Source organism: Chelonoidis abingdonii, chromosome 10 (genome assembly GCF_003597395.2).
Source record: "Chelonoidis abingdonii isolate Lonesome George chromosome 10, CheloAbing_2.0, whole genome shotgun sequence".
Taxonomy (NCBI): Eukaryota; Metazoa; Chordata; order Testudines; family Testudinidae; genus Chelonoidis; species Chelonoidis abingdonii.
In genome coordinates, this window is record NC_133778.1 from 27484614 (window position 1) to 27628792 (window position 144179).

A 144179-nucleotide genomic window follows, 5' to 3' on the forward strand; every position below is an offset into this window, starting at 1 on the left:
GGGCAGTGCTGAATGTCTGAGGTCAGACTTTAGGAAAGTGTAGCGTCTTGCCCTGGGACGAGTATGCTCAAGAGAGGAGGCTCCCCCAGAGTTCCTGGACTGGCTTTGGAAGGAATGGTTCCAGGGATCCAGCATCCCTTTGTCATAAATAAGCATAGCTAAGGGTTATGTTCTTTTACCTGTAAAGGGTTAACAAGACAAAACCTTACCGAGGACCAATCAGGAAACCGGAATTTTTTTTCCAGGTCTCGCCTGTGATCGGATGTCTTTCATTTGTTCCTCTGCTCTAGTCTCGGGTTCCTGCTTTAGGGCATTTTGGCAGTCAGGCTTTCCTGTTTGTCTTGGTTGGGGTGCCTCTGGTAGGGTTATGTCTGAAACGCTGGCTCTCCGTTGTCTCCTGGTTCTGCCTAGCAACTCGTTTTTTTCTTCGTGCTACTCTTTCGATATGGTAACTTAACCAAAACAAACAGCCACTTTATTTACTGTGTGTAGGTTTGCTGGATATTTAGACTCACCAATGGAGTCTATTGTTTAACAAAGACCCTAATGTCTCCTTGCTAAAATGCAAAAGCCAAGTGAGCAGAGAGAAACAGAAAAAAAAAATTTCTCTCTGGCTCTGTTAAAACCACGCCCTTTCTCTCTTCTAAAAACCCTTAGCAGAGAAAGAAAATAACTTCTACTGGCTCTGGATTCTTAGTCCACCACTAGCCCACTTAATAAGCCCTCTGTCCCCAAATCTGGACCTTAACCGCTCGAAAATCTGGCGTGTTAATAGCATGAACCTCCAAGCTTAATTACCAGCTTGGATCTTATCTCGCTGCCACCAATCAGGATTCTGAGTACCTGATAAACTCTCCTGGGTCTCCCCCAAACCTTTCCCTAGGGGGACCCCCAAGACCCAGAAGCTCTGAGTCTTACCGGTAAGGGAAATACTCCACTTCCCTTCCCCCTCCCTCTCCCACCCAGATGTTCCTCTCTGGGCTAACTTGGGAGAGCTGATGCAATCTCTTTACATCATAATACCAAGAAGCCTGTCCCCTTTCTTCCCCAAAGAGACAAACCTCAAGCACAAGGAAACAGAGATGATCCTATCTCTCTTTCCCCCTCCCACCAACTCCCTGGTGCTGTCGAGCTTCCCTCCGTAGCTCTAACACAAAGAGAATCCCCTCCCCAGGGAGAAAACTCAAACAAGTCTTAAAAGAAAACTTTATATAAAAAAAGAAAGAAAATACATAAGAATATAAACTCTGCATTCAAGAGATCATACAGGGCTATTGCTTATAAGAAAATAGGAATAACCAGTCTGATTCAAAAGATATCCAATTTAAACATTCCAGCAAGATACACACATGTAAATACAAAATACAATATAACTCTATTGCTTTTCCTTTTGTACTTACACCTTGGTAACAGAAGGGTAGAAAGAAGCTTGGAGATAGAAAGAAAACCTCTTCTCTCATAGCCGAGAGAAAACAGACAGACAGAACAAAAACAAACACCCCAGAAGTTCCCTCCCTCACTTTGAAAAATCCGGTTTCCTGATTGATCCTCTGGTCAGGTGTTTGGTTCCCTTTGTTAACCCTTTACAGGTAAAAGAAACATTAACCCGTAGCTATCTATTTATGACAATGGAGCTTCCAATACTTCCCTTGGTAGATTATTCCCTAGACTAATAGATTTCTTCCATGACCTGAATATATCTACCTTGTCTTCCTACATCCTGAATTTTGAATATTCCCACAATTTTTTTTATTGTAATGATTTATTTCTTATAATTGCATGTATTTGCAAATATTCCTTAATTTCTTTTTATGTTAAATAATGATGAAAAATGAATCTGAAGAGGATTTGTATGACTGCTATATCTGATGTAAAATGAATCTCTCCAATGAAAGCCAATTTTTCAGAGACATAAGGAATATTTGGTCTTTCGACCCAAATTAAAGCTTTGGCCTAGGAGGGATTCTGTATGTGTCAGATGGATTCTGAAAGGCTGTAATCGGGTATTTTCTGTGATATAAAAACATGGCGGTGAAAGAGACTAACCCTTTATTTTAAATTATTATTGTTTCATTTTCTTTTTCACTGACCATTGATCAAATGTAATTTTTCCATATGTAAAAAAGGAGCAGTAGGTAGCATACACTCCCACTAGTGACAGTTAATGAGGATCTCTAGTGATTCATGATTCAGCTATGATTCATGAATACAGAAATCAATCAAAACGCTTTCATTAATCCTTGTTGCTTTTATTGGATACAAAATGCATGCAGCTTAATGCTGAATTACATGATAAGCCTTCCAGCTTCTGCCAGGACTCCCTCTTGAGTCTCATTGGCTCAAGGAAGAAAGCAGAGGATATGGTTGAACTATGACAATAGAAGATTGAGAAACTAGTTTGGGCAAGATGTTTGTAAGACATTACCCCTGAGTCTGAATCAACAAAAAGTACATTGAAGAGCTCAGGTAACCGCCTCTTTCTGTGGGTGATGAACCATGTATCTTTACCTTATAAAAAAAATTGTTGTGCAACTTGTCTATGGACCAGCCTTCCCACTGGTTAGCAGGCAATTCTAAGAAACAGTAAAATAATAAGAGAAAATAGGGAATTCACACAATTTCATGTGCTAAAAACCAATTATCCGTTCATGACGAGAATGTTTTCTTGTCATTCACAGATATTCAGCCATAATTTATATAAGTAAGTATGATCTTTAGTGCATTATTGAAAGCACAATGTTTTTTAGTTTAAAACCAATTTTTTGAGAAAACAAGAGCTGGTTGGATAGTAAAAATCAAAACAAAAAAAGGCGCTAAGATAGTTACTTATGATACACAGAGGTCAATGTTAGTCACAAATATTTGGACGACATGTTTGTGAATTCCAAAACCATGAATTACTATTGGTAAAGAAAAATTCATTAGAAAGTTGTATTATACATAATTCATTGTTCTTTTTTAAAAAAATCATGTACTTGATTCAGTAGTAAGTGTTCGAATGCAAGGGCAGGCAAACCATTGCCAGCAGGAGCTATCCCCACCCACTGGGCCTGTGTTTGCCTTTGTCACTAGTATTATGGTAAATATAGTTAAGGGACAGATTCTACTCTTTATATTTGCACCTAGCTCCCACCAATGTTAACGAGTTGCATCTGCAGACCAGAGTACGAGCTAAGGGACCTGCACTCCCCACCTCACTGAAAAGCAGCCAGTTCCAACATGCCCCCAGCTGCCCCATGGGTGCTTCTATAACACGAGTAAGTAGAACTGGATTTGGCCATAAACATAATAGAAAAAAGAGAGAACATTGGATTTTTATAGAGTTTGTTTGTTTGTTTGTTTTTTTAGGGCAAGGTGCACATAATCCTTGCGCCTTCAAAACTCCATTTGCATCACTTGCCTTTGTGGTACACAATGAAATTCAGTCGAATTAATTAGAAAACTGCAAATAGATATATTTCGCAGAGTTGGCTTTAGGTACTGCAGACAGGAGCCATTCCCAGACTGGATTGGGTGTGCTCTTGAAATGCTTGTGGCTCTCCCTAATTAATGATGATCATTTCAACAGTATTTGTACCTATTCAAGGCAGGGACCATGTCTTTGCATGCATTTGTACAGGGGCTCTAGCTGCTACAGCAATGTAACTATTATATAGTGATAATTATCAGTGCTTTCTGTGACCATCTGTGCAGAGCTGGAAAGAGCTGAAAAGAAACGAATTACAAGATACAAGGAAGGGCCAGATCAAGAAGTGGGAGAGTTTGGCACTTGGAGCAGGTTGGTCAATTACAGATTGGGAGGATGCAGAGAGCTTGTAGCAGTGAGAGGGGAGTCAGAGCTGCTTTCCAGCAGGGTGGAGAGCAGGGCCGGCTTTAGTGAAAATGGTGCCCTGGGAGAACTTGTATTTTGGCACCCTTTGAGTCTGGTTACATGGAGGTTGGGGCAGTTAACCATACAGTGACTCCTTCTCCCCCCCCACTCCCCATGGCTGAGGAGCAGTGGGGGCAGAAAGTGGAGTAGGCAGCTTCCTGCCACCAGGGGAGGTTCGTCTGACCCAGCCCCAAGAATGGCCCATGCAGGGGAAGAGGAAGTCCCATTCCTTCCCAGTCCAGTCGGGACCAGCAGCTAGAGCCCCTAGCCATGCCCCTCCCTGGCTCTGTGCCCAGGGTGTTCAAGGGCCCTTGAGCTGGCTGTGGGGGGTTGACAACAGTGCACCCCTCCACATCACCCATCCATAAGGCCAGACCTGGGTAGAAGGACTCAGGAGTGTTTAGTAGCTGGGAGTGTGCTGAAGTAGGGTGCTTGTCACTGTAGTGGGAAGTGCTGGCAGGTTTGGAAAAGGGTCGCACAAACCTTAAGACCATCTCTTGTTAATGGAATTTGCCACATACTTTTCCCACTTTGAGAATTATTTAAGAAATGTTAACATGTATAAATTGGCAACTTGAGGAATAGAGAGAAGGAGGGGGAGAGAGAGAGAGAGATTCTCTCTACAAAGGAAGTTGAGAGCTGTACATTAAAGCAAACAGATGAGAAATCACCCTCTGGAATAAATCTAATTAGGTGAATAAATAACCCTAAAACAATGGCCTGGCTTTATCCGTAAACAGCTACAGTACATTCTCACACTACGGCAGAGTGAAGTCTCCCCATCCCTCCACCCCACAGCACTGTCAGTGATGGGTTGGCTAGGAACCAGGAACATTGTTATGTTGAACTAATACAGGTTATAGCAAAGGCGCAATGTTTCTTGACAAGTCAAACCCTTTCTATAGTAGGCGTATTTTCTAAGAAAGTTTACCACTACCACTAACACTAGTTAAGGACCATTGACACAAGCCATGTTGCCAGTCAGTGTAGGTGGTCTGCCAACTCTGGCACTTTAGCACCTTATTGAGTAGACCTATTCTGAGCAATTACATGGGAGTTTAACATACTGGATGTTGAAACTTTAACACAGAAATGGTTTCTCTGAAATGTCATTAGTCATTAGAGTCATGCAACTGTTAACAAAGACAAAATGTTAATCTGCCCTGTTGAAGTCAATGGGAATTTTGACATTGACTTCAACAGGGCCAGGATTTCATCCAAAGAATTTTAAAACACTCTGACTGAAAATCTCTCCCCATCTCAGGCTCTCTCTTAACTGCCAAAAAAATGGGTTTCCACAGCAAACTATAACTCCAGTTAGCTATCCTGCTGTAAAAATCCTAATGGACTGGAGACAAGGCATAGGTAGTTTTTACCTGAATGTAGCTAGTTGAGATCAAAGACTATATCCCCTCACTGGAGGTTACTGCCACTAGCAACACTACCTGGGCCTTGTCTCCACTAGGATTTTACAATAAGCCATGGCTACACTGGCGCTTTACAGCACTGCAAGTTTCGCGCTCAGGGGTGTGAAAAAAACACCCCCGAGCGCTGCAAGATACAGTGCTGTAAAGCCCCAGTGTAAACAGTGCCACAGCGCTGGGAGTGCGGCTCCCAGCGCTGCAAGCTACACCTGTAGAGGATGTGGAGTATGTGCAGCGCTGGGAGCGCTAGTGCTGCAACCACACTCGCACTTCAAAGCGCTGCCGTGGCAGCACTTTGAAATTTCAAGTGTAGCCATACACTAAGATAGCTAACTCAAGTTATGTCTTGCTGCAAAAATATCCCTTTTTTGGAGCAAAAACATTCAGCTGCTTACCCTTCACTCCTGACTCTTGTTATGACATTGTTGTTACCAGTATCCAAAATCTGGTCACCTTGTTAAACTTTTAAAAATTAACTACGACAACTTTAAATGGATTGGACCATCAAAGACAACAACAACAAAGTAACAGAACAATCAAGTTTGTAAGCTACCTTGAGCCTCATTTCAATCGCCAACCAACTTTAGCTCTTCCAACAGACAAAGCACTTTTCAAATCTGTCAGCCACACAAAATATTCCAGACTTTAAAGGTGCAATAAACACACACAATCACAACAGTTTTTGCAGCTCTATATACCACAGTAATCTTAGTAGTGTCCAGTGACTTTTAGGTAGATAAGACATTAATTTATCATTTAAAAAAATGAAGCACGCAAAGTAACTTCAGGTCCACTTTATGCAGTAAAAGAAAAAGAAATACCATCACAAACCCTATTTTTTCCCTTTGCAGGTCAACTTCAAATTAACCAGTATGCTGTAGAAAAGAAATTGAAATATCCTTCTTCTCAAAGCTCTTCTACTATTAAAACAATGATATTCTCAGACTTTGGTTGTCCGTTAAGCACTACTGTTGATTTTTAAAGCACACCATTTTCTGCTGTCTGACTGTCTATAGATTTGCATTCTGGATCAAAAGTGCTGATATTTGCAGGCTGAATTTACAATTTATCCCAGTCCTCTAGCTCACTGGCTGGAGGTGCAGCGTAGGCAGGGACATGTTAAAGAGTGCATCTTTTAAATGCTAGTGATGATATCAATTCCAACTAGAAGGTGACACTGAATTCTACATTCTTATGACTGTGACCCCTGCAACACATCCAAAATAATATTATTAGTAACAAATAAAAGGAGTTTATAGGACTGATGTTTAATGACAGAGATGAACAGGACCTTACATACTGAAGCAATCTCAAAAGACACGAGAAGCAAAGGTTATGGCTATCAATTCAAAGATGTGAAGAGTTGGTATGATACTTTAAAGGTAAACACTCAGACCTTTTCGTGTTTAAAACACTTTTTAAATTAAGTTCAAAAAGTAACCTATTAGTCAGTGATATGAAATGACTTAACTGTGCCTGTTTTTAAGGGATACAGGCATAGGAGGTGCTAAGAATTTATTTTTGACAGGCCAAATTATTTTCTTATCCTGACGGTACATTTTGCATGGTATAACAGAGCGCAGAATGTGGCCCAGAGAGTTCAGCATGGCCACTCATATCCAACTAATTGAAATGATCTGAAGATTTAGCAATGTTGAGAGACATGGTACAAAATTACCAGTTAAGCCTATGAAGTCAGCAGAGTCAGAGTTGTATCTGGGGAAGTATCTAATGTACTTAATGGGGGGGGGGGTAGTTTAGGGGTTGACACACAAATAGTAGGCACACTATTCTTCACAATGATGCCAGCTTCTACTTTTATTAAAATACTTTTACAGGATATCCCCGGAAAGCTAGTCAGCTTGTTTACTATGGGGCCTTGTCTAAGAGCAGCTCAAAGTTATTATACAGTATGTAGAGCAGGACAATACGATTATAGTATAAGCTACCAGCATGCAGTAAATCATGTCAAAGCTTCATGTTACACCTGATTAATCAGCTGGTTCCAATACTACAAAATGATCCAAGAGCATTTGCTTTAAAATACTGTAGGTGAGAGTGGTTGGACAATTAATGTCACCTGAAAGTGTTATATAAGATAGTGTGTTTGTGTATCATTAGAGGAGTATTACTGGGGCTGTGTTTTAAGATGATGTGGATCATACTCCCAGTATTCTCTGGTGTCGTGTTCCTCTAAAGTGGATTCCATTTAAGTGCTTCATTTACTGGAGCAAATTCACATAATCTTCACATCCCTGGTGCATCACTTAAACTTTTATTACAACTACTGCTGAGTTCTGCTTCACCAAACACTTGCAAAATGTTATCAGAGTCAAATCAGACCTGAAAATGGCTTGTGCCAGTTGAACTCAATTTGCTTAGCAAGTTTTTGTGTTTCTACTTAATGCCTTAAACAAACATATCCTCTTAAAATCAAAATAGAGCATACACCTCCTGCAAAACGTAAGGCCCTATGGGTGGGCCAAATACCAAAATTTGTACATGGACAAATTGCAGACAATGGGAGCCTTGTCTGTGTGAGAACATCAAGCTGTGCTCATTAGCAATATATATACTGTATTATTATAAATCCATCTATAAAACGGGCAAATCCCCAAAACATCCTAGGCTTTCATACAATGCAGCAAAGAAAATTTGTGTATTTGATATACAATGTAATAGACCAGCCAAACTGGAGACTCAGTTACGTTACAGCCTAGGCAAATAATGTGACAGCAGAAGGGCTAGTCACATTAGCAATAATTTAATATAGGAATGCTTATACGATTTTTATTCGAGTTGTCAGTTCAAAAGCCTCATGCCTACTGAACTGATTGGTACATGTCTTTTAGTGGAGCAGACAAGGAAAGGCTCGGTTTTATGGATACTACTGGTTTTATGCTAATAAAGTTCCTTTTGTAAAATCCCAACTGCTAGACAGACAATCTCATATGTATTCTTCCTTACGGATAGTGAAGTCACGTACATTCCTCCACACCCTCTATGGGCTTCTGCATCCTTTGCAAACAGCACACCTGTTTACGTATTACATTCTGATTTGACATGAAATGCTCACCACATTTTTTAAGCGCAATGTCTCACAATTATTAAGCTCCATACTCAGTAAAGGCAAGTAATTTATAAATATTTCAGCTTTACTCCTTGTTGCATACATTAAAGTCGATTTGCACTTCACCACTCTGTACTAATTGTAGCTTGATTTGGTGAAGTGCTCCTTCCACTCAGCCCATTCGTTGGCTTTATCAAATTCAGAGCCTTACAGAGAACTGAACATTAGCCTGTTTTCTCTTGTTTATTCAGAATGAGTCAACTTCTGATGTGTCATGTACAGTAGCTATGGTGAAGAAACACAGAGTCCCTTTAGTCTAACACCAAAGAAGGAATTTTATTAGAATAAGGAGAACAGGATTATTGCTAAAGCTATTGGCAGAATGTCCAGGCCACATGGATTTTCTTACCTGGAAAGCCATTTGTTTAATTCTTCACTTTCCCGCATGTGCGTTTCCACGGCAAAACTACAAATGGCATAGCAACTGTTATTAGCAACCGGAGTTCCCTTTATTCCATCTCCTTGTTTTGGTAGAAATATGTGGAATGTGATTATCTTTCCATTACAATGGAAGAAGAATGGCAACTGTAAAAAATAAGTGCTGAGGAAATGGGATGATACAACAAGAACATGCAAACTCTGTAACAGTCTGGACATGTTGGTCACCTGTAAGCCAGTGACCTGCAAAGATGAGGCGGGGTAGGGGATGTGGAAGACAGTACATTGATGATCATGGACAAGAGATCGTTATAAACAGATCATCAATGAATGCAAAGTCCTGTGGCTAGACAGTTCAATAGTGTTCACAGGTAAACCATCAAAACGAGTCCAGAACCCTCATGGGATAAAGAATAGACTGAGCTCAGCCTGAAAGCTCTCATGATTTGACCATGATAATGATGTCCTCACCATACCACCAATCCTGCATGGCTGCAAAGAATTGTGAGGTGGGTGTCATGATAAGAAACCAGTGTTTTCTTGAGTAGAGGGAGACTAGTGGGCTCATTGCTGGGAGAGAAACTCACAGTAGGGATAGGTGGGATCCTGGCTGCTAGGTGAGGGGTTGGTACTGGGGTGAGGACTGGAGGTACTGGAAAGGCTGTTTTTGGATAGAATGGCTGATGCTTGCTGAAGAAGATGCTTCTCTTCTTGGTCTCCAAACTGCATAGTGCTCAGCTCTGGAGACTGCACTGCTTTGCTTCAAGAGGTGGTGAATCCGTTTCCCCAGCCTCTAATAGTGCCAACTTTCCTACCCCAGAGCAAAACACTGAACATGTGAGGGGGAAGAGGGAGAGGTCCACCCTAATGGCATTTGGCAGTAGGAGCCATCAGATTTTTCTCTGAGGTTATATTCCAACCACTAGCTATCAGCTGTGCCCTCATAACATGCTCAAGGATAGAACCTACCAGTTAAGAAACACTACACAGAAGTTGCTATTGAGCCAATCCTTGTGGCTAGAGGTTATACTGGCAGCTCAAAAAAGGAGCTGTCTCAGCTACTCATACACAACTAGACCTGACTGGGAGACTGTCGGTTGTCACAGCCCTAGTGCCATTAGTAGCAGCTTGAGCAGCATTAACTCCTACAGATGTGATCTGGTGTCTTCTAAAAGTAAAGGGACCTACAGCCATGCATGGCTCTGAGCAAACTGTGAATGAATGCCTCCTAGTCTTTTGGGGGCAGGGGTGGGGAGGGGGGGAAAAAAAAAAATCACTGACAAGTTTTCAATCACATTTTCAAGACCATCTTCGAAAGGAAAAGGACTAGGAATGTGGGAGGCCTTGTTTTTAAAATAGATTCTCCTTTAGATTTCCTTATCCTCCTATGCGATGCGTTGGTGCCGTAATCATGAGCTTTGCAGGATCTCACAGACTGGCTTTTAACTGTACTATTCAAATCCAGCCAGGGCTGGGTTGGAACAGAGCAGGTGCTTAACAGTACACAAAAGAATCACAGGGGTTTGGCACAGTGAAGAAGCATGTCACATCAAACTAATGCTGCAGACAGAATTTACACAGGAACAAGAACTGTTCAAGTAAATCTGAGTATCCCTGTTAAGCCATTTGACTGGGGGCCCAGCTACAAGGCCCAGGCATGTGACATACCTTTTCCTTTCAACTAGCGCTAAAATGCCCTATTCTGCTAACTGAGGTGTTTAGTCCTGCTGAGCAAGGTGAAAAAAAAAAAATGGACCCAAGAGTGGTGTCTGCAGGAGTTCATTACAGGGTTTTTTACTCACCACTGGTGCACCTCCTTGTGGCTACAGCTAAGGATTAGCTTCACCCAGTCTAATATACCCGCTTTCTGTCTCTTGTTCACACTGAGACTCTCTTGTGCTCCAGGAATTACAGTGCTCCCTCTTCATGGTGTGAGTCTCTCAGCAGTACATTACAGTTCCCCCCCTTCCAGGGTATCAAAGTCTCACTGGACTGGTTGACCCAATATTGTTCTTAGAAGCCCTTCAATCCAAGGCTATGTCACTTCCCAGCTAGCTGATAGGGGAATCTGGGCCCTCCCACCACTCTGAGTTCCACCTCAGGTACCCCTGAATCAGCAACTAAGCGCTGCAATATCCCAAACCTTCTTGCCATTTCCCTGAGACTTTTCCTATTCCACCCCTATTGGGCTTCTGGTCCAGCACCCTTCTTGGTAAACCCTTCCTCCAGGGCCAGGATCCCAGGACTTTTACTCTCCTCCTGGCTCTCCTCATTCCCCCACCTAGAGAACAGCTGTAAGTTTCCACACTACAGACCCTTCTGTCCTTGCTTGGCATTATACCAGCCTCATCTGCTCAGCTGGGCTCCATCCTCCATTAGGGATTGTCTATCAAGCCTAGCTCTCCCTCAGGTGTGGCCTATCAGGTTACTTAGCACCTTCTGAGCCAAATTAACCCTTTTGGGGATAGAGTGGGGTGAACACCCCACCATAGGGATTTAGGGTGAAAGCTTCCTGTCAAAGAGGAAGAAGAGGGAACACTGTGATCTACTCCAGACAGGGGAGACATTCTGATTCTTCAGTGTGTTTAAGTGTGTTCAGCAGAGCTCTCATTTAGCGTGCAACACCTTTTGTTGCACACTACCTGGCCCTAGAGAATGTACTATAAAGATCTTGCTGCTGCTGGTGGGTGGGCCCCCTTGACCTGGGGCTGCCTACAGCTGGAGGTTTGGCAGCCTGCCTGAACTAACATGGGGTAGGAAGAATGTAATCACCTGTTTTGAAATCTTACCAGGCTGTTAGGACTAACACAAAGTACCATGTACTTATCACTACAAGTAGTCACAACTTTAGATACCAAGTATCAGTGGCTTAGGAACAAGGCGATAGTCACATTATAAATGTCATAGATGAGGTTAGAGCTCTCTAGATTAAGTAGAACCTCAGTTTTAAATCATAGCCAAAAAAAAATTAAATAAAATAAAGCCTCAAGCATCTTAGTCCACCTCAGCAGCATGCTGGAGATTGGTTTAGTATGGATTCATGAAGGATACTCACTAATGGAAGCACTAGTCTTCAGGATTTGTCAGCATCCTTCAATAGGGTGAGATATATTAATCATTTTTAGGAATTCACAATTTTTTAATTTAAATTGCTATAGAACCTTCCAGCCCAATCACACTATTATTTCTCAGCCTGGATGGAACATATTAACTTGCATATAGAAAAAAAAATAAGGGCAAAACAGGAGAAGAGTGGGGGCAGGAAAGACATTGCAGAATTAATGAATATCAGATTCAGCAAAGATATTTCAGTCTGCTCAGCTCTGAAAAAATCTGTAAAACTCCTCAACAATACAGCATCATGCTTCAGCAGCCAGCCTTGATGAGCCTCTGACTTTCATTATCTTTCAACATCAACTTTAAGGTGTTTGGGTCTTTGAAATTTCAGCTCTCTCTCAAATATTTTTTGACTCAAACAGGCTCTACTCTTTGCCTTGACCAGGCATTTGTGAAAATCCATAAATGGAAGCAGAGGTATGTGCCTATCCTGATGTTGTCAAACTCAGCAACTAAGCAGAAATATTACTTACAGGTGATTTTTTCCAGTCTCTGTGGCCTTTGCCCACAGCATAAAATACCAAGCTGGTGATGCACTAACACCACCTTTTCCTGTTGAGATGTGCTGTACCATTCCACAGCATGTTTCCAAGAATTTCACAAAGTACTTGTTTGTAATGATTCACTCTGCATAGGAATTCTTAAGATAAAATTGGACAGAAACTGCTGTAGTTCTTTCAAATGTATCTCTACGCTTTATAAATTGCCTTTCAATATTATTAGCATAGACAAAACTAAAAGTGACAAGGATTTTTGCCCGAAGCAGTTGTATACATAGTATAGTATATTACAACTATAGCATTCGTTGATTTTTTTAGAGCCATTTCAAAAAGCAGCAGCAGATTTTCCCTAAATAATAAAACCCAGGGGTTTAGCAGGTTCACTACTCTCCTTTAGCCATATATATTTCTGGATCAAAAATTTTTGAATGTAAAAGTGATCCTCATGCTTGAGCTTCCCTGCTTTTAAACAGTCTCCATTTATACTCTCAATAGTGCATATGAGACATGCCTGTTTTACAGTAATAAAGAGGTAAATGCTCTCTCCTTCAGAGTCCATTCCTATTGTTAGACCGCAGTCTGTATCCATTGCTGTTCAAAGCCATGGTCCTAATTTTCAAAGCCCTAGCTACATCAGCAGCCACATCTCAATCTACAACTCAACAAGTCAGCTGCACTCCTCTCGGAAAAGATAATGTAAAGATCCCAGGACAAAGCATAAAAAGAAATTATCCCTGGGCCTTCTCTCCTTAACCCTCAGCCATGGCCCCTAAATCGGCAGCAGAGATACGAAGTGGGTTAGAAGGAGTTGTGTTGGCTCTGCACTACCGGATTATCATCCCTGGCTCAGGGCCACTTCAGACAGGAAATGCAGCAAAAAGCAGCCACAGCATAGGGCCTAAATGTATAATTTTAAAATGTCAGGTGAGGAGTACAACTTTAAGACCTCTGCTGACAATGTGGGGTTACTATGCCTTTGGTCTGTTAAAGTTCAAATGGCAGAGTTCCTAAGAGCCTCCAGCTGGAATTGGCTGTAGAACTAACAGGATCTGTGGGTTATATACTTATTTCCCTTGTAAACAAGGAGAGTCCTCACTATGCAAACTTAACTGTTTTGTTGTTGTTTCTTGTTGCTGTTATTCTGATCCCATTAGAGCCACCACAGTAAAATTAACACCCTTAATTGGATTTTGAGAAATAGAAGTAATCTCCTTTTTCAAAACTATATAGCTGATGAGGGTCGGTTTGTTTTTTTTGCAAAAATACCTTCCTGAAAGAAGACCCGTGCCCATTCCTGTACAGTACAGCAAGATAACAAGAGTACAGGGATTGTGCTTTCCTTTTTTAAAATCATCATATTGGGCAGGAGCAATTTGTGCTGACAAAGAAGATAAAATGGGGTGACAGAATTCAACATGTCTTGAAGAAACAAGGTTAAACATTTGGGCTTAACCCTGACTGACTATTCAGCTCCCTGTCAAAAAAGCCCATTAGAGGAACACTCACAAGAAAGTTTGGTACCAATTGTGGGAGCTTAGGGACTTCTTATGATGAAGGAGAGGAAGTCTAGCCTTCTCCAGTCCTCCTAAAAATCAGCACTGAGCTCTTTCAACTTATCTTTTAATTGAACATAAATTTGGCAGCAATTATAATCAAGCGATACTATGGCAAGTTTAAGCATGTGTTTGTGAGTGGAATGTTACTACTTCTGTATAATCAACATGATGTTGCCATCATTATTTCTGACTACATTACCCTGCCACTAATGCCACACCTACTATATTTTCAGCATTATGATTTTTTTTTTTTAAAGAAAAGGGTGATGCAATTGCAAAAACCCTACATCACACCCAATCAAATAAAGCAAAGGACTCTTCTAGAAGTGACTCTTGTTCAATGCAAACTAATAGATTTACACCACACCCTTTTTGTCATAAAAGTGTTTGATGCCAAATCATACACCGATCTGGCATCTATGTTTAACACTACGAATTACTAAACTGAAAGCAAATATGTTTCAACATTATTGTTACAGGTCATGGAGGTTGGCTGACAAAGTGAAAGAATTTAATTATACAATTCTACATCATGTGTCATCACTACCTGAATATGTGAAATGCATCTAATTAAGCAATAAGAGCCAGTGATTCCTACTTATTAGAGCACCTAGGGTGTGTTGAGAACAAGTGAAGACTAAATTCTTCCAGAGCACCCAGTACATATGCAAATTAGTATTGTAAAATGTTGTGAAGTATCCTCTTGCTATTATGATGGCCCCAATTCAGCAACGTGTATAAACCTGTGCCTCACTTGAAGCACACTAGTCATCCCACTATCTTTAACTGGACTACTCACATCCTTAAAACTAAGCATGTCCTTAGAAACCCAGATGAACTGTGGGCAGTATGGCATTCGGAAAACAGATGTGTCCTAAAATTATAGAGATTATTGTAATCTCATAAACTAGATATGGGAAAGGTCATTACCTCATCTTCTCCATATCCATGCTAGGGCAGTCTTGTTCCCTACAGAGCACTACTTCACAATGATAAATTATTATTTTCATACTCTGTGTGCAGGTTAGAAGGAAGAGGATGAAGTAGGAGAAAAAGAAAAATTAGGAACAGCAGATGAAGCAAATTATGGAGAACAGAAGAATCTATTTTGATGCAACTCAGTTTTGCCTCTGGTGCTTAGAAAATGAAAGGCACATCAGAAATACTTCTGGGAGATATAATCAATCTGAGTGGTTTGTAATACATAAAGATGGGCTCAAGCTATTAAACTGAGATTTGGATTTTGAGGGTGCTTGGATTTTAAGGTTTGATGTCCTGGAAGCCACCAAAGGTGGCTACATACATAAACTTAGGAAACTCTCCTTTCCAATGGTAAAGTAGAGCTACCTGAACAATTAATAGTATTTATGGTGTTAAGGTGCCCAGAACTGTACATACTATTCAACTGTTGTAGGTGTGGTCTGACCTGGTTCTCTATTCTGTTATATGATGCCTCTTCACACGAACTCCAAAAGAAACATAGGCTGGTTTTTGGTGCAATGTAGCACTGGAAACTTGTGTTAATTCGCTCCCCACTGTTACCACTAGGGAGATGTCGTCCTAAACAGAGACTAACTAACCCCTCATGTGTTCTTTTACTAAAGTTCCTTAGCTGTTATTTGGTACGTATTTTGTTATGGTTGTGATCAGATCTTTTACTTGGAAAAAATAGAGTGGACAGTGGTATAGCGCTAATTACATGGCTGGATTAGCAATAATAAATACTTATTGGATAAAAGACACTAGGTAAGGGCATAACTGCAAGACCTTTACAAGCAGTAATAAAGCAGCACAACAACTTCACAAGGTAAGTATGAATAGTCTCATTTTACAGATGGAAAACTGAGGCACAGAGATGCTAAAAGAGTTGCCCAAAGTTGTAATTAGACAGTGTCAGGGCCCTGAAGAAAATCCAAAAAACCTAAATGGGCAGGTAGCTTGTGTGCTATGATCGTTGCTTATCATCTCATTGCTACATTTTGTTTCCCTCCTCCGTTTGTCGTATCCATCTCATACTTAGATTATAAGCAATTTGAGGAAGGGACTCTCTCTTTATGTTTGTGCAGTGCCTAGCACAGCGGGCCTGGGGCATGTAGGCACTACCACAACACAAATAATAAATGGTAATAATGATCCTGACTTCAAGTCATGTGCTGTAAGCACTGGTTGTATGGGAGGGAATAATTGCAATATAGAACTCATTGTCCATTATGCATTAATTAGGCAGAAGATTTGCTTATATAATAGACCTGAATCCCACTTACTATAAATAATCTCTGTGGTAGAACCTCTTGTCCAGGACAAACAAGTATTCCCATCTGTGATTAAAATGGACAAGATTTAATAAACAAACCAACAAACTGTGTGTGTGTGTCTGGTTGGTATCTACATAGTGTCCTCAAGCAAACAGCATGACAAATGAAACTTCTCTCCCTTTAGCCTTTATTACAAGGAAGAAACACTGCTTATTACTATTATCAGTCAGACATAATGTCATATACAAGTCTGAACCCTGATGCAAGAGCCAATAATCCAGCACATTTAGAAACTGAACTTTGCTCCTGCAGTCCTTAGGGTCGTTATTGAGAATTTGATGAATAACAGGAGAATTATTCTTCCTTGCCTGATATTTATAGGCTAAGGGAATTATGTGCAATGCTTCTTGCTGGATCTCCCAGGGTAAAATCCTGCTCTCATATCTTCGTGGTAGACCACCTTGGATATTCTTTTTTGTGTGTTTGGGTAGAAGTCCTATTGATGCCAATGGGTGTCACGCGCATCTGAGACTAAAAATTTTTGCCAGCAGTTTGTAAATACTTACATAGATAGCAGATCTAATAAAAGGTGTGCATTTTCAGACTGGAATAAACTGGATTTGTATTTGGTTACCAGATTATTTGTTCAGACTTCTTTTAAAAGGTACTTAACATGTTTTCCACTGGAATATCGTTTACATAACCTAAGTGATGGGTCCAAACCAGAAACTTCAGATCTAGCTTCAAATTTCCCCAATATTTCCAAATCTGGAATTTTGGCTTGAACTTGTCTCTATAGAATTCATTTAAGAAAAACTGTATATGGGCATATATGGCTAATACTTATTGATAGATCTCACTAAATGTTATGCATTGATGTAATAGCAAGAAATCTGATGGCCGTAACATTTTTTAATCTCATGCATGTTGTCAGAAGCATGGTATTAAGTGTCCTCTGCTGGCAGCTTTTCTCATAACAACCTGAAGCTGGGAGTGTTTTCAAAAAGAGAACACGACACACAATCTCTGTGGACCCAATTCTCCACTGCTTTGCACCTTGTGTAGTCACTAACACCTATTCAAAATGGCTGTAAAAATATCACCAGATCAGAATTTACCACTTAGACATACCAATTTATATTCACTTTGCACAGACGAAAAGGCTTGATCCTGTGCCTATTGAAGTCAGTGGGGCAGATTCTCCATTGTATTATGGCTATAATGCTCTGGCACTGCCAAGGGACTTTAAAGTCTCCAGATACAGTCCCCAGGGAATTCCCCCAGCCCAAGCACAAAGGGGTGCAGGTATGTAGGAGTCTGGCTGGAGAGCTGCACCACTCTGGCTGGCTATTCCCAACTGCTGAAAGCCCTCTTGGGAATGGGTAGGGTGACCATATTTCCCTATGTTGAATATGGAACACCTTGTAAAACTGCTCATATTCAACAGCAATCAATCAGAACTATGCAGTAGTCACCACAGCATGCTATAAAAACTCCAGAGCCCAGCAGGGAAAGGGGGGCTTGGGCATAGACATAGTATGACTTCTATTTTGGTGGGCAGGGACAGGCAGGGCTCAAGCCAGCTCCACATGGCGAGTCCAGGGAGGGAGTGCCACTTTCACCCCGACTCACCTCAGTGTTTTGCCTGTCTTGGTTGTGACGGGAGGGAGGCACAACCAAAACTTATAACTCAAAAGGTGTGCGGCAGGGGTTCAGTCCAAAAAGTTTGAAAACAGCTCAGGGTGCAGGGAAGGGGATAGCTGGGGGCTGTGTCGGGGGAGGAGGTAGTTCAGGATGCAGGGAGGGGGGTAGCTAGGGGCTGTGTGCACGGAAGAGGGTAGGGGTGCAGGAAGCAGTCCCTGTTCCCTGAGGGCTCTGCCAGCCCCACCCCTATTGCTCTCACCGGCTGTGTGAGAAAAGGTAGCTGGGAGCTGAGCAGCAGCCAGCAGGAGAGGCGGGAACACCATGGCTGCCTGCTCCATGGCACCAGCCAAAGGAACAGCTGCCCTGCACTGCCTGGCTCCAGCTTCCCACCTACAAACTGCCCCGAGGGCAGAGAGAGAAGGAGGTGTGGGGGGGTGTCTGGAGCTGCCCCCGGGACACTCCTTCACATTCACTGCAGTTTGGGGTGGCAACATTCCCAGTGCCCCCCAACTCTGCCCATGGGCTATGGGGGCTTCTGCCCCATGGAGAGCATAGGGAATCCAAGATTCAGCCCCATGGCTCCTGCCTTCAGCCTTACAGAGATCGTCAGGGCTCAGGCATTCAGCCCCGCAGCGGGCAAAAGGAATCAGGGCTTCAGCCCCCCCACCCCACAATTCTGGCTTGAGCCCTGTGGCAGGCACTCGGAATTGGGGCTTCAGGCCCCCTGTGGCTCCAGCTTCAGCTCTGGAGTGGGTGTCAAGAATCAGGGCTCCACTCCCCCACCCCCACCCCCGCTCTGGCTTCAGCCCCATGGCAGGACCTGGGAATCGGGGCTTCAGTCCCTCCAAGGCTCTTGCTTCAGCCCCACGGAGGGTGCCATGGATCGGGGTTGCAGCCCCACAGAGGGCACTGGGGCACAGGCTCTGGGTTTCAGCATCAGCTCTCAGTGATCCCCCCATCCCGAAAGCACTTGCAGACCCCGAGAACCCCTGCTTAAGATTTCACATGGCGAGGGGTGACACACACCCCTAGCCCCTCACACACAAGGCTGCCTCTTGTCCTACCTGATGTGTCATCTTCCTGCCCCTCCACCCAACCTGAGGCCACCATGTGCTCTCACTGCTGAGCCACAAACAAGACGCGGCTGGGGCTGCACTGACCGACCACTGACTGACCAGCAGGGGGAGCAGAAAATACAGGACAACCTGACCCTTTAAAAAAAAAAAAAAAAGAGGCAGGACACCTGCAATAGGGCTTAAATACAGTAACTCCTCACTTAACGTTGTTGGGGAGGAAGGGGGAGCCAGTGCACCGAGTCCTCGCTTCTTCCCCCTCCCTCCTTCCAAAATGCTGCAAGCCAGCTGATTGCCCTGGGCAGGAAGGAGGTGGGAGGACTGAGGATTCAGTGCACCTCCACTCCCTCTCCTGCCAGCGGCAATCAGCTGGCTTGCGGTGTTTTGGGGGTGGGGAGGAGGGAGGACTCAGTGCACAGGCTCCCCCCTCTCTCCCCTACTCAGCAATCAGCTGCCTTGGAATTTGGAAGGAGGGGAGGGAGAGGGGAGGAGCCAGGATGCAGTAAGCAAAGTAAAGAGGGAGGAGGTGAGAGGGAGAAGAGGTGGATTAAGGGTGGAGGCTTATGAGAAGGAGTGGAGTGGGCAGGCTGAAGGTTGTAGTCCCCCGCCTCTGGTGCTTGCAGAGTAGGGGGAAGCTGCCCTGGAACCTAACCCCCCTATTTACATTAATTCTTATGGGAAAATTGGAATTGCTTAACATCGTTTCACTTAAAGTCACACTTTTCAGGAACACAACCACAGCACAGTTTGAGTCGGGAAAGTAGCAGTGAACTGAGGTCTTGGTGTATCAGCAGGTTTGATGCAGCCAAGATCTTGTATTCCTGAACCACAGCAGCATCTCACCTCATGTTGGCTAGCGCAACACCTGCCAAAACCGAAAGCCACGGTATTGCTATTGCTTTGAGAGAGCTGCTTAAAATTAATGCTGCACTCAGAAATTGTGTGTCAATGAGACTGGTGTGGGAAGGAGTTGTTGCACCAAACTGGGGCATGATACTCAGTCACTGGCAAAACCAAGGCTTGTTCAAAGCATGCGTGCATCATATCCCTAGGACATACCAGGGAGCTTCTGGATGATGTTAACCCTTGTCTTTATCTTTTTTGGTGGTGTTAAGGTGTTGGAGATGGCATTAGCTGAATGTCTGGTTGAGGCCATAACAAACACCAAAAGATGATAAAGACTATTTGCATGAATAAGTCAAGCGGGATTTGTGACCAGACATTATGCTGGATTTCAGTAAACAGATGTAGGCTCTTGTCCCTTTTTATGCATAACATTTGTTTGTGGCATGCTAAGTAAATGTGAATTTGCAGTGGACTGTACCCAGGCTTCAGAATATGGAGAAAATCTTGAGGTACACAAGTTTGACAGCACTTGAAAAAAAATATTGCCTAGTCATTACAAAAATCCACACTGGAGTGCACAATTCTATACACTGGAATTTTGCAGCATTTGTGTTAATGATCTGGGCTCACAAACCTGTTTAAGAGAAAATTAAACCTTTTCCCACAATAGTAAACATCTGCAGTGCTGACATCGAACAGATTTAACCATGGTTACCAAAATGGTGCTGACCATAGTTTGTCCTAGTTAACACCTGATATTCAGCACTGGTTCAGCTGCACCCACACTTGACACCTGCTGTCGTATTACAGCTTCCTAAATGTTATCGTATGCAGTCCTCATGCTTCAGAGTTTCTCAGCTCTCCTTGCTCCTCTCCTAACAATGACATTCTCCATCCACTCTCTGAAAAATATCATTGCATTTCAGCAGCCATACCCACCTTTTCTATGATTACAGCTCCAATGTGTGGCTGCTTTCATTTGTGCATGGATTGCCACCAGTATGTCCCTTCATGGGAAGAATGGAACACACTAAGCCAGTTACAGTAGGTTTGTGAAGCCCAAGGATACCTCTTTGTCAGTTTCAGTGCAAAAATTGCTATTCAGTGCAATTGTAAGCCACGGGTGAGTGAGTGTTATAAATGTTTCCCAGTGCTGATCCAGAGGACATGAATTGTTATAGCCTCTAGCTGCAGAGTCCTTAGCTCTGTAGCAGCTCAGGTTTTTAGCTCTGGATGGTCCCACTTCAAATCTCTGGTGTGTCAGTCCTATCTCATACTCCATCCTTGGAGTAAGTGCCTAGGACAATGGAGTCCCCATCCTGGTTGCTGCCTTCAGGGGTATGTATATGCTGCAGCTGGGAGTGCAGGTAGACAGACAATAGCATGAGCAGAGCTAGCACACTAAAAAAAGTGTTGACTTCCTATGGCATGGATGGCAGCATGGGCTAGCCACCTGCTTACAAGCCTGCCTGACCCTCTGGGGCTGTACTCAGGTGGTTAGCCTGAGCTGCTGCCTGTGACACAAGTCCATCACACTGCTCTTTTTAGCCTACTAGATTGAATGGAGCTATCACGTATTTGTCCACTCGGTCTGAGAGGCACACTTCTAGCTGCAGTATAGGGATGTCCTAAGTATTACTATAATACAGAGAATAATAAAACAAAGGAATAAATAATAAGTCACAAGAGTCCTTGGAATCCACATTAGGGCAGCATTCCAGCTGCTTTGCACTGCCTCAGACCTAGGATCCTGATTCCTCACTGCCTTGATCTTTGTCTAACTCTAGTCATTTACAAAATGGATGTAAAATGTTCTGATTTGGTATCATTTTATATCCATGTCGACAGGCGTAAACAAACCTTGCCACACATGATGATGGAGAATCAGATCAAAATTCTTCTCAATACACAGCTTTTAGATATCAGAGAACTGTGCTAGCAGAACGACAGCTATGATTGAAGAGCCACTCTTTTCCATCCAGAGCTTATCCAGAAAAAAAAATTCTTTGAGATATTTTTGTGTTGTACCCACCCCCCCAAGGTCTGCCTGTTCATATGTCTGACCTTAAAAATTGTCCTCTCCTTAAATTGTGCCTTATTTTTGTTTAGAAAGATGTTTGCAGCACATCCTGGGCACTATCAGAAACATAAGGACAATTACTACCTCTAAAAGTTCCACACATCAAAAAAACAGACATTTTCACAGCTCTAGCACGATCTGCTGCACAAATTCTTCACAAGGAAGTGCCCCTGGCCTTTTAAACTCCTATTAACCATGTATTTAGTTTAAGAAAGTTGGAAGACATTTTTGCCAGCCCAGAGATTGAGCAGCCAACTATACTGACTCACTGAAAAGCAAGAGAATCTTAGTAGGACATATGGTCACTCTATACACTAGTGAGGAGATAAGCATATGACAGGTGTCAGAGGGCTCTACTTAGCAGTAACAGGGCTATAGGAAAGTCAGTCAACATTTTTTGTTTCTCTGATGAAAACTGTCCCACTCGCTCCAAACCAAACTTGTCACAAATAATTGTCAACAACTTAATTTTCCATTTTTGGAAAAGGTATTGACTTTAAAAAAAATATTGAAATTGGATTCAGAATTGTTAGCAAACATTTCTGGCAAACAAAGTTGTTAATCACAATCTAACATGATTTTGTTAAAAGGTATTTTGAAATGTCACTTGAGACTGGCAAAAAAAGGGAAAACCAGTCCATTTTGAACTGTGCAAAACATAAGGCTGAAATAAAAATGGAAAGAGAAAATAATCCTGTATTAAAAAAATTATAGCTCTGCTAATGTTCCATTGACATTGATCATGCTCAAAGCCTAAGCAATGGGAACACTGGGGACAGGGAGATGCGTGGCCAAGTCACCCCTGCTGGGCCAACAACCTGCAGCAGGTTGCTGGGTAGGAAAGCGGGACCCCAAAATCCATCTCGTGGGGTGCAATGGGAACAGCAGTACTGAAAAGCTCGGATCAGGCACTGGCCAGGAGCCAGGCCAGCCCCCCACCTGTCCCTTGGGGCTGGTTCGCCCAGTGCAATTCAAGCCCCTAGCGGCCAATGCTCAGCTCACCACGGCGCCGGGTTTCTTCTCCGCGGGGGACACGCCGGGGGAGCGCTGAGGCCCTAGGGGCAGGGTGAGGCGTCCCGGGCCCCGGCCTGAGCGGCGGTCTCCGGGGCAGGCCAGGGCCGGGGACTCCCCCCTGACGCACAGGAAAGCCGGGAGGCAGCGTGCAGAATAAAGCGCGCGGCGGGCGGGGGCAGGCAGCCAGCCGCCCGGCGGAGCTCAGCCTGCGCGCCTCGCCACCCGCGGAGCGGAGCCTGCCTGGGGGCGCCCCTCGGACAGGCAAGTCGGAGCAGCGGGCTGCAGCCCGCGGGCGGGAGGAGGGGGCTGCCGCTTGCTCGCGGGCACCGGGTGAGGGGGCGAGCTCCGCTCCGCACCGCGGGCTTCAGGCTCTGCTGGGGCTCCGCTTGGCTCCCCTCGCCTCGCTGCGGAGCCGAGCCGAGCCGGCCCGGGGGGCAGAGCGAGGCGGCCGCCGAAGCAGCGGCGCTTCGCACCCGTCGAGCTGCCGCCCGCTGCATGCGGTCGCCTAGAAGAAGTCGGGGAAGCCGGGTCCCAGGGGGAGCGTGGCCCTCAGGGAACCAGGGGGCTCCCAGGCACGGCCCGCTCGCAGCGCTCTCTGGAGCGGGGGTGAGGGAGGCCACCCAGCGTGGGCACGGCTTGAACCACGTGCCCCTCGGGCCGCTGCACAGCCCCGGCAGCTCCAAGGCTGAAGAGGCGCGGGAGGGGGCAGTGAGCGCCGGACTCGCGGGAGGGGAAGGGCAAGTTTCTTACGTGGGCACCGGCAGAGACGAGCGGATGGACCAGAGGAGCGAGGCCAGACAGGAAATGGGGGACAGAGACTAGCTCAATGCGGGGGTTAACGTTTGCCCTCTTTGCCTTTGTTCCACCTGTACGGAGAACCCTGATTCCTCGGGGCTCTGCAGAGCAGCTTCTTTGCTCATGTCCCCCCCCCCAATATGAGTCCTGGCCCCCTCTTGTGGGGAGTGGGGTAGCCTTCCCTGGGTGAGCTCTGTGGTTGGAAGTTCAGAAGTAACTCATTTTCGGGAAGCCTATGCAGAAACCCAAAATTTGCACGGAAACTGCCTAGAGCAGAGTGCCAAGATAGCCTTAAGAGATCATCTTGTTCTACAGAACGGTAGGGGCCATTTGTGTTTTGAAAACACTAATCTAACTCCTGAAAGAAACTGAACAGAAGTAGATGCTATGGTACTGTTTTAGAAGATTCCCACTTGTGCACAATGTCCCTCTTAACAGCATAGAGCTTTGAGAATTAAACAGATACAATTAGACATAGGTCCCAAAACTAGGGCTGCTTCAGCACACCCCCACTTGAAGTCATTTCCATCATTATATATATAAATAAAGTGTGTTCACAATTTGGTTCAATGGCTCTGGCACCTCCCCTATACAAATTGTTCCAGCACCTCTGCATTTACCATGTATGTGAATTTGATAATTTCAGAAGATCCACATTTTGAAGCTCTCATGCTTTCCTAAAGTACAATTTAATTTAACTGTTCTAGAATGTATTTATACATGGTTACAGAAACAGATCCAAACTGTATAGCACATACTGTTTTGATTCCATAACTGTAATATGAAAGTTACATTGCAACATTAAGAAATAGTTTTACATTGCAATATCAACTATTTATACTATACTAGATGCTTTGGAGTAAGAATCTAAATTAACTATATATTTTCAGTTTAACTTTCCTTTTTTCCAGGAAAAATTAAAGTACTTTTTGGTATGAATTTGAATACAAGTCTGTGCTTCCAGTTGTCTTACCGTTTGTTTCACCACAAGAGAAAAATGAACATGGCAAATCTATTTATGCCTTATGACTAAAAGTGAAATGGAAAGCATGCCACAATGTGTATGTTTTTGTTTGATCTGGATATGCTAAAAAATTCTCACATTTACAAAACAGGCTCCAGTTGTACAAAGGGTCATGCAGGCAAGTAATGGTGAACGTAAAAGAAATTTAAAGCTTACACTGCAGACAAAATCTTGTAGTCCTTACTTAAGGCCTTATTAGCTGTTCTTTGCCCATCTAGAACTGTGGGATTCCCAAAAGCATTTAATTCTATTAAAGTTTTGCACTCAAAACTCCTACTGAAAATAGATTCAGAGTGTCTAAGGCCAGAAGGGACCATTGTGATAATCTAGTCTGCTGTCCTCTAAAGCTTAGCCACAGAAGTTCCCCAAGATGGATGGATGGAGTGTGTGAGTGTGAGAGAGAGAGAGGAAAAAACCCACAAGTCTTTACATATGCGAAAAACATCATCAGTATGGAAGGAACACATGGATTTGGCTCTTTGTATGCATCATTAATCACACTTATGCAAACTGTGTAAAGTTATCAATACAACTGCAGAAAGGGAATGAAATGCTTTCATACCCAATTTCCAGAAAACAAAAAGTAAATAGTTGGCAACATTTCTTCTATTTAGTGGAAAAGAAAATGTAAAAAGGAGGCAGATTGAAAGATGTTTTTTACAAGTGATGTTGCAGAGAGTTTTTATATATTGTGATAATGTAATACTGAAGAAATGAATGCTGCGTAAGATCTGCATATAATTATAATGCATAAATATTCACAAGCTTCTTTTTGGAGAGAATTGCCGTATTCATAACTATATCTGGAGGAGGATAAATCAGTAATTATATAGAGACCTCAGGATTTGGCTGTTAATCGATTTTTAAACTTAGGCACTCTCATTGACTTAACAACACATCACAAGGCCAAATTATGTAGTACTTACTAAGGAAACAGGTTTCAGAGTGGTAGCCTTGTTAGTCTGTATCAGCAAAAAGAATGAGGAGTACTTGTGGCACCTTAGAGACTAACAAATTTATTTGAGCATAAGCTTTCGTGGGTTAAAATCCACTTCATCCTACTGTATTTTCCACTGCATGCGTCCGATGAAGTGGGTTTTAGCCCACGAAAGCTTATGCTCAAATAAATTTGTTAGTCTCTAAGGTGCCACAAGTACTCCTGATTCTTTTTACTAAGGAAAGACTCCCATTGGCCTCCCTTAATTTTGCCCGATTAAGGCCACAGGACTCAATTATGCCCATAAAGTACTTCAGTGTTTTTCTTTGGTTCAGTGAAAACTAAATATGGAAGTTCAAACACTAGAACATTTTTGAATAAGAATCTCAAACCATAATCAAACCATAAAGGTATTTTTTATTTTCCCTTTTAAATTTTGAAGCATCTAAAGAGCTATTTTTAATTTGCTTGGATGGCATGGAACTGTTTCATTTCAATTAGACAAGAACACAACTTTGTAGTTGTGATTCATTTAGACAATATTTTAGTATCACAATTATATTAAATATCCTATGTTTGTCCTCATCTAAAAAAATTATCTGATATCAAAACAAGTTGTTCAGTCTTGAGAATTAACTTTTTGGAATTTGGAGTCTATGGAAAATTGATTTGTTCAGATTCAGAACTAGAGTTTTAAATATATATCAGGATTTTCCACAGAATGGAAGTTCTGTTTTGTGACTAGCTTTATCTATAACTCAACAAAACAGTGGGACAAAAAAAATTGAAATATCAACAAGTCACCCAAAAATAAAGTTCTACAAAATTGTTACATTTTCAATTAAAACAAAATGCTTTTTTTTTTAAAGTTAAAGACAAGTTGAGTGAGGTGATAGCTTTTATTGGGCTAACTTCTGTTGGTGAGAGAGAAAAGCTTTTGAGCTACACAGAGCTCTTCCTCAGGTCTGGGAAAGATACTCAGGGTATGTCTACGCTGCAGTTTAGACACCCATGGCTGGGCCATGCCAGTAGACTTGGGCTCACAGTGCTTGAGCTAAGGGTCTGTTTAGTTTTAATGTCTGGGCTCAGGCTGAAGTCTAGGCTCTGGGACCCTCTAGCTCAAGCCAAGATTTCTAAACTGCAATTAAACAGCCCCTTAATCAAAGCCTGTGAGCCCAAATCACCTGGCATGGGTGCACCACAGGTGTTTAATGGCAGTGTAGACATATCTTGTAACAGCTAAATACAAGGTCAAAGAGATGTAGTTTAGCATAAAGTTTTAGCATAAGATCTAAGGGGCCATTGTAGGTGAAATGGCCCATTAACACCCTGTAGTCATAGGATAAAGAAGGGGGTTAGAGGATTACGGATTATCGTAATAAGCCATATATTCAGTGTTTATTAAGACCATGTCTGATATTATGAAAATTCAAAATAAAATGCTTCATTTTTGAATTTTCACGTTGAAAAAAACATTAAATCTACATTTCTCAAAAGACTGACAGTTCCATAGCCCTTTTTCCATCAACACTTCAACAAGCTGTAATTTTTGTGCAGCAGCTAGCACAATGGGGCCCTATAAGCAGTTCTACTCACCACAGTACCTTCCCCCGCATCCCAAATGGGGCAGTGGAGGAATTTTCACCTCTTTGGCCCTCTGTCTGTCCACAGCATATCCTTCCAAGGATACAGAAAGCCCAAAATAGCAACTCTCACAAACAAAAGGGTCTTTCATATTGCTTGGACTCATCTTCAGCCCACCCTCCAAACTCAGCTTGTGGGTTACCTTTAAGTCTCTCTAGGTCCTTTCCCAGAATCCCTTCTCAATCTCATTCCCTCTTCCACCCCCTATTTAAAAACCTTCTACAGAAACCCTACTAGCTCCCTGTGATTCATCTTCCAAACTGAGTTTTCTCAGCCCTTTTGTGAGACCCAGGTGTCTCATACTGTCACCTGACCTCAATTAGCCCTATCCCCTCTAGCTAAGATGGGGCTAATTACAGCACAAGAGGGCTGACTGAACAGGGTTGGCTGCCTAAAAAGGGCAATCCACCCTGTCAGAGGTCCCAGGCAGAGATGGGGGCTTTTAGGTAATATCATCATCAATAATAGATAGTAATAATATAAAGGCACTAAAGATCATTGCAACATTTTTTTTGTTTGGGTGTTTTCCCCTTCTCTGTTTTACTCTGAAATATGCAAAATATCTGCAGCGTTAATTAGTAATGACATTTTACAACATAAACATGTAAATTAAAAAAATAAATATAAAGGTCTAAATTCTCGGGCTCATTCTCTCTCTTTTGTACCACTGAGACCATGCTAGGGATACTGAGCTGATACAGCTGGTTCCTTTGTCACTCCATCTTTGCAGACCCCAGCGTAGGAAGTATGTTGGGGGTGGGGAGGAATGGAGAGAAGCAGGCAGGAGCATTGGCTGGAACATGATTCCAACTGGTGCACTTTAGAGCAGCCTCTAAGCTACTGTAATGTGTGCTCAGGATTAAGGCAGAGAATCAGAGAGGTATAACCAGCTTCCTGATGGCCACTCCTTCCACACTAGTCTGCCCACACTCAAGTACTGAAGTTAATGTCAGTTTTGCCTGAGTATGGAATGATGATGCAGGTCTAATGGCCTGTCCCTCACCCCCATGCAAGCTCATCAGATGGTGGCCTGTTCTTTGTATTTGGCTTTCTTTCCAGTACTAAGTTTACCAAAAACATACAACTACAATCTGAAGCAACCCCAAGGTACAATCCTTTTAGGTGAGACAGATATAGAGATGCTTAGTCTAGGTATGAATTTCAGAGTAGGGCAGTAGATGACCTGGTCATGCCTACGATTTCTTTTCTTTTGTAGCCTTCCCATTCTTGGGTTTGGACCCAGCGTGCACACAGGTTTATAGCCGTTTAAGATGTACTAGAGCAGTGTTTCCCAAACTTGGGATGCCACTTGTGAAGGGAAAGCCCCTGCAGGCTGGGCCGGTTTGTTTACCTGGCCCGTCTGCAGGTCCGGCCGATGGCAGCTCCCACTGGCCATGGTTCGCTGCTCCAGGCCAATGGGAGCTGCAGGAAGCGGCGGCCAGTATGTCCCTCGGCTCGCACCATTTCCAGCAGCTCCCATTGGCCTGGAGCAGTGGACCGCGGCCAGTGGGAGCCGCGATCGGCCAAACCTGCGGATGCAGCAGGTAGACAAACCGGCCCGGCCCGCCAGGGGCTTTCCCTAAACAAGCAGTGTCCCAAGTTTGGGAAACACTGTACTAGAGCAATAAATCAACATACTAGGGCGGGATATAGCACCCTCAATAGAGAAGAGGATGGAGTTCTAGAACCAGATGAAGTAGATGAAATACAATGATAAGTGTAATACAAAATCAGACTGGTGTGAGTCAAACCAACGAGGGCACCTTCCTGCCAGCTTACTGGTCGTTTCGTAAGTGATGATATCTGGCTTTATAAACTACTTTCCTGAAAAGGGAAATACTGTTAAAAGAAAAATCACCATTCTGACTGATATTTTTATGATCTGGTTTTATGAGTCTTTCATACAGCAACCAGGGAGAGAAAATCATTTACAATAAAAAAGGAAAAGGTGGTGTGAAACCACAGAAATCTGCTGGGTGCCCAGATCGGTATAACACCTGAGACTACTGTTTACTCTTTTTTGTTTTTTAAACTGAATAATTCACTGTTTCAGGTGGATACTGTCCCTTTGAAAGTGGAAAAAATGAGGGGGGAACTATGAAATTATGTGACAAAGGAAGAACATATGCTGAAAACAAATGATACACCTGCTGTGGAGTGCTTGTGTAGTATCAAATATTATATATTAAACCAATTTCACCATTTCTTTTGTAGTATGTCTCAGTGGAGTCAAGTCCAGCAGTTGGAAATAAAGTTTTTGGAGCAGGTAGACCAGTTCTATGACGATAACTTTCCCATGGAAGTCCGACATCTACTAGCACAGTGGATAGAAAGCCAAGATTGGTAGGATTAAATGTTCTTCTATATACTAAGGTTTGATTTGTGGAAACTTTATGGTTTATTCAGGCAGATTTCTAGTATGTTTGCTTGTGAACTGTGCAGGAATATGCTTTGCAAGAAAAGTGTGCCTTTAGTTACATATTAAAGGCCATCTTATTCACGTAGCATGTTGCCCTTTATTTATCTGAGAGATTCAGAATGAGTGAAACAGTGGCACTTCCAATGTTTTCACTACATTAATTTACTAATTACAGATTTCTATGGCATATTTGATTTGTCAGGGGCAGATTTATAATAAAAAAACTAATTAGTGTTTAGGGATCTCTTTCTTGCTTTGATTTTTAATAAATCAAATACTGCATACTTCTTTAAAAATATTCTTTAAATAAAAAAGCTGAATTAATTTTCTTTATCACACGTTTATTGAAATATGGCTTCATCTAGCTTTAATGAAGAGAAACAAAATTAAAGCTTAATATAATCAGATAATACATAGTCATTCGAGCTATCCTATATCTTTTAGAGCTCCATTTTCTCTCTTTCAGCCTCAAATTTTAGGTGTGTTTGAATAGATTTTTGTTTGGACTTATCTCTGTACAAAATATCTGTTTTTTGAATATTAACATAATGACAGTTTTTTGCATGAAAAAATGTCAGTTAGTTAGTTAGTTTTAGGTTGGTTTTTTGTTTGTTTGTATTTTGTAGTGTGAAACGGATTCACGTACTCTTTGCTCCAAACTGCAAGAAGCAAACTACCTTTTAAAGAAGTCTTTACTTGTTTCCTTTATTTCTGAATTTTTCACCAAGATGCAGATTATAACTTACTTAGCAAATAACTTGACATATATATCATGACATTTTTGTTCATTCACATGCTTGTTTCATGTTAATAATTTTTGTGTTGCATAGGGAGGCCGCTTCCAATAATGAACCAATGGCAACAATCCTCTTACAGAATTTGTTAATTCAGTTGGATGAACAGTTAGATCGGGTTTCTCAAGAAAAGAACCTCCTATTGATACACAACCTGAAAAGAATCAGGAAACTTCTTCAGGTAAGATTTTTACTGCAGATTGCCTTTAGATAAATGTGTACCGTCTTACTGATTGCTAAGGCAAAATCCAACTAACTTTGAATTCAGTTCAGTTCTGTTTATGTTCTTAAACTGTGCTCACCACTGTAGTAAGCCACTATGGGAAGATCAGATCCTACTATCTCCAGGCAAAATGAAGTTGACACTTCTAGTTAAATTCTGTTCTTAGTTACACTTATGGAGTAACACGTATGATTTCGGTGGAGATTGCGCAAGTGTAACAGCAGAAACTGGGACCCAAGGTCTTGATATGCAGATAAATCTCAGTTTTTGCAAGTGACATTTTGCAACCTTGGCTAATTATAGGTGCAATATTAGTAAATGGCTAATTACCTGAGTTGTGGGCACAAAAGTAGATATTTAACTATGAATAGTTGTGTATACATATTCCTGGGGGAATTCTGCGCCAAAAAAAAATTGAAAATTATGCACACAATATTTTAAAATTTTGCAAATTTTATTTGTCTAAATAACACTACATAATCATGCCAGTTACAATTATTTTGGTAATTTATTTCAAAATATCCAATAGCAAGTATGTCTATAGCAATAGAGACACACAAAAATCCCATAAGAGTAGAAAATTAAAAGAAACCTCTGACAACCCAGTTTTTTCTCTTAATTAATTAACCTCTTAGAGTTGGTAGGACAACTCCCACATTTTCATGTTCTCTGTATGTGTATATATATCTCCTCACTATATGTTCCATTCTATGAATCCGATGAAGTGGGCTGTAGCGCTCAAAAGCTTATGCTCAAATAAATTTGTTAGTCTCTAAGGTGCCACAAGTACTCCTGTTCTTTTTGTGGATACAGATTAACACGGCTGCTACTCTGAAACCCAGTTCCTGTTTCTCTTCCTCCTCTCCCCCATCCCAGATAACCTCCCCCACCCTCTCAGAACCCAACCATTGCTCCCCCAGCCCAGACACCCACCCAGTCCCTTCCAGAGCCCAGTCATGGCCTCCCCAGCCCAGACCCCCATCCCTTTACTGTCCAGGGTTCCAGAAGGAGAAACATCCTGTTGCTGGGTCCCAGCCTGGCTTGTGTGGAGTTACCTGCACGCCACCATCTCCGTCCCTCAGGGCGTGCAGGGTAGGGTGACCAGATAGCAAATAATCGGGACGGGGGTGGGGAGTGATAGGGGTCTATATAAGAAAAAGTCCCAAATATCAGGACTGTCCCTATAAAATTGGGACATCTGGTCACCCTACTGCAGCTGCTGGGAACCTTGTAGTGTGCTCTCCTCTCCCCACACAGTGTCTTCTATTTGCGAGCTGGGCTCTGATGGGTCCAGCGGCCCTTAGTGGTGGCCAACAGCACTGCAGCTCATTTCTGTGGGGGAAAGGAAATTAGGTACAAAACCCATTAATTTCTACAAAATTCTGAATTGCGCAGTGGCACAGAATTCCCCCAGGAGTAATATACAATTCATTATAAACACAAAAATTCAGGCACAGTTATTTACAGGTAAAAAACTTCAGCCAGCACTGGATATGAGCTCTAGAGCAGTGGTTTTAAACCCTTTTTCATTTGCAGACTCCTAAAAAATTTCAAAGGGAGATGAAGACCCCTTTGGTTATCTTAGACATAATCTGCAGACCCCCAGTGGTCTGCATACCACAGGTTAAAAGCTACAGTTCTATAGCATATAGACCTTCAGTTTGATATGTATCTAAGATTCTTTTTATAAGCTTACATGTTTTTCCATCAAACTTTTGTTCAGTGACATTTTCTTTTATTGTTTGGGGTTTGTAAAACATAATCTAATAAATGTTTGTTTATGGTAAGAATTCTGGGAAAATGATAGCATTTAGTTAATGATTACTTCCTGTTACAGTTGTGCCTTCTGCACAAAGCAGATACATATCTCCGTTTTATGAAAGGTTTCTTTCCCTTCTTTGATGGTGGCATGTTTCCTACTGGGACTGCAATGACTGTTATAGTTCTTGCAAAGGGTTATCTTTATTATATGTACTACAATGGAAAATCTTAACATGACACTGCCAATTACTTTGTTCCCTTTATTCATTATTGGTGATGGCCTCTTAGAAACTTGACAATATTTCCATTCCTACCAATGTTTCCTCTTGCATTATTCAAACACTATTTTTCACAGGTGATTTTCATGCAACTTGAACTAAAGGTCACTTTTTTTGTTTCCATCCTTGTTTGTATATCAACATTATCCATAATTTCAAAACAGTTAAAACAAATTTATTAACTGCTGCTTCTTCTGTAGAGATGCCCAGCATATTGTTATTGTCTTGGTCCTAGGACACCCAGCCATAGCGTGGTGGAAGTATTGCTACATCACTCTACCAGAGGCATTCTCTCTGCAGGATTGTACATACAGGAAGAATGCCTTCAATGGCGTTGAGATGAACAGTCCTGACAATATTTTGCAGGCTGAACAGATACGCATTTTATACAGTCACCCGCACCAGATGCTTGATTATAGAGATTTGTCTGTATTTTTATTCAGACTTTGTTTTGGTATTTAGTTTAGCTCTTTAAATGCTCCCCTCTTCCCTGTGCTATGTATTTGATAAAAAAAAGACTAGAATGCTAGAAACGTCACCAGCTCTAAACAAATGTGCACTCTAAATAACCTGTAGAATATAGGACAGATTGGGATGAGCACTCAGGTCTTCGGTGTACTTTTGTATACATGTATGTGTGTGTAGAAGGAAGAACAAATGTCCTTAGGTCCTGTCACCCCTGCTGGGACAGATACTGTGCTGTGCCTCATGGGAGCTGCAATGCCATAGATGCATACTAGTAGGGGGAGGCAAAGGTGGCTCTGAGCTGTCTTTTCTGGCACCTGGATTCTGATCTGGCCAGGATCTGAAGTGGTAACCAGAATATATTAGAACAACTGTAGGAGCCTTATGTTCCTCTTCTGGGTTGTATTCTCCCCGAGCCTCTGGTGGCTTCACTGCAGCCTCTGTATGCTAGTGGAACAGCATATATTTGCCAGAGCAGGAGGCATAATGGACCCAGAGTCTGCCTCTTCCTGCCCCACAGCCATGAGCAGATAGAGACTGCATAGAGGCTTGGCAACCACTGCTCAGCCCACTCAATGACTGGCTTTTTCAAAAGAAATGCAGCACAAGTGGGAGTGTACACTGAATAATTCTCTGTATCCCTATGCAGGATTGGGTATTAAGATCCCAGTCCTGCAATCTGCTCCAAGCAGAAAGGTCCTTGCATGGAGTTCCATTGACTTCAGGAGCTTGGGATCTAAGGGTTTACAGATTTTCTTGACAAGACACTGTTCTGCCTGTTAAAAAAAAAAAATGATCTCAGTCCTGACCTTTGTGGTAAAATATTTCCATCTGAGAAAAAGAGCAGTAGTTCTCTCTATTAGTAACAATGCTGGCCTCTCAGTTTTATCACGACAGCAAAGAACTGATTTTTTTAGATAACAAGCTACTGCTATGGTTTCAGAATAGACATGTCAACCACCAGACATCTAATAGCACTTTCACTATTAGATCGTTTTCCTGATTTTTCTTTTATGACCTTTAATAGTAAAACCCGCAGTCTAGCCTGATTTCCACAATAACTGCTACTGGCAGGGGCAGAGCCGATTTCGTGAAATGTTCCGTACTATAGATAAAGCAAATAGCTTGTGGCGCTCTTTAAAAAATAAACCAACTGTAACAAGCACACATTTCATTTAAAGTATTACCTGTCTGGCCTTGAAATTTGTATAATCTAATTTCTGCTTACATCTTTAACCTAAATATGTGCTACAGGGCAGAATTCCAAAGGTCCAGAGTTATTGATACAGACCCTGGATCTTCAGTTATCAAAACTAATTCCACTCAGTTTAGTTCTGTTGGGCAGGTAGAAAAACCACTACCACAGCTGTCACCAGCCAGCACCCTTGTTGTTCTCATTTATTATTTGTCAAGCATTGAAAACATACTGAAAGCTGTACAGGACACACAATATGAGATAATCCCTATCCCAAAGATACTAAAGTATACAAATCGCATGTGGGAGAGCAAACTTGGCATCTTTTCTCATACCTATTTGTGCTCTAGGCCGGGCCTAAATCCTTGGATGCGCCAGAGTTCTGCTTAGCACACCTGAAGAAGGGTGGCAGGGGCACTTCCCTGATCCCTGGCACAAGTAAGAACAGACACAGAACCCCTCTGACTTGTACCAACTTGCAAAAGCTACGGCTGTTATTCCAGCAATCCCTTCTGGTGTTGCAGCACACGCTGGCTCTGTCACCTCCTGTCCCAACACATCACCAGTGCCAGGGGAAAACAGGCAACTGGAAGGATGGGTTATAGAAGTAGGGAGACTTTCTATTGACTTAAATCGGAGAGGGGTTAGACTCTTAATGAGAGAGGAAAAATATATTTGTAATTCATGATCTTCTACTTTTTGGTGACTGTGTGAACAGTGTTGGTTTATTTATCTCTGAAGGTTATAGCCCACCTGACTTACTCTTAGCTCTCTCTAGTGCAACATTTCTTTGAAATTTCTCAGTTCACTCCTCTTCCTTCCCCTCTACACCACACACACACACACACACAAGAAGCTACCCAACCTCAACACATGATCTGAAAGTGGAGCCTATTTATTATTTTAAGCACAGTTCTGTTATAACTTTAAAGAACACTTTGTCAAGCTTTGTCAAGATCTGGAAGCTATAATTTGTCTTCAAGTACAAAGGCTGAAGCAGTCTGTCCATAGCAGTCACCACTATGTTCCTGAGTAGAATTAGTTGCAAAAAGAACTAGTGGCACTGAAGTTGCAATGAAAAAAAAAAAATGATGTGGATGTTTTTTCCTCTCTATTCTCCTGCTAGATCTACTCCTGAGTGACCTCTACAGCAGACTTTGCTCACTGGTTAATGTAGTGAGTGTCCAGCATGCATCTCACTTACATACTTAGCTGTTCCGTTTTTTGCAGTGGGCAATAGGATATTGACATTTACAAAGCTCCTGCTCTGATCATTCAGCAAGTAGAAGTCTTACACACACATTCCAATGTGCACTAGTTCCTTTTATCAGTAAATGAAACGTACATACTCATGAGCCAAGACACAGCTGTGAAAGACATCGCCAGCTCCCAGGACCACACAGGAGAACCTGTTCACAGACTCAGAGGGAAGAAAGCAGAGCAAACCATTGAATTTACCCATCTGGTATTGAAGAGCCCTATTTACTGGAGATGCTATTTTCCAATGGACACTTAAAACTACATCTTGATATCTTTATCACACGACATTATAACTTATGATTAAACAAACTCAGGACAGATAGCTGCAGCGGGGAGGGCAGGAGAGGGGCAGGGAAGGGAGAAAACAGTCCCAGAAGGGTAAAAGGCCCTTTTCCCTATCAGGGCTGACTCTAGGTTTTTTGCTGCCCCAAGCACGCAAAAACAAAAAACCTCCAAGAGCGCAACTGCTGAAGGAAAAAACAAAACAAAAAACACCCAGAATGCTGCCCTGAAATTGTGCCACCCCAAGCACGTGCTTGGTTTACTGGTGCCTAGAGCCAGTCCTGCTCCCTATCAGCTGAGGAGGGGTAACTACAGGACAGTCAGGTTCAGCTGAGAAGGGGTTACCAGCGACTCAGTCAGGATCAGCTGAGAGGGAGTTACTGGAGATCAATTAGGATCAGCTGATTCCAACTAAGGGCTGCCTGAGACCTTTTTAAACCCTCCCCTGTTGGGAAAAGGGGGAAAAGGAGGGAGAGAAGGGGGCACGGAGTCCTACTGCTAGTAGGTTAGGAGCAGCGAGCCTCTCCGGGAGGGGAGGCTGCATTCCCTCCCATAAGGGAGAAAAACAAGCTAAAAAGACTGGTGGAGAGAAAGAACGGCCTTCCCCTGTGCCACCAAGAGGGACTATTTTACCCAAGCCTGTCTCCCCAAGGCTAAAAGCAGCTGAGGCTGTTGAGACCAAGAAGGTGCCTTGCCACAGTCGTTAAGGTGGACCAGCCTTTACAAAGGGACACAACACACATGTTACCAGTGCCTTGCACAACTATTTTCTAGATGACAATAATATTGGGCATTGGAGTTGTTTGGTGGTTGTAATGATCTTGGGATTCATTAAATAATAAACCAGTGAATGAGACAAGAATAAATCTTTCATGAAACAAACTGGAGAGCGTCTCTGGTGAATGGCTGCACACAGCCATAGGGAGTTCCCAGGGCCCACTGTCAGGGCACATCTCTAAATTCCTATGACATACTGTCCCTAATGAAGAAGCATCTCTAAAATACTGTAACTCCTCGTTTAACATTGTCCCACTTAATGTTGTTTCAATGTTACGTCCCTGCTCAATTAGGGAACATGCTCATTTAAAGTTGTGCAATAACGTTGTTTGGCTGCCTGCTTGTAAGATTCTGTGGAAGAGCAGCAACTTTACAAGGGAGCATTGCACAAGTTCCGCTTCTCCACCTCCTTGCCCTCCCTCCCAGCGCTTCCCCCACTGCCAAACAGCTGTTTGGCGGGGCTTAGGACTTTCTGGGAGGCAGGGAGAGTAGTGGAGATGCAGCGCTTCCCCGCTCCTCCCTCCCCCTCCCAGAAAGTCCTAAGCGCTGCCTAGGACTTGGGGGGAGGGATGTGGCATGCTCCGGAGAGGAGGTGGAGTGGGGGTGGGAAGAGGTGGGCCTGGAGTGGAGCGGGGATGGGAAGAGGCAGGCCTTGAGCATTCCCAGCAAAATCTGAGCCCATTCTCTGGGGAAGCTGCTGCTGCTGCTGCAAAGGTGCTTCCTAGTGTCCTTGCCTGCAGCAGGCTGTGCCTGTGTGGGGTAAGCCAGGGAAATTCCCAACCACAGTACAGTACTGTACAGTATACAGTATAATGCCTTTTGTCTGCCCCCCAAAAACTTCCTTGGAACCTAACCCCCGCATTTACATTAAATCTTATGGGACAGTTGGAGTCGTTTAACATTCTTTCACTTAAAGTTGCATTTTTCAGGAACATAACTGCAACGTTAAATGAGGAGTTACTGTATCATCTTTTACAAACATATCTCTGCAGATACGTTTGTTCCTGGCTGTGGGGGGAAGTTGGGTCTAATGGTTACAGATATCTCAGCCAAACATATAGATTTGGCACATTCAGTCTGAAAGACAATGTGGCTATCAATGAGTATGCGTCTCCCATACTCAAAACAGATTTCTATTCACAGCTCTTCCTGAACTGTCTTTGTGCAGCCTCTCATTTGTCCAATCAGTAATATGTGGGAGGTGCCTGCCTCCTAAGCTAGAGGTATGAGACCTTGCTCAGTAATAAACGTTGTGAAGTGCACTGAATTATTAAAACTAGTTAGTAGAAGAGCTGACACTATAACTCATGGTCTCCTTCCAGTCAGGGGCGGCTCCAGGCCCCAGCACGCCAAGCGCGTGCTTGGGGCAGCATGCCGTGGGGGGTGCTCTGCTGGTCGCTGGGAGGGCAACAGGTGACTCTGGTGGACCTTCCGCAGGTGTGCCTGTGGAGGGTCCGCTGGTCCCACAGCTCCAGTGGTCCACCAAAGCCGCGGGACCAGCAGACCCTCCGCAGGCACGCCTGCGGGAGGTTCACCAGAGCCGCCTGCCGCCCTCCCGGCAACCGGCAGAGCACCCCCCGTGGCATGCCGCCCTGCTTGGGGCGGCGAAATGTCTAGAGCCGCCCCTGCTTCCAGTCCAGCACTCCTTCCCTGGTCAGAGCAGTGCTGCTTCTACATCCCATCTGGGCCTCAGGTTTTGAGTATGCTCGGTGCAGATGGCAGGAAAGTAGAGTAGCGAAACATGCTCAGTTTAGTTGGATGGCCAGTGGGCTTGAGCAGGTGCAGTGCAGATGGAACATTCAGAGATTTTAGCAACAAACCTTTAACAGGCTCTGCGAAGAAAGTCTAAATGATTATTTTCAGATCTGATGGATTTTCATGGAAATAGCAAAAGACATCTGTATACTTTTAGAACAGTTCGTCCCTCCCCCACACCCACACCCCTTCAATCAAATTTCAAGTTCCTGCTCTAAACCATGAAGATATTAGACATCAATGAAACAGCTGAAAAAGCATTTCATTTATTATTTATTTCAAGTTAGATAATACTAAAAACAATTCCTGTACAAGGCTCTAGACACCCTAGTCTTGTAACATCAGGAAAAAACTACCAATTTTTATTAACTTAATTCTCAGAAATAGTCAACATAGCAGAAGATATTTAAAAAAAATTAAAAAAGCAGCTTGAAGCAGAGAGCAAGCATGGAAAACTTATGTCAGAACTGTTAAAATCTGGCTGAATTATAAACCACTGAAAATAGGGTGTGATAACTGGTCAACTTTAAAGTTGCTACCAGCTCCTTCTTTAATACATGTGTCTATCATTTACTCCTCTATCCACTGCTTAGCTGAAATACCATTTCTAGGTATTAATCTGATATAAATTAGTCTATAAATTGCGTGAGGATTTCTCTGCACGATTGGCACTATGTACGTCAAAGTTTTAGGCTAAAACATTGGACATAGTTATTTATTTTGTTTTTTATTTCTGTATTCAGTAAATTAGATTCAAGAAAGTGAAAGCTATAGAAATGAGGTTGGCCTGTCATTGCTATGATCTTGGGTGGACGCTATTACAGCAGGTTTACTTATGAAAGGTCTTATTTTCCGTACATCCATCCGTAGAACTCCTATTCACATGAATAGGAGTTCTGTGAACAGATGAAGGGAAGAAAGGGAAAAAAATAAAACTATGCAGCTACAGTAGTTGTTCATGCATAAAGAAATCAGTTGGAGGGAAGAAAACCAGATTAGTCACGAATACAGTTTTTGTTGTTGCTATGACAACAGTGTGATAGTGAGGTGTTGAGCCTAGAAGTAACCAACCAGAGAAAATGAGAAGGCTGCAGGTAGGAGAAGAGTCTGCTATCATTTCTAAGAATTAGTTCCAAAATGAAACACAGCAGACGTAACCTTAGACCGTGACCAATTATATTTTGTTTTTAAAGATATTTGGAACTGGCTTAGCTAGGATTTTTATCAATGAGAATCAAAGGCAAAATGAGTCACATTCCTTTTATCCTTTAACTTTAAACTGGCAGCATATTTTCAAATATATTATTTCCCTTCCCCCTAATGTGTGGGTGAATTTGGTACACAAGAGAATGAACAGTGACTGACATTATATGGTGGGTTTATGACATAAAATGAAGAATAGGCAGAAAGACCCAGAATCATTCCTACTTGTAACCTAAGCCAAACTTTACCCTCTGATATCGAGATACCTGATCCTTAGTTAGAACAGTTTGCTTTTCGTATTTAAAAACACGGGGTCATATTATGTCATTGATTTTTAAGCAGATCTTACCATTGAAATCACTGGAGGAACTCCGCTTAATTCCGCTGCACGGTGTAACCCACAAGAAGGAGATATTTAGTGGGGAAATGAAGGACATGAAGTTATAACATTACATCTCAAGAAGTTGAAGACAAATGGGAAAGGGAAGTCCTCCACCTATTTAGCATTCAAGCTTTGGGTTATTGTGTAGCAGTTCATACCACTGGACAAAATCTGGATTTCCCTCTTAGTGCAAAACTCTGATTGAATTTAGAGGAAATATATGCACCAACCAGCTGGGGCAGGGTGAGGGGGGACAGACAATGGGAGTTTTTCCTGAATAAGGATCTAAGCATGCAGGGTTGGACCAGTATTAAATAGTGTTACAGTAGGTGATAGCCTTAGAATGTTAATCCTAGTCCTTTAGTTCAACAAGTCGTTTTTCTCGCCTTTGCCCTTGTGAACTGAAGCACAGCATCAGAGAGAGATCAAACGACTGGTCAATGGCATTTTCAGGTGCCATCATTGATCAAAGATATCTTTTTAATGATCCTGAGCTTTGAAAAACTGCGCTCACCACTCATGACTGTGACTAGCAGCATGAGCAGAATCCTCAAAGCTATCCACACATTAAGAAAAATGTCCATCTGCTTGTATCATGAATGAATTGGAAAATTTGAAGCGGAAAATGTGCTCCCCATCTTGCAAAATGTGATAGATGTTGTCCAATTCAACATAGAGGTCTTTATCATCGATGTCCAAACATTCTCCAGGTGTCAGCATCCGGTGAAGGTCCGTACAATTATTCAAGAGTGTTTTCCTGTTCACTGGCAGCTTATTTAGGTCATGCAGAAAACCCCAGGTCTTTTTGTGGTGCTTCATTTGTCCAAACCTTTTTTTGATGGACATTCAAGCAGTGTCAACAAATGAGCAAAAAACCCACCTCCCTCTTGAATTTTTCTCCCGAGCTTCCCATCACCTCATCTCTGCCCTCGTAACCAAACTGTCTCTTCTTCCAATGAATATGAGTTTCCTTGAAGACAGGCTCAACTCCTGAGCTTTTTACTGTTTCTTTGGCAGCAGTGAGGCTTATTCAAATCCATTGCCTCTGTAGGCCACAACGAAATCAAGGCAGCTTTTCGTCAAAGTAGTAGCCGTCGCGATGTCCATTGACTGAGTTTGTTGTAATGCCTTGCTTACAACGTTTACTTGGAACAGGATATCGTGCCAAACCACAATTGAGACCAGAAATTTGAAGTCAGTGATCTGACTTTGTCAGGCTTTCTCCTCGTATCAGATTCCAGCCTCAGCTTTATTCAGCTGTACCAGTTCCATCGGGGCATAATAAACTTCAGTCACTTGGTACCTCACTAGCCTTATGCTGTCAATGTGGCTCTCCCAATGAGTGTCACTTAGAGGCTTCATGGTCAGATTTGTAACATTGTCCAAGAGGATCTTACACCTGATAGTTGATGCTGAGAACACGGAGTATATCCTTTGTAGTACTCCGAAGACAGATATCGAATCTAAAGAAGATGCTGCTGCATCTGACACAACCAGTCTGAGGGAATGGCAGCCAGAAGGCACGAAGAAAGCTCTTGGATTCAGCACAAGGATCCTTGCCTGGATGCCACTGTTTCTTCCCTTCATATTCACACCATTATTGTAGCCTTGGCCACGGTAGTCCTGAAGCTTTATTTTATTCTCACTCAAAACATTCATAAGCAGTTCTGTTAGGCCTTTTCCGGTAGAGTCATCCACAGACCGGAAACAGATAAAGTGTTCCATTACTTGGATACAGCCATCTTTGTCTTCAACGTATCTTACTGTAAATGACAACTTTTCACTGTGACTAATATTAGGACTGCAGTCCATTATTATGGTGTAGTAATCAATAAAATCAATTTGTTTTTAACTGTTTTGCCGTAGTAATGATCCAGCTTCTTTATGAACTACTTGACTCATGCATAACATGGTCGTATTTCTCAAGAAGCTCTACCAAATTGAGGAAATTACCATTATGTTAAATGAACAACTTCTTTGACAGTCCCTGGAAAGCTAAATTATTCTTTGCAAGGAAGAAGATAATTGAGGTATCAGATGCTCCAGCACTTTCCTCCAATGCTGGGCTTCTTCACTAATAATGGTTTTCTGCGTCTGTGCATTTATTCATCTTGAGTTGGCACTCGACCTCCATCCATTTGGAGTAGTCCATAAAATGGCTGTGTGACTTTTCATGTTACTTTAGAGCATCAGCTAAGTTATGCCAATAATTGTACCCAGAAAGCACAAGCAAGGATTTGGCATTCTTGTCAGATATTTTGCAACAAAACTGGGGCATTTTGTCAGTTGGATTTTGAGAAAACTAGCCAATGCCGATTCAGTTTCTCACCATTCTCAAGCCGTTTTTCACAGTGTGACTTTGCGAAGTGTTGCTTCTGCTCACTTACTGGAAACGTCACATCCTTGATTTTGCTCAGCCCATTCAAAATAGTACAATCAATATCAGCAGAGTTTAGGATCACCAGCCATAAAGCAGAATCTGATGTATCGATTTGTGGTGTCAATTTTTCTCTCTGCTGTTTCTGCCATCATGCAAGACTGATTCTTCATTATCATTTCTCTCCATTTCATGTAAACCAGACTTTTCTTTGTCATTACTCTCCTTTTCATGTGAGCCACATTCTTTTTTATCACCCCTCTCCTTTACGCTGCCAGGAAAACTGGACAATTCTCCACCTTCCTCACATTTCCATTCCTTATCATCAGGTAAAGCTGCTAATTCCTTAGTAATAGGACTTCTATCATTTACGCTTCGCTCCTCAATTTCTTCTGCGCTAGGACAATTGTTACTGCCTAAAGCCCAGTCTATGTTGTTCTGATTCTGATATTTTCCCATCAGATTTGCCCCTTGCTGCAAACTAGATTGCAGTTGAGCTTTCCGCTTCCTATACTGAGCTCTTGAAGGCTTTTGGGGGGGTATCTTTTATTTTCTATGGGGGAAAACGGATAGTATTAGGGAGAGCAAAAGTCTGTTCCACAGTCCTAGAAATTCATCAAACATTACATGTGAAGCATGGCAAAAGTAGTAACAGTATTTCTTTTATATTGTTGTGTAGAGAGGGGTTTGATAGATATCTTTGGCGTCTCATTAAATATGTCCTTTATTAGTCACTACTTACACTCTTCAAGTCTTAAAACACAAGTACACTTATTATTACATAATAAAACAAGATTCCCAATATCACAACTGTGCTTTCACTTTGTTCTTATATCTGACTGGTGACCTCCCACCCCTTATATACCTGTGAAGGCATGGCTGATCACATTCTAGGAGTTTCAAGGAAAATTTAGTTCTCAGAAAGTCTGGAAGGTTCCACGAGATTCTACAAAGGTTCAGAATGTTCTAGGAGGTTAGTGAAAAATGAATTCACATATGGAATACCTGAAACATTTTACTTCAAACATTTTATTTTCCCTTTTGTTGCTAGCAACAAAAACAGCACCCTGAGCTTCGCATGCACCCGCCACACACACACCCAACAAGGCACCCCAGGTGATTGCCTAAATCTGTCCTTGTTAATATTTGGCCCATTTACCTCACTGGAAGCTCTGCCTGAGTAAAATTGAGTAATTTCACGATTTATCCTATTATTAGACAGCAATCACATATATCAAAATGGACTTTCGGAGGCACTACTTGTCATGTTGTAGATTGAGAGTTAGAAGACTGACTTAAGCAAAGTCAGGGAAGTGTTCTTCTCTTACCATCCATTCAGGACCAAACACTGGATATGGCATCAAGGGACTATCCTGAGAACACTTGACAAGTGTGGGAATTTTTATTCTTTTGGGACCAAACTCCTCCTTGTTTTTCTGATCTTGCAAAGATATGCACTATATAGAAGGAACCCTTGCACGCAGCTGGAACCCTGCTGAAGTCAGTGGGATTCCATATAGGTTTTGATAAAATTGTAGGGTGCAGGAGTCCATGCTAGCAGATCTCAGTGCAGGATTGGATCTCAGTCTTTATACAGTGTTTGCTAGGAGTTTGTCCTGAAAAGGACTGAATAAAACTGAATGAGGAGAACAGGATGCATCCATTGTCTTCTAGCACAGACCTAGTTCTCACCATCACATTCAAAATCATGTTAATGGGTACTCTACTTATAGAGACTTACCCAGTACAGCTAAACTACACGGAAATGTCTGTTGTTCTTTAGAACTGGTTGGAAAGCATCTTATACCCTATAAAAATTTTTTGACAAAAACATAATTTTTTTTGTTGTCATCTGAACTTTTTGTGACATTTTTTCAGTTTTTCACCTCAACTGAAAAATGCAGGCAGTCAGATAAAAAATGTTCAGTAAATTTTGAAAATTTTGCCTGCCAGTCTTACTTAACTTACTTTTCAGTAGCAAAAAATAAATAAATCAAAGTATTTGCTGCTGAAACTGAAAAAAAAATTGGTGTCCAGGAAAATTCTATCAAAAACAGACATTTTTTGTGGAAAATTTTCCATTGAAAAAAGTTTTGACAGAAAATTTTCCACAAAAAAATGGAAACTATTTAATTAAAACAGAATTTTCCAACCAACTCTGTTTTCTTTCCTTTTGTTGTTGTGGATGAAGCACACAATGAACTGAGTTTTATTTATATGCATCTCTCTATCTTAAGGTTTCATTTTGCTACCCATCACTGTAGTATTTGATTGCCTCCCATGCAAAATCAAGAATAGAGAAGACACTAGTGGACTTCATAAAGTCTCTAGCACTTTTCTCTTTTGGAGGGCTCAGATCTCTCCTAGGGTAGGCTTGTGTGTGTGTTGGTCAAGATTTTTTTAATTTTGTTGTATATATTTATTTTTGGTTGGTAAGGGTTAGGGAAAGAAACAGGTGTTAGTGTTGCAAGTACACCTCTACCCCGATAGAACACGACCCGATATAACAAAATTCGGATATAACGTGGTAAAGCAGTGGGGAGCACCGGGCCCTTTAAAGCACCACCCGAGCCCTGCTGCTTTACCACATTATATCTGAATTCGTGTGGTGCCCTGGGCCCTTTAAATCAGCGCCTGAGCCCCACTGCCAGAGCGCCGGTGGTGATTTTAAGGGCTCAGGGCTCTGGCGGCTGCAGGGAGCCCCAGGCCCTTTAAATCCCCACCCAAGCACCGCTGCCAAAGCTCCGGCAGTGATTTCAAGGGAACAAGGCTTCCCACAGCGGCTGGAGCACCGGGCCCTTTAAACCCCTGCTGGGGCTTTGGTAGCCAGGCTCAGGCGGTGATTTAAAGGCCAGAGGCTCCAGCTGCTGCGGGGAGCCCCGGGCCCTTTAAATCACTGCCAGGGAAGCTGGTCCAGTCTGGCACGCTGTACCAGACCAAATCCGATATAACATGGTCTAACCTATAAGGCAGTGAGATTTTTTGGCTCCTGAGGACCGTGTTATATCGGGGTAGAGGTGTATCATTCTTATGGTGGAAAGACTTGATATAGAGTTGCTGCACTGTAACTTTTCTCCTGAACCACAATGCTGCGCTCTCATGGGTTTATGATGTGAGCTAAATTAAACCTAAGTTTGGGCCAAATCCTGCCTTTCATTGCACAGTTGCACTAGAAGGAGAAAAAGGCTTAGGAAGCCTCTTCATCCTCCAGTCCCCTTCAGCAGCGGGAAGGAATCTAACTCGATGCTCTAGGGAAGGAGAATGGCTAATGCACCAGCTGTGTAATCTTAGTCCCAAGGGAGCATGGTCTCTCAAGGGAACATGGTCAAAGCCTTTCTTCCCTGCCAAACTGGTTAGTGCAGATTGTTCATCTGCAGTATGTGCTAGGTCTCACATTTTTCCTTTGCAGCTGCCCATCTTAGGCCCTATCCTAGCAGGATGACTCTGGTAATGAGCAGCCAACATCCCACCTTTCGCCTCAAGCATGACTCCTATGAGTGGGGCAAGAGTACTGGTTAAATATCTAGCCCAGGGATAGGCAACCTATGGCACGCGTGCCAAAGGCGGCACGCTAGCTGATTTTCAGTGGCACTTACATTGCCCGGGTCCTGGCCACCGGTCTGGGGGGCTCTGCATTTTAATTGAATTTTAAATGAAGCTTCTTAAAAAACCTTATTTACTTTACATACAACAATAGTTTAGTTATATATTATAGACTTATAGAAAGAGACCTTCTAAAAACGTTAATATGTATTACTGGCACGCGAAACCTTAAATTAGAGTGAATAAATTAAGACTTGGCACAGCACTTCTGAAAGGTTGCCGACCCCTGGTCTAGCCATTTGCTAATATGTTTGTTTTTAAGGATGTCCCATCTTTGTATGCCTAACTATTTCATTTTAGACTTTGCTTTTTTGCATGTGAATGGTTTTTGATCAGATAGTATCTGTGATTGTGATGAATCCAATAATACTAGTGATCAGATTGAACCTTCTAGGTGCTGCTGTACTACAAATGATAAATAATAATAACTTTGCTTTACATGCACAGCAACAGTCATTTGACAGTTTGTCACTGATATGTGACAATACCAGTCCCTCCCACCAACAATTACAGAGTGAGTGAGTGTGAGAGAGACTACATTTCTTATTTCAACGTGGTTACACAAGTCACTTCCCCAGTAAGAAAAAATATGTGACAGATATTTCCTAAAATTGTTTTGTTTCACTGCAACAAAGGAAAGTGACAAAAACACCATATGCTGTGAAATAGGAGATTCCAATTGGCATTTAACAATATTTCTAACAAACACCGTACTGAGAAGCAGCTGCAGAGGATGGAAACAATAGCCATTGAAGTGTGAGCTGCAGTTTCCTGTTAAAGATTATAACAGGATGAGAATGGAACATATAGAGAAACACTCAGAACATGATAGAGTGTTGTCTTTTAATGCCTGCTTCATTGCCACATTGCCTCCCTTGAAATATCACTCCTTTATACCATATATTTATTTTAATGCTCAGTGTTAAAATGTTACCTTTGATGCACAAGAGCAGAATTGTTTTTTTAAAATCTGTTCATGTACATTTAGTGCTCATGAACAATACCAGATTAACAACCCAGCAGTCTGAATTCCCCTATTTATCCACAAGCCAGATGCTGGTCAAGATGCAGGTGAAAACTTCCCCTTACTGCCCCACCAATGTAACTCAATCCGACACTGACATCAGCGGTGTGAATTAATACCAAGGGGGGTTCTTATCTCTGTAAAGTGAATGGAGGCCAAATAAGCCATTAGCTGCTAACAGCTTTTGGTTGCTAGTGACCTAGGCTAGATTTCAACCTGTGACCTAGGAAGGACAAGCTCTAGATCTCATTACCTAGTCCCCCTTGGGCCTACCATCATCCTTTCTCTGTCTCCTTCAGTCCTCTGTCAGGACTTGGCCTACAATGATGCATTAAATCAGTGTGGGTAAACAACAAATAATAGGAAAGATATATTTAATGTGTTCTGCTGTATAAGGCTGATTGACTATTGGTTTTTATTACTAACATCCTGTTCCAATAGGTAACCTACTTTAACCACCAGCATGCCCCACTAAAAATCTTGGCCTGGAGAAGGCATAATCCCATGATATTTGCATTATATACCATTCTAGCCAACTAAGCTAGCCAGCCTGCCACCAGTACATTAGCTATGGTGGGGGATTTTATTCATTTATTTAATTGATTCCCCCTACCCACCCCCCCAAAATAAGGAACAATAGAAAAAAAAAAGGCAGAAGAACAAAAAGGTAATAAATTGGAAAAGGGAGGGGAAGAAAAGAAGGGAGTCAGAGGGGAAAAGGAGATAGACATTTGTTTCTGTTCCCTAAGAATTAATCAAAGGTTTCTTAAAAGTCACACAAAAGCTTTTCAAGTTTATGTTTTCTGAAATGTTACCTGCTCGTTAGCTGCCAGGTCAGCCCAGTTGCTGTGCTAAACTTCTGTCCTTCCAGGCAGTCTGCTTTTCCATCTAAGCAATATGAGTCATTTAGCTAGAAGCACTGCTCTAGACAACCAAGCTTTTCATGAGAGTTTCCAAGATGATGGGATATATCTCAAAACACACGTCTGAGAATTAATTTTAAAGAAGGTAACCATCATCATATTAATCCTCCTGCATGCTTCTAGCCAAAAGGCTTGTATCCTGGGACAATCCCAACCTACGTGAGCCAGTGAGGCTCTGGGACACCCACATCGCCAAAAGCAATCTGTTTTGGCAAGGCCCATGCACTGTAACCTATGCAGGGACCAGTGTGAATGAAACCATTTTCTGTTGGGTCAGCCTTAATCGTAGATCAATAGCAGAGTTTTTAATGTTTTGAAAGGTGCTTTCCCCTTAGCTAGGGTTCAAGGATACACACAAATCTTTGTTCCACCAGGAGGAGGAAGCCGGACAGGGCAGGTGCTCTGTGACTGGGAGGCCTATTTCTAGTCCATTATCCAAACACACCTCCAGGCAGAGTTCATCTGGGCAATATCCGCTGACTCCCTAGATACCTTTGAGGAACAGTGGGCGCTGTCAGGGGATCTCTGCTCAGTGCCCCCCTCTGGATCCCTGATTTTCCAACCTGACCTCATTTCCCATCCTGTTTCTTTTATTTGTTATCACCAGTAATCAGCTGTAGCCTGGGCTTTGACGTTCTTCCCCCTTAATTAAGGGGGCAGATCTTCAGTTATGGGCAGGGCGAGGCCGGCTTGTCCCAGTGCTTCAGACAGTACAAATCCTTGTTCTAGTCCCAGTGCAGGCAGTCTATTAGGGAGGGTCTTTGGGGCCAGGAAATACTAACAGGCTACAGCTGATTGGGTGAAACTGTGAAGCTTTCTGGTGGTGGGGAATTAAAAGATAATTGTTCTAATTCAGACAAGATGTAAGAGTGGAAATTGTGTTACTAGAGTGGAAATGCATATTCTTTTGGCAGGCTAATTCCCAATTATTGCTTGTTTAACTCAACGCTAACAGTTTGTGTACATTTTCACTGGTGTTTGTAGGACTTACAAATGTAAATTGGCTCATAAATGGGAGAGAGAAACTCTTATAGTCTGTGCTCAGTTCTGATCTACTGGGGCCTGACCGTGAAGTTCTGAAGCAAGTATTTTCTTGGGAGGGTGTTACTGATGCTCTAGTATAGAGTGGCTGTAGGAGAAAAATAAATCAGTCAATCCTCTTCCTTTGCTACCATCTCACCCCCATCACAAGGAGACTACAGGTTTTACTAACCTTTGCTGTATAATACATTGTGAAAGTCTAGGTGTGTGCTTCATTTTATACCTTATATAGGCTTGCTCTTCAGCATCCTCGCATTGACTGACCCATAATAACCAAAGACTCCAGTTGGGATACGAGGCAGAAATTGCTCACACTCTCTCCCACAGATTTTAAATAATCACAGAAGATTTTTTCGAAGTTAAATTGTTTGTATAATCAGAATAGAATACACATCCTGGTTAACTTCAATAACTGTGTGAAATTACAAAATGACTTGAAGTCAGTCTGACATGCAATTTACCAGAATGTGTTCTCTCTCACCAAATAGCACTGATCAACAAATATTACTGGTAAATTAGGGAAAACACTTTGGTATCACAAATGAAGTGGAAAGGAAAGTTCATCTGCTGCAAACTCCAGTGGGCCCCATATCTCTTCCCCTGTGTGGAGATGCTTAGTAGCAAATTCTGTACATTTCATAGCATTACATTTTCTGGGTTTCCCTCCTCCTACAGCTCTATGTTTCTCTATGGGAGACAGTGACCTGGCCTGCACCAATTAAACTCTGCTGTTTATCTGCCCACAAATTATTAAAGTTTAGTTCTGTGTGTCCTAAGGAATTTAACCAGTTCCTGGAAATTACGCAGTTTACAGTAGGCGGGCACTGATGAAGAGGGGAAATACAGAATTCTATATGTGCATTCTAGGACTTCCCCATATCATGGGAATTGCCTAAAAGAAGGAGGTTGCCTTTGAGTTCTCTTCTTTCATGCATCCTGAGGATGGGGGAGGGGAATCTAAAAATACAAGTCTAAAATAAGTACGGTAAATAGTTACTGACACAGGTACTTCCTCTTTGACCTAGATAAAACAGAAACATAATGGCCATCTGAATGTCCTTTTAGTAATAACACTCCAAACTGGAAGAGTTGCCTTTAGAGAATTCTGAAGCACTTTATAAACAAAGAATCATAACAAGTACAGTAAGTATTATCATACGCTTAATGGATGGGTAAATGGAGGAAGACCACATTGGGAAAGAATCCTGCACCCTTTGAAGAGTTTGCTATCCTTTTAAAGGTAGAATGAAAAAGAAAGCAAAGGAAAACAAGGGTGGCTTGTGCTTTGTGTTCTTCTTTATGGGGCATAAAGAAGGTCTGGAGTTTTTTTCTAAAAATAAAGTTTTAAAAAACCAAACAGTTTTTTCCTGCCTTTAAAAAAAACAAACACATACCATTTGGAAATTGAAGATCTGTACAGCCTGGAAGACTGTATGGTGGTGACTGGAGATCTAGTGAAGCGAGGACATTACAAGGGTCAGGAGAGTGAAAAATGAGCAATTGGGAAGGGAAAGGATTTTTGTCAAACTGTTTAAACACCCTTTCTTTTAAAACCCTGTTTAACTTCAATCAATAATTAACAGTTTGGGGAATGAAAACTTTTGTAAAAGATTCAGCAACAACACCATTTCAACCAACATCTTCTGAGCCATCCAGTAGGCCCTCTAAGAAAGCCTGGGAAGACCAGAGTTGACATCCCTGATACTTCTACTTTAAAAAAAAAAAAAGCAGGGAAAAATCCACCAAACCTAAAAACATTTTTGTAAAGAATCAAAAAGGACACAAGCCCAATTAAAAAAATAAAAAGAGTCCTTTGCAGGTGAGTGACTCTCTCAAGATCACACGCCAGGTCAGTGTACATCAAAAGTAGAATCCAGCAGTCCTAACTTCCAGTTCCCTGCTTTAGTCACTATCCACACAGTCATTCAGATTCTCAGCTGGTGCATACCAGAATCACTTGCATTGAAGTATATCCACTATTAGTGACATGCAGAGCATGTACCTGTGGTCTGTGTAAAGCTGGGGGTAGCTTGTAAAAATCTGATCAGATCTTAGTACAGTTTGAAGTGCTGGCTGTTCCTCTTTGTTTGCAGCTGCTATATCACCTGAAGCAAAGCTAAGAATTAAATATTTACATTAATTTACCATATAAGCAATTGGTATAGTTGCTATAGGACTGTTATGAGATCATGATTTGTAGATGAAGTGTGTGAAAGAGAGGTGGCCCACGTGATCACAGATGAGAGAGGAGGTGTCCACAAGAGGGTCTGTCAATTAAGTTGTGGTCCATACTATTAAAAAAAAAAGGTTGAGAACTCTCTGGTCTAGATGACTTGTTTCATGTTAAGCAATAAAACAGGATTGTCAACTCTAGCATAAAAATCACAAACTATACTGACTCCTGTTGTGAAGCACTTTGAGATTTGCTGATGAAAAGCACTACATAAGAGGTAGATACTGTAGTATTGTTATAGCAAATCTTGATGTTTTTTTAAAGTTTTCCATGATCTTATAATTGCTGGCATCAAACTCATGAATTTTCCCATATTCAAAATGGACACCATCTCATTACTTTCAATGGAGATGAAGCAAGCTGTTCTCAGTTAAGATGGCCTAAGTTTCCCTGCAGTGTTTGTATCCTGAAGTGAGGCTGCCTCTAGTAAAGATGGCTGCCTTTTTCTCACCATTTTCAGTCCAACTGAAGCTTGCCTGGGACCATGGCTGAGTGAGCTCTGTGATTAGGGGTCTGGGCAGGAAACTATAAGAAGGTAAGAGACCATAGGGAGCAAGAGAGGAACTGAAGAGGTACAAGAGAGCGGGGGGGCGGGGGGGCAGTGCAGGAGAATGCTGGATTAACCCCGGGAAAAACTACATATTTGCACATAGAAAGGAGTTTCTAGGCACCAAATAATAATTGCAGCCTAAAACTAGTGAAATATGCAGTCCCTCATTTAGCCTGCACAAATGCCTTTCTACACCTGCGCATGCAAGATTTTGTATATATTAATATTGGACATACTTCTACATGCTGCTTGAAAACTTGACCAAAAATATTTATCCCAAAAGGTTATTGCGAATTAACTGTTTTAGCAGTAATCAGTTTATCTTTTTCTTCATGATCCATTAAGATATTTGTATCTTGTCAGTTGTCTTATATGAAGTGCAGAATCTATATGCTCTGTGGGAAACGTATGGGGTTTTTTTCCTTAGTTAATGTCATCAGCATTCAGAGAATATTTTCACCTGTTCAGAATGAAAGCATTTTCCACTAACTGTTTGCTTCATTTAACAGTGTCCTGGTAGTTACTGAGAAAAAAAAACCTGTCCAAATATTAAATAGTTATATTTTGTAGATCACTATGTAAATGTTTTATTTTAGGAAAGGAAATATTTTTATATTTAGGAAATGAAAGGAGCAGGAAAATATTTTTGACAGAGGAAATTGTAGTAAATTTAAAAGAAAAACAAAACTTTCAGATGAAAAGTTCACCCCAGCGCTCTTCTCTGTTGGCCTTCCCTTAGACTATGTTAGGTATTAATAAGCCCATCAACGCTTACAAGAAAAACCCAGAGGCTTGAAATCAAGTTATGGGAAATAACTAAAGGAAGCAAAGATTTCCAACTGTCTTGGTTTAGAACTTATTCACAGTAGAAAACTGCTGTAAGAGTAAAGTGTTTTACTTGATGGTTTTTTATATACATAAACAAATACTATACTGCCTAATTGTGGAATCTGTACTCTCCTTTGCTGGCTGGCAGAATGGCATGGTACATTATATCACATTCTAGGATTGGATTCCCTGAGTTCAGGCTCTTTTCTGAATTTTTCCATCTTCTTCTGCCGCCAACATCTTTTTTTGACGCTCCAGTTTGGGGAGATCATTTTCTGCTTCTCACTCAATGGCCAAATTCATGCTTAGCCAAATTCTGTCTTCAACTACATTGGTTAACTAAGGGCAAAATTGAACCAGGATGGAATTTTTTGTGGAGATTTTAAACTGATATTGAAGAAAACGGGTGGTGATCTGCATACTTTTTTCAACAGCAAATACAATAATCATTGAGAATTGTATAAAACAAGTTGGAACATTAAGTGTTAAGTCTTTAAATATGTTATTCTGTATAGAAGAGACAAGGTGGGTGATGTAATATAGTTTGTAAACGAGCTTCAATCTTGTTATTTTTAAGACACTGTCTGCATTCTGTTCACCCACTGGTGTTGATGCCAAAGCAGCTCCCAGTGTAGCAACACCATGTTTGGTTCTGCTGCTGAGCGATGGCAAAGTGGGACACCAGAGACTTTCTACTCCCAGGAAGCCATGGAGCTGGGCTCCATGCCAGCTCCCCGTAGTCGAGAACAATGTTGTTTAGGGTGTGTAGCAAAAGGGGGCTGGGCTTACTCTACCCCTGTATCCACAAACATCTATGTAGTACGTCCAAGCAATCACAGCCTCTGCCTCACACAGGCTGCAGAGGTGACCTGCACTCCTGTGGTGAGCGAGGGGTGAGAGAATTCTCTCCCCACTACCAGTCAGTGTGTAGTTTATTACACACAAAATTTTATTTACTTGAGCTTTGTGGAGCTGAGACGGAAGGGAGTTAATTCCCCCTTAATCACTTTGGTCTCAAACAGCTCAGTCATTAATTCTTTTTCATTGTGAAAAAAGAGAGAAAGAGAGAAGAAAAAAACGTGTGTGTACAACTGGTATCTGTAGAAATGCTGGGAAAGTCCCTGTTACCTGGTGATCGTATGGCGGGGGATTTTAAATCATCCCACTAACAAGAGTTTCTTTTGAAACGCCTTTTCTATGTAAATACATTTCCTGACTCCAACACAGAATTTCATTTTTTGTTGACTTTGTTAAACAGCTTTTGTTTGAATCCTGTCTCTTTCACTTGGCAATGACAAAAAACTACAGAGTCTGAGGGATTTCGTTTTTGCCCTCTTTTGGTTCTTTGGGATGGCCGTTTCTCAGCCATCTTGATGCTGAAACTCTAACCTCAGTTTATCCCCATGCCCCCAGTCTAAACCTTAAAATGGGCTCAAAGGCCCCAGCCTAAACTGAAAGAGAGGTCTCTGAGATGAGTCTGTCACTGAATGTTATGATCCCCTTCTGCAATCCATGTGGGCAGACCCTTATATCCTTTATGGGCACAAGGGTCTGCCCATGACAGTCTGATTGCAAGATCAGGTCTATGGTGTATTAAACACACTGCTTAAACCCTAAGATTTTGTTACAGGCTAGTGGGATTCTGTTGCTGGGCAGTGCTTCACCCAGACTACCCGCTCCTCAGGCTGTCCACCTGCAGATTGCCTGTGGAGGCACCAGGACACAGCCAAGACTCCTTCCAGCCAGCCATCTCCAGGACAGAACTCTCAAATGTAGGAGATGGGACAGTAAAGAATATCAGCAAACAAAAACTATAAGAATTAGAAAGAACTAGCTAAACATCAGGGCTCGTTCCTCAGGTTGTATAAATTAACCATTGATTTCAATGGAAGTTATGCTATTTTATACCAGTTGAGGATTTGGACAACCCTTACTCTTGTCCCTTTCCTCATGAAGCACCACTCTAGTCAAACAGGATGAGGCTTCAATCCTCTGCAGGAATATCCTCAGCTCCCAGCCCTGATCACATGTGATGTCCCCCATTCCGCTCACCTCCTTTCATGTATGTTGAAGGTGGGAGCAAAGTTTCAATTGGAATTTACTGAGGGCTAGATTGACAAGCTGCCGGTACAGGGGAGTAAGAAGCCTCCTTTTACCACTGCATGGGCTACACCCTTGTGTCCACATGAGCAGTGATAAGCAAGCACTGTGCACCTGTTCACTCTCCTTCAGTCCTACAGAGCCAATGGGTGGGAAGTGGGCAGAGAACTGAGAAATGTGCAGAAGTTTGGCTCTGCTCTTGTAACACACTGGCCAGCACAGCTGAGCTAGTGCAAGAAAGAGTTTGTATAGATCAGTAAATAACCAACAACTACCTTCTCCACCCACCTTCCCCTTATCTTCACCCCACAGCAAGGAGGAGGTCAGGAGGGAATTGTGCTTTAGAGGGGTGTCTGAGGTGCAGTGATTCCTAGAATAGTGCTGGTTATCTGCCACCATCTTGCTCAGGGCTGTGCCTAAAATCACAATCTAGCCTTTGCTCTTTACTCCCCAAAGCAAATGACTGCTGTAGTAGAACCTCCTTTCTTTTTAGGTTATGTACATAGTGAACTGGAGTCCACAGTGATATTAAAGTCTTCACTGCTGAATGTAAGCACAACTCCTTGAACTTGTCACAGTCTTTTCAGCACACTTCAAAGGGACATTAGGACATATAGCACATGTGGCAGCTGTGGGAAGTTTATTTTACCCCGTATAGCAGGTACCTTACTTAGCATTCAGCTGGTTAACTCTGAAGCTTTGTTTCAACACTAAGGGCTGATCTACCCTGCTGCTTAAGTTGATGCAACTTACGACACTCAGGGGTGTGAAAAAAAGACACCCGCCCCCCGAGCGATGTAAGTTACATCAACCTAAGCCCTGTCCACACTGGCGCTATGTCAGTGGGAGAGGCTCTCCTGCTGACACAGCTTCCGCCTCTCACAGAGGTAGAGTTATTAAGCTGATGGGAGAGCGCTCTCCAGTTGGCATAGTGCATCTTCACCAGATGTGCTACAGCGGTGCAGCTGCGCTGATGTAGCGCTTAAGTGTAGACTTGCCCGGTGATGAAAGCCAAAGCTTCTCTGGGAAGGATAGGTAATCTTTCACTCCCCATTCAACTGACTACAAAAGTCCTGTGCCTTTTACATCAGTGCAATTTCTGTTTTGAAGCACAACAATGTTTAACAACAACCAGCCAGTCCCAGTGATTAAAATGATTTGTATTCCTCTTGAAGGTCCATCTTTCTCTCATACTCCGCTGCCTTGCAACTGCAGACAGCGTATGCAATGAAAAACACCCTCCAGCTATCCATGCCTCAACCAAAACCACCATGGGATTTTTTCTACATTTTTTGTTTTTTTGCATGTAGTGCTACTGCTAAGAATTCAACTGTGCAATCACACTGATGTGAAAAGATATGAGTCTATGCACTTTTCCATCACACATCCTCACCCTGTTGACAGACAATGGAACAACTGGTTTAAGAAATAAAGAGATGTTTTAAGAATTGTGAAGCTGATTGTGCCAGGCAAAGAAAAAGCAAGAATAAGAAAAATACTTAATAGAAACAAAGCCAGAGGAGAGTGAAAACTAAATTAGAAAGATGGAGAAGGGGAAACACTGCGAGAGAGACTCAGTATTTGATTCTGGAATAGTGTGAGAAATTGTACTGTACAAATTATAATAAAAATATGAAAAAACAGTAACATAAACAAATATTACAGAAAAAGAGGCAAAAGCACAAAAGAATATCACTGTGAAAGGCCCTGCTTCAGGGAAGGGGTACAGGCTTCCTAGTTTGCCAAAGACAGCACAAACTTTGTTAATATTTGTTCCCCTTTGGCCTGATTCTGATCTCACAATAGTTCTAAACTAGTATAACTCCATCAAAGATACTGATTCTGCCCCTGGTTTACATTAGTGTAAATGAGAGGAAGATTGGGCTCCTTGTTCTTGGGATGAAAACTGCTTCTTCCATGTGTTACTGGAATGAAAATTGTTTGAGGCTAAAATGAGAACAGATTTAAGTCTATTGATATATACTGGGGAAGTCTTTTCTGCGTACATAGTTACTATGCTGATATGTGGTATACAGTTTTCTTGCTCAAATGCACGCTACATGCTGGATTGAAAATGGAAAACCTGATTTAAAAAAATACATCAAAAATATGCTGACAAGAAAACCATCTCAAACCAGATACGTTTTCATTTGAAGGTCAAATTGTTCCATTGCCACATATAACTCATGGTTATAATTTAATAATCTTTATAGTAATATATTCACAATAATGGCACAAAATCATTCTGCATTGCAGCATAAATCTACATGCAGTAATACATTTTATCGGATTATTGTTATCAATTTAATCACGATTTGTTTTTAAAGAGGCCTTAAATCCACATTGTTTTTAAATCCACTACTACTCTAGAAGCCGCCGTATTATCTAGACATACAAATAAGTTACATAAGATGCCTTTTGATTTAGACTGTAATCTTTGTCCTCCCACCCTGTTTGTTCCTACCTCCTCATTCAACTTACTTGTGTGACTGATCTGTTGTAAGACTGTAAGCTCTTGGGAGCAGGGACTGTGTCATGCGCTGTGTGTTTGTATAGCACTTAGTGCAGCGGGACTCTGATCACAGAATCATAGAATTAAAAGGTTGGAGGGGACCTCATGAGGTCATCTAGTCCAACCCCCTGCTAAAGGCAGCACCACTTTCCCTAAATAATCCCAGCCAGAGTGCAGTCTAGCCGGACCTTAAATATCTCTAAAGATGGAGATTCTACCACCTCCCTAGGTAACCCATTCCAATACTTCACCACTTTCCTAGTCAGAAAGTTTTTTCTAATATCCAGCCTCGACTTCCGCAACTGCAACTTCAAACCATTGCTCCTTGTTCTGTCCTCCGTCACCACTGAGAACAGCCTAGCTCCCTCCTCCTTGGAGCATCCCTTCAAGTAGTTGAAGGTTGCTATCAAATCCCCCCTTAGTCTTCTCTTCTGCAGGCTAAATAAGCCCAGTTCCTTCAGTCTCTCTTCATAAGTCATGTGCTCCAGTCCTCTAATCATTTTTGTTGCCCTCCGCTGGACTCTCTCCAATTGTTCCACGTCCTTTTTGTAGTGTGGCGCCCAAAACTGGACACAATATTCCAGATGCGGCCTCACCAGTGCCGAATAGAGGGGAATAATCACATCCCTCGATCTGCTGGCAACACTCCTACTAATACAGCCCAGTATGCTATTAGCCTTTTTGGCTACAAGAGCACACTGTAGGCTCATGTTCAACTTTCCATCTACCGTAACCCCAAGATCCTTTTCTTCAGCACTGCTACTTAGCCAAACAGTCCCCAGCCTGTAGCAGTGCATGGGGTTTTTCTGTCCTAAGTGCAGGACTTTGCACTTGTCCTTGTTGAACTTCATGAGGTTTCTTGTGGCCCACTTCTCCAATTTGTCTAAGTCTCCCTGAATCCTATCCCTGCCCTCCAGCGTGTCCACCACTCCCCCCAACTTGGTGTCATCTGCAAATTTACTTAATGTGCAAGCTATCCCATCATCAAGATCATTAATGAAGACATTGAATAGAACGGGCCCTAAGACAGACCCCTGGGGCACACCACTTGTTACTAGTTGCCAACTAGAGAATGTGCCATTGATACCTACCCGCTGAGCCCGTTGATTCAGCCTGTTTCTATCCACTTCACAGACCATTCCTCCAACCCATACTTCCTTAGTTTGCTGATGAGAATGCTGATAGGGGCCTTTAGGTGCATCTGGGATGTGAATAAATAATAAATACCATATAAATGTATGCAGTACTTGTCTTCAAAGAAGTCATGCATTTGCATCAAGTCGGCCTAGTCGACACTACAAATATTCTCAAAAAAACTCCAACCATTGTTAACACCTTGTCAGCATTAGCATCATTGGGAGCCCCAGCGCGCATGGCTCACTGGGTACCAGCATTGTGTCATCTAATCCAGCTCAGAACAAGTCTAAATGACACGGTGCTGAAAATGGTGTCACTACCAGGCAGGCTATCTACATAATGGCTCCCGTTGTGGTTAACACTGGCTTATAGCTGAATCAGTGTTAGCAATGGTGGGAAATATTAGCAAAATCTCTTAAACCTATACAAGGCCAGTCAGTAGACAATGAAATAAAGATTTTTATTATTTACATTGGGAAGACCCTAGATTTCTTTTAATTTTAACATTTACAATTTGTTTATGTTTGCAGGGAAAATACCATGGTAATCCTATGCACATAACAGTTATTATTTCAAACTGCTTAAGAGAAGAGAGAAGGATATTGGCTGCAGCCAGCATGCCTGTACAGGTAACATATTACATTTTATTAATCTGCTTTGGCCATGCTGATCCCTGGTACTGAGAACCAAATTCTGTCCTCTTATGATGAAACCAACAGGAAAAGTGAGGGCAAGATCTGGCCCTCTGTCTCCAAATCGCGTAAACAGCATGTGCGCATTTGTGTTTGCAGAATCAGGACCTTACACATTAATTTACGTAACTTCAGTATGTTACTGTTAATCTTAAACTACAGGAATGCCTTGTGAGAGATGGCATTATTTCTGAACACAGGCGCCGACTTACCAAAGTGCCAGGGTGTGCTTGACCCCCCGACTCTGCCCCCTCTCCACCCCTTTCCCCAAAGCCCCACCCCTAACCTGCCTTTTCCGACTCCACCTCTTCCCGCCCACATGCCACCCCTAGCCGTGAATGCGCCACATCCTCCCTTCTCCGCCCTCCACCCCAGCCTCCTGCATACCGCGAAACAGCTGTTCGCAGCGGGCAGGAGGCGCTGATCCACAGGGCCTGCCAGTGATTGGGAGGTGCTTGGGTGCAGGGGTAGGGGGGAGCTGATGGGGGTGTTGCCAGTGGGTACTCAGCACCCACCATTTTTTCCCCCGTGAGTGTCCCAGCTCCGGAGCACCCACGGAGTCGGCACCTATGTTTCTGAAGCATGGAGCAGTTTTTAAACTTGTGTTGTATAAGACAAGTTTCATTGTTAAGTTTTAGCTTGTATTTATTATGCAATACTTGTTATGCTAATTATTATAGACTTTAAGGGCAGAAGGGACCATTGTGATCATCTAGTCTGGCCTCCTGCACATTGCAGGCCACAGAACTTTATTCACATCTGAAATAGACCCCTAACCTCTGGCTGAGTTATTGAAGTCCTCAGATCATGGTTTAAAGACTTCAAGTTACAGAGAAATCACCATTTATACTAGTTTAAACCTGTAAGTGACCCGTGCCCAATGCTGCAGAGGAAAGTGAAAACCCCCCAGGTCTCAGCCAATCTGACCCAGAGGAAATTCCTTTCCAACCCCAAATATGATGATCAGTTAAGACCCTGAACATGTGGGCAAGACCCACCAGGCAAACATCTGGGAAAGAATTCTCTGTAGTAACTCAGAGCCTTCCCCATCTAATGTCCTGTCTCCAGCCCTTTGGGATTTTTGCTACTGGCAGTTGCTGATGGGCCACATGCCATCGTAGACAGTTCCATTATACCATCCCCTCCATAAACTTATTAAAAGAAGTTAATATATTTTTTAAAACCACACAAGAAAATCCCAAACTGTACAATATACATTTTATGAAAACTGTTATATTGATGGAAAAATTTAGACAGATTCATTTAAGTTCTGTTAATAAGTTAATAACTTGTGCATAGAATGTATGTGCTTACTGGGGTATTAAAATATTTTTTCAGCAATATAAACAATCTTCCTACAATATATTTTTATTTTGGATTTTCTTGTTTGTTAAACATATATTAAATTTTAAAATGTTTTTAACACTACCTGTATCCATTCGGATCTCAAGATCCAGTGGGTGTTGTTTATCAGTCTGTGGAACTACAGTGATTTACTGTAGAACAGTCTGTGGAACTACAGCTGAAGATCTAGCCCTGAATTCCATCTTCTGTGCTAGATGTTGTAGTGGAGTTATTGGTATGGAATGTTCTATGTAAGGTGAAATAGCATTGCTGTTTAAGACATCATAGACGGTCTACACACTACATATTTAATTTGTTCTAGGGACCACTGGAAAAACAATTGCAGAATTCCGTAGTTTCAGAAAGACAAAGAAATGTGGAGCACAAAGTGTCTGCCATTAAGAACAGTGCCCAGGTATGTTGTATCTGTTATAGTCTGGGACAGCGTGTCAGGTTCTAGGACTCCACACAGAGTTACAGATTTATTACAGCAGATTCAGTCATGCAGCCTGTTCAAATGGAGCCCAGTACTTCATCCCAGAAGTATCTCTCTATAGTAGAGGCAACTAAGGACAGAGAAAGAGAGGTCTTCCAGGGATAATACTAGAAAAAACTTACCGCAAGAAGAAGTGTGACTTGAGATTTCGTTTTGTTGTTCTTTATATAACAAAGGAAAAAAACAGAAAAGGGGAGAGTTTGGGTATCAAACCCAGGAATGGGGCACTGGATCAGCACTTATATATTTAGGGTCTAGATAGCGTCACAGAGGAGAAGCAGCTGGAGGCGGAGGCCCAGCAGCCTGCCCTTAATGTTGGTGAGCATTGATCCTCTTCTGCAAACTGCTGCATAGAATCTGTTGCTGGGGCTTTTTGTGGGGAGGATGAATTTCACTGAAAAGGAAAGGATAAATAATAATGGTTAGGAGCTACATGTTTTTTGATAATGTATGTTTGAATTGTGCATGAAAAACAGCCAACTGTGCATGCAACTGCACACCTTGTATTTGCATTTCCAAAGTTTAGTCCCCAAAATAGAAAAAAAACAAACAATAACAGATGTGACTGTCACACATCTAGATTTGGAGATTTTTATAGTCCTCTAAACATTTACCAAGGTTGCCAGGTGTCCAGTTTTCAACCAGAAAGTCTGGACACCAAAAGTCTGATTACTGTAAGCGAGCAGGAATGGAAGGGTTGGAAGGGGGGGAGATGCCAGATCATCAACTCACACCAGCCCCTGCACAGCCGGGGCCACCTCCTACTTGCATCTCATGGGTGGGCAGGCAGCAGGCTCTGCGTTGGGTTGCAGCTTCCATTCCAGCCCCGGAGCAGAGGGAGCCCAGCTGCGAGGGGGAACCTTAGGGCAAAGCCTGTTCATGAATCATTTTTTATGATAGGATTACTTGGAGAAGTCTTTCCAAACCCTTTTAAATATTAAAGCATGAAAGTGAACCTCTGAAAAAGGCCAAAGCAGTACAGTGGAGTCACATCATATGCGCGTTTAATTTACACAAATTCAGCTGTGCTCCCAATGAGCTGATTTTTACTGGCACTCTGCAGCCAGCCAGAATCCTGGCCGCTGGCCCCACTCAGACAGCTGCCTGCCTGGGTGAACGGAACCCCAGACCGGCAGCGGGCTGAGCAGAACCGGCAGCCGGGATCCCGCTAGCAGGAGCCGGCAGCTGGAACCCCAGACCGGCAGTGGGCTGAGCCGGTCTGGGGTTCTGTCCACCAGCCCCACTCAGCCTGCTGCTGGTCTGGGGGTTTGACTATATGCAATTTTCATCTTACATGCTGGCTTTAGAACCTAACCCCAGCGTAAGATGTGACAGTCCTGTAATTCAGTTTCACTGCTTTGCACAAAGTTCATGTCTTTATCTAAAAATTAAGTCTGTGGCTACAGACCTGCAGAACCTAGGTCATTCTATCTGGCCAGAACTTTTTCTGGAAGTCTCCGCTCCTAAATATTCTTGTAGGCTCTGATCCAACTCCCAGGGCAGTCAATGCAAAGTCTTCAGTTGACTTAAATGGTGTGGGATCAGGAGTTCACGTGTCACAGAAGAGGGTCTTTTGCACAAAGTATGACTCAGCTTGTTTCACCTCAGAACAGTGGAGAATGACTTTAAATCAGCAAATAGGCCAAAGAATTATAAAAACAAATGAAAAATTGGAGCTCTGAGTTAAAAATGGGAAATTATCCTGCTGTGGCAATACTCTGCAAGCAAGTGTTTTGGTGTGCACACCAAGATGGTAGAAGTGTTTTGTTTGGTTTTTTATTTTTTATTTTTTTTTAAATTTGTTCTTGGGCTTTACTTTTAAAGATAAATTCTTTTCTTGGATATCCACATTAAAAATCCCTATGCTATACTTTAGGTAGCTGTGTATTCAAATCCACAAACATAATTTAATTAATAATTTTCATAGTTTGTGTGAGTAATCGACTAGTCTTCAAAGAATGACAATTTACAGTACCAAACTACTATGTTTTAAAAAGTGCGTGGGGGAGGGGCATCCTTGGTATGTTTAAGTGTCAAATGGCAATTACTCTAATACTTTACATAAATGTATTTTAGTTAAGTTTATGTTATTGATAAGCAGTCTCAACTAATTTTAGTCATTTCTACTTTCAAACAAATAAGGATTTGAATTATTATTTGGTGACTAGTTTAGGTGAAAATAAATGATGTGGCCAGATACATACAGTGTCTCGTTCTGCAGGCAAAACCTGAATCAATGTAGTTTTGCCACAGCAGAGTTCATGATTGGGCTGATTGTAACAATAAAAATATCAGTGTATGAAAGAGGCTGATATGTGACTTTACTGGGATGCAATGAAAGGAACCCTTCTCTCCTTATGTAATATTATGGTCTGCAGCTCCACACAAAATTACCATTTTTTTGGTGAGATTAGTGAGTAGGAGATGAACAGTCCTATCAAGTCTTTAACAGGGAAGGGAAATATTGAAAGACATCAACTTCAATCTAGGTAAAAATAAAATAATGTAAATTAGAAACTGTCAGATATGGTGAACCCTCAAGTGCTATACTGAATCTTTTTTTTTTAAATTTATAAAAAGATGACGGAACAAGATATTAAATACTTAGAAGATTTGCAAGAGGAGTTTGACTTCAGGTATAAAACAATACAGAGCCTAGGTAAGCTTTTTCATAATTATTTTAAGATTCTTTGAGAAAATGTTGATTATAAGGCTAGATTCCAGTCTCATGTGTTTTGTGTATTATCTTCCAAGCATACAGAAGCTGATATTTTGAGATATATGCATAATATGTATGCAAAACTGCTATCTGTGCCATAATGCACAGTTCTGGGGTTAAAATAGTAATAATATCCTCAGTGTCCAGATGCAGTTATTTTCTGTAAATGAGCTATGAAGCAGTGTGATCAAGTCTTGGGAATTATGGTCTTCATAGTTTAGAGGATATTTTTTTCAAAGAATTTTTTCATGTTAACCCTTTTCATGGCCCTTCCTCTTACAGAGTGGAATGTATAGGATCCCGTGCTTTCCCCCATAGTGGAGTTTTCTAAAACCAATTCATTAGCCACTAACTTGGCCTTCCAGTTTTTTTGACCAGAGCCGTGATAATCATCTGGTGAGCATTCCAAATGCAAGCTTGAGCAGCCTGCAGTGCTTCTGGGATCTGCAACTTGTCACATTGCAACAACTTCTTCATGACCCTCCTTCAGAAATGAAACTGCTATGTCTGCACTGAGACCTTAAGGGCACCTTCCTTTGAACATGTAGAGAAATCTGGGCCCCTAGGTATCCCAAGTTCTTCAACATGCCAATCATATGAGACAGATTTAATGTGTCAGAGCACAAATTTCAATGGAAGGCATATGCCGGGGCCTAGTGTAAACATAGATGGCATTAAGTTCTTCTTCGAAAGTAGTTGGAGGTGTAGAGAAAGTGAAGGGTATAGAGCTGCAGAGGAAAAGGGAGTGGGTCACGCTAGGAAGTCGTGAAGCCAGTAGACAACCAGTAGCAGGAAAGATCAGGTCAAGGCAAACACCTAGTGACCTGTACTCACAACTTCCAAATTTCTCATGGTTAGGCGCACCATAAAATTCCCCATCCCTAATGCCAAACCTTCTTGCACCTGTCCCCCACCTGCAAATATTTCCTTAACTGGACACATGGTTCACACTAAAGATTCCAAAGAACTTTACTAGAATTACTGACAGCATCATGCACAATTTTATAATGGCTCATCACAATTCAGTATTTGAATCCTATCCAAACCAGAATTATCTAATGAAATAAGAGTATACACAGACATAAGAATCTAATAACATTATTCATTTCTTCCCTATACTCCTCCTGTTCCACGCAAGAAAAAAAATCAAAATACCCAACTCCTATAATAATTCATATTAGAGTCATAGAGTAATAAACTTTAATTACAAACATTAGTAGATTTCTTTACTAGCTACCAGAATATAATTGGTTTAGGGCTTCGCACCCCCTATCCCCATTATAAACACATATGCTTATACTGAGGTTATCAGATTATTTTTTTCTCTTCCTCCTGCAGAACAGGGTGACAAAAACAGCGTCCTGATGAAACAGGAAATGGTGATATTGCAGGAAATGCTCAATACCTTAGACTACAAAAGAAAGGTTGGTAACATGTTTTGTCATTTGTGGTTCATTTTCTTTCTCCCCCTACTCCCACACTGAATAATCACATATAAGGAGGCATTTGCACAAATTCTCCGATCAAAAAGAGCAGGTAAACATAATTTTGTGTTACAAATACCAGGGAGATGATGGGGGGCGGGGGGATTACTAGCAATTAAATAACTGGCAGTTCTAAAGAGTATGATTAAGGGCATGATCCTATTAGTTGGCAGGTGAGGATTAACCATCACCTCACAGGAAGTGTTCTGGATTCATCCCCTTTGTTTGCAAGTTACTGCATTTAAAGGCAGGAAAAACAAAACACTCCAGATCAATGTAATCCCATAACCACAAAACCAGACACCACACTATTGAGTGCAGTTGAATGCCAACTGATGATGGGGAAAGCACTCCTTCTATGTCTATTTTTTTTTGCTGTTCACCTTGGAATAGCTTAAAAACTTCCATATAATTTCCACATAGACTTTTCATCATTAAAGAAAAGTCTATGTGGGGATACAATCGAAGATCACAGAAAGGAGCTTGTGACCTTAACGATGCTTCTACATGGCAAGCTCCTGGAGGTGTTATGCCATAATAAATTCACTAAAAAAAAAAAATTATCTGTAAAAAGAATTCATTAATATTCAGGACTATTTTTAGTACAATGGATGGAGAATCCAGTCACCTGAACCCAAGCAGTAGCGATATAAGTATGGTCACTTTCTCAGAAATAAAAATTAATCCATAAGCATTAGAACATTATATATTTAAAGCCTTAAGTAATTTGAATATGGTGTTTCAAAGAGAAACGCTTAAAAACAAGGTGAATCCAAAACACTTTATTGCACATTAACGTATTGCACATTTTTCCTTACTCTAAGAAATTAAAATATATGGCCAGCATTATAATTGGCTTCATTTGTAAGCTTTATTGGTGTTCCCTGTGATCAGTTGGTGACACTTTTCCTATTCCTTTCAGGAAGTCCTTAGTAAAATGGCACAAGTAATAAATGAAAGTGATGTCTTGATGAACAACATGCTTCTTGAAGAGCTTCTAGACTGGAAGAGGCGCCAGCAAATTGCCTGCATTGGAGGTCCTCTAAATAGTGGACTTGATCAGCTCCAGAACTGGTAAACTTACATTTACTTTTAAGTTTCCAGTGAAAACCACAGGAAGTCTGCTGCTTCACAGTAGCCCAACACATGTAAAAAGATACAGCAGCAGCTCTGATGGGACCCTATATGAATTAATGGTTTGCTGCTGATATGGTAGCAGTTAAGGAAATAAGTAACTGAAATGCGATGGGCTTTGATAGGTATAAATGTCCTATTAGAATGAATACAAAACAACAAGCTATACACAGAGACTCATCACTTGCAGATTGTCAAACAAAACAACAGCGACAAGCCTCCCATATATCACATATACTTCCTCAAAGGAGTTTTGCTAAAAAGAAATAAATAGCTTGATTAAAACCACACATAAATGTACAGATCTAGTCAAAAACCCACAGAGAAACAACGCTGTCATTTCATGGCATCTGACTTCTCTGTGCGTATTAGAGTGGCACGCTGAGCTCACTAAACTCGTCACTTGAGGACAGTGGGAGTTTTATCAGGGGAAGAAATAGGTAAAGACTTCATGCTTTGACTCATTCAATGCAACACTTCACCAGATTTGAAACAACAGGTCATTGTAACAAGTAGGAGTTAAAGGGGAGATCATAGCCTGTATTTGAAAATACCACAAGGCTCAAAAGGAGGTTGTCATATCTAGATTCAAAGTTCAAATTGGAACATAAACATAATTAAATTTGACAATTATAATGGAGCCAGAGAACATTCTTGTTCCATTCAGAGCCTTCCCAACACTTTTTTTTATGTCCGTGAAGCTTTCCCCCCTCCTCTCCCCCCCCACTGGAAGAGGTATAGTGAAGGTCAGCAAGGAAAAAGGGAAAGAATGGTAGAGGGGGAAAACAACCAAAAACAAAACCATTTTTTTGAAAAAGTTTTAGTTTTTCCATCAGAAAACTGACAGCAAAATGAAAATTTATTTTTTTTATGAAAAGCTTCTTTTGTTTTGTTACCAAAATATTTTTTCAATAAAATTTTTTTCAACCAGCTCTACCTGATCTTTTTGTATGGACCTATGTGAATTTGTGACAAAGGTATAACAGGACAAATCTTGAAGTCCTGGCTCAGTTTTTATCCACTCTTCACACTGTTATGGGAAGGGAGACTTTTTTCAGAGTCCCATATGGGATTTTAGCCACATAAATCTCATTAAAGTAAACTATTAGCCAAGTGTGCTTGGGTTGGATTTTCACAGTCATCTCCTCACTTCTCTGGGATAGAAATGTTCTTCTCTTAAAGAGCATGTTTTGCAAAAATACTACTGAGCTGTGGCATTATTGTCTTGTAGTAGTGGTTGCATATATATTTCTCTTTAGCAAGTCACAGGCAGCTTCAAGTCAGTGTCAATGAGGTCTTTTGGGAAAGGACTCATTTCTGAAGTGATATAGGAACAATTTGGCCAGTGGTTCACATGTATTCATTTAACTGGCTGAGGTTAGCTTGTCTAAGGCTACTAAATGACAATCAATTCTAATATTATGATTTTTCTGACAAGAACATCAGTAACTTATGTTCTAATAAGCAATTTATATGAGAGAATGTAACAATCATTTGTTCTGCAATAGTTTTACTCTGCTGGCAGAGAGTCTTTTTCAAATAAGAAGGCAACTGGAAAAATTGGATGAGCTGTTGACTAAACTGACTTATGACGGAGATCCTATTCTACTGCAAAGGCCTCACCTGTTGGAAAGAGTCAACTTCTTGCTCTACAACCTTTTCCGAAGGTACATCAGCTGCTATACATTTTGTGTGTTATTTAAGATGCAGGAATCTAACACAATTTATCATTGAAAAGAAAAAAACGTGACCATATCTGCAATGATTTTAGAGCTTGTTATTTAAAGATAATGAGCACCTACAACACTAATAGACATTGGTAGGAGCCTGGGGATAGGAGTTTCATGAATCAGGCCCTTAAAGTTTTGTGGTCAAGTTCTGCCTTTGGATAAACATGCATAACTCCTGTTGATTTCAACAGGAATCATCCATGTGCCTCTGTGAACAAGGCCTTGTGTGGGACTAGGGGAGGCCAAATTTTTCCATGCCTCTCCTCCCGCCCCATGAGTGCCACACTCAGGCATCCCTTTTAGTTTCTTCCTTTTAAGTAAACCATATTTTGTTACTGTTCCAGCCCTGGTGTTTTGCCTATGCCGTGGATGTACCACATGTGACTGCACTGTTAGCACATACCTAGGACTGGCCCTGTCTGAGAGCAAAATTTGGCCATTTATCTTTAAAATATGACAGAAATGTGAAATAATTGTTGTATTTCATGTTTTAGACATTTTATTGGAACCAGTTTTGTAGCATGTTTTCCTGCTTCATTTGTGGTGGTGACTCTTTCCTATATCATTTAGTGGAATATGATATCGGTGTGTTATGATGTGTTCTATTATATTCAACTGCTTCATTTTTTATGGGACTGAGATGTATACCTGCCACTCCAATATGCATAGAAAAGTCACCCTCCATGATCTGAAAGCCTTTTGACTAGTTCTGTACATTTATGCATGCTTTTAATCAAGCTATTTCTTTTCCAACTAGTTCATTTGTGATTGAAAGGCAGCCCTGCATGCCCACCCATCCCCAGAGGCCAATGGTACTTAAAACCTTAATACAGTTCACTGTCAAACTAAGGTAAGTAAAGGAAGACTAGCATTAATTCCTTTATTTCCATATTACTTTATATCCTGGGAGAGCCAACATTTAACACATTGGGCCAAATCCTGATGACTACACTCAAGCAGAGATCCTATTGCCTTCAATGAGAATTTTCTTGAGTAAGGACATACATACACTGCGGTCCAAAGTCTGCCACCTACAACTATACATGGAGTAAGATACTGCTCAATGTAAATGAAAGTGGCAGCTTCTCACTGTGAGTAAAGACTTCAGATGTTTGCCTGGTCACATTTTTAAAAAATAACTCCTTTATTGGATTATTGCTTTAATGACATTGCAAACAAAATAAGGCAGAAAAACAAAGTGAATAATATATCTCATCACACAGGCCAACTCTGCAGTAGTTTCAAGGCTACTCTTGCACACAAGCAAGGTAAATTACTGCATTTTTGAAGGCTTGTGTCTTCAGCAGCTCAGAGCCTGAATTTACTCCCCACTGGCTCTTTGCCTGCTCTGAAAATAGAATTGGGTGGTGGAACTCGCAGCTGAATCCCATCCATGAGCAGTAAGAACAGAAGGAACAGGAGCATTCTTGTGTGGGGATGAGGGTACAAGAACCCCCATGCTTACTATCGTCTTGATGTCTCTCACAACACAGCTGCAGGTCTTATGCATTCACACTTTGTCTGTGCCGTCCTAACTTTTGTCACATGCCAGCACTTACGATGAAGACGGAGGCACTTGCCACATTATTTCCCTCATTCCCTCAACTTGAGCTTGGGACCCTGCAAATCATGATGCAGCTCTGGGTACTTGGTCTGGTTTTCTTTAAAATGGGATTTTAGAGACCTTTGGCCTGGGCTACACTACCGGGGGGTTCGAGCTAAGATACGCAACTATAGCGTAGCTGAAGTCGAAGTATCTTAGTTCGACTTACCTGGCCGTCCTCATGGCAGTGAGTCGGCTGCCACGGCGCCCCCCATCAACTGCGCTTACTCCTCCTACCGAGATGGAGTACAGGCATCGATTCGCAGATTGATTTATCACGTCCAGATGAGACACGATAAATCGATCCCTGATACATCGAACACTACCCACCGATCCGGCGGCTAGTATAGATGTATCCTTTGACTAGGGAACAACCAGCTTTTATTCTATAATGACAAATAATTTTACTATATAAAAGGGACAAGTCCTAGTTCTGATAGTGTAAAACTGAACATTTTATTTCCCAGGCTGCTAATTAAATTGCCAGAGCTGAACTACCAGATCAGAGTGAAAGCAACTATTGACAAGTAAGTGACCACATTATACAGCTAGGGCTCACAATCTTTGTTGCTGCTTTAGGTGATTTTAAAGTTGTTGTGTTTTTAAAATACAAGACCTATTTGAATGTTAAGGAGGTCTATTAGAGTCAGTAACTGCAGAAAGATTTTCTTATGTTTAAAAAAAGCTTAATTTTTACTTGATTTTTTAAAATTCGAGGCAGCAATTCCAATGAAGATTTGTAACAGAAGCAGTGTGAAACACTGGTTTTGGCTGGCAGCAGCAGCATATTCATGCAAACCGTTTTTCAGCTTTGAGTCCTGTGGGATTGTGCCCCTTGAATTCTGCATTTACACCAATCAAAAAAGTTAAAGGGAACGTGTAGCAGTGCGATGACTCACCAGCGTGGCGCCTCCTACTGGATTTCCAGGGAATTAGCTCTTTTCCAGCTCCGGCATGCCCTCTGCCGGCTGATGTCTCGCCTGCCGCTGGCCCCCATGTCCTTCCCAGACCCTGATGCCCTTTGCCCAGGGGTTCTGCCCACCACAGTACCTCCCTGCTCTGGGTCTCCCCTCCCAAGGGAACCCCCAACCGTCTAAACCCACCTTGCCTCAGTGGCTACTGCCAGTCATGATCTAGCCCACCCTCCCTGCAGCCAACTGCAGTCTATAAACCAGTCATCATCAGCAAGGGGGTTAGGACTTGCTGCCTATCTCTGGGCTGCCCCTCTGCAGCCCCAGTACCCTGCTGTAGGCCCTTAACAAGACTTGCACCCTGGGATTTTACTAGGCTGGAGCTCCCCAGATCCCTCTGCCCTTCCCTAGTACCGCTCCACCCTAGGTACCCTGCTCAGCTACCAGACAGCCAGGTCCTTCTCTCTTAGGAGCTGGAGGGAGTGTTCTTTGAGCTCCTGCCTCACAGCCCTTTTATAGGGCCAGCTGTGACCTGATTTGGTTAGTGCTCCTTCTTCCCAGGTGTCTGTGCAGCAGGACATCTCAGAGTGCATTGCTCTACATGCTGATGCTGTGTGCATGTCCTCCAGTCATTCTGTGCCCTGCTGTATAGTTGCCTATATTTTCCCAGAATACATAGTTGCCTGTACACTTCCCAGAATACGTAGTTAGGCAGAGTGGTAGCATATGGTTCTGATGGCAGAAAAAAGGCTGTGGGGGCACAAAGTGAATCATATTACTTATAACTAGCCACATGTCTGACTGATTATTACAGAACAAAAGTCACAGCTGGATTTGTAATATGGATGAACCTGAAGAGGCCAAGGCATAATTTAATCTGCTCTTTTTAAAAAGGCGCTATTTAATTTGAATGCATACTATATGTATTATATATATGTATATATACATGCACACACACACTGGGTTACAGGATATATTTTCTCTTTTTTTTTTTTTTTTTAAGGAATGTGTCAACTGTAAGGTAAGGCTATAAAAGTTTGAGACTTCTTGACTTATCCCACATTATTTTATCTGCCATTGTGTACATTGTTGTAATGTGTTTTCTAGTAATCGCAGATTTGTTCTATGTGGCACTCATGTCAAAGCTATGAATATGGATGAATCTGCAAATGGAAGTCTGTCTGTAGAATTTAGACATTTGGTAAGTTTGCCAGGTACTGTTCTTGTCATGTGACATTGGTAAAGCAATCACAGAATTTATTTTTTTTTAACCTGAACAAGAATAACTTTATCATTCTTACAGCTGTCTGTCTCTCTTGCTGCTTCACTGTAGAGCTTCTACCTAGAACCTTTCACAGCCCCATTATGCCTGCTTTTTGCTGGGGTTGTAAAGAAACAGCACACATAGCCTCATAGTACTTGCTTTTACTCTCTTTATCAGGTATGTGCTATACAGTGCTCACTGTTAATACTCTGCACAAGATTAGGTACCATGTACTTTCTGCTCTACAAACCAATCTCCCTCCCATCCCCTCTGTGTCCAAGTGGCTCTAGATTTTTAATCTGACTTCATATGATTTGTAACTTTTGTGTTTCCATATTTGCTACTGATAATTATTTTGGATATTTTCTCGAATGAACAAATGAGCTGACCAAGTAGTCAAACATTAAATAAAGGAAAAAGGGTGTTTGAAATATTTTTAATGAAAATCTTCCCATCAAAAATGGAGTTTTGTCAAAATCAACATTAATTCTGGGTCTCTTGTGTCCCCATTCTCCTGATTGGTCCTGCTGCCTGACTGGACTACATCTCCAATAATATGTTGTGGTCTCTTTCTGTGGCTTAACCACTGGGGGGCATCACAGAAGTCCTGCAAGAATGGAGTCTGCAATTAGAATGCAAGGCTTCATTTTTTGCATTCTTGTTTAGTTTTTTTTTTAATTATGAATTTACCTTTATTGAAATATTAGGAGTTAATTGTGTATTTAAAAAACTTTTCTTTAAAATAATCACTCACTAAATAGATTTATCAAGAAACACCACCAGAGCCTTAACTATAGGTATTCAGTGTAAATGGTGTACTTATCACAAGATTACCTAGTGCCATTAATTTATGGCAAGGCAAATTTTGATTCTACCAGCCATTTAGTGTCACGGGACAATTAATTACTATTTTGAGATCCCTGAAGAAATCATATGTTAGTTTCTGAAGGATGCACAGCACAAATAGACTATCACTATGCAACCGTAGTAGTAAAACCACTGTAGTGAATACTGCTGCTAAATATTTCTGTCTATAAACTTCCTGAATATAGATCTTAATTTCCATTTTACAGCAACCCAAAGAAATGAAATCAAGTGCTGGAAGCAAAGGAAATGAGGTATAAGTTTTGGAATATGTTTTTTTATGACTTTCAAATAAAAAGTATTTTAGAATGGATTTCTGCTGATCTCATTTGTAGGCATGTTAGCTTTTGAAATAAACACAGTCATGATAAACTGAACAGTAGACAGTTGTAATACAATAAAAATACATAAGAAGTTTTCAGAAATATGCTTTAGAAGTTTGAATTAAAAAGCCTCAATTTTATGCAACCAAAACAGTTGGATTAGACAGCAGGATATATGTATCCAAATGCATGTGTTTCTTCTTAAGAAGTATTCTTTTAAATTGGGCCCAACATTTAACATTTTGTAAAAATAAAGTTTTATGAAATCCAGAACAAGAGAGATGTTTCCACAGACTTTTTAAAAAAAATCCAGTAAGAACAGTCCATTAAATAAGTAAACTAAGGGCCAAATTCAGAACTGGAATAAGGGTGTAATTGTATTTAAGTCAATCAAGTTGTGCTTTCAGTCAGCTTTGAATTTGGTCCTGCTTTGGTAATATTTATCAGAAGCTGGTCTTAGTGCGCCCCCTTGTGGTTAGGTTATAATATAAAACTTCAGATTTACGGAATAACTAACACACTGTGGCCTATCCATGCTCTCTGACATTTGGGAAACTTATGTACAGTAAAAGTGAACAGATGTAATGTGAACAGATGTTGTGATTGACTGTATTCTAGAAGAGTCTAAAAGTATGCTTCCCCCATATACCCCAAAGAAAAATGTACATGACCTCAAAATTTACATGACCTCTAAAAAACACACACTTTTAAATAGATACCATTAATATTGGTGTAGGGGCATCAGTATGAATTAGTATTTCAAGTAAGTTTGCTATTGATCCTCAGGTTTTTTGTTTAATATTGGATTGAAACAAAAATTAGAAACCTACACCAGTGCTGGTGCTGTGACCACACTCGCACTCCAGAGTGCTGCTGCGGGAGCACTCCCGCGGCAGCGCTGTACAGCTGGAAGTGTAGCCATACCCTCAGGGTCTGATTCTCTGTTGCTGTGCACCTTGTGAAGTGAATTTGCACTAGGGTAAATGAGTGCAAAGTGGGTGTAAAATGCTACTGCCCTGCCCTCCCTTTGTGCACCTCTTGTTAAGTTTGGATTTAGTAACAGATGCTGTGTGCTTATCTTAGTTGTTGATGAGTCTTTCCTATTAAATCCAAAATCATCCAAGGCTAAATGCTCCCCTCCCTTTATGCAGCTCAGTGGGAAGCAAAAGAACACTGATGGCATGAAGAAGAGTTGAGGCCTGTGCAGATGGGACGGGTAGTGAAAGAGGATATTCCTCCAAGAGATCACATCCTCCCCCTGAGAATTTCTCAGTGCCAGGTGTCCACTCAAAATTAGTATCAGAAACCCCAAGTGTTCAAAATGTGTGCATCAGGCCCCCAAAGAATGTTATGAGATTATTTAAAGTCTCATGATTTTTAAATAATTAGTCTTTGGGGGTTTTTATTTGCCATCTAGTTTGTTAGCTTTCTAGATTTTACATTTTCCAAATTCTCTCTGTGTCCAGGAAGGGTAGCAACATTTGTTTAAAGAAAACCCACAAAAAGTAAAGGGAGATTCTCACATAACCACAGGTCTCCAGGAAATGGGACTTTAAGTTAAAAAAATAAGACAAGATTCACGATAAAATTGTGAGCGTTGGCACCAGTGTGAGGGATATGGGCTGGATGGAAGAGAGGCGCTGGGAAAAGGCTGTACTTTTTGTACCATTCTTTTTGGTAAACGGGATCATATCCAGAATGCAGTTACAGCATTTCTGAGCAGCTGCATATCCTCTGATCATCCTTCTCCACCATCAGAGGGAGTCACAGCCATCCTGCCAGCATGTGGGGGAAGCCAGTGGCAGCAAGAGCCTTTTGTGTTGGGGGAGGACAAGAAACAGCACAGAGACAGAGTGATTCTATGTGAAGATCCTTGTGATTTAGCCATGCTGTTACATCTGTTCTTACTCCTGTGTGTGGCTTACCTGGCCGTGCCACAAATTTGCTAGCTTTCTCTCTATTGCTGCTGGCCCCCACTTTCTGAGGTGATAGTACAAGCCTGTTGGTGGCTCCTTCTTGTCCTCAAATCTTTTCTGCAGGCAAAAGGAGACTATTACTTTCAGTAGGATTATTGGAGCTATATAGCTAGTTTGGAGTGTTTAAGTAAAACTGCTGGTGGATCCCTGCATGCAGTGACAGATGCCAAACTTCTACCAACTTCTGCCTTTTTATAAGCACAGAACTTGCTCTCCAAGTATGTCTGTGGTTACGGTTTTCAGATCTGCACTTCAAAACACATATGGTCAGTGTTCTAGTCCTGTACGGGGAATTAGAGTTAATCATTTTTTAGTTAACAGATGGAGACAATTGTCAATGTTCCATGCTGCAACTGCAATTGCAAAAAATATACTGAGGCTCTAGAAAGGAATTCAGAAATGAGGTAGCACAAGTATCCTGCTTGGTTGTTCTAGCTGTGTTATTTGTGCCACACTGCTGCTGGTCCCAAGTTCTGAAAAAAATGAGAAGGCAAAGGAGTGTAGTAGCTAGAATAGGGAAATAAGATCTCTCCTGAGAGAGGTCAGGTCAGGGCCTCCCAGAGGATTCAGGGGGCCTGGTGCAAAGCAATTTCAGGGGCCCTTTCCATAAAAAAAAGTTGCAATACTATAGTCTCATGGGGACCCCCTGTGGGGCCTGGGGCAGATTGTCCCACTTGCCCCGCCCCCCTGGGTCAGGTGCTTTTGAAAATCCCACTAGGCAACTATCTGCATTTTTAGGTGCCTGAATACCTTAAAAATCTGGCCCAGGGCAGAGACAGTTTAATTCTATGCTTGGTTAGTTCTTCTGTTCCAGGTAATTGTCCATGAAAGGCTATTGATTGGAAGGTTCTGCAGCTTTGGTTTATGCCACGTGGGGGGAGAGGGGAAGCAACTTTTTATTCAAAGCTTAACTTAGAAGGTGAACTGCAAAGCCAGTGAAACTGTGCCTTTCATGGCTTTGGATGATGCATAAAGTTGACATCATGCATTTGGGTTTTCGTCTCACTTTTGGTTGTAAAAAACTGGTTTTTCCCCACTGAACATTATACTAGGAATGGCTGGACTTGATAGTTTCAGGAGGGGAACTCTGACCTGATAGGAGGTGGAAACCTGATCTGCAGCTCCCAGCTGTGATTTGCCCTTGTAGACCTGGGCAAGGGGAAGGGGAGTCATGGAAGGAGACCTTCCTCATATGACCTGTACAAAGACAGAGAATTATGAATACTCTCTGTGAGCAGGGATTTGACCTTAACCCCTCCACGGAGCAAATCAACTGGAAAGGAAAGGGGGCTCTAGCACACTAGAAAGCAAGATACACCATCCCTTGCAATGGTACAGAGCAGTGCATGCATCCCCTGCCCACATAAGTGCTGAGCCGCCCTTGGAGATATGCCTGAGGCACAGTTTCTCCCGTACTGCTACTGGTGCCGGAGGGCCTCCATGCAGCTCTTTATGCAAACTGCACAATCTAGCCCAATATATGGAGGAGCTGTTGGGCAACAGGAAAGCTAAGTGAGCAGCTGCTCAAGGTTTGAGGCTATCTCTAGAACTTGCAAAAAGCACAGTTCCTTTTGTTCATTTTTCACTTCAGTCTTTAAAAGTGCAACAATCCCTTTAACAATGTTTTCTTAGCTTCTTCAGAAAACTGCTGAAGTTTTAGACAGTTTAAGGTCAGGGTACTGCATTTTTTTTTATTATTATTTTTTTAAAACACCCACGATTTTCCACTGGCTCTGCTTATACAGTATATTCAACTGACATTTTCTTTCAGTGTTGTGTTCTCTGCAGTTTGGTTGTAGTCAGGCTGCCAAAACCAGTTTTAAGTGCCGAATTTGTAAACAGTTTTATAATATGTTTGCTTCCTCAGGGCCCTCAGATGGTAACTGAAGAGCTGCACTCCATCAGCTTTGAAACACAGGTCTCCCTATATGGTCTAACTATAGATTTGGAGGTGAGTGTTTTCACTGTTTTTATGTGGGGAAGAATAAGCAATTATTTGTCCTCAAGCCAAATAAATACCTATTACTTACAAGAGTTTGAGATAGAAGATATACAGTACATAGATTTACAGCAACTTTTGAGTCATCTAATTGGCTAACTCTAATTGGCTCTGCACACTTCACTTTGTATAGCATAAATATGATGGTCCGCAGAGAATTTAGTGCACAGTCCTGCCCCCAACGAAGTTAGTGGCAAAATTCCCATTGAGTTCAATAGACGCAGGATTGGAATGCCCCATGGAGCAGCACAGCATGCTGCTTTGAGAATATATATATAGATACAGATATATATCATATGGCAAGAGGAAGTTTTAGGGGCCCATGATACACATGACTGCGGGTCTTCCTGATATCAGCCACACTATGATGCCTACAAGTGGTGAATGAGCCCTACAGGTCTCCAACATTGTTAGAGATACTCTAGGTCCCCTTCCTGCCAGACAGATGTCTGGCTGTTGGCAGCTATACTTTTATCAGCTGTATGAAAGAGCTGCACAGGCAGCCCCTGGCCACAGCTACAGCCAGTCACCTGGGTCACTGCGGATTCCAGCACATATAGCTGAGCTCTGAGACTAACATTCTCTGGACATTTGGGGGCCCATCCTTTGGGTTCACAGACCAACTGTTAGCCAGCAACAGTACCCCAGCAACATGCCAAAAGATGAAGAGGTGATACTGAGACTATTACAGTTTCCAATACTCCAAAACTATTATGCTAATTAAAAAAAAACAACACATGCTGTCAGATTAATACATTCCCCAATGAATGCCTTGTATGCAACACTCTGTAACGTTCACATACTCTTGTCTTCTTCACCAGACAAGCTCTTTGCCTGTGGTGATGATTTCCAATGTCAGTCAGTTACCTAATGCTTGGGCTTCTATTATTTGGTACAACTTGTTGTCAAAGGATTCTCAGGTAGGTCTTCAAATCCCAAATATTAATTTTCTGTATATTTCAAGTTTCTAGTTCTGCACTTGTCAAACAAATGTATCAGCAGAAAGATATTTTTCCCAGATCTTATACTTCTAGGAAATCTGGCCTTTTTTTCCTGCACACACACGCTATATTACAAATGAGCTGTAAATCACATTTATAATAATAATAATAATAAGATTGACATTATGTAGAGGATTGAATGGGTCTTTGGATCGAGATATGGTGCCTTTTTTACCTCCAGATTATCAGTTCAAATGTAAGATAGTTTTCAGTCAGTACTGACCTGTTACCATTTGACTACTGGGTTTTGGACTGTGTGAAATGACGTTTTGGAATTTTCCAATCTATTTATTACTGATTTGTATTATCACAGTGCCTAGGAGCCCCCGGCATGTACCAGGACCCCACTCTGCTGGGCACCATACGTAGTTCTTAGTGGACAAATATCATCATCACAGAGCGAACATTCTCATCTGGCATGTTGGTAGTCTTGGTAAAGAGACCAGGGATGGAATGGGCTTGTAGATTTAATTACCCTTTCACTCTCTTGGTGTGGTTTCTCTGCAACAGGACTGGGGCAAATTGAAGGGGTGTACTTGGAAGTCTTGTACTTCTGCTTCTTGCACTGTTCCTAATTTGTGAGTATATAGAACACCTTAGAAGATTGCCTTGTACTAAATACCGCCAACCTATAGCATTCACAAACAGTAACTTCACTTGAAAAAATTATCCATGCCTGCAATTAATATATACTCACATGTTTTATATAAAAGAGCTTCATTATTCAGATTAATTCATTGCCATACGTAACTCACAGCTTGAGCATCAGTCTGTCAAATTGGATACATAAGAGTTTCTGTACTGTATTAAATACAGTTTTCCCTCACTTATTTCACAGGAGTTAGTGCTTTTATTAAATTAGAACATTAGTAAGTGGACTGGTCCCGCCTGCTAGTAGCCCCAACTTCAGGGAGATTCTCAGTCTGTGGGAGGCTCAGCACAAACTGCTAAGTTAGTCACATGAATTACCTTTACCAGCATTACTTCTACCACATTGTGGAATAGCTCTAATAGTAGCTCTGAATGAGAAACTCCTCTAGTTTTTCAGTCAGGGTTTGGTGGTTGTCTGTAGATGTTGTGAGAAGAGAGTATGCAAGAAAGGATGTGTTAGAATGCCAACAAGAATTGGCAGGCCAGATGACAGTCCCTCTAGATATCAATTTTAACCCCCAAAAAACTCTTTAACCTAAATCTTCTGAGCACAGTCATTAGTCTGTTCTAGATTAAAGGGTTTAAATGGGGGGGGGGAAATCTATCAGCCAGGCTATAAAAATAATTTAACATATTGCTATACAGGGTGTCTAAAACAGTGGTTCCCACACTTGTTCCACCGCTTGTGCAGGAAAAGCCCCTGGCAGGCCGGGCCTGAGCCAGTTCCAGCAGCTCCTATTGACCTGGAGCAGCGAACTGGGGCCACTGGGAGCCGCGATCAGCCAAACCTGCAGATGCGGCAGGTAAAAAAAACCGTCCCGGCCTGCCAGGGGCTTTCCCTGCACAAGCAGCAGAACAAGTTTGAGAACCACTGGTCTAAAGGGTTAGTTAATAGACTTGGCACACTGAAGTTGTGTTTGCTCCAGATGGAAATTGTCTTCTGAGAACACCTGCTCTTATTGGTCAGCTTTTCAATAGTTAGCATTGTTAGTCTCAGAAGAAAGTGCTGCTATCAAAACTAAGGTGCATCTGACTTCTTCTTTGCAGTTTGAAACGTCTAATGTTTTTCAGAGTGGCTACCAATGTATAAACAAAGCATGAATTCTATTGCAGAACCTGGGTTTCTTTAACAATCCTCCTACTGCCACTCTGAGTCAACTCTTAGAAGTACTGAGCTGGCAGTTTTCCTCTTATGTTGGTCGTGGACTCAATTCTGAGCAGCTCAATATGCTGGCAGAGAAACTTATAGGTAAGAACCATAAAACTATGATAGCGATTCAGTTTCCATTTACTTCTAAATATTACACATGACAGGCCACGGTCTGCCCACTTGCAGGTTAGAAGTCAGAATTCATGCCCCAAATCCCCTCCTCCACCCCCCCCCTTCTTCCCCCACATTGTTCGCTAGTTCTAAACCAGTTTGTAAACACACAGTTTGCCTTCCTCCCCTTTGTGGTCTCCTGTGTTATTGCCACAGATGACATCACTTTTCAGTAACACAGCCACCTCCACCACTCAGCTTAGCGTTGCCAATTGTTTGTTAATACTTTCAAAGTAAAAAAAGTATGTTTCCCCTTATTCATGACAAAAAGGGCCTCAGCTGGTGAACTTTCAGACAGTAAGGCAAAGCAAAAGAGTGTCATAGTTGCAACACACTATGGTAAGCTTTGTTAAAGAACTGTCAACCTATTATGAAATGAAAGAGCAATCTTGGTCTGTTTAAAAAAATATATCTATGTGCACACACACACCTTTTATCTTCTGGGTCACTTGTCTTCTGAGGGCAAAGAGGGATCACTCCTGCTCTGCTGATGAAGCAGGGGAACGGGGTGGTCTCTATGGGCAGGAAGTGTAATAGTTAAGTCGTAGTAAGCCTTCTAGTAGCAGGATGGTCACTTGAAGTTTTCCACTACCTGTCCTTCTGAAGGGGGATTCAGGCTTTGGAGGAGCCTGGTAGATTTATCTGCGGTTAAAAGGTGGAGAGGCTGTTCCTTCTAATGTCAGTCAGGTGGATATTGATTGCTCTTTTTGATGGAGGGAGGGAAGAAAAGATGTTGATAAAACACAGGGGGCTCCTTTAGCTAGATTTTAGTTTTGTTGGAGGCTGAGGTGGGGAGGTGTCAAGATTTCCCACACACACACACTCTGAACTCTGGGGTACAGATGTGGGGATCCACAAGAAAGACCCCCTAAGTTTATTTTCTACCAGCTTAGGTTAAAACTTCCCCAAGGCACAAATTCCTTTCCTTATCCTTGGACAGTATGGCTGCCACCATCGAGTGATTTACACAAAAATTCAGGAAAAGGTCACTTGGAATCCCTATCCTCCCAAAATATCCCCCCCAAGCCCTTCACCACCTTTCCTGGGGAGGCTTAAGAATAATATACCAACCAATTGACTTAGCAGTGTAAGCACAGAACAGACCATTTGTCTTCAGGACACTAAAAATCAATCAGGTTCTTAAAAGAACTTCATTCATAATGTAAAAGAATCACATCTGCAAAATCAGGATGGAAGGTAACTTTACAAGGCAATAAAAAGATTTAAAACAGAGGATTCCCCTCTGGGCTCAGCTTCACAGTTACAAAAACAGGAATAAAACTACTTCTGTAGCACAGAAAAATTCACAAACCAAAACAAAAGATAATCTAATGCATTTCCTTGCCCTACTTACAATTTCTGTGGTTTTAGATGGATTATGCCAGGTATACTTTTAGGAGATATTGTACCCGCTTGACTTCTCCCTCCATCCAGAGAGGGAACAACCAACAAATCCTTCCCCCCAGATTTGAAAATATCTTCTTTCCTCATTGGACCTTCTGGTCCAGTGCCAATTAGGTTATTTGAACTGCTTAACCCCTTACAGGTAAGGTGATTGAGTACAGCTGAAGGAGGGATTTTATGCACTCTTCCCTCTATATTTATGACAGGAGGATACTTCTGAGGTGCAACAAAGGGGATTAAAGCAGCTGCTAATGGTTTGGGGAAGGCTGCTGCAGGAGGATTGGGAGGGGAAGGCAATTTCCCTAGAGGAATGAAACCACTTTTTTTAGTAGCTTGTTGTACAGGAGGAGGGAACATCCAGATTAGAGCCACTTCCTGCAGTGAAGTGACGGTGGTGCAGGTTGGAGAGAGGTGCAGTTGTGCATGTCTAATGTGCACATAGTCAGCCTCTTCCAGGGCTGGGATCCAGAGCCGCAACCACAATAAAATTTGAGGTAAGAGATCAGGAGTGAGAATGCAAAAGACCTGCAGCCACAACAAGGGGAATCATAAGTACAATAGAAAAAAAAACTGAGGGAAGGACATGTTTGCATTCCCTCAGGGATTGTGTCTGTACCTGAATCCTTCTTCTGCAAGATGGTCAGGCTGAAAGATCTCCCCTCCCAGCTCCCACTCCTTCCCCAAACAAGTGATCTAGCCTGTTACTGGATAAATGTCTGGTACCTGGTGCAATTTCCGGGTGCCATTCCCTGTCTAAACAAGATCTCCCTCCTCTTGTATCTCAGTGTAACCCTTCTGCCCCTCTGAGTTGGCAGCAACAAGGGCCGGGTTCAGTATCCAGGGGTTCCGTTTCAATAACACCATGCATAACTGGCTCGAGCCCCCACCCAGTGACCTGGGACACTTACATACCACACCCTCCTGGGCGCCTCTAGGAGGCAATACTTCCCCTCTCGAAGCAAGGAGTCTGAATGTAGGCAAAATCTTTTTAATAAAGGAAGGAATCAATGCGGCATCCCATTGGGAGAAACACACAAACAGAGTTATACCACAAACCATAACCACCCCAGTAACATTTGGCAATGTCCTTTTCCCCTTAGGGTTCTTAAGTCCAATCACTCCAAAGTCCAACAACCAAAGTCTTGGTCAGTCACCCAGAATTCAAGAGTCTATCTGTAGCGGTCCCTCCCCCCAGGCTGGGTGAAAGGGGCACCTTACGTGGTCCAGGGCCAACTGCCTGCCTCTCCGTGGTTCTGTTTCTGCCTTCTCCCACGAACTGCTCCACCTTACAGCCGCTCCACTCTGCTCCTCCGGCTGGCCTCACAAACCGCTCTGCTCCACCAGCTGCCTTGTGAGCTGCTCCAGTTGTCCCTGCAAACTGCTCGGCTCCGCTTGCTCTGTGGGCTCCTCCACACATCCACAGCTACTCCGCTGTCAGCCGCTTCGCTCCACCAGCGGTCCCGCGATCCGCTCCAGCCATCCCCACAAACTGGTCCACTCCACCAGCTGCTCTATTCCACAGTATAGCTTCAGGCTCCCCGCTAGTTAGCACAGCACTCAGTGCTCCCAGCTCTGTAATTTCAGCTCTTTTGTGATTTCAGCTCTTAGTGATCGCAGCACATTAGGGAACCCCAGTGCTAGTGCCCATTAGCCAAAGTGAGTTCAGCTCAGCAACCTGTATCTAGAATCTTAAAGGAATAAAAAAAAATCAACTCTGACATTCCCCAGTGGAGAGAGGAGGGGTGAACTGGTGCTTCTGGCTCCATAAGGAGACTGCACCACCAGGCACAATACCCATCCCAACCTTTCTCAAATTCACTGGGTTTTGGAACCCATGTCCCTTGTCTAGCAGTGTCATTTAATTTATATTGAGAACATTTCTGTTATAAGCAGTCTCGTAGTTCCTCATTCACATAATCAGGTGGCAAACTTTACTTTATCCTCCCAATAATGAAGAAATTGGGGATCCCAGAAATGTCAAAATACCCATTCCCAGACTCCTTGCTGGCTCCTTGCTGGGTGTGCCTATGCAAATATTTGAGACTTCACATTCCGAACATTCTTTCCACACTTCCCATAATTCACCACCAGATGTCAGGGTACAGCTCATCCTGACTCTGCTTACATCAGTAACTAGAAGGAAAAAAAATTAGGATGAGGCTGGTTTTATTTCACAGGAGATTCATGATTTCTTATTTAGACATTAAAGATTTGAAACAATACGACTAATAAGTACATGTTAAGTGACATTACTCTAAAGGTACTATATTTATTCTCTGCTAGCATTTACAGAACAGTAAATTGGTAGGGTCATATGTATCATAAAAGATTTTCTTGTTAGAAATTTGAACAGAAAAGTCTCAGATAAAGTGAAGCCCATGAGCAGCAAACTCAGATTAAAAAGTGGAACTCTGTGTTTAAGTTGATATAGAAGAGAAGTCCCAAGTTGCTTCAAAGCATTGCTGTAACATTTACATTGCAGGTCCACCAATAGAGAAACTTTGCTTGTAGTCATGTTGTTCTGTTAAATGTCATGTACAATGTAAATGCTTTAATATTCAAATATCACAAATGAACCTATTTCAGGAACTTCAGACAAAGGGACTGATATATTTCTTTTTAAATTTTAGGGCAACAAATTAGTTACACTGATTATCAACTGTCCTGGGCAAAGTTCTGCAAGGTATGATTGTAAAAAAAATTAAAATATTCTTTTTTCCTTTGAGTGCCTGCTTGCAGGCTTAATTCTGCCTCGTTAACATCACTGACAAACCTCCCACTTGACATGTCTGAAATCAGGATTGGCCCCATCCTGAGCTGCCCTATGTCAGGATTTCCAGGCCTAGCACACTTAAGTTACATTGTAAAATTCTACTTAATGGAAAGAAGCAAAAAGGACCCTAATGGTTAAATCTGGCTGGGAGAAGTTCATGCTCTAAACCACAGTGGGTCACCATTTACTCCACAGAATGACCTGTCCTAAAGTTGTTGAAACTGAACTATTTTTTAATATAAGACATTTTAATGGCAATGCAGTTTAAATTGGCACGTACAGGCCATCTCTAGAAAATTAATGGCTTGACCATTAGTCAGTAGTTTTGTCTGAATCTTCTTTGACCATTCCAGTTAGCTTACAGCTGACTTAAGAATCCGTAACCACTGATAGGAGCCAGACTCTAAAATTGTTTTAAAAAATTAAATTACTCCAAATGCTCATTTGTGAACTAAAACAAAGATACTTCAAGAACTGATTGGCTGTAAATCAATACATCTAAATACTTTGGTCAGAATCGGACAAAAATACTGAGTATGGAAAGTAAATCCAATACATTCATATGAAAGATGCATTATTTAAAATATATTTGTAATATCTGAAGATTCTTGGAAGGAAATAGCTGTGTTCTGTGCTCTCAAGCTGTAGTTTCATAGTGAGGGAGAAATGTAATATAAACATTAATTATTCTAAATAAAGAATGTAAAATGAAGCACTTCCTCTAAAAATCTTGAAAAGCAAATCATAGATATTTTGTTTTTACACAAGATAGTAAGATTTGAATTGCTGCTTTTAATATATTTCTCTATCATTCTCACATAAATAGAAACTAGAACTATTCATGTGAAAATGACAGGAATATGAAGCATTGACACTGTGTTAAAGATGTGGTTGAAATTATCTTTTTATTTATTTGTTTATTTTACCAATAGGAACATTTACCTGGAAAGTCATTTACCTTTTGGGTATGGCTCGAAGCAATACTGGACCTAATTAAAAAACACATTCTTCCTCTTTGGATTGACGGGTGAGCAATATACTGGCAGCTGTCCGTTAACATAACATGTTTATCTCATTTGTCCCTTCTTTTTATTAAGTCTACATTCAGCATTAAAGAAAGGAATTTCCAAAGGCTTAAAATCTCCAAGTATGCCATATTGTTTGCATTTATTTGTAGCCTGAAGAAAACTCTACTGAAACTATTCAAAGTGGATTTTAGATTTCTCCTTTATGGACTCAGTTAGTTTACAGGCAAGTAATATGATAAATTTTGTCATGCTCCACACTGTGATGGGGGCCCATGCTGTGTTCCTAGGGAGATAAAACTCCCACTAACTTCATGTGGAGCCTTTGTGAGGTCTATAGCAGTGGGCCCTATAAAACCAGCCTTTGACTTTGATTGGCGCTTATCTGGCATTGCAAGATAAAAGTTGGGAAATGAATGCCACAGAATCGATGCTGTAATTACTCTGTAAGTAAAGCCATGTTTTTCTTATACTTGCAGGTATATAATGGGATTTGTAAGCAAGGAGAAAGAACGAGTTTTGCTCAGGGACAAAATGCCTGGAACATTTTTATTAAGGTTCAGTGAAAGCAACCTGGGAGGAATTACCTTTACCTGGGTGGACTCATCAGAAAATGGTAAGTGCAGCTTAAAAGTGTAAAATTGAAGGCAACCTAAACTATAAATGATAGGTAAAATGTGTAGCTGATTATGACTGTTGACCTCTTTGCCTATTCACAATTATATTGCCTTTGTGTCTTTACAGGAGAAGTAAGGTTCCACTCAGTGGAACCCTATAATAAAGGTCGTTTAACTGCGCTGCCATTTGCTGACATTTTGCGAGATTACAAAGTGATTTTGGCAGACAATGTTCCTGAAAATCCACTGAAATATCTGTATCCAGATATTCCCAAAGATAAAGCCTTTGGCAAATACTACAGCTGTCAGCCAAATGAAGGTTGGGCTCTATAGTCTATACTTATCCTTTTTGGAAAGTAACATTAAATTCAGATGATATGCAAATTAACTTTTTTCTAAGCAAAACAAAATGTTTACTTGTGAAAACATTACCTTTATAAAAACTGTACTTGTTTTCTCATGCACCCCCTATCTGCCTATTGTTTCCATCTGTTGTCTCTTGTCGTATACTTAGATTGAAAGCTCTTTGGGGCAGGGACTGTGTTTTTGTTGTGTGTTTGTTCAGCACTTAGCATAGTTGGACTCTACTCTATGAATTGTAGGTAGTTCAGCAATACAAATAATAAATAACAATGACACATAAGCGGGTCTACACTGGGGTTAGGGGGAGGATCGATCTAGGTTATGCAACATCAGCTTATGAATAACGTAGCTAAAGTTGACATAGATAAACTCACCGCGGTGTCTTCACTGCGATACGTTGACGGCCGGCACTCTCCCATCGACTCCGCCTGCGCCTCTTGCCCTGGTGGAGTACCGGAGTCGATGAGAGATCACCGGGTGGTCAATTTCTTGCATCTAGACTAGACGTGATAAATCAATCCCCGCTGGATTGATCGGTGCCCATCGATCCAGCGGGTAGTGTAGACAAGCCCTTAGGTACGCACAAGCTAAGGAACATCTCTGTGAAAGCAGTCATATTAGAGGAAGTTATTCAATTCATTATTTACAAAAATACATTTACTTTCAAATTACATTTCTTTGCCCATGTTTCAGACATTTGTTTTTATTTCTAAGACCACTTATTTGTCTGCTTCCAGAATTATGTAGCAGTGTCACTTGCTGTATCTTCAGTTCCAAGAACCTCTCGTTTGAGGTTCAGGAGACTTACTCTCATGGGCTATTTGCCAATACTAACTTATAATTCCAGATCCCATGCAATATATATATATATATATATACTAAAATTGCCAATGTAGTCAGAATTACTTATGAATGAATACAGTCCTATTTTATCCTGTCATGAAAGGTTTCAGTTAAATGCAAATGTTTGCAGGATTGGCTTCTGAAGGCTCAGACCTGCATAGACTTGAGCACATACTATAATGCATTTCAGTACCCCTCATGACTTCAAAGGAACTCCTTAAGTGAGTCCAGTTACTTATGTGTGCAAGTCTGTGGAAGTTCGAGTACTGTCTTGTTGCCCATGTTCTTGTTGCCCATTTATGATTAAAAAAATAGTTATGTTTCCCTTTCAATACATTATGCTCTGCAGCTTTCAAAATATTTGTATTAAATCTCAGTAAATAATAAGCATAGATACTTTAGGGCATTTTAAAAAAATTTCTTAATGTTGATTCTTTTGTAGTCTCAAGACCTACAGAAGGAGGGGTCAAAGGTTATGTCCCTGCTGTATTTATCCCAATCTCCAAAATGTGAGTAATCTAAGAGCTGTTTTACACTTTGGATGTTTTTCATTAAGTCTGTGTACCTCCCTTCACCCCACAGTTTCTTTGATTCCATTTTTTCCCCATGGAAATACCTAGTGATATCAACACAGAAATACGGGCCCCAATTCTCTGGTCTGGCAAAGGAGTGCTCAGTGTAAGTCTGGGGAAATAAGTAAAGAAGGCTTTAAAAACCACCTTTTCTCCCCCAGTCCTGGTGCTGTCTATGCATCAGGAGGGTATGCAAAATAAATTAGAGCAGCCTTTAGGCTCCTCTAATGTGTTCCAGTTTTTAATGTCCCCCAGAATCTTGTGTATGGTAGCTGGGTTTTACCTTTATTTCCCTGACTACAGCTCCAGCATGAAGTGGCCAGAAAGTGGTGAAGGAGCTCCTCTGCAGTTCTAGATCACAGGAAGATCCCCCTATGCAGGCAGAATTAACAAATTAAACAAGATTTAGGGCATCTTTTTGCTCCTGGAGTAGCACAATGTGTACAGTATGTTTCTGTGTGTGCCAGCAGCTATATCTTTTCAAGGTATTCTCATTATGTTGTTGGCTAATAGAACATTAGCATGCAGTTGGCTCTTTCACAGGCTACTTGCTGCTAAATCAGTGTTACCCAAACACAGATCTACCATGGAATGATTATTTCCATGTCAGCATCCCTTATTGATGCATTAAGTAGCAAAGGGGTTTCTTCCCATTATTTCCTAATCATCTTTAAGGTTATTTATTTTATTTGTGTTTCTTTTAAGCCTATATGATTCCACAGATCCACATTCTCCATCAGATCTTCTTCCCATGTCTCCAAGTGTTTATGCTGTGCTGAGAGAACACCTGAGTCCCACAGTAATTGAAACTGCTGTATGTTGCAATTTTTTTCATTCATAATTTACCACTAAGCAAATGGGGTCTGCTTTGTGGAGAGAATGGAGAGAAAGGCTTCTTTTGCAGTGCAAAAGAGTGAGAGTATAGTTGTAACCATTAAAAGGTCAGCACTTGCCTTCAGTTCCCATTCAGTTCTTTCCTATTCCTATTCTTCAGTTCTTCAGTATGGTACAAAATGTTGTCTGTTTCATGGTAACCATTGTACTATGAACTTTGTATCTTAGAACATTGCAATGCAGGGATCTCAAAATTCCATGCAAGGATCTCCAATTTCTGTACACACATTAATTAAGCTTCAACACCCATAACTGTATGTAAGTATTGTACCAATTTTATAGATAACAGAGGGCTTGATTCACCAATTACCATGCATTTTATGTAGTTGCCATTTCTGATTTGGTAGCATTTTACAGACACTTTGCACTAATGAAAATGACTGCTTCATCTGCATGGTGTAGATGACTCTGTCTCAGGGATGTTAAAGGTGAACTGAAATGTCTTAACTAAACAAATATAAAACATTCATTAAAAGTCCATGGAGAGACTTAAAAGTTACATTACAAATTACATTACAAATGTACAAATTACATTACAAATTTTAAAATAATTTTCTATTTTCCTTGCCTGCAAAGAACTGCATTCAGAGCTTGGTGCAGAACATGAGGCAGCTCAGCCTCAAGTTGCACCCAAAGCAGGAGAGGTTCTTACATTTCTTACCCTGGTTTAAATATTTGGGGACCGAACCTGGCTGGTGTGATTTGAAGCTCTCCCATCACCATCGGTTTAGTAGTATCTTCACTAAAACACTACAGCAGCGCAGCTGCAGCTGGGGCGCTGTACATCAAGACAACCACTCAGTGTGTGGCAAGAAGGAACTTTTAGTGTACAGTAGCAGAGTCCATGTGGTGAGTTAGTGTACAGCAAGCTAGTGTGCTGTATATCCACTTCTCAGCTTGCCACATACTAAGTCTCCATGTAAACAAGCCCCTAATTTTCCCAGAGTGTGAGTGAGTGCATGGGGCATCTCACTCTGTATAGTTCTAGAGTCTGAACCTAAACTCCTAGTGTCTCTTTAAGTGGCTAGGGTGGGGAACCATTACATAAGTCAGGGCTTCGTTTGCACTGAAAGTAATTTGAGCAAATTGTGGCTTGTTTGTTTTGTTTTTATATGCAGCAAGAATTGCCTTAAAGCTGATGTTTTCATTCCTCTCTTTTAGCTGAGTTCTCCATATTCAGCTGACTGAAATTCAGACACCATGAAGAACAACAAAGCAGCCAAAATACTTTATAAAATGGAAGTTTAAAAAAAGAAGTTGTTTCTGCAGCTTTGTAAATAGGGGTTTCCTGGAAGCCAATGCAATGTTCTTCTTGGGCCTACATGTACTTTCAAATGCATGTAAATCAGAAGCCTCTCCAGGGAAGTCACTGGAGTTACAAACGTCTGGCATCATTTGGGTCCTGCCACTGAAGTTTTCACTCCAGGGAATATTACCTCTTAACTCAATGGGCCAAATCCTTCCCTGGTGTGCAACTCCATTGACTTCAGTGGCATTACGCTAGGCATGAATTTAGCCCTGCAGGTCTGCTTATGGAAATAAGGACTGCAGTGTTGCTGTAAAATAAGACTTACGGTAGGATGGAGATGTTCTGTTCATGAAACATTTTTAAAGCAAGACTTTAGAATAACTAAAGAGATTTAAGATGTGTTCAGAAAAATCAGGATTTATGCTGTCCATTTCATGTTCTGTTTGTATAATGTCTATTTCTTTGGCTTTTATTTTAAATTAAAGGTTCGCATCCATCCCTTCATGACACTGACCGTAGGTGCTAGGAGTCAGCTTTTCCTGCCATGAACGGCTTTCAGTACAAAGGGACAGATTTTATCTTCCTGCAGTAAAGGGGGAGGGAAGGAGGAGGAGAAGAGAATAATGGGAATAGAAGAGTTCTCTAGAAACTCTAGCGTAGGGGTGGGTAGTAAATTAGTTTTTGCTAAGGTCTACATTTCTTGGTCAAGGTCCAGACTCCAGAGAAAATAATAAAAACAACAATAAGTAAATAAAAAAATTTCGGGGTCCGTTTAAAAGTATCTGGCCATCTGGATTTCTCCCGCAGGCCACCTATTGATTATCCCTGCTCTAGAGGCACTACACTTCGAAGATCACTAAAGTTCTGTACCTACATTCTGCATCTGTAAAGCAGGGTTAATAAAATCTCTCTGTCTTGCAGGACAGTTGTGAGGGTAAGTGTATTCAGGGTTGTGAGCCACTACGACGAATACTTCAGAAAAGCCCATAAAAAAAGAAAACAGTCCATATTCAATGCAGGGTTTAGATGGTGTGCCATAATCGAGGCCTTAGGGACACACAGAATGATTAAAAAGGATACCAAAGAGCTGCTTCATTTGCTGAGTACTGTCCAACATGCACCTAGTCATAGTGCAAAGTTACAAAGAGCTAAATTACCTCAGATATAGATGTAAATAAGCAGAATAACCAGTTCTTAACAGAAAAGATTATTTGCCTTTTTAAACCAGCCAAGTTACTCTTAGTCATGACAGTCTGTCTTCTCAGAATTACCCATGAAAATTAACTGTTTTAGAATAACTCAGACAGTGACAATTTATAAAAGAAAGATAGGTATCCAAGTTCTGCCTGCGAAGTATGCAGTCTTGAGCATACTTAATTGTGCACGCAAAATGTGCATATGTACAAGCAAATGGTTAGGTACAACATAGGCCTGGTCTATGCTAGAAATTAGATTAGTTTAACCAAGGAAGGAACAATCAGTTTTATACATACAGAATGGGAAGAGACTGTCTAGGAAGGAGTATGGCAGAAAGAGATCTAGGGGTCATAGTGGACCACAAGCTAAATATGAGTCAACAGTGTGATACTGTTGCAAAAAAAGCAAACGTGATTCTGGGATGCATTAACAGGTGTGTTGTAAACAAGATACGAGAAGTCATTCTTCCGCTCTACTCTGCGCTGGTTAGGCCTCAACTGGAGTATTGTGTCCAGTTCTGGGCACCGCATTTCAAGAAAGATGTGGAGAAATTGGAGAGGGTCCAGAGAAGAGCAACAAGAATGATTAAAGGTCTTGAGAACATGACCTATGAAGGAAGGCTGAAAGAATTGGGTTTATTTAGTTTGGAAAAGAGAAGACTGAGAGGGGACATGATAGCAGTTTTCAGGTATCTAAAAGGGTGTCATCAGGAGGAGGGAGAAAACTTGTTCACCTTAGCCTCTAATGATAGAACAAGAAGCAATGGGCTTAAACTGCAGCAAGGGAGATTTAGGTTGGACATTAGGAAAAAGTTCCTAACTGTCAGGGTAGTTAAACACTGGAATAAATTGCCTAGGGAGGTTGTAGAATCTCCATCTCTGGAGATATTTAAGAGTAGGTTAGATAAATGTCTATCAGGGATGGTCTAGACAGTATTTGGTCCTGCCATGAAGGCAGGGGACTGGACTCGATGACCTCTCGAGGTCCCTTCCAGTCCTAGAGTCTATGAATCTATGAACTATGTCAGTCAGGAGTATGAAAAATCCACAACCCAAGTGGCGTTAAACCAATCTAAGTCCTCATGTAGACAGCACTGTGTCAGTGGAAGAATTCTTCTGTTAACCTAACTACTGCCTCTCGAGAAGGTGGATTACCTATGCACATAGGAGAACCCCTTTCTTCAGTATAGGTAGTGTCTACAATGAAGTGCTAGAACTGCGCAGCTGTGCCACTAGAGCATTTTAAGTGTAGGCAAGCCCTTTGGCACCTGAGATGAAATCCTGGCCCCACTGAAGATAATGAGAGGTTTGTTATTGACTTCAGTGGGTCCAGGATTTCATGCCTACTCCCCACCCCAACCCCTCCACCACCATCAAAAAAGAGTGACCCTCAACATTTACCATACAGTTTTGTTTGTTAGGCATCTCCAAAGGTATCTTACTAAGGCCTTTTGTGGACCATCCCTGGAGGCTGTCCCATTTAAATAGATAAATGTACCTGAGATCTGAAAGCAAAATGATACCAATGTATTACCTTTAGTAGGCCTGTTTTAGCTCTTAGCCTAGTGGCGTGGCTGATAGCTGATAGTACTATAACATTAAATTGAAAACTTCTAGAACAATCTTGTGACCAGAGGAGCAGGAATCCTGAGAAGTGAGGGTCAGTGCACAGAGCCACTATGAGCATCTCCGAGTAGTAACATAGGGAAGAATCTGCTGGGGTAGGGATGCAAGATCAGAGTATATGGTTAGAAGCGGAATAAGCAGTAGAGAGTCCAGCTCTTCCCCACTAGTATTGTCCTCAGTTGTAAAGTGTCAGGAAAGCAAAGGGAGAGCCCCAATGATCTGATTCACCTGGCATCTCCTTGCTGTGCAAATGGAGTATGTCTAAAATAAATGAATAGATTTTTTTCGCTGTCTAGTCTGAATGATTTGTACCTAGTCAGGGGGATGTAGTCAGACTTTGAAAACCCCATGACCGTAAGTAATTCTCCAGAAACATGGCACAGAGCTGATATTAAACCGTGTATATAGTTTCATAATCTCTGTAATTTATACATGACTAATAGAAATAAAATTAGATTTTGTTTTGCTGTTGAATACTTGGTCTTGTGGGACTTTTAAAGATAAGACAAAAGTGGAAGCACTCGGTCGCCTTGGTTGTTCCTGAGTCTGAACCACCAGTGTGAATTGAGATATTTAAAGAGGCAAGCATCAAATTCATCCAGCATCTGCCAACACACAGTTTGTTTAATCTATAATGCTTCTGTGACCTAGTGGGGAGCCAGCTGTGGTCACTCAATTAGGGTGAACTGCAAAGAATGGGGCAGACAATTCCCATAAACCTGCTGGATATTCCAATACTTAGATTCACCAAGACAGCATAAAACATCTTCTTTATTACCTTACTTGTTGCTCAGAAGTCCAAACAACACAGTGATCTAGCCTCAGGCCTCCATCTGTGTACTCACATCAAATATGATGAAAATTTCTGTTAAGTCTTATTTTGTCATGTAAAAGAAGAGGTTCCACCAATCCCAAAGGACCAGACGCATAACCTCCCAGGTTAACGAATGTTTCAGCTCTTACTCAAATACACGCTACAGCCAAGGCTTATTAACTAAACTAAAATTTATTTAAAAAAAACGAGAGAGAATGGTTAAAAGATCAATAAACATACAGGCATGAGTTCAATCCATTGAGGTTTAGATTCATATCAGAGATGGTGAGCTTTGTAGTTGCAAAGAGTTCCTTTTGAATTCAGTTCATAGGTCATAGTCCAATGTCCAAATATCATATTCAGGTTGTACCAGCTGTGGCAGAGCTCCAACCTTGTCCCCATGGGTCCCGCGCTTCCAGACAGTTTATGCTAGCTCAGGAGTCGGCAACCTTTCAGAAATGGTGTGCTGAGTCCTCATTTATTCACTCTAATTTAAGGTTTTGCATGCCAGTAATACATTTTAACATTTTTAGAAGGTCTCTTTCTATAAGTCTATAATATATAACTAAACTATTGTTGTATGTAAAGTAAATAAGGTTTTTAAAATGTTTAAGAAGCCTCATTTAAAATTAAATTAAAATGCAGAGCCCCCTGGACCGGTGGCCAGGACCCGGGCAGTATGAGTGCCACTGAAAATCAGCTCGTGTGCTGCCTTTGGCACACATGCCATAGGTTGTCTACCCCTGTGCTAGCTTCAGAGGCTCACTGCAACCCTCCACGTAGCCCTTTTCTCTCTAGGGCCAGGGTTACAGTCTACTGAGCCCTTTTCATCATAAACCAGCAAGGAGGTTGGTGAGAGAACTCCCACAGTCTCTGTTGTCCCTACAGGCTTATTCCAGAACAGCTTAGCCTCCTGTACTGACAGGGGCCTGTCTCCCACCCCCCGGAGGTGTTTCTGTAGTGACATGTTGGGGGAAACCCAGGCCCACTCTGTACTCCGGGTTCCAGCCCAGGGATCTTAATGGCAGCAGCTGTTGGCAGCTGACCTTTCACCACCACAGCTGCTACATTTCTCTGGGCCACTTCCCCACAGCCCCCCTGCTTCTGTCTCTTAATACTTCATCACCCTTACCTTAGGGCTCCTTTTCCAGAGGCTTGAGGGTGTCTTCATTATCTAGTCCTTCAGCCTCACTTCCTCTTCTCTGGCTCTCCTCAGCCTGTCTGGAGTGAGCACTTTTATAGTATCAGAGGCGCCTAATTAGTCAGGTGTTCACATTAGCTTAACGGCCTCACCTGACACTTTGCAAGTTAATTGGAATCAGGTGTTCTCATTAGCCTGGTGCAGCCCCTGCTCTGGTCAGGGAACAGAAAACTGGTTATCCAGTGGCCAGTATATCTGCCTTCTACTACTCTGCTCTACCCTACTGGCCTGGGTCTATCACGCAGCATAACTGGGATCTCAGTCTTGCGACTCAAACTTCCCCTGACGAAACCTACGCAGGTCTGAGATGACAGAGTCAGGACCCAAGGATCTTGTATACATCATGTCTTTTAACAAGTTGGAGTTCCTCAGGGTAATTAGGATGACTTTGAAGAAGGTCCATCACCGGTACTTAGCTATATGAATTAACATAAAGCCATTTGCTTGTTCCTCCACCATTCACAGTACATTTCAAAGAGAGATGAATACTGAGATATCCCTTGTTTACAATTCATTTAAATTCTAGGATGTTCTTTTGACCTCTGAATTATCAGAATACAGCAGAGACAGGGATTGTTGATTACATTGTTGACCCTACTCATACATATGTAAATACACAAAAACACAAACATTATCCCTCCATGTCTTTTGAGAGTTATTTATTTTGGAGGATGTTTAACCCATTCTATCCATGCATCACAGCATCTAAAAACAAAACAAAAAAATGCTGCATATTGAATGTCCTTGACCATGTAAACCGCCTACACGTGTGTGTTAATCTCTGCTCTGGCCAATTGGAAACAAAAGGCTAATAGTCAAAAAAATCAGATTTGACAGAATAAGACCCTTTGGGAACACAGATTCTTCTTCAAGTGCTTGCTCATGTCCATTCCATATTAGGTGTGTGTGCTCACCACGTGCACCGGTGCCAGAAGTTTTTCCCTCAGCAATATCTGTAGGGAAGCAGCTCTGACACCTTTTGGAGTGGCACCCGCATGGTGTGGTATAAGGGGCTTTGCCAACTGCCCCCATCCTCAGTTCCTTCTTGTCATCAGTGACGGTACTGGAATGTCTGCTGCTTTGGCTAGCATTGATTCCTTCTCTGTTCTTGCGAACTTTGAAATCCTGTAAAGTAGGTATACATAGTTGGTAGTTTTCTTAGTTATCCTTAGTAGTAGTCTCAAACTCTGTTAGCCCCGAATGGGACCCAGCCTTTAAGCCCCGATCCCTAGGCTTTAAGCCTTGCGATCACTGTGAATGGCCTATGCCCATTAGTGATCCACATACCAGCTGCCTAAGGTGCTTAGGCAAGGGGCACATAAGTGACAAGTGCCATATCTGCAAGTCCTTTAAACCTAGGCTGAAGAAGGAGTGTGATATCTGTCCGAAAGCGCTCCTAATGGGGTTGGCACTCACTTTGGCACTGGAGCAGTGGTCTGACTCCGCACCGAGCACCATGGCCGACTCCGCTGGCACTGTCCACTAGCTGGCACCGGTTAAGAAGCCGAAAAAGACTTTGAGGGGAAGATCTCCGACCTCCTGCAAAGGAAAGGAGAGGGTAGAGGGTGAGCAAAGACCCATGTCAGGCAGCTCAACATGCACCTGGGGAAGTCAGGCCCCAGCTCAAATTGAGTGGTGCAACCCATCCTATCCCATACCTTGCCTGAGATTCTGGATAGTGGTGCAGGCACCAGCCAGCTTCAGGTGCCATTGGTGCCCGAAGCCCTTCAAGCAGCTTAGGCGATCCTGACACTCCCGGTGCTACCCATACCAGCTCCTGCAGTACCCCAGTCTTGGGGAAAATCTGCGTTGGGACCTATTCGTGTGTCCCCGCCTCAGCAGCACCATTCCCCATCAAGAGGGACATCCCACCAGCATTTGCCCGCCCGCAGGACGGGAGAGGTGGGCTCAGCTGAGCCCCCTTTGGTCCCCACACTGGGGGCACTGATCAAGGGACTCGAGCCATACCTCGCTAGTAGATTGGCACTGACCCTCTGAGGCACATGCCACCTGGCAAGAACTCCGGAACCAGCCCTGACCATCTTCAAGGGCCCAGGACTGATCCCAGGACTAATCGGGGACCAAAGACCTCCAATCACTGGTCCGTCATCACCCATCTCCAAAAGGAAGGTCACCCTCCTCAGGACAACCCTCCCGGCAATCAGCTCATAGTAGCTGCTGATCCCATATGAAGTCCCGGTACCAGTCAAGTAGCATGAGGATTGGATTGCTGGGTATCCAACACAGATCCACCCAATGCTGTCAGTCCCAGAGAGCCTGACCAAGACAGTCTCACTAGGTTGGCTTTGGGATGCAGCTATCAAGACCAGTCAGATAAGAGCCACTGCTCAGCCTGATCCACATCGCCCGGGACCGACTACATTATCAGCACTGAAACCTGTCCAATGGCCCCAAGCATAGTGGCCGGTACCATGGTACCCATGGAACCGTTGGGGATTCATCTAGCCTTCCCAGGCTGCCTGATCGGTTTTGTGAGCCTTGGAAAGGCCAGCAGCCTTGGGATCCTATCCGTATCTGGTGCTGGAGACTTTTGGGGGGTAAGACCCCCGTAGGTCCAGGAGGACCCAGAGGAACAAGCTGCTGGACCACCAATGGTTCCCAGGGCACCGGCATCATTCTCATCAGCACCAGACAAGGCTATCACAGGGCCTCCTTACTCAGTTCCTCAGGATGATGCCAAGGCATACCAGGAACATTTGAAGAGGGTCTTTTCTAACCTGGGGCTTCAGGAAGAGGAATTGGAAGAGCCCTCGGATTCTCTCTTCGACGTCCTCTGCTCCGCAACTCCTGCCAGCGTGGCTCTACCCCTTCATGAAGGGATTTCTAAAATCACTAATGCCCTGTGGCAGACCCCCTCTTCCTTGGCCCCCATCTCTAAAAGAGCCAAACGCAAGTACTTCATGCCAACCAAAGGGCATGAGTACTTATACTCCCACCCACCCACCAATTCTCTTGTGGTTGAGGGGGTTAACCACAAGGAGAGACAGGGAAAACCCAGGACCACCACAAAAAATAAAGACACGAGGAGGCTGGATCTTTTTGGGCGAAAGGTTTATTCATCTTCCAGCCTTCAGCTGAGAGTGGCCAACCACCAAGCCCTCCTTGGCCGATATGACTTCAATATGTGGCAAGCCATGGCCAAGTTCAAAGTCGCTTCAAGTCGCTTCCCGAGGCTTTCTAAGCTATCCTTAATGAGAGACGACACCATGGCTTCCACTATCTCCATGCGGCGAGCTTCTCGGCTGCTCCTCTCTGGGTTGTCCACCGGCTCAGCAGAGCTGCTCTTCGATGGCTGGGCCCTGTTTGCGGAGCAAAGAGACATCAGGTTGCATGGCCTCCAGGACGCCCGCTGTGATGGATTGGATCATAGAAAACCCATTGGGAACTGCCAGCTGATATGCCTAGACTACCTCTCAGCCTGTTTTCCCTGGCAGTGTGGGACTTCAGAACCTTGCCTAATCTGAGCCAGACATGCTAGCCTGCTACAAACATGGACCCCAGTCTGAACCACGTCCCCTAAAAGCTCCAGGGTTAACTGAAAACAACTTAAGTGTTCCTGGCTCCAACACTCAAATGTCCAGCTCCCAGTGGGGTTCAAACCCCAGTAATAAAGCTTATACAGGGTAAACACATACATTGTTCGCTCCCTATAACACTGATAGAGAGATATGCACAGCTGTTCCCCACCTCCCAGATATTAATACATACTCTGGTTTAATTCATAAGTAAAAAGTGATTTTATTAAATACAAGAAGTAGGATTTAAGTGGTTCCAAATAATAACAGACAGAACAAAGTGAATTACCAAGCAAAATAAAACAAGCAAGTCTAAACCTAATACAGTAAGAAAATGATTACAGATTAAATTTCACCCTCAGAGATGTTCCAGCAAGCTTCTTTTACAGACTAGCCTCCTTCTAGTCTGGGTCCAGCAATCACTCACACCCCTATGGTTACTGTCCTTTGTTCCAGTTTCTTTCAGGTATCCTTTGGGGGTGGAGAGACTCTCTCTTGAGCCAGCTGAAGACCAAAAATGGAGGGATCTCCCAAGGATTTATATAGTTTCTCCTTGTGGATCTAAATCCCCCCCCTGTATAGAATCCCCTCTATAAGATGGAGTTTTGGAGTCACATGAGCAAGTTACATGTCCATGGATGACTTAAGTTCCTTACCAGCCAGGCCACAAAGTTTATTGTGAGCTTAAGTGTTTCTTGATTAGGCACTTGCTGAAAATAGTCTTTCTCAGGAAGCTGACCAACTGCTTCACTGAAACTATTTAAAATTAAACAAGTACATAGCCAATATTCATAACTTTGAATACAAAAATGATACATGCATACAAATAGGATGAATATATTCAGTAGATCATAACATTTACAGAGATATGTTACATGGCATATGTAGCATAAAACATATTCCAGTTATGTCATATATACATTCATAAGCATATTCCCATGAAGCATTATGGGGTGCAACATCACACCCGCACCACCAAAAAAACCCTGGGTCTCTGTGGCCCAACCCTGGCCTGTAAGTGGTTCAAACTGCAGCAGTCACAGGGCCAGGGGAGTCAGCCTCGGCAGGACCAGCCCCATAAATGAGCCAACGGCTACAAGCGCCACCTGAGCCAGCCGCCTCCATGATCTGCCCAGTTGGGCTCAACTCATAATAAGCAGGGGGCCATTTTGAGGGTGTCCCCAAGGGCAAACTACCAGACTATTCCCTGGATCTGTCCTTCCCTGTGTTCTCCAACCACCTTTCCCTCTTCCTCCCTGCCTGAATGGCTATAACCTCGAACCGATGTGTCCTCAGCACAGTGAAACAGGGTTATACCCTCCAGTTCGTTTCTGCCCTCCCCTTCCCACCCGCCTTCCCCGTCCCTTTTTAAGGACCCCTCTCACAGAGTCTCCTCATGCAGGAGGTAGAGGGGTGACTACAGTTGGGTGTGGTGGAAGAAGTTCCTCTTTAGTACATGAACAAGGGGTTCTTTTCCCGGTACTTCTTAATCCCAAAGGCCAAGGGTGGTCTACAGCCCATCCTGGACCTGCGAGACCTCAACAAATACCTAAAGAAGTTAAAGTTCTGCATGGTTTCCCTGGCTTCTATTATCCCCTCCCTTGATCTGGGAGACTGATATGCCGCCCTCGATTTGAAGGATGCATATTTCCACATAGCGATCTTTCAAGGGCACAGACTCTTCTTCCAGTTTACAGGGGGCCCCTCCATTATCAGTTTGCGGTCCTCCTGTTTGGCCTGGCAACAGCACCGAGTGTTTACCAAGTGCATGTCAATGGTAGCAGCTTATTTCAGGTACCAGAGTATTCCGATTGACCCATACTTCAACGACTGGCTCATCAAGGGCAGCTCCAGGTCTCAAGTCCAAAGGGATGTCACGGTGCTTCAGGCTACATGCTGCTCTCTGGGCCTACTGGTAAACAACAAAAAGTCGACATTAGCGTCACTGCAGAGGATAGAGTTCATTGGAGTGGTCCTTGACTTGACCTATACCAGGGTGTTCCTGCCACTGGAAAAGTTCCACACATTGACGAACCTCATCACAGAAGTCTCCGTGTTACCTCTGACTACAGCCAGGGTCTGTCTGCGCCTCCTGGGTCACATGGCAGTGTGGTCTGCCATGCCAGTCTCTGAATGCGGCCCCTGCAACAATGGCTGGGGATGGTCTATTCCCAGTCCCGAGACTCTTTGGAAAATATTGTTACCATTCCCCAGGTGATACTTACTTCACTGCGATGGTGGACCGACTCCAGGATAGTCCTGGAAGGGGTTTAGTTCGACAACCCCTCACTCCATCAAGTTGGTGTTGGACGCCTCAGACCTCACCTGGGGTGTGCATCTTGGTGACCTCCAGACACAGGGGATGTGGTCCCTGGAGGAGGCAAAGTTACACATAAATGTCAAAGAGCTCCGAGCAGTCTGGCTGGCAAGTGGAATCTTCCTGCCCCACCTGGCAGGCAAGGTGGTACAAGTCCTGACGGACAACACAGCTTCGATGTTCTACATCAATAGGCAAGGGGGAGCATGCTTGTCAACTCTCTGTCAAGAGGCACTCCATCTATGGGACTTCTGTATCAGCCACAAAATGCACCTGAAAGCTTGTCACCTTCCCAGTGTCAAGAATACACTAGTGGACCAGCTCAGCAGGGACACAGCAGCTGATAACTGCACTTTCACTTTCATTGTACTTTGCAGCTGCAAAATCAAAAATTGTCTAACAATCACAAGATGACAAATATGCTGAACTTACAGTTTTGCCACATCATCACAATGCAACAAATTAAACAGAAACTTGCCACATCATCACAATGCAACAAATTAAACAGAAACATGAAAATTTCAGTTGCCACCTGGCTCTTTTACTTAAAAAGACAATACTTATACCCAGACCTCAGCAGGATTACAATCCACAAGGTTTACCATATGCACTTTGCATCTGGAGTTTGTTCCCTGACAGTGACATTTTGAAAATTGTTTATAGACAGATCTCAAAGTAAAACAGAAAAGGAGGCGTATGTACTGGAGGCCTGTTCCAAAGCCCAAAATTTTATTCTTCCATTGTTTTGCCAATCTTTTATTCATGTTCAGGGGGAACAAGATATGCCCCTATTTCTCTGAATATCAGTTAATACAATGGACCAAAGAAAATCATAAAGGAAAGAAAACATGAAACAAAAAGAAACTATCAGCAAATCCAGTGGGGGAACAATGCTAAATGTCAAGGAAGACTATAAGGAACGTTCTTTGATTTCTGGCTGCAGTTATTCACCAGTCAAAAACTACTGTATTTTACATGGAAATCTTGGTTATAGTTTAGAAATGGGAAAGGCCAACTATATTTGTATGTTCTATTTTAACCTTTTGCATCTTATTTCCTCCCACTATATAATACAGAATCTGGTGAAGTTTACTTCCAGCCACGTACAGTGAACCTTTAATTAATTTTAAACAGTTTAAGCAGTTCAGAATCAAATATTGTTTGGCTTCCACCATGTACATGCCAACAAATGCCAGCATTGCATGTCTTTAACTGGTCGTTGACAAACCATGAGATGTTTTATTCCAAATGTAAAAAGTGGGTCATTTTTGACAGCATTTTATATGACAACTCTTTATCCTAGAGTTTTTCAACTCTTAAGAACAAAAAAAAAACTTCTACATGTGAGGAACCCCCAAAATATTCAGAGCAATAGCTCATTCCCTACTAAAAATTAGGAGAAATAATGGCAGTGTAAGAAGATTTAGAAAGAAAGTGTAGCTGCAAACCTAACCATGGCATGGCAACCAGTGTTTCTGTAACTCAGACGCCCTCATGAAAGGTCGCTTCTTCCACAAGTACCCAGAAGAAATGAGTCAATAAGTCATCACACACACAAAAACATCATGATTATTTCCTCCTCTGTACTTCTCAGTGCATCCTGTCTGCTTTGAATCCATCTTGTCTAGATTTGGAGTGACTGCCTGTATTGTGTATATAGTACAGTGTCAAGCACGTTGTCAGTGCTTAATAAAATTCACAATAGCTCATTTCCACCCCAATTTTCTATTAACACATATGTAACACCTCTAGTTTTATAACCAACGCAAGAATTGCAAAATCATGTTGCAATAACAAAGGAGATATTATTGTCGTATTTTTATGATGGATGAAAATTGTTTTTGCTGTTTTCAAAATATTGATCCTGTGTCTCTGCTCTTTTAATCAGTGTCTTGGTGACAAGCATGTTTATAAACAAAAACAATGTTACTTCTCTTCCACTAGCATTGTGAAATGTGCTGGCAACTACCTGACACCCATCTTCCACCCCAGAGGTGATTACAGTTCAGTGATGCTTGTATATGCAGTGCACCATACCATGCTTTAATTTTATTAAGGGGGAACTCAATGAGTGTGTTCTGCTTAAAAACTGAAGGTACTCCATGGGTCATTGGTGTAAATTTGCTTTGGAATCCTTTGCACTGAAAGGGCTTTAGGCTGCCTGTATAAGCCAGGAGAATGGTAATATATTCAGCTGGACATGTTCCTTGCACTCTGTACCGCAGGTGAAGCCTCTGTATTATTACAACACACCTTGAAGGAACAGCATCAGGTTGAAAAGTCAACCAGCCAAATGACAGGAAAGGCCTGAAGCACAACAACAGGTTAAAAATGCATCAGGTGGTCAAGAAGCCCCGCAGGTTTTCAGGAAGAGCATTTGTTAAATGATTCAAACAGTGTTTTGGTCACCCCCCCTGAGGCAATGCTGAGCTAACACAATGTGATAGGGAAGTGGGAGAAAAAATCAGCCAGTTCCCCAGCGAGGCACAGGGCCAAGGTCACAGCTGCTCAACTAAACCTCCTTTTCCCCTCCTGCAGCTGCTTTAACTTTCGCTTTCCTCTCAATCGCTGCCTTCTAGCTCCAGGAGTCTTTTCTCAGAAACCACGTGGCTCAGCTGTTCCCCGTTTATCTCATCCCTCCTGCCTCCCCAGTACTGTCACCCAATCAGCCAGAGACCACCCAACGTTTCCTGGACCTCAGTGCCTGGGAACGTGTGGTCAGGCTAGGGTGACCAGACAGCAAATGTGAAAAATGGGGAGGGGATGGGGGGGTAATAGGAGCCTATATAAGAAAAAGACCCCAAAAGTGGGACTGTCTCTGTAAAATCAGGACATCTGGTCACTGGAGTCAGGCTGTACAGCCTGCTGTGGTTTGTAAAGTGCGGGCTTCTGGGCAAATGCTTCAAATCCTAGGATTGGAAGTGTGAAAGTAGAATGAATTATATTGTAAAAATAAGAATGGATTAAAGAAATGTTGTATGTACCTTTAAGCAGAAATAAGAAATGTTGAAATACAGGTGCCAGGAAAAGAAACATTAGGCATAAACAAGGGTGCTAATGGCGAAACATTAACAGAAGATCGGTAATAGTTAGTAAGGAAATAAGATATGCATGGCTAGCCCAGGTAAACTTATCAGATTCTGCTTCCTTTGTTATCTTGCTAAGTGCTCCCCCCCTTTTATCTGTATAAATAAGATAGTTTGTGTCTTGTATGGTGCTCACATTATCTGGGTGTATTAGCAGAGCGCTGTGCTAGTAAAACAGAGTGGTCAGACAAACTGTGAGTCCTGAGTCTAACTTTGACAAAAGTAATCTTGAGATCATGGAGTCCAGTCCCCTGCACCCATGGCAGGATTACGTCCTAGACCAGTGGTGGGCAACCTAGGGGCTGCATGCAGCCCATCAGGTAATCTGATTGTGGGCCGTGAGACATTTTGCTGACCTTGACCATCTGCAGGCACAGCTCTCCACAGAGTTGTCCCTAGCCATTTGGGTGCCCTATGCAGCCCTCGCACGGGGAGCTGTGTTGGGCCCCAGGCCTTCCACCCCAGGGCCTTGGAGGCAGGATCTGGTGGGGGGCACTTTTGGGGGCCCCACAGACCCAAAGTGGCCCCAGGGATTAGTAGGGGGCCAGGAGCAGCTGGCTCCACTTCCCTTGCCCTGGCCCCAGCCGTGTCGCTTGGGGGAGGGGGCTTGGGAGAAGGGATCCCCCACACATTCACCGACAGCAGTGAGGTGCAGTAGCCCAGCCCCAGCCCGCTCCACTTTGCCAGCTCCCAGTTGTGGTGCTCTGCTTCCTGCCGCCGGTGAGTGCAGGTGGGGGAGGGACCTTTCCCCAAACCTCCTCTCCACCAAGTGACACGGCTGGAGCTGGGGCAAGGGAAGTGGAGTGGGCTGGGGCTGCGACACTCTGCTTCCTGCTGCTGGTGAGTGGGGGGCGGGGCCTGCACTCACTGGTGGCAGAAAGCGGAGTGACCCGGCTGGGAGCTGGCGGAGTAGAGTGGGCTGCTCTGCTTCCCGCTGCTGCCGATGAGTTCGGGGTTGCTGGGGGAAGAGGTGGAATGGGGGCGGGCTGGGGGCAGAGCAGGGGGAAAGGGTAGGAGGTGGGGTGGAGGGAGTTGTCCAGGGCCCCATATCCCCCTAGGGACAACCCTGCCCCTTGCAGTGGGCATAGCCGCAGCTGGTGCTGCCGTGTATGCAGCATGCAGCTGCCTAGGGCACCATGAAATCTGGGGCAATTTGGTGCCCCAAATTTCATGGTGCCCTACACAGCTGCATATGCTGTGTATGCCTAAGGACAGCTCTGTCCCTGCAGCTCTCAGTTGCCACAGTTCACTGTTCCCAGCCAATGGGAGCTGTGGGAAGCGGCAGCCAGCATGGTCACTGGGAGCTGGGGTGCCCATGCCTGCAGACAGTCAACAAAAGCAAAATGTCTCGCAGCCCACAGTCAGACTACCCTGATGGCCTGCATGCAGCCCACAGGCAGCAGGTGGCCTACCACTGTTCTAGACCATCCCTGACAGGTGTTAGTCTAACCCGCTCTTAAAAATCTCAATGACGGAGATTCCACAACCTCCCTAGGCAATTTATTCCAGTGATTAACCACCCCAACAGCAAGTTTATCCTAATGTCCAACCTAAACAGCCCTTGCTGCAATTTAAGCCCATTGCTTCTTGTCCTCTCCTCAGAGGTTAAAGAGGACAATTTCTCCCTCTTCCTTGTAATAATCTTTAACTAAAACAGGGGTGGGCAAACTTTTTGGCCTGAAGGCTGCATCGGGTTTTTGTGCCTCCCCAAACAGCCAGATGTGGCCCGGCCCCTGCCCCCATCTACCACTACCCCCCGCATCTTGCCTCCTGACAGCCTCTCCAGGACCCTCCCCATCCAACCATCTCTTCTTCCTGACCACCCCCAGGCTCCCCACCCCTACCTTCCCCCCACTGCTGCCCTCGACCACTCCATCCAACCCCTCCTTTCCTTCCTGATGGCCCCCCTGGGTCCCCATACCCATCCAACCACCCCTTCTCCCTGTCCCCTGACTGCCCACGGAACCCCCACCCCCATTCAACCCTCAGTTCCCCACTCTCTGACCGCCCGCACCCCTATCTACACACCTGGCCCCAAACCACCCGCCGAACTCCGCTGTCCTCTATCCAACCTCCCTATACCACTCCCTGCCCCCATACCATGCTGCCTGGAGCACCGATGGCTGGTGGCACGGCTGCACCAGGACAGACAGCCATGCTGCCCAGCTGGAGCCGGCCACGTACCACGCAGCACAGAGCATTGGGTCAGGCCGGGGTCTGTAGCTGCATTACCCCAGGAGCTCGCAGCCCCACTGCCCAGAGCATTGCACCCACGAAGCAGTGAGCTGAGGCTGCGGGGGAGGGAGGACAGTGGGGTAGGGGCCAGGGGCTAGCCTCCCAGGCCAGGAGCTCAGGGGCCAGGCAGGACGGTTCCGTGGGCTGGATGTGGCCTGCAGACCGTAGTTTGCCCATCTCTGAACTAAAAGCTAACCTTCAATTCCTGGAGCCTCCAGGACAATCCTGAAGAGTTGGCAACCCTAGCAAAGAAGTCATCTTGGAAAAGGTCTGCAGAAGAGCTCTGTGGAGTTTGAGAGCTTGTCTCCAACAGAAGTTGGTCCAATAAAAGATATTACCTCACGCATCTTGTCTCTGTAATATCCTGGGATGCACACTGCTCCAACAATATGTAAACAGTGCTTTGGCTAATTGAACAGCTGTAGGCAGTGCACTATCACAATGACCTTAAAAAAACAGGACAGCTGTAACATGGATACATTGAGGGGCAATGCTGAGAAAGGGTTCCCATAGTACTCCACAGCAGTACAAAACCACATACTTTTGTCATATGTACCTTTGTACTTATTGGTTCATGGTCACTGGCCACAAATCTATGATTGACAATCCATGGTTTGGTTCTTATAACAGCAAAAATCAGAGGGCTATATTCTCAATTAGATATGCAGGGAGTAAGCTTTATAACTGCTGTTAGTGTCTATGGGAACTGGGTGACTAAAATCATAGTGCAATGAGTTAAGAATAACTACTTTGTTGGGCATTGGTCCTGGTTCTTACTTTATTTTTATGCAACCCTTCTGCCCCTCTGAGTTAGCAGCAACAAGGGCTGGGTTCAGTTTCCAGGGGTTCCATTTCAATAACACAATACAAAACCGGCTCGAGCCCCCACCTGGTGACCTAGGACAACCCCCCGCCCCACGGCCGCCTCTAGGAGGCAATACTTCCCCACTCGCAAGCACAGAGTCTGAGTGTAGCAAAATCCTTTTAATAAAGAAGGGAAACAATGCGGCATTATGTTAGGGAAACACCACAAACAGGATTATAACACAAACCATGAGCAAAAAGACCCACCTCCAAATACGTTTGGCAACGTCCTTTTCCCCTCAGGGTCTTAAGTCCAAATCACTCCAAAGGCCAACAACGCAAAAGTCTCTGTCCTCGGTCAGTGCCACCTCAGTGTTCAAAAGTTCATCTGCAGAGTTTTACCCCCGCCCCCAGCCTGGGTGGAATGGGGGGAGGCACACAGGATGTTAAGGGGCACCTTACGTGGGCAAGGCCAAGTGCCTTGCCTCTCCGTGGAGGTCTGCTGCAGCCTTCACCACAAATGGCTCTGCTCCACTAGCAGCTCCGCTCCTCCAGCAGTTCCGCTCCGCTTCGCTCCTCCAGCCATCCCTGCAAACCGCTCCGCTCAGCTCTGCTCTGCTCACTGTTCTCTGGGCCGCTCCAACCGTCCCACAAGCTGCTCCACTCCACCAGTCATCCCATGAACCGATCCAGCTGTCCCTGCAAACTGCTCAGCTCCACTCCACTGCACTGGTTTGCTGCTCCAACCATCCTGCAAACTGCTTTGCCAGCTGATTAGCGGTAGGTCTTCAGGCTCCCCCACTAGTTAACACAGCACTCAGTGATCTCAACTCAGTAGTTTTATCTCTTTTAGTGATTTCAGCTTGAACCCTTACAACCCCCCTACTAAACTATATCCCCTGAGTCCTGAACACACCGATCTGGATTCCACCACGTGAGGGTCACCCTGTCCCCATTACCCAGCCCGCTTACTCTAATCATGGCTATGTGTAACCCATTATATGAGCGACGTACCCTCACTGCTCCCCTATTATATCTTGACCCCACCCACTATACACCCCACATTGGGGACATTACAGACTGTATGTATTATATGCTAAACCATAACCAACTACCAGCATCCCCCCATACTCTGTATGTTGCCCCCAATGACTAATGACTGACACATCAAACTCTTTGTATCATCTTTATTTAAATATTTTCTAATAAACTTTTATGAGGAGCCCCAGTGCTGGTACACTATTGGCCCAAAGTGAATTCAGCTCAGCAGTCTCTAGCTAGACTCCTAAAAGAATCAAAATTAGCTCTGCTATTCAACAGTGGAGAGAGAAAAGAAAGTGCAATTGGTGTGCAAGACCCTCCAGAGGAACCCATACCATCAAATACACACCTATCCCCAACCTCTCTTAATTCACTGGCTTTTGGCACCCATGTCCCTTGTCTAGCTAGTGCTATTTAATTGATGGTGAGATTCTCTGTCATAAGGCAGTTTCATAGTTCCTCATTCACATAATCAGGGTGACAACACTTTATTCCTCCTGCCCCAATAATAAAGAATTTGGGGATCCCACAGCTGTCAAAGTAACCATTTTAGGCTGCCCTGGGCTATGCTAGGCAGAGTGGGCATGCCTATGCAAAAACAATCAGTCTCTGAAACTCTTTTCCACACTCACCATAATTCACCACCAGATGTCAGGGTAGAGCTCATCCTGACTCTGCTTACGTTTATTATTGTTTAACATGTGGTGATAGCACCCACAGGCCCTCTGTTAGGATCCCATTGTGCTAGCTAGGCATTGCCCCAAAGAATATCATCTGTATTCTTAATAGAGCTGAACATGAATTATCTGTAAGATTAAAATACAAACTCATCTTCAAATAAAATTAAGATTGTGATTAAAATACAATACAATAAAGGAAATGGAAAGTTAAAGCTAATGCACGTATAACAGGCCCTATTCTGTATTGATGTATCCAGTGAAACCCCATTGGAGGAATACTGCTTTCCGACCCATGAAGTGGGCTCCATGGATGCAGAGATTGACCCACATAGAGCACATTGTAGGATTGCGGCCTTTATTGCAAATTGAGTAAAACAGCGCACTGGTTTCCACCTTTTCTATCCATTATCCCATTATATATCAAAGCAGAATTTCCCCATTATGTGTGCACAGTGCCCAGAGACACAATTTTGGCACCACAATCCTTATTTTAATTGGGTTGTCCCATGAACAGTTCCACAGAATTCAAAATGTTCTAATGTATTTTGTGGCTAATGCAAAGATCATGATGTCAACTTTATGAGTTTTTCCCAGAACATACTGTTTTAAAAGTGGGAACTGTAAGTCCTCTGTTGAAAAAAAAATCATATTTGGATCATCTACTAGCAGGACCGGCGCTAGGGTTTTGAGCACCCTAGGCGGACAGCAATTTCGCCGCCCCACGCGCTGGTCCCACGGCTCCAGTGGAGCTGCCGCAGTGGTGCCTGCGGGCGGTCCACCGGAGCCGCGCGAGCAGCTGACCGTCCGCAGGCACCACTGCGGCAGCTCCATGGGAGCTGCCTGCCGCCCCCTCCGGCAGCACCCTGACCCAGGGGGCTCTTGGGCTGCCGGCTGCCGCGGTGGCGCCCTGACCCAGGGAAACCCCAGGCTGCCGGCTGCCGCAGCGGCGCCCTGACCCAGGTTTAGAGCACCTCCGCAGCAGCTGGCAGCCCGGGCTTTCCCTGGGCCAGGGGACACCCTGGGCTGCCGGCTGCCGCGGTGGCGCCCTGACCCAGGGAAACCCCAGGCTGCCGGCTGCCGCAGCGGCGCCCTGACCCAGGTTTAGAGCACCTCCGCAGCAGCTGGCAGCCCGGGCTTTCCCTGGGCCAGGGGACACCCTGGGCTGCCGGCTGCCGTGGCGGCACCCTGACCCAGGGAAACCCTGGGCTGCCGGCTGCCGCGGTGGCGCCCTGACCCAGGGGACACCCTGGGCTGCCGGCTACCGCCGGCAGCTCAGACTCCCTCTCTGTCTTAGCAGCAGGGCTGCTCAACCATTTAAAAAAAATTGGGGGGGGCTTTTTGGTGCCCCCAAATCTCGGCGCCCTAGCCAACCGCCTAGTTCACCTAAATGGTTGCACCGGCCCTGTCTACTAGACAAAGCAAAAGAACTACATTCAGCTTATCTTCAATGGGAGTTCTTAAAACAAAGTTGACAATCAGAGTTGTTCAACAGATTCAAAAACAAATCAAAATGCTGATGACAAATGGAAACTATTTTAAATAATTTCCCCTCTCAATCTCCAAGCAGAAGGAAGAGGCTTAATGAAAAAGTATGGGCCTCAAGCCAACGGTCAAAAAAATCCTCCACCAGTACCTTGGAGAAGAGTGTCTCTATGGCAGGGGTAGGCAACCTATGGCACGCGTGCCGAAGGCAGCATGAAAGCTGATTTTCAGTGGCACTCACACTGCCTGGGTCCTGGCCACCAGTCCGGGGGGCTCTGCATTTTAATTTAATTTAAAATTAAACTTCTAAAACATTTTATAAACCTTATTTACTTTACATACAACAATAGTTTAGTTATATATTATAGATGGATAGAAAGAGACCTTCTAAAAACTTTAAAATGTATTTCCGGCACACGAAACCTTAAATTAGAGTGAATAAATGAAGACTCGGCACACCACTCCTGAAAGGTTGTCAACTCCTGCTCTATGCTATGTACTTTGACCTGACCCATGTCTGAAGACAATATGAGTTTTGCTATTGACTTCAATGGCAGCAAGACTGAGCTGTCAGTGAGGCAAGCCCTAAAATAGTTATGCTGAGATACTCTAGTCTTTTTCTCCTTAAAGACATAAACCCTCCTCTTGTGACTTAAGCAGGAGTTGGGGCCATGCAGACATTTGCAATATGGGCCCCTAATTTATCTGAATGTCAAGGTTAGGTTTCACTATTGAGTTTCTTAAAGCTATGGCATCAGCACTTTGCAGCAAAACTAGTGCAGCTTTTTACTGAATGCCTTTTTTTTTTTAAAACAATATATCAATAAACATCATGGGGCACTGGAAGGGAAAAGTTTATTTGATTTTAAATCAAAATGCAATGGTGAAACCAAAGTGTGCAAGAGGTGCAACACTAGCAAGTTGTCATACAATGCACCACTAAAAGTCAAAGCTAGTAAGGAGAACTTGCACTGAAAAGAGCAAAGAGTCCTGTGGACCTTATAGACTAAAAGAGAATTGGAACATCCAATAGGTCTGTTAGTCTATAAGGTGCCACAGGACTCTTTGCTGCTTTTACAGATCCAGACTAATACCCTCTGATACTTGCATTGAAATGATTTTTCCCATGGAATTTGGTGGTTTACTGATTTACTGTGATCTTTTTGTCACAATTCTCAAACATGAAGGTTGTAAGTGTCTTAAACATGCTCATGAATGTGTTTTTTAGCATACACATCAGTTTAAATGTTCTTGACCCCTTTTTGAGGAATTAATGATGAAAAATTAAAACCTTTCAAACCCCCAATAAATCACTTAAGTAGACATGGCACAAGAGGAGGTTATACTCAAAAGTCAGTCTATGGCTGCAAGCTGAACTCATTTGCCTTTCTTTGCAGGACCAGGCGATAAAAACAGGGCTTTGTCTAGTGGAGATCCTTGGAAAAAAGGTACACTGCTTTGTGTTACCATTAGTAGTTTTTGAAAGTTGATTGAGAAATATTTGACTAAGCATAATGTGATGCATGGCAGTTAGTCCCATTGAACTTGATGCATGGCAGTTAGTCCTATTGAATGGGCCAGTGGGGAGGGTTGTGGGGGTTAGCCCCGTGGAGCAGGACGGTAGGTGGGGGCTCTGCGGGGGTGGTGGTTAGCCTGTGGAGCAGGGCGGAGGGGAAGGGGCTCTGCGGGGTGGGGGTTAGCCTGTGGAGCGCGGGGGGGGGGTTCTGTAGAGCAGGACGGTGCGGGGGGGCTAGCCCTGTGGACGGGGGGGGGTTAGCCCTGTAGAGCTGGTGGGGCCTCTGCGGGGGGGTTAGCCTGTGGAGCGGGGGGGCTCTGTAGAGCAGGACAGTGCGGTGGGGGTTAGCCTGTGGAGCGGGGGGGCTCTGTAGAGCAGGGCGGTGCGGGGGGGTCTCTGCAGGGTGGGTGTCAGCCTGTGGAGCGGGGGGAAGGGGCTCTGCGAGGGGGAGGTCAGCCTGTGGGGCGGGGGGGGTCTCTGTGCAGGAGAGCGGGGAACAGGGAGGGTAGGACGCTGGCCGGAACAGCCGCGTGCCTTAGCGCCGGGCCCGCGGATTGGCCCAGGCGCTTCCCGTGTGGCGGTCGCTTTGTTGCTAGTTCTCAGCTCGGTTTCGTTTTGCCGGCGGAGCGGCGGCAGCGGGGTTTGGAGCCTCCTCTCGACAGGCGGGTGAGTAGCCGCCGCCAGCCCCCAGGGCGGAGGGCGCGCGGTGCCCGGCCCCGGTCCCGCATAAGGAGCTGCCGGGCACGGAGGCGCCCCCGGGCCGTTTGCCCGCCCTGCTGCTGGGGCCCGCGGGGCAGGACCGGCCCTGTGCTCGAAGTGGCCTAAGGGGAGCAAGGAGGGTTGGGTGCTCCCGGGGCTGCAGCAAGCCCTTTGTTCCCAGGTTTGTCACAAGGTTTCTTCCTGTGTGCCCTCAGCCGAGCCACTTCATCTCGGGGTGCCCCAGGGCCGGCAAGGGCGTTAACGCTGCTCCCCCTCATCGGAGGGCTGCTGCCGGCTGGAGTCAGGGGTGCGTAGGGGAACACTCCGTAACTGTAGCCGCGCTCACACCTGCTGGTGCAGGGAACTAGAGTCCCACCGAGCGGGAGAGCAGCAACAGAGTTCAAAGTCGGGTGGACCACAGGCCTTGCTCGTGCAGGTTAAAGGGGGACACTACGACTGTGAAGATCACCCTTCAGCCTGAAATTTTGTTCACCTGTTGTTATTGCAAATAACCTACTTATAACTGAGAAAGATTAGAGGGGGAAAACAAGCTGTTTGTTTACCACGGGCATTTGACAGCACGTATGAAGTTGTTCTCTGTATGTGGGTTTCCTACAGCATTAGGCAACAGAAAGATGTTTGTAACAAAAAAGGAAAATGTGATCGCCGAACCAGAAGGAAAAAAGGGCGGTTGCAGAGATGAAATTACTTTTAATTCCCTTTTTTGAATAAACCAGCTTCAGACTTGTTTACAGTGTAGATCTGAACACACAGGGACTGAAGTTAAACAGCAAAATGAAAGTGTGCCTGGAATCAGGTGTACAAAAATGGCTGTGCAAAAAGCAACAAAAGTATCTGTCAGTTATGGGGCAAATCACAAAACTCACTCACCAAGTGGTCCAGAACAGTAAAGCTACCAGGAGTTTATGTTGTTCTTGATATTAAAAAAAAAAAAAAGGGCAGAAAAGTAAGTTTAATGCTGGGTACCAATTACTCTTAGAGATCAGGGCTTATTATTCAAATTGTGTTTTGTTTAAAAAAAAACCCCACAAGTCTTTGACCCTTTTCACTAGGGTTTGAAATTATGTAAGAGTGACTTTAGAAATGCAGATCTGAGCTCTGGCTGGGTTGAACTTGGCATGACTGAGGGAAGAGAAAAGAGGCAGAAGTGGCTATATGCTACATTGGCAGCCACCTGGAGTCTTATCTCTATGGTATTCTACCCTACAGCGGGTAAAGATGTCTTGGCTAAAGCGTTTAAGAACCGCTAGGGAGATTTCAGCCATGCAAGATGACTTGTAAATGGCAGCACAGATCCTGCAGGAACTATGCTGCCTTGGAGGAGTGCCACAACAAAACACAAAAAAAGCCACTCCTTTAGAGAACTGGACCTTCCCATCTCTTCATAGTCTCCAGATATGTAGCATTGGGAACCTGTATCACCTGCTTCCTCTGAGACTCGAGTTTCTTTTAGTACCATATCCCTTTCCTAAATAAATACACACAGAGGGGTACAACTTGGTCCCAAGATTTTAGGAGGGCATAATGAAGGAACATTGCATAAAGAACACAGTACACCTCTACCCAGATATAATGTGACCCGATATAACGCGGGTTCATATAGCATGGTAAAGCTCTGACACGCTCTGAGCAGCATGTTAAGGGTGCCAGGCTGGGCTGGGGCCAAGGGGTTGGATAAGGGGCAGAAGGTCTCAGGGGCAGTCAGGGGCTCTCCCCCCCCAGGGTCTGGGAGGCAGGAGCTGTGAGGGGGGGCACTTTTGGGGCCCCCACAGTCCCAGAGTGGCCCGGGGGATTAGCAGGGGGCCAAGAGCAGCCCGCTCCGCTTCCCTTGCCCCGGCCCCGGCCCCAGCCGTGTCGCTCGGGGGAGGGGGTTTGGAGGAAGGGATCCCCCACACACTCACTGTCAGTGGCAGAAGCAGAGCAGCCTGGCCCCAGCCCGCTCCACTCTGCCAGCTCCCAGCCACCGTGCTCCACTTCCTGCTGCAGGTGAGTGCGGGACCTTTCCTCAACCTCCTGCCCCACCCCCAGACACATCTGGGTCCGGGCAAGGAAAGTGGAGCAGGCTGAGGCTGCATCGCTCCGTTTCCCACCACCGGTGAGTAGGGGGGACGTCGTTTTCCTAACCTCCCCACACTCACTGGCAGCGGGAAGCGGAGCACCGTGGCTAGGAGGTGGTGGAGTGGAGCAGGCTGGGGCCATGCTGCTCTGCTTCCTACCATTGCTGGTGAGTGCCTGTCAGGGGGCAGGGTGTGTGGATAGGGGTCGGAGCATTCAGGGAACAGGGGGGTTGGGTAGGGGTGGGGTCCTGGAGGTGATTAGGGACAGGGGTCTCTGGAGGGGGCGGTCAAGGCACAAGGAACAGAGGGGTCAAAGCAAGTTTGATATAACACGGTCTCACCTATAACACGGTGAGATTTTTTGTCTCCCGAGGACCGCATTATGTCAGCGGTAAAGGTGTATAATGAAATGTAAAGATCTTGGATACTTGCATACCTTTTCAAAGAGAACATGCACAATTAGAGAAATCACTTTCAGAGGGACTTAGGAGCCTAAGTGACTTTAAAAATCTAAGTCAGAAGGGACCATTATGATCATCTGACCTGCATAACACAGGCCACAGAGTTTTGCTAAGCGATTCTTTCCATGACCCCATAATTTCTAGTTGAACTAGAGCAGTGATTGACTGAGGTTTACGAGCCACAAATGGCTCTTCACAGCACATGATATTGAAACACTGATTTAATTATTAACCAATCAGGATGCTTTTACTCTGTTATTAAACACAGTAGGTTAGACGGACACCTGTCAGAGATCACCTTGATCACAGTCCATCACTGTTCACAGAGAGAGCGCCGATCACTAGCCAGTCCTTCAGCCACCCGCCAGCCAGGCTGTCAGTGGCACTAGACAGCCGATTGGCATAGCACATCACAGCCCAGAACCCCTAGTAATACGCCAGCCTCAGCCTCCCAAGTAGCTAGGTAGGCACACACCACCATGCCCAAACCCGTCAGAGATAGTCCAGATAATTCTTAGTCCTGCCTTGAGTGCGGGGGCCTGGACTAGAAGACCTCTTGAGGTTCCTTCCAGTTCTATGATTCTATTAACCTGTTGTAGTTGATAAAATAATAATTGGTCAGTCATTTTCCTGTGAGATTCATTTATTATATATTTCCCATCAACCTGTTTAAATATGAATCTATAGTGATAGAGTAAATGAAACAATGAATTCGCCCTACTGTGGCTCTTTTTGGGCAATGTTGAGTGCTAGTTTGGCTCCTGAACCACTGAAGTCATGAGTGTCACTGAGCTAGAGCATCTCTTTAAAAGACTCAGTTATGGAAAATCGATTACATCTCCAGGTAACTTCTTCCAGTGATTAACAACTCTGTTAAAAATTTTCACCGTATTTCTAGCCTGAATTCATCTCACTTCAGCTTTTATGTCTTTTGTCTGCTAAATTAAAGAGCTTTCTAATATAAGAAATCTTTTCCCTGTGTAGGTACTTAAAAAGGTGATCTTGGGTAAGATAAACACCTTGAGCGTCCTTAGTCTCTCACTGAGGCAGGCTTTTCAGATCTCAGATCATTCTTATGTCTCTGTTCTGAACCTTTTCCAATTTTTCAACTTTTTAAAAATTCTGGACATGAGAATTGGACACAGTACTTCAACAGTCTCACTAATTTCATGTTCAGCTGGTTATCCACTAAGATATCTGCTCTAGTTATCCAAGGTATATCAAGGTTATCCCCTCTGACTTAAGATACTTCTGAAAACGGCCTTTGAAAATGTTACCCAGCATCTGAACAATCCAACCACTAATTTTATGCATTCTAATATAATCTCCTTCTGCTGCCTCCCCCAAACTATATAGGTGGTCTTCACTTTTTGCTTCTCTATTGTTAGGGCTGGTCTTTGCTGCAAAGGTAACTTGAGTTATAACTCAAGTATTGCCCTAACTCTAATCCCTTCTACACATGAAACCTTTTACCCAGTAGGCTGCTATTCAAGTTAGCACAACTCATCAGGGCTACTAACACAACCCTCTCTCCTGCTAATTAGAACTCAGAGTGCAGCTGTCTTATCCCACAAACATTTGAAATAAAAAAAAAAAATCCCTTTCTGCATCAAAACTGACACTTTTGTGGAAAACATTTGGCTACAACCGGTCAGCATTTTCTGCCAAAAAAAGTTGTCAAAAAATTCCTGACCATCTCTACTGCTAAACCAGCCACTCTGCATAGTAATGCAATTGCTCTGTGGCTCAAGTGTTATTTCATACTGTGGCCACTCTCACTCAAGGTAGGCTAACTGAGGAGTTAGTTCCAATCTAGGTAACTCAGATTAACTGTAGTGAAGCCTGAGTAGTCATGATGCGGGGCAGGGGAGGAAGCAGGTAGAGTTTCTTTATATTTTTCCATTTAAAGGTTTCCTATCCAGTTTTCAGTATTGAGTTAAAAGTAGTTTCAGGGACTACGCCTTCACTTGAGTTCCCTGACCATTTCTATGGGTTAGCACTCACATTTTTAGGTCTCTTATATTTTTCATTCTCCTATTGATGGGTTAAAAATTCATACATATGGAAGGGGAAATTGAATGAGAGACCTCAGTCCTGCAATATACAACATGCAGGCAGCCTGCTACTCCTGCACAGAGCGCCATTGCAAGGTCCAGGACTTCATAGGGGAAACAGGTCTCTATCAAAGGGCTGTCAAATGCACAAAATTAACAAATTGGACAGGGATCACTGTTACAGCAATCTTAAAATGTTCATTATAACAAAAGTAAGTAAATGTTTTCAAAGAGAAGTGTGATTTCTTTTTTAAGTTGACTCTCCATTAAATAAAGATGTAAATTTTACAAGTTCTTCTTTGCATCGTACCGTTAATCAGAACTGGTTGGGAAAGGATGTTTATTTCCATGCAAATTAAATTGTCGATATTTTCTTGAAATTTTGGGGAATTTCTGAAAACTTGAGAACCAAACATTACTTTGTTTTTTTGACAAAAACCTAAAAATTTTCTATTTAAATAACTATACTAAATGTTGGGGGTAAATTAAAAAAAAATTTTTCCATCAAAAATAGCGCTACTCTTAAATATCTTGTACTGAGATGTAGGTATGAATAAGATTGGTGTAATTTTATTAAACTTTATTCATCTTGATTCCACAGGATGACTCAGTGGTATCAGTTGCAGCAACTTGATTCCAAATTCTTGGAGCAAGTACACCAGCTGTATGATGACAGCTTTCCCATGGAAATCAGACAATATCTGGCACAATGGCTGGAAAATCAAGACTGGTGAGAGTAAAGTGTTGTAATGTATATAGGAATTTGCCATTAAATTAGTTGACTGGTGATGCCTTTGAAAGTTATGGTGCCAGGTTCTGGCCTTGTGTGCCGATGGCTCTCATTGATAACCATGCATGCACATGCAAGAACAAGGTTACCTCTGCTGTACAGTGAGAGCAAGCAGCCACTTAGGGCAGCAAACTGTTCAGTAAAATTTTATCAGAGTGACCATTGGGTGGTGGGTACAGACATTTAGTAGTTGCCTATGTGGCTGCTAGTCACTGTTTCCCATGGACTTCCTTCCGGCACTTACCAGTCTGATCTGGGCCTATTGGGTAGTGCAGGGATTGGCTGCTGAGGGGTACACAGTTGTTTCCCTGTTTGGTTTGTCTCCCAGAAAGAGATGGACAATTATTATTAAATGGATATATGGGCCAGGTGTTTAGCATCATCTTCACTAGCAAACTGAAGTATTGCTAAAATCTCTAGAGAATATCTTTTTATAGAGCTTCATTAACATGCAGATGAATAGATCCCACTTCTAGTTCCTCAGTATAGTGGAAATTAAGGAAAAATACATGTGCAAATACACAATGTTGCAAGAGTAACTCTAGGAAAAAAAGCAAAGGAAGTATTATTCATTTGAGATGAAAATCAAGGAACAAAAGGGTTACAGAGAGAAGAATTGAATCTACAGATGCCTATTCAATGTTTTTAAAAACTAAGACCAGAATCTGAAAAAATGCATTCACTTAAACTGATATTTTAGAAAGACAACAGTTGCATTTAATATTAAAGATGCCTTAAATATCCTAGGGAGCATGCTGCCAACAACGTTTCATTTGCTACGGTACTGTTCCATGACCTCTTGTCACAGCTAGATGATCAGTTCAGTCGGTTTTTAATAGAAAACAACTTTTTGTTGCAACACAACATCAGGAAAAGCAAACGTAATCTTCAGGTATGTGTGTAAGTTGTTTGGATTCACACAGGCATACTCCTGTCATTTTATTAGGGTCTTATTTTATTCAAGAGAATATTCCTGTGACTTAAACACCATCAAGTTAAAGGTTATACCCCTTCAGAGGTTTTTTGTTAAAACTTATGAATGGTACAAGTAACTCCTGAGTACTACAGTAGTTTAAAAAAATGATTTTTTTTCCAGTTTACTATGTTTATTTGGTAGCACTTAGGAAAAAGTAAATAATTTATACAATCTATTCAGTTTTCTAGGCATTTGTGTGGGGGTGTTATGCAAGCAACAGGGGGAAAAAACATTTTTCAGAAGAAGTTATGGAACCACAAAAAACTTAGCAGAGGGTCTTTGGTTAAAAGAAATTTCACCCATCCATTTCTTTTAAATTGACTTGATTTCAGTAATAAATTTAATCAATTTGTACTTTAAGAAAATAGGAAAGGTTGGTTTAATAGGTGTTTTCCAGATTCATTTTAAACTAGATTCCTGCAAACAGTTTTCTTATACCTATTAAAAACAAAGTAGTCTGAAAACGATCCAGAGGCAGGAGAGTTTGCCTGTGAAATGACATTGTAGAAGCTGTATCAGGAAACAGACCCTAATGAAGAATCTCAGTGAAAAGATCAAGTGTTCCCTGCACATGTTCTGCAGCCCCAGGCTCTGTAGGATTATACCAAAGAAACGAAAGTGGCTTATATTAGGGAAAGGATTAGATAACATGTTAGTCTCCAGTAAAGTCAGCAGAGGCAGTAATAGTTTCAGTAATTTGATTGACAGTGGGAAGTTATAAAGAGTAAAAGCCACAGTACTAATGACAATGTTGTACTATAGGCAAAGAAACATGATACTGAACTAAAGAGGAAAGGGAATACAGCACTTGGGGATTTATATATTGTAGGACACTGCAGAATGTGGATCTAGTGGATTTTATTAGTTAGTGGATTCACTGGGCACAGTCATGCCTTCCCACCACCAGCTCATTCTTCCACAAGACTGCAGCTATTGCAGAACAGTGCTCCCTAGTGCAAAGAGAGTAGGGAGTCCTACTGATAGCCGAACCTCCTCGGTCCTTCTTCTGTTCAGCCAAGCTTAGAATAGTGCAGATACCCGTTTGTCTTGTTATCTCGCAGTTGGCCCCATACAAGCACTCTGTACACATCTCAAATGGTAGGGTTAGACTTGTGCCAAGCACTATCTGGGTTTATATGCAGCAAGGAGCCTTCCCCCGAGTGCACCTGAGCAGAGCAGGACACAGTAGGTGCAAGAATCATGTAAAACCAGCACCTACAACAGTACTAGACTTCCTGAAAGTGGTTGAGCAGTGGCCCTTGGGGTAGATGAGAGGGCATTGGATTCTGCACTCCTGGAAAGGGCGACACAGCCATCATGTTTCCTGTAGTTCTCGGGAACGCTGTGCCTGACCCGATAACTCTTGCAGAGGTAGTGCATCTTCACACCATATCTTGGCTCACATACAACTGCCACATGCTAAGCTTTTTGCCTGTCAGTTTCATCAAAGACATGAGAACTGGAGTGTTTGGTGTGTACTAACAATGGACGATTTTAATGCTGTGCAACCAGGATCATTTTCAAGAGGACCCAATACAAATGGCCATGACAATCTTCAACTGTCTGAAGGAAGAAAGGAAAATACTGAGCAGCGCCCAGTTGTCAGACCAGGTAATTCCTTCTTTCTCTTTAGCTGCTGCAGATCCAGCCACTCAAACAGAGTGACAGATTGAAAGCAGAACTATATGTGCTTTCTCCTCTTGCCCATCACCACCTGTTTTAAAAGAGAAAGCTTGATCAGGTCTGTCACAAATACCGACCGCACAAGATTTGGTTTGTTTTAAATTGTTTGCTTGCCTAGGCATCGTTTAAAGAAAAAGGAAGTCAGCTTTTTCCTTGTGATGGAATTCAAGGCCTCAGTTGCCTTTTTAGTCCAGAGCTAGATGACACTTATCAAACGAAGCCAGTTTGTTTTTCTAAACTGGATTTTATTGTGGTGGTTTACTTTTGATAATGGACTCAAAGTGGCCTAGCTTGCTCATATTTACTTTTGATTAGGTTAAATGTAAGAATGATATACAGTTATACCATTGCTATGGTAAGGAGAATATTTAAACAATCTTATCAGGTTTTATTATGACTCACCTATAAGACTTGCCTTTCCCCTTCCAGTGCTTCCAGCATCAGTGCGATTCTAGCCTGCTTCCTTTCTGCAGTGTACCCCTCTCCTTGCCCTGTAGTGACCACCTGATCCTTCCTACTTTTCTGTAGCTTCTCTCTATGATCTTGATGCAACAGTCTCTCATTTTTTCATTTGCTCTCTAAATATGTCTTTACCATCTTGTGTTTTCAGTGGGGCCCTTTGTCTGCCCACTAAATTAACAGGTAAAAAATTGAAAGGAACCCGGGTATTCCCTTCTTCACCTGTTAGAGTAAATCTCCTTGTTTTTCCTCTCTTTCTTTTCTGGGACTAGTCACATTTTTTTAGTAATAAAGATTATAAAAAAAACCCCCACACTGACACATTTAGTGCAGACAAAGTGCATACTGCAAAATGTAGGACCTCAGTTATTAGATAGTAATAGATGACTGACTTGTGATGAATCAGTACTTTGGTGTTACAGTGTACTGGAATAGGCCAGTTTTGAATTCTAAGTTATATAGATGTAGGGAGCCATTGTGATAACACACAAAGAGCTCCATGTCATAAAGCCAAACTGTAAACATTCCAAGCACATAGGAAAGTCCCTTACCGTATCTCGAATCACAAACAGTAGGCAGGTAGCTTTCATGGTCTGACTTAAAGGGACTTTTTGACAAGTTTATGGGATCATATACTTCTTGGAAAACTGTTAAGTACTGAGTTAATAACTGCATAAAACAGTGGTTCTTACAGCATGTTATGTGAAAGTCACCTACAGGCTGAAGTGCCTTGCAATACCTATTTCATTGACAGTGTACTACTGGAAGGAGAAGCAGCCTGTCCTTCAAGTATCCTGGCTTTTAAGTATTAACTACTTAAATTATTTTTGGATTCAGTTTCAAACAATTACATCCACCTAAGATATCGTGCTTTATATCTTAGATGCAGAAAAAGTCAACTGTACACCAATTTACAGTTTTTTGTACAAATGCCTGCCCCATTCTTACTCTTCACGTAAATGCATGTTAAAAGTCCAACATTGGTACCAACTGTTTATAAAAAACAAACAAACCCCAGCCTTCTCAGGTGTTAGATTTTCTTTATATTATGTCAAAAAAATATACAAAATAAAATCATTGCGTGCCAAAAACAAGTCACAGAAAAAGTATATTAAGAAATTATATAAAGTACAATGTGTCACCCAAAAGGCTAAGTTTATACATTTTCCACACACACCCCAGTCCCTGTCCTTATTACAGCCTTCCTCTATTTCCAGTTATTTAAACCTAATTCTTTGACTATAATGTATATAACAGTTGCTCATGAACTATCAGAACAAAGTGTGCTCTGTTAGAGGCTTCATTATGGCACCAGATACACTGTAGCTTGTGTTAATCAAAACCAAAAACCCAATATTTTTGTTTTTCATCTCCTCTCTACTGCAGATGCAGGTGGGGAACGTACAGAATACCGTAATGCTGGACAAACAGAAGGAGCTGGATATGAAAGTCAGGAGTGTGAAGAACAACGTTGTGGTAAGTAAAAGTCAAAGTGGGACTCCAGGCCTTGCTTGGGGATCTACATTTATTTTTCTAATAACAGGAAAATATTTTCCGTGTCTAGGTTGTGAAAGGGCAATCGTGAGTTCAGCAGAATGTTTGTTTTTCAGCTTTTTACCATCAGTAAAATGTTTTTAAAACTTTACCTAATCACTTTTCAGCAGTACTGAGATGCAGGATGTCCCCAATGCCTGTCATACTGTGGCTGGAATCAGATTTTTAGTTTAGTCTTGGCTATATCAGATTTCCCAAATTTCAAACACAGCAGGAGAAAGTTTTAAAATGAGATGGATGGATAGAGAGATTAGATTGTTAGATATCTATCTTAAGCGACACTATAGAAGAAAGGAGGTATTTTGAGAAATCATATATAGCTCACTAATAAAAATTAATAGAAGCCAGATCGTGAGCTTTTATAAATCAAACCTGCCTCTACGGCTTTTCCTTGCACATTTTTTTTTTTTGAATAACTTCTTAATCTTGGTTGATAACCTTCTGTAGGACAAATCCTGTAGTGCTTACTTTGACTTTCCTGAGAGTTTTCCAGGGTGAGGGCTGAAGGATTTGTCCCAAAATCTTTAAATGCCATTCACTGGCCAAATTCTGTCTTCATGCCATGCACGAATTCTCCTCATCCCATTGAAGTTGTGTGGGACTATGCAAAGTCAGACTTTAGCTCCATTTTGTTACAAGTGCACTTTCCATTGGCAGAGAAGGCAGTGTTTAGTTTGCGGATTTTTCTTACTACCTTCTCTTTGCTTTGAGCAGAGGTTTGGACTAGATGACCTCCTGAGGTCTTTTCCAACCCTAATCTTCTATGATCTCTAAGTAGCTGGTACCACAGGGTTGCCAATCAGTAAAAAAAGTCTCAGACGATCAAGTCTATTTGACTAACTGTGTGTTACAATGTTGATGCTTTGTAGGAAGTAGAACAAGACATCAAGACTCTAGAGGACGTGCAAGATGAATATGACTTTAAATGCAAAACCTTACAGAACCGAGGTGAGATTCATCCATAAGAAATCTTAAGTATAGTACAGAAAAAAAATTCTATGATTGTACCAGAAATCAGGGTTTAGAAACAGCCAAATTCAGAGAGAATGCAAACAATGGGGTAATTTTACTTGTTCTTCCTTCTTATGGTATGAAAAGTCATCCCTAAAATATTTCATCTCACAATGCCCAGTGTTATGTAATGTTGGAAAGCCTCTTTAATACAAGTCTAAATGTTCTTTTGTCCTTTGCATTGTTACTAGAAACACCAACTTCAAAACCCCATGAATTTTGAGACAGGTCAGCCCTAGATTCTATCTCTGGAGCTTGGGCTTCTCCCTGCTATTGTGTATTCGCTGCATATATAATTAATTTTATTATGAAATTACCTTATAACCTTAAATAAAGATGCACTTGTAAACCTCTCATATAGAGAGAATCACAAATTGAGATTACATATTCATTATATAGATCCCTATTTTCAGTCAATTACTAGTTTTGAGATAAAAATTCTCTATGGGCTGAAACTTGACTGACTTGGTCTCTGCTAAGGAGTTTTTCCCTAATATCTTAAAGTTTGGAGAAGGTACAGATTTCTGTTTTTGAGTTAGAGGAGCTCTCTCTTCTCTCCCCTTTTGCCTCTGCAAAAGGCCCTGATCCTACACCATTTAAGTTAATAGGAGTTTTGCCACTAACTTCAGTAGAATTGGGACCAGAGTGATTAAAGTTGGTTGGGTCTGTTCTTGAAACATTATAAAAAGACTCCATTTTTCAAAACCAGAGTTAGAAGGTGACTAGCCATTAATGAGGATTTGTCATCTTGCGTGATTTGAAAACTCTTGGCTTCTAACAAACAAAGTTACTGTTTAACAAACAATAAATTGTTTAGTGTTAGCAAATACAAGGAGTGTTGAACTGAAGATGAGAGCCATCCAGAGAGAACTGGATGCCACTGTTCTATTTAATTGAACTTTCAGTATCAAAGATGGTGAAACGCTTCATTATGTGACTTGACTGGTTATACTGGCATGAGTAAGGGATGTAGGACTGGCTATTTGTTCAAAAGCAGAACTTCGGAGTTTTTGAATATTTTTCCAAGTATTAAACAGCACAATATAATCTGGAGGCTGGCCAGTTGAGTAATTTTGGAAATTCCCTTATCTAAATCCCTCATGAAACCTCGGTATGAAAGTGATTGAGAACTACAGAGCTTTTAAATTAATCATTTCAAGCAGAAGAAAGGATGTGGTTTTCCCTTTCTTGAAATATGTCAGCAGTTCCCAAGTCACCAAACAGGAAGAGACAATGACAGGCTTTTCCCTCCAGCCACTAGCTTCCTCGGCACTTTGTACTGACTCTGCTGCCATCAGCTTCTGCAGACTTCTGAATGTCTAACTGAAAATAAAAACAATTTCTCCCACTCTCCAATAGAACAAGAAATAAAATATTTCTTATTCTATTGTTTGATTTTATTTTATAGAAAATGAGAGCAGTGGAGCGGCACAGGATGAATATAAGAAAGAACAGCTTGTCCTCCAGAAGATGTTTCTAACACTTGACCTTAAGCGAAAGGTGATGTTCCAAAATACGTTAGTTTGAAAAGATGCACATTTGTTATCTTTGGCTTGGCTTATCATAGGATATAAAAGAACCATGGTTTTAGACAAAGAAGCAGCTTGATTGTTAATACCACTTTAAATGTTATTTTGCCCTTTTCATTGTTATTGCGAGTCCAAACCTCTTAAAGCAATTGCACTGCTCCTATTCTAGGATTTTTCTTACTAAACCAGCCTTTTCGTTTTGAACACTTATTTAACCAGCTAAAGCTGGTGCAATAACAGGAAAGGAAATGTGTCATATCTCATTAGTCATGCTAGAAAGTGCTGTCTTTTTTGTTTATCTAAACCTTTCTTAAATAGTCATACATGTCTTGTAATCGTGTGAGCCCCAATTCTGCAATGAGTCCGTATGGGCACTGTGGTCCCATAGAGGTCATTGCAGAATGGAGGATCTAAGGTTAGTCACTTGAGAGAAGTCAGCGGGTTAGTAGAGCTTTCTCTTCTCTTTGTGAAGCAGATACTCTGCTGGTTGAGGAAAAAGAACAGCTCTCCAAGTTCACGTTAGCAGAGTGGATTTTCTGTCATTCAGAATTCCTTGCAAAGTTTTGTGAGATGCAGCATTAATTGATAAAGCAAATAATTAAATGTACTTAAAATATAACAGTTAAACAGAGGAATCTGATTTTTTTTTTAGGAAGTGGTGAGCAAAATAATAAATCTGCTGAATATATCAGAGCACACACAAAGTGCTTTGATTAATGAAGAGCTTGTTGAATGGAAGCATAGACAACAAATTGCTTGTATTGGTGGCCCACCCAATGCCTGCCTTGACCAGCTTCAAAACTGGTAAGTCTCTACATCACAGTTGAACTGACCCCAGGGATTTTGAAACATGCCACAAAGGAAAGTCTGATAAGCAAATATATTTGAAATGGGCGTGCTTAGAGATAGAGTATTTTGGCTCACAGTCAATTTACTGTTATTAAAATTGTAATTTTTTTTATCCACAAGAGAACCAACAAGCATATTTCACTGTGCTCTTGAAAATTATATAATAATGTGTTGTATTCATTCTTTTCAAGGAAGTCTGAAGAAAACGTTGACTGCCTTTCTTGTATAACTTTCTGTACTTGAAGTACAATTTGCCTTTTTATGTTCCAGAGGCCAGATTGAACCTTGGTATTAATGTTGAAGTCCTCTAGGAAGTATTTGTTCTGATAAATGTAGTAAATTGACACTTAGTTTCTCCATCAAGGACACATTACAGCAGAACCTCATTTATCTGATCAGGGCCGGCTCTAGGCCCCAGCGCGCCAAGAGCGCCTGCGGGAGATCCACCGGAGCCGTGGGACCAGCAGGCCCTCCGCAGGGACGCCTGCGGGAGGTCCACCAGAGCTGCAGGACCGGCGAGTGGCAGAGCGTCCCCCGCGGCGTGCCGCCGTGCTTGGGGCGGCGAAATGGCTAGAGCTGGCCCTGTATCTGATCTAATTGAGACGGGTCAGATCTGATAATCCAGAGACTGGGAAGGTGCAAGGCCACAGCACCATCTAGTGGCAGCAGGAGAGATCGCTTGCGTCTGGACCTGTGTGCATTGGTTGGTTGGTTAATAGGGAGACCTGGATAATGGAGGATTGGATAAATGGGGTTCTACTGTAATTTCTGGTGTAAGATGATGCAAGTCCCATTGAATTTGTCATCATCAGAATGCATCCCTATAGAACGAGGGCTCTAATTGGGGGAGAAATATAGTTTTCTTTATTAAATATCATATAAACTACCTTATATGTCATGTTAGCACTCAGATTGCTTAAATATAATTTCCTGTGCTGCAGAACTAATGCACTGTAGAGGGGATAGAAATCTCCATTATGGCACCAAATGCAGGACAGCAATTTATTTAAGCAGCCTTACAATGCATGCCTTGTTTCCAATACACAAAACACGTCCTCCAAGTAACTTGAGGAAATGCTTCCATTCCTTATTACTTTAAATGGGTCACAGTACATACATGGGAAGGAGAGGTGAAGAGGGCAGATTTTGGAGATTTAAATATTTACCTACACTAACAACAAATCCTTGCCAAACCTACATCATCATCATATCTTTTTTCCACTGAGACAAGGTCACAAGTTCCTGCGGACTGTGAATCTTAGAAACATACTAATTAGAGACTGAGTCCTACTGTAATACCAGTGTTTGGTAACAATAATAAATAAGATGTGTTTTGCAGGTTCACTATTGTTGCTGAGAGTCTTCAGCAAGTTCGTCAGCAGCTTAAAAAGCTTGAGGAATTGGAGCAGAAATTTACATATGAACCAGATCCCATTACAAAAAACAAACAAGTCCTGCAAGACCGCACATGCAATCTTTTCAAACAACTCATTCAGAGGTAATGGTTGAATATGCTTGTTTAGTCTGTCTGTGTGAATGGATGGTAGACTTTCCCCACTTAACATGTCACACACATGGTTTAGTGCCCCACCTGCTGTTTTTTTTTTTTTTTTTATTCTTCACAACAAACAAACAAACAAACTGAACTGTCTGTTACTAGGATTTTCCCTGTAAGCTTTCCTGTTTAAGCCCCTGATTTTGCACCCTTAAGTCAATGGGAGCTTTGCCATTGTCTTCAGTGCACATAGAATCAAGCTTTGGCTCCTTAGTCCATTTCTTGTTTTAGGCTCTAGTCCTGCAGGCTGCTCCATGTGGGTTCAGCCTGGGGACTATCCACAGAGATACATGCAGGATGGAATACCTTAAAAATTGTCCACCTCATATTCCCTTGGGTGGGAGTTAGGTGTGCCCTGAGTCAGAATAGCCCTGCATCTCCATGCAGTTAATTGTATTCCAGTAGTAATTAGAGGCCCCATCCAAGATCAGGGTCCCACCATACAAATACATAACATAAGGTTCCTGCCTTGAAGTGGTTGCAGTCTAAACAGATGAGACAAATGAGATGTGGGAGGGGAAAAGGTCCAAAGGGGTTAAGTAATTTGTCCAAGATCCCAAAACAGGTTACTATCTGAACTGAGAATAGAACCCCCAGTTCCTGAGTCCCACTCAAGCACGCTAGCTAACCCACAGGTGAAAGGGACAGAAATCAGCTCCTCCATTAGAATCAGTGCAAATGGAGAAGATAAAGGCCTAAATCTTGCCATTTTCCTTAGGGTATGTCTACACTACGAAATTAAATCAATTTTATAGAAGTCGATTTTTAGAAATCGATTTTATCGAGTCGATTGTGTATGTCCCCACAAATGCATTAAGTCGGCGAGTGTGTCCTCACTACCGTGGCTAGCATTGACTCATGGAGCAGTGCATAGTGGGTAGCTATCCCACAGTTCCCACAGTCTCCACTGCCCATTGGAATTCTGGGTTAAGCTCCCAATGCCTGATGGGGCAAAAACACTGTCGCAGGTGGTTTTGAGTACATGTCGTCAGTTGCCCCTCCCTCCATGAAAGCAACGACTATCAATCGTTTTGAGCGTTTTTTCCTGCATTACCCATGCAGACACCATGCACAGCAAGCATGGAGCCCACTCAGCTCACCATCACACACTTTAAAAAGCTCGCTGGCGCTGTTTACTGACTAGGTCAGACCTCAGCGCATTCCAACATTCCCATTGTTATTGCTGCCTGCTGTGTGCTCTATAATATCAGTGAGAGTAAGGGGGAGACGTTTATGGTGGAGTGGGAGGTTGAGGCAAATCGCCTGGCGTCCAATTTTGAACAGCCAAACACCAGGGCGATTAGAAGAGCACAGCAAATACCTTCCTAGAGCCTGACATCCGGTCACAGTATGAACACTTTAAGAACTTAGTAATCCATAGTGCTGCTGATGGATCATTCCGTTACTTTACACTCTATCTCACTTATGATTGTACCAGTTCTGTCCTTTATTATTTACATGCTGTTTGATTTTTAAAGTTGCGTGAAATAGCTTTCTTTTTTCTTCAAACCGTTAATTTTATTTTTAGTGCTTTTTTTTTTTTTTTTTAAAAGCCCTGATGAAATGAAAGTTTTATATTTTTGGAGTTCCATCCAAGTTAAAAACATATCCCTTTAATAAGAATAGAGTCTAAGGATTTAGTACCTGAATAAATAGATACCGAAAGTCCACACAATACCAATTTACTCTGCATAATTGTCATAAATAAATTAGACTGTGCAATCTGTTTTATGCTGAGTGTCGTCACTTTTTAACAGTATTGTACTAATGTGGCTCAAAATGTCCATGGTTTTGTTCCCCCTGCAGTTCTTTTGTGGTGGAGAGGCAGCCTTGCATGCCAACTCATCCTCAGAGGCCATTGGTCCTGAAGACTGGAGTGCAGTTCACAGTAAAACTGAGGTAATTTTTCTTTGTGTTAAGCCTGTTACCTCACTGACATCCTGTAGCTGAGAGGGCCGCAAAACCTTCCATCTGGCTAAGTAACTAGAAACAAAATCTAGTGAGCGCTCTGTGACAGACAAAGTGTTCTAGCAGCATTTCCCTGGGCCCTGCTTTTCTTCCTTCCTCGACACATCCCTCTTCCCACTCACTGCTCCACTTCCTTCCAGCTGAGAACTGACCAGGATTCTGTTTGGAACCCTCTGACTTTACGCCTTTGGTCAGGGGCCTGGTATCTAGTGACACAGTTCCGCCTTCCTAGACAGAAGTGAGTTGAAGGCATACAGTGTAAACCCTTCAGGCCATTTTGATGTGGGGAGGGATGAACCACCATTAGACTAGCCATGAAGCACTAGCCTGTATTCATGAATGCTCAGGGGCAGAGTCTTGGGGAGTAAAAAAAAAAAAAATCCCCAAAACCTTGTCCTCTTCCCTTTAGCTAGGGCCCTACCAGCTTCATGGTTCATTTTGGTCAATTTCATGGTCATAGGATTCCAAAAATCATAAGTTTCATGATTTCAGCCATTTAAATCTGAAATTTCAGTGTTGTAATTGTAGGGATCCTGACCGAAAAAGAAGTTGTGTGTGTGGAGGGTTGTCACAGGGTTATTGTGGGGAGAGGTGGGGATTGCTACCCTTACTTCTGCACCGCTGCTGGTGGCAGTGCTGCCTTCAGAGCTGGACAACTGGAGAGCGGCGGCTGCTGGCTGGGATCTCAGCTCTGAAGGCAGAGCTGTCGCCAGCAGCAGTACAGAAGTAAGAATGATATGGTGGCACTACCACACCTTTACTTCTATGCTGCTGCCTACAGAGTTGGGCCCTCAGTCAGCAGCTGCCACTCTCTGGCCCCCCAGCTCTGAAGGCAGCAGCGCAGAAGTAAGGGTGGCATGGTATGGTATTGCCAGGCTTACTTCTGTAATGCTGCTGGCGGGATGCTGCCGTCAGAGCTGGGTGCCTGGCCAACAGCTGCTGCTTTCTGGTTGCCCAGCTCTGAAGGCAGTGCAGAAATAAGGGTGACAATACCGTGATCCCCCTAAAATAACCTGCAGACCCTCCTGCATCTCCGTTTTGCGTCAGGACCCTCAATTTGAGAAATGCTGGTCTCCACCGTGAAATCTGTATAATATAGGGTAAAAGCACACAAAAGACCACTTTTCACGAGGGGAGACCAGATTTCACAGTCCATGATGTGTTTTTCATGGCCACGAATTTGGTAGGGCCCTAGCAAATAGCCATTTTATACCATATTTAATGACACTTCCTTGACTAGAACTATAATTAGTTTGCCAGTATCTCCTCACTGTTCAGAAGCTCCTTTAGTTTGCATAGATGTCAGCAAATAATACACTTACTTTCTTTGCTTAAACTTGGAATAATTCTTTGTCTAGAAGTGGTTAGGAATGGCCTTTCCCTGATGGGTGACAGTCAATTCCCTTCCAGGCCTAGCCTTCAAAGTTCCTGTCTTTTGCATAGTTCTATATTTCTCAGTAATACTGGTCTCCCTGTAAGACAGTGCTACAGCTGTGATTTAGCATGGGAGCTCAAGCCAGATTCCCCTTGATTATAACAGAGAAGGGGTGGTTGGTGGGATGTTCTCCATCAGTGCCATGGACTCTTCATTGCATCCCTATCCCTGGTCTGAAATAGAGTGCAATTGCCTCTCCAGGGCATGCTACAGGGACCACTTGTTTCACTGTTACCTTTGACAAGTGTTAGGTGGATTGAGGTATAGACCAGTGTATGGTGCGTTAGCATTTAATTATGAGCTGCAGCTTCAGAAAAATGGGGTGAGCTAACTGCGCTGCATTATTTGGTTTTGTAATTGCAAATAAATGGTTGGGTGCTCAGAGCCTCTGTACAGGCACTGTTTATTATTCAAAATGGAAAGAATCAACAAATAAATATGTCAAAGATGAGTCATCTTTGTGAGTGGGCAGTATCCAGTGAGTCAAAAGGGACCAGTCACGCTCTCAGTGAAGTCTGTAGCAAAATGTCTTTTGATTTAAATGGGAGTAATATTGGACCCAAAAAAATGGAAAGGAATTTCAGATGGGAAGTCAAAAGCAGGATGGAAATTTCATGCTGACTCATTGATTTTAAAAATGGATTGACAAATCAAGAAGCCTGTGCAGTTGCAGTCATCTGTACTTATTTCTCTTTCCAGATTGCTGGTGAAGCTACAAGAACTGAATTATAATTTAAAAGTGAAAGTCTTATTTGATAAGTAAGTTGCATCTTTTTCATATCCTGTATATAGTTATGATAATCAGCCCTAGTGAAAAGCACGTGAGATAGACACAATGACAGATTTGACTTTGGACCTTGTTGTACCAGCTACCACAGGAGTCATTTCCCCTATTTTAACTATAATTCTGCTTCCTCGCTAGGTGCAAGAGCACAGTTCCCTATGTCCTCGTCCATTTCTAGTATACCTTTGCACCACAGGGAAAGATGTGGAACTCACTGCAGGACTGGGTCTACATAGGTCCCACCCATGCAGAGCTCACTGTAGTACTGGAGCCTTATTTGCTAAGGAAAGTCACTCACTGTGTGGGTAAATTATGTGTGAGCATGTACGCGCATTTCACAATCATATCTGAGGGCAGAATTTGACCCTATACTGCTATTTTCATTCACATACAGCTTTCATTATCAAGTAGTCTCTCTCACAGTTAGCAGAGTAGGTATTTCACATTGAGCACTATACAGATGATAAGATTAAACTTTTAAGACAAAATCATTTTTGAGTTATCCACATACAAAAAGAGCCCCCTAAGATAAACATTTGAGAAATGTCTTAACCGTTTAAAAAAAAAAACCAAACCAAAAAAACCCCCTATTTATTCACACTCAAATGAGAAAACTCCAAACAGATTGTAACCAAACTTCCTAAACAAAATTCACCTGTCAGCCAACAACATGCTTGAGATAATTCAACACTGTTGCCAAACCCAGGCATCCAAAATCAGGCCTCCAGAAATCATGATTGGCTGGAAAATGATATTTTTAAAAAATGAACAAATTTTTATTTATCTTCTGTTTTTTAGTGTGCAGTGAGGCTTTTCTCCACAAACATTACAAGGGTTAGAAACTTACTTGAACAAAATGAAAACAAGCAGATTCTCGAATAATCATCTGACTGCAGGATCTGGGGCTTAACATCTAGTATTAAGAGATTTATGATAAAAATCCATGAGTACTGGCAACACTGTTTCAAGTTAAATGGTAGCTTTTTGTGCTTGAAATTAGAGGTTTAGAATGAAAGTAGCTTATGAATTCTTATCTTTTGCAATGGAGTAGAAAAGTTATAAACAGTGTAGTAGAATGAAGAGCTGTCTTTGATTATAAAGGCACGTTGGAAAAATCTAAACTTTGGATGAAAATGTTCAGTGTGATCTGAAATACATTTAATCTGGTGTCCATTTTGATGTCTTGATTACTGGAGCTGATCAGAGAGTTTTGAAATTTCACTGATTTTTTTTTTTTTTTTTTTTTGCCAAAAAAATCATTTTTTTCACAAGTATTTTTATCAGTTTTCAACCAGTTTTTTCAATTACAAATGTAAGGGAAAATAAACCCCCCTCCCACCCCTAAGTGTGTGGTTTACTTTTGGAACTTATAAAGATCTGAATCTCCTTTGCAGGGATGTGAATGAGAAGAACACAGTAAAAGGGTATGTTGCACCTGCACTCTTCCCATTTTTTTGCCGTGTTGGGTATTTTAAAATGAATTAAAGCCTCATAACTCTCCCCCTCTCTTTGTGTAGGTTCAGAAAATTTAACATTCTGGGAACAAATACAAAAGTAATGAACATGGAGGAATCCACTAATGGAAGCCTAGCAGCAGAGTTCAGGCATCTGGTGGGGTACACTTTTCTTGCCTTCCCACTTTTAGATCACTGTCTAATATGTCTTAATATGTTTGAAGAAAGCATTCCTTTAAGTACTGACTCTATACTGCTTTAAAGTGTCACTGCTTTCTATCCTAGTGGTACCAAATAGCCAAAAGTCCCCTACATAAGGAGTTGTGCCACTGACTTGAGTGAAAGCAAGACTGGGTCCTAGGAGATCTGGAGGTCACACTCTTTATAAGCTGTTACTACACTGGAAAGTTTTTACTGCCCTGTGGCCTCTAACAAAGATTTCCTAATGAGTTGTAATGAGGGTATCAGTTTCTTTGAGGAAAAGAGAGGGCACCTGCAGCAGTGGAGGCAGTAGGGAGAGAGTTTCTGCAAAGGATTTTGCAGCAAGCCATGAATAGGGAGGTTCTAGACGTATCGGGAAAGAAAGGTTAGAGCTGAATTGTCTAGGGAAGGGGCTTTTAAACAACAGCTCCACAAATTTAGCAGACTAAATAATCTCACTGCCATACTGATTTAGGATGGATACTGGCTACCCTTCCTATCTGGAGAGGAATGAAATGCAAATGGAGGATTCAGATGGGGGAATTGTTCTTTCCTATATGCCTAGACCAAGGGTGGGCAAACTACAGCCCACGGGCCACATCCGACCCGTGGGACCATCCTGCCCAGCCCCTAAGCTCCTGGCCCTTCCCCTGGCCGACTCGGTGCTCTGCGTTGTGTGGTGGCGGCGGCGGTGCAGCTGTAGCGCCGCCAGCCACTGGTGCTCCAGGCAGCGCGGTAAGGGGGCAGGGAGCGGTGGGGGGTTGGATAGAGGGCAGGGGAGTGGGGTGGTCAAATAAGGGGTTGAATGGCGGCTGGGGTCCTGGGGGGCGGGGGCAGTCAGGAAGGAGGGGAGAGTTGGATGGGGCAGCGGGGCGTAGTCAGGGGCAGCGGTTCTGGGGGCAGTCAGGAGACAGGGAGAAGGGGTAGTTGGATGGGGTAGGGGTCCTGGAGGGGCCACCAGGAATGAGAGGAGGAGTTGGATGAGGGGACGGGGGTCTGGGGGTGATCAGGGGACAGAGAGCGGCTGTGTGTGGATGGGGCAGGGGTCCTGCGGAGGCTGTCAGGGAATGGGGGGTGTGAATGGGGCAGGAGTCCCAGGGGGAGGGCAGATAGGAGTTGGGGGCTGGGCCATGACCCCCCCTCCTAACCCACCCTCCATACAATTTTCAAAACCCGATGCAGCCCTCAGGCCAAAAAGTTTGCCTGCCCCTGGTCTAGATCTATATATACAGGGCGCTAACAATGGTAGAGTCTGCTGACACTCTCCTGGACAGATATAGGGTGGATGCTGCACTGATGTTAATCCATTATTTAGTCCATCTCACGCTCATCAATAATTGCTGCTGTGCCTCTCAGAAAGGCCTTTTCTACACAATCATTGCAGCATGATAATAAGATATTAATTCAGCTTGCAATATCTGTTTTCACAGCAGAATGCTTTTATAAAGGATAGCAGTTATTCACTGTATCTACAGTCAAATCCCCTGGTTCCCACGTTTGGGAGCTAAAGAGGATCAGAGACTAATGCAGCAGATTCATGGCCAGTTATGCAGAAGGGACTGTGCAAACGCTACTTTATTTATGTAAATACTCAAATCTTTTATTTGTAACAGTCACTTTTTCAGTCAGGACTATCATTTATTTTGGGTTGTTCTTTTTGTTTGCAGCAATTAAAGGAACAAAAAAATACAGGAAGCAGAACTAATGAGGTAAGCAGCACTGACTTTTCCTCCCCTCTTTTGGTCCAACTATTTTTATAATATTAAGGACTATTAAATGCCCGATAGTGGGCCAAACTGCCCAATCCCATGGAAAAGTCCTCAAGAAGAAAATGGGCAGAGCAGAGTAGGAACTTGCCATCTCAGGGAAAGCAAGCCCTGGAATCACAGATATGGACGCTGTACTATATGGAAGATCCCAGCTCAGTGCTTTTCCTTTGTGCCTTCCTCCCCATGGCAGCATGGCTCTAACAAGAATTTTTGCCAGTGGCAGAATTCCCTGGGATTGCTCAGTAGCAGACATGGAGGGGACTCAGGAAGTTCCTGCTGCTATGTCCGTATGCTCTTGAGGGGACTCATTATGTCTAAGCCAGGAGACCATCAAAGGTGGACACAGTAACTGCTCCCTTTCCTGCGTAATGACACTTGTTCTAATCCCTAGAAGCACTTAATTTGAATATTTGAAAAATGGCTTATAGGGGGCTTGCTTTTACATTAACCAGTGAATACCAAATGTCATCATTTGGACTGACAGTAACTTCATAGCTTATCCACTGCTGGGGAAATAGAAGGTACCTTACCAAATTGGGTCCCATACAGTATTTAACATAACATCAATCCTAACAGCTTAAAATGTCTTACAATGTTTTAAGGATTTGAGATTAATCATTTAATTCCCTATGATTGTTTTGTAAAGGGTCCACTCATTGTAACAGAAGAACTTCATTCCCTCAGCTTTGAAACTCAGCTATGCCAGCCTGGGCTGGTGGTAGATCTAGAGGTAAGGTTACTACATAGATTAGATGGGGTGGAATTAATTCTGAGTAATTTTATTCAGAGGTTCTAAGTTATTTAAGTACAGTAGAAACTCCTATTTTATGAAATAATTGGGACCTGAGTTCAGTTTTTAGGAATGTCTCAGAATTACAGTAGCTGTGGTGCATAAGATGCAGCATGGTGCACTGTCACTTTTTTGTCCTTCAAGTCAGTACAAAGGAGTTTTCGATGCACTGAAGAAGTGTGCTTGTTCTTCATCAACATTACTTTTGTTGTGATTTTTATTGTCCTCTTGGGGAAAAAATAGTTTGTAAGAGTGGTATTCATAAAATTAAGGTTCTACTGTATTAGAATTTTCAGCATTTTTTCCGCCTCCATTGTTATTTTCAAATACATTGATGATACTTAGTAGTGTCACCACATATAGTGATAGGGCCTTTATATTTTGATTCTTTCCAATCTCAGCACCTAAGTAAGGCTGAGTCTGGTTTGTAAAACCTCACAAAGAACACTCTGTGCTGCAGAAATGGTACCTGCAGTTCCTTAGGTAGCACTCTTCCCTTCAGGTCAGAAATAAACCAGTGCCCCAGGCTAGCATTAGAAGTGCTGCTGGAGGTGCCAACTTTTGAATGAGATGTAAAACTGACTTCTTGGTTGAAGGAATATCCACCAATTCCAACACACTCCCCGAGTCCTAAAAAACTCGGGTCTCTCTCCTCTCCATATGCAAACATAGAAAACATCAACCCAAAAGGTTTGGTAAGTTATAATAATGTAAAAATAGGGAACAATAGAAACTGTTTTGTTAACTTAATTATAGCAGTCTGTACCTGTACTTAGTACATTCCTTCACTAGTGAGTCTGACATGTTTTGTGTTTTTCCTATATATGACAGGATTTCTAAGGATGCCGCTGCTTTGTTAGCATGACCTTTATGAGGTCTAAATACCATTATTAACCTTAAGTATGTCACATTGCCCCTGTCTGGTGTGTACCTGCTACTCTGGTACACTTATAATGCAGCAGTTTTTCATAAAACCACTTCACAATATTGATCAAAATTAGTTGTACAGACATAGCTTCAGTTCATCACAAACTGATAATGTGTCTGTTGTATACGACAGATTATAGTATATATACCTATATCAATTTCCATGTAATAAAGTATACACAATAGTATAACTATCACAAATAATTCCAAAAATCTCTCTCCTTTACAGACCACATCCCTTCCCATTGTTGTGATCTCAAATGTGAGCCAGCTTCCAAGCGGATGGGCTTCCATTTTGTGGTACAACATGCTGACTACTGAACCCAAGGTATTTACAGAATACTTACTTCTATGTGGTGTTGGCATGAAAGATAGATAGGATGTTAAAAGTATAAGTCAGTATCCTGAAACTATTGTGTAATTTACAAGGGAAATGTGGGTTGTCTCTCCATGTTAATTCATAATATTTGACATAATTCATTCTTTCATCTTTATTCTGAAGTTCAGTTCTTATTGGATCTAGGATTTTTGTTGTTGTTTTTGTTTGGTTGGGGTTTATGTTTCTTGTGTGTGCTTTTTTTAAACCAAGCAAAACTGTTTTGTAGTATCCTTTATCATGTTTTCTATACCCATTTTCAGATGTTTGTTTGGCTTCTCCCAGCGCACTGTATATATTCAGTAATTAAATCCACTGCTCTTCAGTAATACGGAATGTTGGGTAAGATTAAACCCAAAGAGAAGTGCTATAGCTTTGTTTTTTTCTCAGAGAACAAGAGCCCATCAGTGTTGTTAACTGCTTCTGCATGGTTAGCTGGACCTTCCATCTATGTAGAAGTCCTCATGTATTGTCAAACTTTAGCATATCTTATGCAAACTCAGTTACTTTTTTAGCATGAGCACAAGTGTATGGTTAAGTTTCATGTGTGTTTAAGATTGTGGACATGGTGTTTTCTCTCTAGAACTTGTCCTTCTTTCTGAACCCACCTTGTGCAAGATGGTCTCAGCTTTCTGAAGTGCTGAGTTGGCAGTTCTCTTCTGTAACTAAAAGGGGACTTCATGCAGATCAGTTGAGCATGCTGGGGGAGAAACTTCTTGGTATGATCCTATAACAAATTTTTCTATATCTACAAGCCCTTTTATTGTGTTCCTTTCTCTTGGTTATATTAAGTAAGTGGATGGACTGCTAAGGAAAAATGACTTATTGCTAGATAAAAATGGAATGAACTTTTCCATAGAAAAAACATGAAAAGCTTGTCTCCCCTTGCCTTTTTTTAAGTCAAATTTTGAATTTTTTAATATTTTTTGGGCAGCTATACTTACTACCATGTTGGACTGTTATGGTTTTTTGATGCAATTATCTACTATTATTACTTTACATTTGGAGAAACTTTTATTTTACACTCTATTTTGTAATGGGTTTTTTATAGCTATACTCCATAGCCCAATTTTAAACTATGAAAATTCAGTGTTCTGTAATGCAGATAGAGGTTGTATTGTGGTCACACACTTAGTGTTGAAGCCATTTCCATTTCTCTACATGCTAAATAGTTTGTATACTCTAAAGGTTAGATCCTACAGATCTCTCTCTCGCCTGGGTTCACACACACACACACTTCTGCTGAGCAAGGGTTTACAGGATTGGGACCAAACCTACTTCTGAGAGGGCATTGAAATATTCCTTCAAGAAATGGGTCATTTAGCCCAGTAACTGTAATTTTTGTCTCAGGTTTTCATGTTACACTTGCCCATACACCAGGACCTACTATATACAGTCGTGACGCAATGCATAAAAGGCACGGCTAGACCAAGAGACCTGTGACAACTTTAAAGAAATGTGTCAAGTTAAAAATCTCCTGCCCTTCCCCCCAACATGTCCTTAGTATTCCCACTTGAACAATGAAAAGGTGTCACTTTCCTGTCTGGTTCTCAGAGACCCTGACTAATTCAATTCGGTAGTGTTTGGGTAAGAGAGTCTGGAAGGATACATTTAATTTAAAAAACAAAATTTTTTATTATTAATTCCCAGGAGCATTCCCATTAGCTTTCAATTTTATAAAGGGTTATATTTAAAAAAACAAAATCTAAATTGGAAATCCCAGCTGTCCAATGTCTTATAAAGCATTTTTTCTAGCTCTAGAAAGTTCTCAAAATATCAAATCTTAAAGGTTAACATAATTTACCATTGTTAGTTTAGATCACTTTTCTATGTTTTAAAATTCTATAATATTTAATAAAAGCAGAATATAGTCATCATAAAAAATAAAGGTTTCCTGGTGTTAGATAGAGAGATGCTGACCACTGACATCTCTCTGTTTGTTCAGTATTTTACAACTTGGGAAATTCCCAAACTGTGATAACCTCCACTTAAGTTTGTAAATAGGTATCCTCCATCTTATCATTACATTACATTAGAGTTATAAAACCTGATCTTAGCACTAGAAAGATTGATGGGAGAATCCTCATTAGCTGTAATAAATTTGAGACTTCCTTCTGTGCTATATGTAGTTCACTGCTATGTGGAGCTCAGCTGTCTGATGATAAAGCCTGTATCCATTCTTCCAGATGTGAGGGTGTACATAGTCTGTGCTGTGATCCTGTGGTTGGTATTGGGAACAGAGACTCATTCTAGATGGACACAGGGGGAGTGGGAATTTATCCCTTGAGCCTGTAACTTGTAGGTTGATTGACTGAAAGTAGGAGTAGAATGCTGGATGGAGTCAGAGTTGGAAAGGCTTGCAGTCAGCAAGCCAGTATGTATAGTTTCCCCTGAGATTCTGGGGGTCCTGTGCCTCGCAGTTGAAAATCCAGTTGTGAATATAGTGGGAATACTTAATAGTAATAGGTAAACGAATATTCTTCCTCTGTGAGCATAGCTACAAATATACACTACTTCCCTACTGGTGATGTGTGCTTAGGGAGATTTTGCATGTTGCCATTGATGTAGCTGAGGCAAATGGGGGCTACAGTTTTCTTTAAGGGAAAAACCACAGACATTTCTTTAAATCAACACACACACATAAGCTACAGGATTTGAAAGGGAAAGAAAATGATTCCATGGTTAAGGGTAGGCTTGGAAGTCGGGATAGGAGGTTTATTCCTCGCCATGATACAAGCTTTCTGTGTGACCTTTGGCAAGTCACTAAAGCTGAAATGGGAATAATACTTGATCTCACAGGATGTTGCAATGATTGATGAGTTAATGGGCCAAATCTCTCTCTCTCTCAACTCACATGGATAGTCCTAATTTCAGTGTGGTGGCTCCTGCCAGTAAATGGAGAATGACTGGACCACATTTCTAGAATTATTTGGAAGATGAAAATGTCTTAGTATGTAACAACAATTTTAGATTATCTCTTTGTATTAGTTCCTACCCTATTTGATTGTTAATTCTTACTGGTGCCTGTCAGAACATAGGTTTGTCATTCGCTACATTCTGCTTCTCCAGAACACTTTCTAGAGGGGCTACTCTGAAAAACTGCATTGCTAGCTCTGCTGCAGCTATTTGAACAGTTAAATCAACCGCTTCCCTTCCTTCTTTTTTACATCCCTAACTGAAACAAAACAAATACTTAGACTTTAATATGTAAATACAGATTGGTTTCACCTTCATAAAGTCTTGAGCCTAAAATGATATTTCAAAACAAACGTCTGAAAAGTCTGTTGGTTTGTTGTTTAGGTCCAACAGGTGGAGGCTCCCTTGATGGCCTTATTCCTTGGACAAGATTCTGCAAGGTAGGAACTGTCTAGTTAACAAGTTAGATAATGAAGACAACGCTTCGACTCCTGTTGTTTGAGGATTCTCTTGCATGGAGTTTTTCTACTTGAGCATTGCACTAAATACGACTTTATACTTTTTTCACTAGGCTTTGGGGAAGGCAAGGGGTGTGTGTGAATATTTTGATTCGGGTATGGTTGGTTCATGTAAGTTATGTGGGGGTGAGGTTAGACTGCCGAGTTCTGTGCCTCTTTTCAGGGACTGAATCTTAATTTCTGTAGAAGTCACCTAGAGCACTTTGTTCTATTATACAACAATCTGCTGTTCCTGGCTTTTATTCCTGCACTTCTGTTTCCCCTGTTAAATCATCAAGTGAAGGAACTTCATTGCTCTTAACTAAAAAGGGTGGTTCTCCAGTGGGCAGGAGCTGGGTTAGGGGCAACACCCAAGGAAGAGCACAAGATAACTCTGCAACGAAGATATACCCTAATATACATGCCTGTGGTGGCAGCAGGTCACATATAAGGTCCTGCAGGCCCAGGTATCCCTTGCCAGCTGAAGCTTATCTTCCCTGTGCCACACAGGCCAGCTTAGGATGGTACCAATGAATACACCTCATCCCAGTGCAGCATCTTTCCTCTTAGGGAGTGGAGGAACTAGAGCTATTAGAGAGGAGGGAAGAGAGGAAACAGCAAAAATAAACAATGAAATAAAAAGAGCAACAAAAAGGAACAAAGAAAGAGGAAAAGTGTTAAGAAAAATAGGAGTGAAGAAAAAAGAGGAAGGAGAGACACTGCAGCTTTCTCAGGACATTGTTATAAGTTCAGTGCATTGTACTCATATTTCTTTTTGTAACATTTGTCTTCCTCCCCATGTACTGTAATTTCAGGAAAATATAAATGATAAAAATTTTCCCTTCTGGCTGTGGATTGAGGGCATCCTTGAACTAATTAAAAAACACCTCTTGTGTCTCTGGAATGATGGGTAAGAATCTTGTATGTTGCTAATAAAGATGAATGGCTGATGATTCAAGCCTTTCGCTCTGTTAAAATGACAGTTGTGATAGGAAATAAAATATGAGTGCTAACAGGGCAAATGAGGTTTGTTCTGGGTCTTTATTGGAAGGAACCAGACAGATCCTCTGCATGTTAGCTGAAGCAGTAGTAAAAAGGCCATGATTTTAGTGAATAAACCCACTGCCCTTCCTTTTAATGCCAAAGGTCAAAGTTCAGATTAGTTTCAGGTTAAGTGAGATGAGCCACCAGCTCTCAACCTACAGTGCAGTGAGCTCTCACCACATCCCAATGCATAACTGAGTTTGCTCATAAGAACAGGAGTTTAGCAGGTGAAGATTGAGGTGCTGTGGGGGAATCTTGTACAATGTTCACTCTTGTTTTAAAAAGTGCATCTGTGAGCCTAATGTTGGCAACAGCTGGATTGACTGAATCCTCTGATACCAGTGATGGAGTCCAGCTACAGCAACTAATTTTTACTGATCAAATGTTGAAGAATTAAAATGTTAATAGTACAGCTCTTTTCCAGATTGAAAAATCAGCTCCTTTAATAATGTTTAGAAACCTTTGCGACTAGGTGACATCAGCAACACTGAAACCCTTTAACAACAGGCTATAACTGCTGCCAGAAATAGTCTCAAAATGAGGTTTTAATCCTGCTTTTTAGTTGTCTGTTCAGATTTGATCTTATTTTACAATCCTGTTGACAGCTCAGATATGATGAAAGGTGCTTCTGATCCTGTGAACGAACCTTCACTATGTATGAAGATTGCTTTCATTAGTTATTGATTGCCAATGACAAACTTTCTTACTATTTTAATGACAGTTTTAGAGTGTTTATACTGGCAAGATAATACTCATATCCAGGACTAACAAACATAGACCAGGAAAATTATGGATATAGCCTTTGATTGAACAAGGTGCTTATGCATGTGAACAACAGAAGTTCTCATGTGCTTCAAATTAGGCAAATGCTTAAGTGCCTTGCTGAATTTGGCCCACAGATATTAGTGAGGTAACAGGGAAGAGTGTGCTGTGTTCTCATCCTGATTTTCTGCTTAGCTGCTACAGATATCTCTGCACTGACTTCTGCCTTCAAAGCTTCCCATTCAGATGTCACCTCCACCCTACATAAAACCCCATCTTTTTCTATATATAATCTCTGCTCCTCTTTGAAAATCTTTGCTCTAATCTTTGCAAACTGATCAGCACCCATTGACACTTACGAAAATCTGGACCCCTCAAACTCCCATTAGGATTAACAGTGGGAGCAACCGGCTGCTGAGTATTTTTGAAGATCCAGCCAGAAGACTTAACTATCACACTCATAAGAGGTTTTTGCTTATTTGTTTGTTTTTAATTCGTAGGGTGAAATCTTGGCTCTATTAAATTTAATGGGAATTTTGCCACTGACTTCAGTGGAGCCAGGATTTCACCCCTAGTATTCAAGGCTCTCTCTCTGTATAATTATAACATCAATACCATCTACAAGAAGAACATCTTACAGATATACAGAGTTGTAAACAACAAATTTCCTCCTTGTTGTGAACAGTGCTCTGTTTGTTAGCGGAAGAGCAGAGGCAGAAGTAAAAGGTACAAACAAACCTTTCTTTTGGACTAAGCCTAGAGGATTTGCAGGCAGGTAACACAATAAAATGATCTATAGGAACAAAGAAGCAGGTTTGTTACATCAGCCACAGGCTTTAAAACACTTATTGGGTTTTTTAGGAAAGCCAAATAGCTGAAAGTTAACTAAGAGGGGCTAATAACCCACTGGAACTGCAAGAGGCTCTGAATCAAACAGATTACAAAAAACAGTCAGAATGGTTGGCACAGTATAAATGGTTTTTGCATATACATGGCATCAGCACTGATCTAATAGGGATCATAATTGCCCCCAAATTGCCTTTTTCATATCTCAAACTGAAGTTTGCCATACAAAGGATTGGGATATATAGTCCTCAAGTGATCCTTTGTAACTGTTACCTACAATATCTGAAATGTTCTTCTTTTAAAAATCTCTAAATATATAATTTACCTTGTAGATTTCTACTGTTCTCTTTTGGGTAGGTGGTGTATTTCCTGATTTACTAGGCTTGCCAAGATACATATTTATCTGGAGTAACGGTGGTTTAATTACAGAAATGAGTGTTTGCATAAAGAAAGAGCAATAGTTCAGAGGACTTTTGAACTCCTAGATAAATAAAATTGAGTTTAAACATTATTTTAAAGCAAAAAAAACAACAAAAACAAAACACACTCTTGCCTCTCCCTCAAACTCTGATCTACTAGAGAAAACCTGGACAATATTGCTAAGTGACTGCGTCAGAGTTATCTCATCCCCAACCATGAAAACACAGATATTGCTAATAGATAGAGGTCATTGTCTTGAGAGCAGTCTCTTCTTCCTAATGTCCTTGTTTTAGACCCTCTTGTGTCATCTTGATGTTCAGACATCACCTTTTAAGGTCTTCACCATCGTGCCCATATAATAGATGTTACTCTGGGATACCCTACTGGCCTACTCTGCCCTGTGCAGGTAAATTAAGGCATCACAAGCAGATTAGACACAGCCCCATATGCTCTCCTCAGAGCTTTTTTCCTTCAAGACCACAAAAATCACTCTAGATCACTCTGAAGCATTATTTGACAACAGATAACTCTTTCCAGAGGGACAAAGCATCATAGTACCCTGCATCTGGTAACCATGGTACAAAGAGGGTGAGAAAGTTAATGTGAGCTACTATGAGAGTCTTTCCAAGTGTAAGAGAACATGGTTTAAACACACAATGAAATACTGGGGTTGAAATAACCTAGACTGTTAATATCTGATCTGGCAGAGATGCACATGCTGTCTGGGAACGGAGCACAAAACCAAAGATTACTGAGAAACCCAAACAATTGTCTGTGATTCCGACAGGAGCATGGGATACTAAAGCAAACACAGCATGTCAATAAGGAACGCAGTGACAATTTTTGTTAATAACCACTCAATACTCTAAGTTAAAACTCCCATCTAGGCCCTGGTCTTGCAAACACACATGTGAGTAAGTTAATTTTACTCATTGAACCGAGACACTGTTTTTTTTGGATAACTGAAACCCAGTTTCTGATTTTAAAAAGTGTTGCAACAACATTTTATAGCATGCTGCACATAGCGAGAGAAAAAAGGCTGAATAGGCAGTCTCTGGATAGCTGCTGCTCAAGGACTAATGAACCGAGGAGCGAG

At 42.4% G+C, this 144179-nt stretch overlaps 2 protein-coding genes and 1 long non-coding RNA gene across 7 annotated transcripts in view; 2 read left to right on the top strand and 1 right to left on the bottom strand.

Annotated features, from left to right (window-relative positions):
- The first annotated feature begins 23087 nt into the window (after positions 1 to 23087).
- STAT4 (signal transducer and activator of transcription 4) lies at positions 23088 to 91119 on the top strand. Its single transcript, XM_032763341.1, has 24 exons — positions 23088 to 23149; positions 29503 to 29631; positions 30538 to 30682; positions 58941 to 59039; positions 60769 to 60861; positions 63523 to 63601; positions 65000 to 65085; positions 66068 to 66219; positions 67788 to 67946; positions 68767 to 68859; positions 70080 to 70139; positions 71527 to 71544; positions 71631 to 71724; positions 72861 to 72905; positions 76818 to 76901; positions 77771 to 77869; positions 79715 to 79850; positions 83957 to 84009; positions 85032 to 85126; positions 85604 to 85740; positions 85869 to 86060; positions 87390 to 87456; positions 88225 to 88333; positions 89575 to 91119. Exons 2-24 carry the CDS (start codon positions 29504 to 29506, stop codon positions 89599 to 89601), a joined length of 2250 nt encoding a protein of 749 aa, XP_032619232.1. The 5' UTR covers positions 23088 to 23149; position 29503; the 3' UTR covers positions 89602 to 91119.
- Positions 91120 to 97469: 6350 nt separating this feature from the next.
- On the bottom strand, positions 97470 to 100606 carry LOC116815207 (uncharacterized). 2 transcript variants are annotated; one of them, XR_012656599.1, is made up of 4 exons: positions 100261 to 100606; positions 99858 to 99947; positions 98392 to 98539; positions 97470 to 97869 (listed from the first exon to the last, which is right to left on the bottom strand). It is a non-coding gene; the product is annotated as an uncharacterized LOC116815207 (long non-coding RNA). The 2 variants fall into 2 exon arrangements; XR_004371437.2 differs by having other exon boundaries at positions 97470 to 97819; positions 100261 to 100604.
- A 10501-nt stretch (positions 100607 to 111107) lies between these two features.
- STAT1 (signal transducer and activator of transcription 1) overlaps positions 111108 to 144179 on the top strand; it is a 40661-nt gene continuing 7589 nt past the window's right edge. The window contains exons 1-19 of one of the 4 annotated variants that reach the window (XM_032763338.2): positions 111108 to 111128; positions 117090 to 117218; positions 118026 to 118170; positions 119767 to 119865; positions 121783 to 121872; positions 122820 to 122898; positions 124370 to 124461; positions 125143 to 125294; positions 126679 to 126837; positions 128701 to 128793; positions 130997 to 131056; positions 132476 to 132505; positions 132599 to 132692; positions 134404 to 134445; positions 135152 to 135235; positions 136452 to 136550; positions 137182 to 137317; positions 139899 to 139954; positions 140827 to 140921. In XM_032763338.2, the coding sequence (XP_032619229.1) occupies positions 117091 to 117218; positions 118026 to 118170; positions 119767 to 119865; positions 121783 to 121872; positions 122820 to 122898; positions 124370 to 124461; positions 125143 to 125294; positions 126679 to 126837; positions 128701 to 128793; positions 130997 to 131056; positions 132476 to 132505; positions 132599 to 132692; positions 134404 to 134445; positions 135152 to 135235; positions 136452 to 136550; positions 137182 to 137317; positions 139899 to 139954; positions 140827 to 140921 (1733 nt within the window). In that variant the 5' untranslated portion in view covers positions 111108 to 111128; position 117090. Of the gene's footprint in view, positions 111129 to 111745; positions 111863 to 117089; positions 117219 to 118025; positions 118171 to 119766; positions 119866 to 121782; positions 121873 to 122819; positions 122899 to 124369; positions 124462 to 125142; positions 125295 to 126678; positions 126838 to 128700; positions 128794 to 130996; positions 131057 to 132475; positions 132506 to 132598; positions 132693 to 134403; positions 134446 to 135151; positions 135236 to 136451; positions 136551 to 137181; positions 137318 to 139898; positions 139955 to 140826; positions 140922 to 144179 lie in introns of those variants that run through there. The other 3 variants (XR_012656631.1, XM_032763340.2, XM_032763337.2) reach the window with 3 other exon arrangements.

Excerpts from the sequence above, each read along its gene's own strand:
- STAT4 (XM_032763341.1), top strand. The coding sequence starts at position 29,504 with ATGTCTCAGTGGAGTCAAGTCCAGCAGTTGGAAATAAAGTTTTTGGAG. Across the intron at positions 59,040-60,768 it reads CAGCCAGCATGCCTGTACAG|GGACCACTGGAAAAACAATT; the intron begins GTAACATATTAC and ends AATTTGTTCTAG. Across the intron at positions 72,906-76,817 it reads CTGGAAGCAAAGGAAATGAG|GGCCCTCAGATGGTAACTGA; the intron begins GTATAAGTTTTG and ends TTGCTTCCTCAG.